We start from the raw sequence: 141,977 nt of genomic DNA, 5'->3' as shown, positions 1-141,977 counted from the left end.
GATTTTTCTTCAAGGGTGTGTGTGTGCATGTGTGGAAAAAAAGGAAGAGGCCTAATAAAGACTGCCCACTTTTTATTCCAGCCCAGGAAGGAGGCTTAAAATAACCCTTTCACTTGCCCTTACCATCATGTCATTCCAGAAATGCTTCTCACTAAAGAAACACTAAAAACACAATCTCGCAGTAAAAGACAGTGTTTCTGTGGAATTAACTCCGCTTCACGAGAGACTGACTGCAGCTGGGAACTGGTCCTCCCACTCCCCCCCTGCGTCCAGCCCACTCGGCCCCTCCCGCACACCCCTCCCGGGGGGGCGCTCAGCAGGTCCTCTGAGCTCCAGTCTGTTTATGGGCAACAGGAAGGTCTTGCTGGGGTTGCACAGAAACCCGCCCCCTGTGCAACCCCAGTTCCTGGGCCTAACTGGGCCCCCAGGGCTCAGGCAGAACAAGCTTCCCGGTCCTTCCCCAGCCCTTCAGAGACCTGAAGACAGGCCCTCATCCTGTTAAAACAACTCCAGCATGGTCGCCAGGGTCGGGGTAACCCCCTCACTCCCAAAGGTGCTCCCTGCCCTCACACCACTGCTCCCCAAAGACACACACACACACACTGGCTCCATTCCGACCCCTTCCCTCCACCCCAGGGGTGGCACTCTCCCCCGTCGGAGGTCTCTGGAGGGCCCCTCACCAGGCGGATGTCATCCTGCGGTCTCAGCAGCTCCACCATGAGATGAAGATGCTGACTCTGCTCCTGTTTCTGGGGACTCGGGGGCTCGTGCCCATTGTCTGTCTGGTCTCCGTGGAGCTGCTCCTCACTCAAGGCTTCCTCCTCCTCCTCCTCCGGCTCGGGGCTGGGCTGGGCCGCATCTCCACCGTCCCCTCCGTCCTGCAGCCCCAGGACGGCCCCGTGGAGCACTGCAAAGCTCTGCCTGGCAGGGCGGCGGGGAAACCCTCAGGGCCCACTGTAGGAAACCCGTAGGGCGGGCAGGGGTGCATCCGAACCCCCTGGAGGGGCCCATTAAAACAGGTGTCGGGCCCCACCTGCATCGGGTCAGCAAGTATAGAGTGTGGAGGCCTGTGAAAGTGCCTTTCCAACCAGGGCCCTGGTGATGGGGCCCCCACACTTCGAGAGACACTGCCCTGGAAGCTCTGGAGCACCCCAGTTCACCTCCTCTCATCTGAGGGGACTGCGTGTCGGTCGCTCCCTCTCCCTTGCCACCTACCTAACTCAGAAGATGCTGTAAACTGCACGGGGACCCAGGAGTCCTCTGGCCCCGTGGCCCCATCCTGACCTTTGGCTTGTGACCACTGGCCTTGTGACCACAGGGTCTAGCTGAAGGAACCCCAACTGACCAGAGCAAAAATGAAAGCGAAGGCAGCCAGGCCAGAGCTGCCGGCCATGCCCAGTGGCAACATCACCCCAAGTATCTGGCAGTTGGCTCTGGCTTCCAGCCAAGCTCTCCAGGAGGGCAGGGGCCAGGCCTGGTGGCCGGATGGAGGTTGCAGGGAGATGCTCACCTTCGCTGGAGCCGGCTCCTGCGCTTGGACGCCTGGTCCTGCTGGGAAAGTGGCCCCCAGGGCAGAGTTGGGGGGTGCGGGGTGGGAGGAATTGCCGCCCCCGCCCACCCCTGTGGGGAGTGAAGCAGAAAAGGTGTCAGATACCCTTCTCACCCCAGTCTGCTCATCCCCAGAGGCGCTGGGGGCGCCAGGACCCAGGTCCAGGTAGGGCAGCAGGGGGATCAATGTGGGTGGGGTGCTAGCGTTTGGCACAGATCTGGACCAGAAAGGGGCAGGGCCTCCACTGGTTGCTCTGGCGCTCAGCACTCAGGGTCTTGCCTTGGCTGAAGTTCGTGGGAGCCTCAAGCCCCCTCCCCACCCCCAATCCCCTACAGCCTAAAACCTGGGGTCCACCTCCCCACACCCGCAGCCTCCAGAGGCGGCTGCCCGTAGGCGGGACGCGCTCCCCCGGGCCCAGCTGGTCGCTGGCTACGTGGGCAGCACCTCGGCAAAGTCAGACTCACCGGCGGCCCCACAGGCGTGGAGCAGCCGCTGGACGGGGGCGAGCGGCTCACTGTGACCAGAGCCATGGGGTCAGGTGGGAGACACCCGGGCCAGCACTGGGCACAGAGCCCTCCCACAGCCACAGGACAGTCCCTGCCCTGCAGGACCAGGAAGGAGAGACGGGAGCTACCAGGGCCTGGCACCTCCTTGGGGGCGGCCCTTAAAGGGCCAGACGCCCGGCCAGCCCGGCCAGCAGAGCCGGCACTAAGCAGACGTCGCCCCGCCCCTCCCGTCTCCTCCGGTTTGGCCCTCCTCGTCCCAGCCCTGCAAACACTTTGGGGGCGGAGCCGGGGGCGGGGTACAGGTGCGGAGCCCGGCAACCTGCAGGGAAAAGGCCGGAAGGTTCGGTCCCTCCTCCCAGGAAACACCTCTGTCCCTGCCACTCCCAGTTAGGTCACCTGGGCTGTGCTTTGGGCCACAGCAGGTCTATTACCCGTCGGAGGTGGGGCCTAGGGAAAGCGGGGCCGGGAACTCAGGTATGAGATCAGAATGGCTCTTAAGTTAGGGGGTCCCCCAACCGTAGTTCTCCACGCTGGTGAGTGCTTCCACTGTCTGCACGAATCACTGGGAGACACGCAGAGCTTCAGGGGGAGTCAGCAGGGCTTTAGGACTAACCCCTGAGGCTCACGGGAATCCTCAGGGCCACCTGGGGAGGTGAGCAGGGCAGGGCTGAGCGGGTCACAGATGAAAGTGACTTGCCCTGAGCACTCCCACAGAACCCGCCAGAGTCAGAGCAGGAACCCAGGCCTGGGGTGCAGGGGCCTCTGGTTGTAAGCAGAGTCTGGAAGCCCAGCCTCTCTCCCTCCTGACGGGAGCACGAGTGGGTTCTGGGGAAGCGAGACTGGGTAGCAGGAGGAATCCGGGTCTGCGGTAGGTGGGGCAGGGCGCAGGCGCACTGGCGTTTATGGAGCACCCGTTCTGTATGGGCACCCAACACCTGTCCGCTCATTTTCTCCTCCAGGCGGCTGAGGGGGTGGGGGGTGGTCTCATTTTACAGCTGAGGAAACTGAGGCTCAGAGAAGCTTAAGGGGGTGGCAGCCAGGATTTGAACACAGGTCCGAGGCCATCGACCTTGTCTCCCCTTGGCTTTCCCCACACTGAGCAAGCAAGCCTGCTGCTGAAGGTCTCTTTATTTCCGTCTTGGTCTCCAGTGCAAGCCCACCCCCAGGGCTCCAGGCCCCAAACTCAGTAGCAGACAGTTTATAAATAAATAAATTACAAAAGCGGGTAGGGGGAAGGCCCCGACAGCCCTCCCAGGGGCTGGGCGATGGGTGCTCAGTGCTCCGTGAGCGAGAGCCGCAGGATCCGCTGCAGGTCCTCCTCCTCCTGCTGCCCTCGCCGCTCCCGCTCCTCCTGCTCCCGTGAGGACAGTTCCAGGGCCAGGCGAAGCTGCTCCTCGAAGCTCGGTGGGGCCGGGGCTGGGGGTGTCCTGTGAGGGGAGCCCGGGCCTCCCGGCTCAGTGGACATCTGCAGGCTTTCCTGGAGGGCCCTTGCAGGCCAGATGGGACAGGGAGGAGAGACTGGTGAGCACCAAGGCTGGGGCGGAGGCCCAGGGCTGGGACATGGCTTTAAAGGACAGGGACAAGGACAGGGCAGCTGGGACCTGGGAGACCAGAGAGAGGAGACAAGGTGGGGCCCTCTCTTCCCATCCCACATGCCACCTTGGGTGGTGGGTGGTGGGTGACGCTGGGGGAACCGGCACCTCCCTGCTACCCGCCCCACCAGCCAAGGACCTCCTGGCTTGCAGGTCCCGGAGGGAGGGCAGGGCTGAGACAGGGACCTAGTAGGTCCCAGAGGACCTCACCGCTCCAGCTGCAGCTGCTCCTCATACACCGCCGTGGCTTGGGGAGGAGGGTGCGTGCCAGGCCGGGTGTTGGTCAGGGCTTCCCAGACAGTCACCTGCAGCAGCCAGAGGCCAGAGCTGTCGCCCCTGCCCCACCTGCGCCCCCCCCCGCCCATACCCAGGGCCCAGCCGTGCCTGCGGCCCACCTGCTCCGCCTCTGTGCCGGCCTCAAGCAGGCTCTGCTGGATGGCGAACTGCAGCAGGTCATCGTCCTCGTCACGGAGGGGCTCGCTGCGCTCTGTGCCCAGCACGCTGTACCCCTCAGGCACCTCGAACACGGCAGGGTCCACCTCACACGGGAACGGGCTCCCTGGGGTGGCAGAGGGGCCGCATTCAGGCCCCGGGACTCACTTGCCAGCACGCTAGGCGCCAGCAAGCCCCTCCCTCCACAGGAGTACCTGAAGCTGCGACAGCGGAGCCGGGGGCTGGCACCCACACCGAGCTCAGGGGCTCATCACAGCCACACAGGTTGCTGAAGGTGATGCGGGCGTTGAGCACATGGAAAAGGGGAATCTCTGTGAGGAGACAGCCACGCCTGAGCCACTGCGGCCACAGACCCACCTGTGCCCGGCCCCTGCGGCCACAGCTACCCCACTCCCCAGAGCTGCCCGAGGACCCCCTGCCTGCCCACCAGCTGCTCACCGATCTTGACCGGGAAGCCGGGTGGGAGGCGAAGGGTGATGAAGTCTCGCAGCTTGGCAAAGTGAGCGTTGCTGATGGCCATCAGGTCAATGATGGGCGTCACCTGGTCACCCAGGGACAGCGGGTGCTCCTCACTCAGCCACAGTGTCGCCTTGAATCTGCCCAGCCAACCACGGGACGTGGGTCAAGGACCCTCGGGCGGCCTCTCTGCTACAGCCCACCCACTCCAGACACCTGCCTTTACTCTTGCCCTTCGCCTGGTCTGGGGTGCCCTCTTCTCTGCTCAGCTGCCCCCGTCTGCCTCTCCCAGGAGATCGTGTCCTTCTGACCCTGTGACCCGAGCTGCTCCCAGGCCCTGGGCTCCGGCTGGAGCCATGACGGTCTGTGCCGGCTCCACTCATTGGGGTGAGGGCAAGGCTGGGCCGCCGGCTTCGGTCCGGCCTCACCTGCAGCCTGCAGCTGGCTGGCGCCTCCCACTCTGCAGCACCTGTGGGCCCAGCACAGCCCACGGGCCAGGACGGCTGGGGTTCGAATGCACTGGGTGGCTGAGAGAGTCACGTGAGGCCCCTGGGAGGGTGCCGGGGCCATTGTAAGCTCTACATCCCGGCTCCTCAGACCCGCACGGCGCCCTTGTGAGCAGGCAGCCGAGTGTGACTTCTCGTTTACTGGAGACCGACCACGCTCTCGAGGGCCGTACAGCCAGGAGGTGGCAGGGCTGCGGGCCTTTCCGCTTTGCTCCAAGCCGGCCCCCAGCAAGTGCTCCTTACACTGAATAGAGAACCACACCTGGGTGGTGTAGCTCACCCGTTCACTCACTCGCTCACTCACTCCCTAGAGGAGAGTGACCGGTGCTCTGGGCCAAGCCCCAAACCACGGCTAACGCAGACCCGGCTCCTGCCCCCAGGGAGCGGAGTCTGGAGGGAAGTGAGCTGGGTCAGCGCACCCCCCAACTCCAGGGGGCCCATCTGTGACAGGCGTCAGTTAGCACCAGGGAGACTAGGCGGGGGTCCCCGTCCTTGAGGGAAGTCCCCAGATAGCCCCCGACCTCACCTCTGCACTTTGCTGGACATCTCGATGGGGCGGCCGATGTTCCGTGACTCCAGGCTGAAGTTGGGGTCGAAGTATTCATCCGGGGAAATGGCTGTGGGATTGGTGGGGCTGGCTGTCTGCTGCACGGGGACCTGGGTGGGCCCCAGGACCTGGCTTAGTGCCCGGGACGGCGCCTGCCCGGCCCTGCCCCGCGGCCCGGCCCGCCCCGCCCCCGGCCTCGGCTCACCCCGTTGTGGGAGGAGTGCTGCTGGGCCATCCCCAGGAAGGACTGGAACGGCGTCTTTCCCCCTGAGGAGAAGGGGGGGCCCATCAGGGGACTCCGAGCCACTGCTCCTCCCGGGCTGTCCGCACCCACCCTTCACCCTGGGAGCCTCCTCCTGTCAGACGGGAGATGGGACGGGCGGGAACGGGATGACCCCCCAGCTCGTCCGGTTACGCTGGCCCTCCCAGCCCCAGGTGACCCACCGCAGGTATGACTGGGCAGCAGGCAGGCGCACCTGAGTTTACCTTTGCTCCTCGACTTGTCCTGATCGGAGAGGTGCTCCGTGCGTGTGCGTGTCACCAGCTCTACGTTGGTGGCACTGTACACCTGGACAGCAGGGGGGGCACAGGGCCGCTGGGGGCTCAGAGGCTGTTTCCCACGCTCAGCCTCGCCAGCACGGGGCCCGAGTCCCGCTGTCCCCAGGAACAGGTGAGATCTCGCTCCCCACAGTGGAGAAGGGGGCAGGTTCTGAACCCCGGGAGGTCACTACTGAGGGGGAAATGGCCCCAGTTTCATCTCGGGACCCTGGGTGGGGACCCGTGCTGTAGGTGATGCCTACATGCTCAACAGGGGCGGGGCGCTTGGCCCCGCAGAGTCTGGGGCCCCATGGGGCTTCCAGGGCTCATGGGCTCCCCCATCTCTCCTCCCACACGGTGGACACAAGAAGGAGCGGAGTCCCTGGGCCTTGCCTCCCCCCCCCAGCCCCCCTCTCCACCAGCCTCTCCTGCCTTGGCCTCGTAGCCGCTGACGGTTTCCATCTTCTCAGACCGCCAGCCCCAGATGCCACATTTGTTCCTGAAACAGAACAGGCAGATGCTCACGAGGATCCACCCCACCAACCCGAGCCACAGCCTTCCCTTCCGAAGGCCCCCTCCAAGCCCTGGCTGGCGTAGCTCAGTGGATTGAGCGCGGGCTGCAAACCAAAGCATCGCAGGTTTGATTCCCAGCCAGGGCACATGCCTGGGTTGTAGGCCACGACCCCCAGCAACCGCACATTGATGTTTCTCTCTCTCTCTCTTTCTCCCTCCCTTCCCTCTCTAAAAATAAATTAAATCTTTAAAAAAAAAAAAGAAAAAAAAGCCCCCTCCAATCAGCCTTCTCACTGTGAGACCGCGGGGATCTTGAGGAGGATGTCTGGACGGCTGGGACAACGGAGCAGGGACCAGGGACTGGGAAGTCCCGAGGAATCACTGTTAATTGGTCAGGTGTGACAGGGGCGTCGGGGCTGGGCAGAAAGACGTCCCTATCGGTCCGAGTCGCGTGCAGAAGCGCTGACTGGTGAGGCGATATGCCCTCCAGGATGTGCTTCAGGACAGGGGTGCCGGGAGCCCTGGCCGGCATGGCTCAGTCGGCCAGGCGTCCTCCCACAGAGCGGAAGGTCACTGGTGTGGTTCCTGGCTGAGGCACGTGCCGGGGTTGCGGGTTTGGTCCCCGGTCCGGCGTGTGCAAGAGGTAACTGATCAACGTTTCCCACACCGGTGTTTCCTCCCCCTTTCCTTCTCCCCCCCTTCCCCTTTCTCTAAAAATAAATAAATATCATCTTTAAAACAGTCCAGAAAAAAAGGGAAAAGGTCAGGAAGGACAGATTCAGCAAGCCTGGCAAAATGCTGATAAGGTGGAAATTGGGTAATGAGTATTTCATAATATTCTCTCTTCTTTCATAGGTGCTTGACATTTTCCATAATAAAAAGTTAAAAATAAAAGGATGTCTGATTCAACGTAACAGGTAGGGACTTCCGTGCGTCCCTCTCATCCGTGGAGAGGATGAGCAGGCAGAGGACCAACCGGGAGCCAGAAGGCCTGAACACCACCGCAGGCAGAGCCTAACAGGCCTCCTCAGGACACCCCACCTAACCACGGCAGAAGGCTCATTCTGTGCCGGTGCACACGGGACACTTCGGGGGGGACTGTCTGCTGGGCCACGAAAGAAGCCGAGGTGAAATTTAAAGGAGAGAAATCGCACCATGCGTGTTCCCCAGTCACGATGGGATGAAATCAGAACTCAGTGACGGAAACAGATACTCAGGAAACTCACAAATACGCGGAAAGGAGACAACACACTCCTCAATAACCAAAGGATCAAAGAACAAACCAAAAGGGAAATCAGAAAATACTTTGAGATGAATGGAAATGAACACACAACATGGTAAAACGTACGGGGCGTTGCTGAAGTCGTGCTTAAAGGGAAATTCAGAGCTGTAAATGACGATATTAAGGAAGAAAAAAATTCCAAATCAATAATCTAACCTTCCCCATGAAGGCGCTGGGAAGAGAGTACACCAAACCCACAGCAAGCAGAAAGAAGGAAATAATATAATAAATATGAGAGTGAAAATTAACGAAATACAGAACAGAAAAACAACAGGGAAAATCGATTAAACCAAAAGCTAGTTGTTTGAAAAGATCAACCAAACTGACACACCTGCAGCTGGCCCGGCCAAGGAAAGACACAGGACTCAAACTACTAAAATCAGCAACGAAGGGGGGCTGTTCCCGCGGCCATTACAGAAATAGAAAAGATTATGAAGGAATACAATGAACAATTGTACCCAAACAAATTCGATAATTTAGATGAAATGGACAAACCTTCTAAAGGGACAAAAACTGGCAAAACAAACTCAAGAAGGAATAACCTACTAGACCTGTAAAAAGTACAGAGCTAGCCCTGGCTGGCGTAGCTCAGTGGATTGAGCGTGGGCTGGGAACCAAAGTGTCCCAGGTTCGATTCCCAGCCAGGGTACATTCCTGGGTTGCAGGCCATAACCCCCAGCAACCGCACATTGATGTCTCTCTCTCTCTCTCTCTCTCTCCCTCTCCTCCCCCCTTCCTTCCCTCCCTAAAAATAAATAAATAAAATCTTAAAAAAAAAAAAAAGTACAGAGCTTAAAGTGGTAATAAAACAACTACTCACAAAGAAAAGCCCGGGCAAGAGGGCCTCACCAATGAGTCCCACCAAACCCCGAAGGAGCATGAATACCGATGATTCACAAACTCTTGCAAAAAACACCCAAGGGCCGCCACACTGCCTGCCCCATCCTGGGAGGCGCTGCCCAGACGCCAAAGCCAGGCACACCACCAGACAGCTACGGACTAAGTCCCGTACTAAATGAGTACAAAACACTAGCCGACCAAGCCTGGCAACACAGGGGTTCTTTCACACCCCGTGACCAAGTGGAATTCATCCCGGGAGTACACGGTTGAGTCAACATCTAAAAATCAAGTGATGTCACACACAGCAATAGAATTTTTTCAAGGTACATGATAGACACAGAAGAAAAGCATCTGACAAAGTTCAAATCCTTTCATGATTAAAAAAAAACACTTAACAAAGTACAAATAGAAGGAAACTTCCAGAACCCAATAAAGGGCACCCCCACTTAACAGTGTATGGCTGGATTCCTTTCCCTTAAGGCCAGAAACAAGACAAGGATGCCTGCTCCTGCCACGTGTATTCAAAACTTGACTGGAGATTCTAGCCAAAACAACTGGGCAGGAGAAAGAAAGAAAAGAAATCCAAGCCCCGGCAGAGTAGCTCGGGCAGTTAGAGCACTGTCCTGATACAGCAGCGTCGTGGGTTCCATCCCCGGTCTCGGCACATGCTGGAAGCAACCCATGCATGCATAAATAAGTGGAAGAACAAATATGTTTCTTTCTTTCTCTCAAATCAATCAATTTATTTATTTATTTAAGAATTTTATTTTGTCTTTTTTTTAAGATTTTATTTATTTATTTTTAGAGAGGAAAGGGAGGGAGATAGAGAAACATCAATGTGTGGTTGCTGGGGGTCATGGCCTGCAACCCAGGCATGTACCCTGACTGGGAATCAAACCTGCGACACTTTGGTTCACAGCCCGCGCTCAATCTACTGAGCTATGCCAGCCAGGGAATAAATTTATTTTTAAGAAAGAAAAGAGCCCTGGCTGGTGTGGCTCAGTGGACAGAGCGCCGGCCTGTGAACGGAAAGGTTGCCGGTTTGATTCCCAGTCAGGGCACAGGCCTGGGTTGTGGGCCGGGTTCCTCTTGGGCGGGGGGGTGGGGCGTGTAAGAGACAACCACACATCCATGTCTCCCTTTCTCCCTCCTTTCCCCTCTCTCTAAAACCAAATAAATAAAATCTTTTTAAAAATTAAAAAAATAAATTGTGCTAGGACAGCTGGAGAGTCATGTGCAAAAGAATGGAGTTGAACCTGTACTTCCCACCACATATAAACATTAACTCAAAATGGTTCAAATGCCCAAAAGTAGGAGCAAAGACTGTAAAACTTCCAGAAGAAAACACAGGAGAAAATCCTCATGACTCTGGTTGGATTTGGCAAAGTATCATTTGACACGAAACTAAAAGTTTACAAGCAACGAAACGTAACGAGCAACAGACGAAAAAAGTAAGTAACCTGGACTTCGTGAACATTGAAAAAACGTTTGTGTTTCAAAGCGCACCACCAGGAAAGTGAAAAGACAGCCCACAGGACGGGCGAAAACATTTGCAAATCACTTGTCTGATAAGGGACTTACGTGTAGAACTTGTAAAGAACTCTTACAACTTCATAATAAAAAGATAACCCGATTTTTCAAATGGGCAAAGGGTCTGAACAGACACTTGTCCCAAGAAGACACGCAAGCGGCCGAAGTGCACGTGAGGAGATGCTCAGCGCCAGCGGCCAGCGGAGAAACGCGAATCAGACCCCAGCGAGACGGGGCTGCACACCCGCAGGGTGGTTAGAATCCCAAGTGAGTCACTGAGTGAACAGTGTGCGACAGGAGGACCTGGAGTGCCTGGAAGCCGCGCACACAGCCGGCAGGAACGGGAAATGCCGCAGCCCCTGCGGCAAGCAGCCTCGCGGTTCTTCAAACAATGAAACATCCAGTCACCACGTGACCCAGCGGTTCCACTCCTAGGCATACGTACCCGAGAAAAGTCAAAACACACTCGCATACGAAGAGCTGGACAACTAACGCTCACAGCAGCATTGTGCACACGGCCCAGTGGCAGCAGCAATCCTAACGTCTGTCAAAGGACGGATGCATAACGAAACCTGCCACGTGCATACGACGTACTCAGCCACCACGCGGAACAGAGCCGGTGCACGCTACAACGTGGGTGCACCCTGAGGACATTATGCTGAGTGAAAGGGGTGAGGTACAAAAGACCACGTGTTACAGGGTTCCATTCACAGGAAAGGCCCAGAGCAGGCAAACCTAGAGAGACACCACGCAGGTCGGTAGTTGCTGAGGGATGGGGGTGAGGGGTCAGGGGAGGGGACTGGTAGGTAAAGGATACGGGGTTTCTTTCTGTGGTGAGGAGATGTCCTGAAATGGAAATGTCCTAAAATTCACGTGTCTGTGAATGTCCTAAAAGCCACTCAATTGTACACTTGAACTAGGTGAACTGGATGGTATATGAATATTTTATCTCAATAAAACCGGCTTCCCTTTTAAGTGTTTCTGCAGCCTGTGGTTGGAACTGGGGCACTCTGGCGTGGGGAGTCGGGTTCCGAGGCTGCGCACTCGGGGCTCTGGCCTGGGCACAGCTGTGCTGCCGAGGAGCGGACCCGGGCGCAAACAGCTGCCCTGAACCACGGCCTGAATCCTGTTTTTATGGGAGAACGTGAGGCCAGGAGTCAAGGAACTGGGGGCGCCCTGACCCAGCCTCCTCCCCAGGAAACCAGCTTCCAGTATGGACAGGCATGCGCAAGCTCCAAGGTTGCCACAGGACGCACAGGTGACCGGTCTCGGGGGGACACTTGTCCCTGTCCCTCATCTGGGCAGCCTCTGCAAGCGGCTTAGCCTCCCAAACCAGGAACCTCAAGGTAACTGCCCACAGTGTGGCCAGGTCCCAACTGACCTCTCGAAGGCCACGTTTCGAGTGTCCAGGTGGGTGGAGACGATAGGAGAGGTGAGGCGGCTGGCCACGTGCTCCTCGCTGGGCCGCATGGCGGCCAGCAGTGCTTCTGGCTCATGCAGGGTGAGCCCCAGCACCTCCGTGTGCACCACCTGCCGGTCGTGGTCCACTTCCATCACCAGGGCTCCGGCCTCTGCCAGCCAGGGTCGGGGGAAGGGGGAAAGTCAGTAGGCCCCAGGGGGTGGGTGGAGGGCCATCAGGGTACCCTCAGCCGCTTGCTGCTGTCGAATGGGTTCGGCCTCAGCCCCTGTGCCCCCTCCACCCCCAACCTCTGTCCCCACATCTGGGGAGGGGACAGAAAGGACAGCACTGTCTTCACAAGAGACAGGAGACTCTCCCAGACCTGCAGTGACCCCCCCAGAGCTCACCCTGGCCCTTGAAGATGAAGCTCCTCCGGCCGCGCTGCCAGGTCATGTGCTCGAAGCCCAGGAGGCTGGTGTCCACCCGCAGGCTCTCGCCCCGCTTCCACACGCGGTACACGTCGCTCGGGCACATCTTGGACACGAGGGGCACTGCAGAGGGCACAGAGGTCACCGGCGTTCTTTCCCAAGGGCCCCACCCCAGGCCCCTGGGGGGCCGAGCGGTCCCCACTCACCCCAGCTGGTGAACTCCCACTTCATCTCCACGTAGAAATCGGGGGCCTGGGGTGGACCAGAGCGCTGTCAGGGCCCGGGGCCCTGCCTAGTGCGGGGCCCGTGGGCCTAGGTGGCTCCTTGCCCGCAGCGCCTGCTTCTGGGAGCCCAGCCCTTCAGCAAGTCCTGAAGCACCGCGTGGCCCCACAGTGCCCCCACACCGTAACCAAGCTCCGCCCAGCGGAGGGTGGGCCAAGTGGGGCCCTAAAGAGGTCTTTAAGTCACTAAACCACAGGTGGCAAACACAAGGCCCGCAGGCCGAATCAGGCCCTCCACCTTGTTTTATCCCACCCGGCACCTTGTTTCTAACTGGCTCTTGCTTATCAGTTAAGGAGTAGTTACATTTATACAGTCCTGAAATGACATTCGGACCTTTGAAGGCAACCTTGAGGCTGAGGTGGCCCCCGGTGACAATGAGTTTGACGCCCCTGCACTTGGCTAAAAGCACCTGGGGCCCAGCTCAACCTGGCCACCGGCCTGCTGGGGGGCTCTGGGGAAGCTCCTGCCTGCGCTGGGTCCCAGAATCGTCTCCTGTAAAGGGGACACAAGGACCTTCTCTGGGCCTGGGGAGCAGGAGGTGACATGTTCTCCCAGCTCCATCCCCCACTCCGGCCCTGAACCCACGTGTTTTGAGAGGATGGACAGGCATTCATTCCAGCAGTCCAGGCCACATCCGTAGAGTCAGATGAAACCCTCCCCCCAGAAAATCTGCCGTCAGTAGGAAGCCCCTGATCTCAAGCTCTGGTGAGATCTCTGGCACTAGGAGACCCTCGATGCTGGGAAGGACTCTCCTCCCCAAGGGCCCCCCCTTGTCCACGTGGGCCTGGACTCCTCTCTCTCCTATCTGACCCTGGGCTGGGGTCCAAGGAGAGGACTCTGTCGACAGGGTTGGGAAAGCATGCTGCCCAAGTTGGGCTCCCCCCGACGCCAAGCGTGGCATGAGTGACCAGGGCGACCCCCATGCAGCCTGTCACAGCCCCTTGCCACCGGCACTTCGCCCCTCCTACAGGCCACACCTCCGGGCCCCGCCGTACCTGGCGGAGCTTGTTGAGCAGTTCCGGAATGCCGGCCAGCCGCTGCGTGGCCCTCTGGTAGTCCCGGTACTGGAGCACCAGCTGCACCATCTCGGGGTCCCCGGTGCTGACTGCCTCCTGCAGGACTGGGGGCACAGAGCTGCTGAGCGGCGCTCTCTCGATGACCCCAGGCCTGGCAACCCCACCAACGCCACGGTCAGCCTCAGGGGAGCCCCTCTGCCCTCTGCAGTACCTGCCCAGCCCTGGCAGCTCTCTTTGCCCACGTTGGCATTGTGTCGAAGGAGGACTCTCACAGACTCCAGGTTCCCCAGGGACACGGCCAGCTCCAGCGGGGTGCGCCCCCGAGGGTCCTCCTGTTCAATGTCATGCTGGGGGAGACGGGACACTCAGCACAGGGCAAGTAGGAAGAGGCGGAGGTAAGAAGACCACCGGGTTGGGCAGGGATGGGAGTCGCTATGAGAAGTAAGTAAGGCAGATCGGCGATGGAGATGGCAGAGGGTAGCCTGGTTGTCCCTGCAGGGATGGGGAAGGGGCAGGTGGGAAGGGCCGGCCCACCTCTCCGATGCTCTGCCAGTGCCAGAGCTGGGGGCCCAGTGGCGGGGCCTGGTCAGGCAGAGGTGGAGCTGCGGATGTCAAGGACCAGGCTGGCCGTTCTCAGCCTGCTCAGGGGTGGTGCGGCGAGAGATCGGAGACTGGGTGCAGGGTGAAGCCGGGCGAGGCCGCGCGCTGGGAGCCGAGGCCAAGGGGCTCAAGTGAGAGGGGCAGATCACCTAGGTTTCGATCAGGCCGGGAAGGGTGAGCGGGCAAGCGGCTGCGGCACGGAGCAGGGACCGGAGGCCTTCAGGATGGAGGCCAAGGCTTTGGCTGGGGGGCCCGGAGGACGGCCGGGGTGCCCGGCGGGCCTCACCTGGCGGCTGTGCAGCGCGGCCTCCAATTCGCGGTGCCGGTTCGCCCAGACGAGCCGGTGAAGCGGGAAGGTGGGGCCCGGGCCGGCCATGCTGGACCTTAGCGCCGCATCCCGGGCGGGCGGGCGGGCGTGGCGGGGGCGGTCCGGCCCAGCCTCGGCGGGTCTGAGCTACGCCCACCGCAGCCCCTGAACCCCGGCACCTCCGCGGCAGTGGCGGCGGCGGCGGCGGCGCAGGCGGCGCGGAGGGCGGGCCTGGAGGGCGGGGCTGAGCCGGGGCGGGGCCTCGGACCGCGCGCCCCTCTCCACCCACGGCCATGGCAACCGCACCCGGGCTAGAGCGCGGGGAGATCGGGCCGGTGGCGCTGCCCAGCAACCGGGGCAATCACGCGCGTCCGGGGGGAGCCGGGTCCCGGTCTCCACCGGCCTCGGTGAAACTAGGGTCTGCAGGGGGCGGTCCGGAAGGCGGAGCCTGATTGCAGCTCCGTCCGCGGCCTGCAGGGGGCGTCCCAGGCCCAGCGCAGACCCCTCCTAGCGAGGAAGGAGGGGATGGAGGAGGCCCGGGGGTGGGGCGGCTGGGCGAGGGGCGGGGAATGGGACCGGGAAGTGCGCGCGCAGCGGGCAACCGTTCGGCTGCCCCTGGGTTACCCTGTTTCTGCGACTGTCCTGCCCGTTTCCCCCTCCACCCGCTGTCTTCCTAACCCAGCCTCCGCCCGCTTCCTACCCGCGTAACACCATGGGTATCGACTATGCCTGTGCGTGCGGGTGAGAGGCGGGAGGTGCTGGCTCGCCTCCTGGGCACCTTCAAGATGCCCCTCAATGATGGCCAGCTTAGCATGAAGCACCCTCCGCAGGGACCGGAGCCCGTCTGGTGGTGGCCGCACCCCAAGACAGCCCCACAGTGCAGGGAGACGCTCCCGCCGCCCCCGGAGCCCTGGAGTGAGGGACAGGAGTACTGAGGAGTGGGGAGAGCGGGCCTGGCTAGCTCTAGACCTCTCCTGGTGGATGACTGCCCACTGTGAAGGGCTCTCACCCACTGCGCGGATCCCTTTTTGCAGAGCCTGCCCTTTGTTGCGAGTGTCAGGAGGAAGGAGGGTTTCGAAATCAGAGCCGGCCCCTCACCCACAGCGGAACCAAGGTGCAGGCCGCGCTGGCCGGGCGCTGGCCCTGTTACCCGGGTTTCACGGTCTGTTACCAGCCAGGCCTCTGGTCCTGCCTGGTCTTGTTGGGTGATGAGGCAGCGCCAGGGCTGACCAAGGCTGACCCGCTGGTCTCAGTGTCCCTGCTGGTAAAACGATCGGCCGGTTTGATCTAGGAAGTTTGAGCTCCTCTCTGGGCTGGGAGGCTGGTGGCCATTTTCACCCTGCCTTCACACGTGGCCAGGTGGCACCTGGGGGATTGGGGTCACTTTGCCACCCCATCCTGTGGGGTTACCAGGTCACCTGGATGACAGTGGGCAATGAGCGTGGGTGTAACAGCAGCGCAGAGGCCTCTGGATGCCCAGACCTGTACAGTCAGGCCCTGCTGGCCGTCGCTGCCGCGGCCCTCCTCGGCCTCCACCTTTCTTACAAGGGGCTGCCCTTCCCCAAGCCTCCTCCGCCCTCCTCGCCTTATCAGGACTTTCTCAGGCCCAGCGCCTCTGGCCTCTGCCATTGAGAGCACACCTCCCTGACCCTTGGTTCCCGATTCCATTGTCTTCCCAACCCTTTCCCAGGGCCTCTCCTCTCCCCCACTCCCAGCCTCATCAAGCGTCCTCCTGGCCAAAGGCTGGTCTGTTCCCACCAGCACCCACCAGATGCCATCTTCACGACCGCACTTCAGTTCCCTCTGGGACATCTCGGTGCCCGGTGCACCACATTATCGCATCAGCGTGCCTGAAACCAGATCCGGCCACATTCGCCCTCCTCTCTCCCTCAGATCAGGGGTGCCCCCTCCTCCCGCTGGCATGACTCTAAATGGCACCATGGACCTCCCCAGGTGGCATCTTGGACTCCCCCGCCCTCACCCCTAAGTCCCGCCCATTCCTCGTAGGCCGTGCTCTTCCCATCAGGCCTCGCTGCCCCTCTCTGGGCCCAGCCGCAACCACTGCCACAGCGCCATCTCTTCGCTGGACAGACACTGTCCCCCTGCCTCCTGTGCTCCGCCTCCCTCCATGCACCCCGCACACGGTGACCGACCACTTGTTCTACAGCCGGCTCCCACCACCCCAGCCCCTGTCCAGGGCCTGCAAAGGCCTCCCCGAGCCCAGTCAAGTTCAGACTTCACATCCATTCCCTTCTCCGTCCGGTGGTCACAAATTGCATGCCGGGCTCTGGGCCAGGCTGAGCCTGGCATTCAAGGCCTCCCAGGCCTGGCTCCTTCCTGCCGTGATCCTGCCAGCCGGAAGCACTCCCAACTGCCTGGCCCTTCCCTGAATCAGAAACGTTCCCCTACCTCCCCACCCCAACGCTGGAAGCCCAGTTCAAAGGCCTTTTCCGCCCTAACCGGTGTGGCTTGGTTGGCTGGGTGTGGTACCTCGAAGCAAAAAGGTCTGTGGTTCCATTCCCAGTCGGGGCACATGCCCGGGTTGTGGGCCAGGTCCCTGGCTGGGGGCGTGTGAGAGGCACCTGATCAATGTCTCCCTCCCACACACTGATGTTTCTATCTCCCTCCCTTCCCCTCTCTCTGAAAGTAAATACAATTTAAACAATCAAAAAGGAAGGCCTTTTCCCAGACTCCTTAGCCTCCACCTGTGGCAGCTGCCTTCCTTCACCACCTGCTATACCGTGCTGGGGGGGTGGTGCCCTGAGCCCTGCCCAGCGGAGCCCTCCACAGGGTGGGCAGCGACGGACATCGCCCACGGGGGCTGCAGGGCAGGACTCAGGGAAAAGGAAGTTGCCCAGCGGCCTTGGCTGGGTAGCTCCATTGGTTAGAGTGTCATCCAGATTCTCCAGGGCTGCGGGGTTAATCCCCAGTCAGGGCACACGCAGGGGCAGGGACCACCCAATGCATGCATCAATAAGAGGAATGGCAATCGGTCTCTCTCTCTCTCAAATCAATACACAGGTTTAAAAAGAAAAAGGAGGTCGACCAGAGTCTCTTGGGAGACAAGAGGCCTGCAGCTAGCGGGGGGCAGTGCGAGGCCAGGGGGAGGCCACAGCCAGAGAAGGCTGAGGGCCTACAGGTTCGCTGCGGCCCGAGGGCAGCGGTGCCCGTGTGTCCACATGCGTCCTCAGCACCGCGCCTGGCAGGCTGCGGTGCTCACTCAGACCAAACTCAGGCACCTCCTCCCGCTCCCCTGGGCAGTGGGCAGAAGACCCGTCTGCTTCCGCAGGGTGGGAGGAAGAGGGGGAGTGGGAGCCTCCGCCCCCACCCCGGAGAGGGCTGGCCCTGGACGCCTGCTGTGGCAGTCAGGGGCAGGGGGGGGGGGTGCCTGGCACCAGCAAGACCCTGCTCCCTCGGGCCCCAGCCCCAGGGTGGCTGGGAATGGCCACTGGGCACAAAAGAGTCTGACACAGCCGAGGAGTCAGGCACCATTTTTTTATAAAAACGCATAGTCTCATTTTTCCACTTTAAAATCACATTCAAAAATCGGCAAAGAAACGCCCCAGGGAGTGAGCAGATGGGGGGTGAGCCGACCCAGCCCCTGGGGGAGAAGGCTCGACACCACGGACGGCAGCGCGACGGGCACGAGGGGGCATGCGGTGGGCGAGGGGGCGCCCTGTGGGCGGTGGCACTGACGGGACACGGGGCGGGGGGCCGGGCAGCCCGGGGGGCACACTGGCCGGCCTGCGGTGGCGAGGGCTGGCCCGCCGGGCCCCTCCCGCTGTGCCGCCGGGCCACCCAGGCCACCCAGGCTGGCCCCTGTGGTCCTGGAGGACAGGGCCTCGCCCGGTCCGGGGACAGAGGGGCCTCGGGGCCAGGCTGGACCAGGGTGGCGCAACCCGCAGTTGCCTTTCTGTGGTCCCTGAGCCCGGGCGCTTGGGGCGGGCGGAAGCGCGGGGCTGTGGCGGCAGCAGCAGGTGCTGCCACCACCGACGCCACCCTCCTGGCGCAGCCCCAGCGTCCGGGGAAGGTGGGAATGAAGGCCGCCAGTGACACGGGGACTCTCCCCAGTGAGGGGACAGGGGTCCGAGTCACCGCGGTGGCCCCAGGGGCAGGGAGACAAGGACTGCTCCTCCAACCGGCCGGAGGCAGGACGGTCGGTGCAGGGCTGTGTCCCTGTCACGGGGGGGGGGGGGGGGGGGTCGGGGTGGGGAGAGTCAGGCAGTCTTCCCGTGCTGCACCTCCCCGGGGGCGGGGACCCCGAGCCACGTCACCGTGCCACGGGTGCGGGCACAGCCCGTGGGGCCTGACGCAGCACTGTCCCCAGGAAGGGGCAGGGGCTGCTGGGGGCTGCTGCTCCCCCCACCCCTGCCCACGGGAAGACGCTGGGGGCGGGCACCCCCTGGGCAGCAGGGCCGAGGGTGGCTGGAGGGTGGCTGGGCTGGCGGCGGCAGGAGCCGAGGCAAGCGGGCCCCTCCCCGGGGGCTGGGGCCACAGGAAATCACAATAATTACAAAATAAAACCTTTTCCGCTTTGCGGGAAGACAAATAATAAAAATTCGACAAAATAAATTAGAGGTTTATAAAAGGCGGGCGGGCGGGGGTCAGAGGCCGTTGGCGCTGCCGCGCTGGACCAGCGGCACCTTGCTCAGCTCCACCACGGGCGAGCGGGCCTTGTTCTTCATCTTGGGCACGCGCTGCACCAGCTGCTGGGCCTCGCGGTAGGCGTCACGCAGCTCCTTCTTCCACTGGACCAGCTCCGGGTCGCTCTGCGCACGACGTGCCCGGGGGTCCGTCAGGCGGGGCGCCCGGGCCGCGCCGGCCCCACGCCGTCCCCACGCCACCCCTGCCCGAGAGCCTCCCACACCCCCACTCACGTCGCACTGCAGGACGAACTGTTTCCCGCTGCGGATCTTGAGAAGCAGGCACTTCCGCTCCTTGATCTGCGTCTCCTCCACCGACTGGATCTCCTCCATGGTCAGCAGGCTCTGCTGCAGGGCGGGGGGGTGTGAGGGCGCAGGACAGGCCCGGCCAGCCCCAGCCCGCCCCAGCCCGCCCTGGCCCCACGGCCCCCCTGGCCCGGCTCCTTACCGGGGCCTCGCCCTCGCCCCGCCACTCCAGCCGGTTGGGGAACAGGTAGAAGTACCGCCGCTGCCACTGGGTCAGGAAGGGGTTGCCCATCTTGGACATGTAGCCGTGCATGATGCAGTCCTTGCCCAGGGCGTAGTCTGCCGCGCGAGAGAGAGCGAGAGAGGCCCCGCCCGGGTTGGAATCCTGGTCAGGCTGGTCCCCGGCCGGGACCTTGCCCGGGTTCCCGAAACCCGAGCCTGTCTCTCCTCTCTAACGTGGGCAGTGGGCACCCACGCCAGCCACACGCCCTCACCTTCCTCGTGGCCCAGCTGCTTGTTTTTGGTTTTCTTGCGGGCCTCCAGCCGGTCCGTCTCCGCGTTGATGGTGTCGAAGACAGTCTCGGCCACCTCCTGCTGCCACCGCTCGGAGATGGTGAGGGGGAAGTTGCGGTAGAGCTCCTGGTCGCTGTCCAGTAACTGCACCGTGGGGACGGGGCAGGGACATTTGTCACCACGGGCCCCCGGCAGGACGATCTGGTCCACCCCCAGGGACATGTGGGGATGAGGAGCCTGAGGCCCAGCAGCTGCCAGGGCTGGCCGAAGGGTTTCACCCGGGCAGAGGAGGGGGACATGGAGGCGCCACGGCCGGGCTCAGGGCTCAGGCCCAAGGATAGGCGTGGCCGGTACCTTGATCCCTTTCGTGTCCTCCTCGTCAAAGGAGCCGATGTCGAAGGCGTCGGCGGCGTTCACCTCCCCGCGCGGGGGGATCAGCGGGGGCGGGTACTGCGAGAGCACAGGGCCGGGCGTCGGCGCGGGCCCGGCCGGGGCTCAGCGCGCCCCACCAGCCCTGGCCCCCACCGTTACCTTCTGCAAGAAGACCATCTGCCAGTCCAGGGAGCGGAAGAAGGGGCTCTCCTTCACCTCCTGGGCCCTGTGGGGGGGGGGGGGGGGGGGGGGAGACCCGGGTCATCTGGGCAGGGGCCGTGTCTGGCTGTGGGGCAGGCGGCCCCAGCGGACTCCCGGCTCGGCCACTTTCCGGCGGTGCAACCCTGGGCAAGTTCCCTAAACCTGAGTCTGTTTCCTCATCTCCGGGCGGGGGAGGATAGGAGTTCCCGCGCCGCGGGGCTGCTGTGAGCGTTAGTGTTGTACGTCTTGCGACATCGCGCCTGGCACTTAGTAAATGTTTAATAAACACGAAAAGCTGCTGTCATCATCATTATCACCGCATCTCTGTTACGAGGGCCTCTCTCCGGAAGCCAGTCTCCAGCTGGCTCCAGCAGCTGCACCCCGAGGACGCCGGACGCAGAGCTGGCTGCGCCCCAACCTGCGAGTTCCTCAAAGGCGCAGCCCCAGCAGCCCCACCCCCGCCCCCCACCCCGCAGGGTCCCGGAGGCTGCAGCACGCTGCCCGCCCAGCGCTCACCCTCGGCCCTGGCAGCCCAGCCTCCGGTGGACATCCCTCTGCAGGAGCCCCTCCAGCAAGGAGCGGAGTTCGGGGGAGAAGGAGTCCGGCAGCTCCACGGCCTGTGGGGAGGGGGAGGGGAGGGGGAGTGAGGCGCTCATTAGCAGGGGCCGAGGAAGAGCAGAGGAGAGGCAGGCCCCGCGTCTGAACTGCTGTCCTCGGCCATGTTTGCTCTGACAGCACAGGGTGGGGCAGGGGGGGCCTACAGGATAGGAGGCTGGAGAGGGGATGGGCAGCCTGAGGTCGCTGCTGGTGGGAACCAAGCGTGCACGACCCATACCCACGGGGGCTCCAGCCCCACTGCGGCCCGCTGGGGACCCCCCACCCCCGTTCGCCGGGCAGCGGCCCCCCACTCACCATGGTCAGCGTCATGCGGTCGATCTCGTGCTTGTCTTTGGTCTTGTGCTGCCGGAACGGACTGTGCCTGGGCGAGAGAGGCCAAGGCTCAGGTCACAGGGCAGGAACAGGGAAACTGAGGCAGGCAGCATCAACGATCCTTGTCCAAAGCCAGGGGTGGTGCCCTTCCTAAAGCCCAGGCAGCCGTGGGCTCCTCCCCCGGCCTCCGACCAGGGCTGGGGCAGAGCTGCTCCGTCCAGTCCTGCCCGCCTGCCCACCCGCTCGGGGTGGCCTGCTCACCCCCGGAGCAGCTTGAAGAGCATGCAGCCCAGGGAGAACCAGTCGGCGCTGCTGTCGTAGGCCACGCCCTTCTGCAGCACCTCCGGCGCCATGTACCCGTGGGTGCCTCTGTGGAAGTAGAGAGGCCGTGAGCAGGTACGGCAGACGGTGTGTGTGTATGGGGGGCCAGCGGGGGGCCGGGCACTCACACGCTGGCGTGGGGCTTCTTCTTGGAGAAGTCGCAGGCCAGGCCCAGGTCCGAGATGCGCACGTGGCCGTGCTCGTCCAGCAGGATGTTGGCGGGCTGCGGGGTGGGGGGGGACGCCCGTGAGTGGGACAGCGCCCAGCCAGGCGAGACGCCTTCGGGGTCTGCTGCCTTCACTCCAGAGGGTGACGGGTGTCCAGGCCCCAGGCCCCCGGCGGGGTCTTGACCTCCTCCCCTCAATCACACACAGTGTGAATCTGGAAGACGGCTCGGTGGGCAGGAGGGCGCAGCGGGGAGGAAGGCCACGCCCCCGGCCGGGTGGAGGGGGCAGCCTGGTGCCCAGAGCGGAGGGGCGGGCCGAGGCTCACCTTCAGGTCCCTGTAGACCACGAAGCGGTTGTGCATGTGCTCCAGGCCCAGGATGATCTCCGCCGCGTAGAAGCGCATGTCGGCCTCGGAGAAGACCCCGTGCTGCGACAGGTGGTAGTGCAGGTCCCCACCTGCAGGGGGCAGCGCTCAGCACTGGCCCCAGTCCCCACCATGGCCCACCCCCGCCACTGCCCCATGTGCACCCAGGGCCGGAATGCCCGCTCACCGTTCATGAGATCCAGGATGAAGCTGAGCTTGTCCGGCGTGTGGAAGGCGTACGACATGCAGACGATGAACGGGCAGTCCTGGTGGGGGGGGGCGGGACGGGGCGGGGGGAGGGGTCAGCTGAGGCGCAGCCCCAGGTCCCAGGGCCCAAGGCGCCCGGGGGCGGAGGGCCGGCCACCCCAGCTCACCCCAGTGCTGACAAGGGACAGCATGATGCGCTCGTTCAGGGCCAGGGTCTCCCCCTGCTTCATCTTGATGCGCTTCTTGTCCAGACACTTCATGGCGTACCTGAGGGGGCGGGGGTCAGGGGTCAAGTCCAGAGGCACCTGCAGTGCAGGGCCCAAGGCTGCTCTGGGGCCCAGGGCTAGGGGGTGGAGCGAGTCCTCGGGGCTCCTACGGGACAGAGTGGACACCCCAACAAGCTTATGACATGCGGAGGCAGAGCGAGGGCAGGAGGAAGGGCTGGGGGCTAGGGGCTGGGGGCTCCGGGGAGAAGCGGCACAAGCACAGACGGGGGAGGGGACGGTGGTGCGGGACCAACAGCGGGCACATGTCCCTTTGCAGAGACCTGCCCACTCAGACCCCTGCCACCTGCACCCTGGGGCCCCCGGAGCTCTCCCATGGGCACTAGTGGCTTTGGGGCACCCCCGGGGCCCTCCCTCCCCTCTGGCATCCCACCCAACGCGGCCAAGTGGGTGCTCACATCTTGCCCGTGTCGGCCTTCCGGCACCCGTAGACCTCGCCGAAGCCCCCTCGGCCGATGATGCGGTGCACGCTGAAGTCGTTCATGGTCAGCTGCGGGGGTGGCAACGGCCGGGGTCACTGCCGGCTGCCCGGGCCCCTCTCCCAGGGCCGCCCTCACCACAGACGTACCTGCCTCGAGCCATGCCCGTAGGGGGCCCAGCCCTGACCCCACAGCCACCCCCCGGGGGTCGAAGGGCAGACGCCCGCCCCAACCTGCCCAGCCCCAGGGCCCGGCTCCCACACCCACCCAGCCCACTCACGTGGATGTTGAGTTCTACGTTCTTCCACTGGCAAAACCGTGTGAACTTATCGCTGGAAGAGAAGAACTTGGCCTCAGGCGAGTTTCAGAAAGGGGAATAGTGCCAGGTGCGACCTGCCCCACTCCACCGCCATTCCCTGGGGGGGGGGGGGGGTCCTGAGCCCCGGTGTCCTCTTCTGGGACTGCCCAGGAGCGCGGCCACCCCAAGCTGGGCCCCGATCCCGAGCGCCAGCCGGGCGGGGCCTGGCCAGCTGTGCCGGGCTCCCTGCCGGGGGCAGGTAAGCCTGGAGAGGAGGTCTTCCGGCCCGACTCAGACTTCCTGCCACCGCGACACCGACGGTGCTCACCGCACCCCTGCTTGCACGCCCCCAGCGACGCGGCGCTCACTCCCCGTGAAGCCCCCACACCCTGGCTGGGGAGCTGGGATCCTAAGAAAACTGTTCCTTACTGCGAGCTGAGATCTGCCCACGATTCCCACCCACTGGGTGGGTTCTGGCCATAAGGGTGGGGGGCAGGGGGACGGCGTGTCCTTTGGTGTCTGCCCCTACCACCACCCGATGCTTCTTGGCCCAGAGATGCCCAGCAGGGTGCCAGGCAGAGGAAAGGGCTCACGGGTGGTCCCTCGGTCCCTGGAGAATCCCCTGGGACAGGCCTGGTGCTGAGACAGGACGGACCAGGCGATGGGGAGCCCCCGCACTGGGGCCTAGAGCAGGGGCTTCTCCCTGCACAGCACCCACACCCCTCCTCAGGGCGGCCTCTTCCTGCCCCCTCTCCCGAGTGCGCCCCGCTCTCACCTCTCGATGAACTTCTGGAACACGTCCCCCCGGAGGTTCTGACAGATCTCTTCGATGTAGGGCTGCGGGGGGGTGGGGGGGGAGGGGAGGGGGGAGGCGGAGGTTGTGACTGTGCCCGAGGCGGAGCCCATCGGCCCTGTGGCCGGGGCCCACGGTGACCCAGGCTGGGCCGGGAGGCGGGGGGAATGCACACAGCACACACCTGGAAGAGATCCGGAGGCACCTGCCTCTTCGCCAGGTGGCCCTGGACGTGCTCGATGGCACTTTTCGAGAAGGGCTGGAGAAGACAGAGGCGGCTGTGAGCCCTCTGCAGGGTCCTCCCGCCCCCTCCCGGCGCCCGGGACGCCCCGGGCGGGCAGGCAGGGCGGGCGCACTCACGTGCGAGCAGGCCAGCAGCTCCTTCATGATGTACATGTCGAAGATCTCCCGGCTGCAGGTCAGGCGCTCCTCCTCCGTCTCCAGCTTCTCGTATCTCTTGATCTGGGGGACGAGATCCCCGAGGGTGACCCTGGGCCCCGCAGAGCCCAGGGGAGCCACCACCAAGCACCCCACAGAGCCAACGGGAGCAGCCCCACCACCTCGTGCCCCCTCTGCAGGCAGAGCACGGCTGGCCTCACCTCCTCATAGAACTCCACCAGGGGCTTGGCCTCCTCCAGGTGTTTCAGGCAGAAGTCCCGGAAGAGCAGGTAGCCTGCAAACAAGCTCAGGGTCACACTGGCCACACCGCCGCAGGGGCGTCCCGTCACCGAGGGTGGGGCGGGCTGGGCAGAGCTGCCCGAGGAGGGGACGGAGGCGGTCTCTGCCCCGGGCAGGGGCTGGGCAAGACGGTGTGGGAGGCTGCCGCCCACGGAAGACCCTTGGGCGCGGGGCCGGGGTGCCTGCACCTGCACCCCTCCCGGACTCTGCTCCCTCAGGTGGTGGCCGGGAAGCGGCAGGGGCCAGGGTGAGGCCTAGGCTGGGGGTAGGCTCTGGCGCCCGGGCCCCCTGCCCTCTCACTGCAGTCCGGGGGGAACAAAGGTGGCCTGTGAGGGGCGCCCCCTCTCCCTGGACCCCTCGGCCCCCGCCGTCATCTGGCTGCTTTACACGGCAGCCCCGAGAAACAGGCAGACAGGGAGTTCCGATCCAGTTGGGGAAACTGAGGCTCAGGGGGGTGTGGTGGGCGGGTGTTACGTGGCAGCCATGAGAACGTGGGGCTCATCGACCCCGTGGCAGGTCCTGGGAAGGGCGGGCTGGGGAGTGGGGCCGGAAAGGGCATGGGCCCCGGGGGAGGAGAGAGGTGACACGGGCGGCGGCGGGGCTCACAGAAGACCCCGAGGGGCCCGGTCTCACCCCTCCCAGGGACTGGGCGCCTGAGGCCTGGCCCTGATCAGAGCAGGGGTGGGCCCCGCACCCTCCAGCCCAACCTGGGAGACCAGCTAGCGCGGGGCGGTTCTCTAGGCCTCTTTGGGGGCACTGACCCCACGGCCCAGGCACCTCTGCAGAGTGTGTGGCCATCGCTTCTGGAGGACTGGCGCCTGAGTGACTGGTGACAGGGCTTCCAGGGGGGACAAGGGGCCTTCCCACAGGCCCGGGGAGCGGGGCTCCTGAGCAGCAGGTCCCAGGTGAGGGCACCGGCAGGCTCAGGGAGGTAAAGCAATGTGCCCGAGCTCACACAGCACAAGCAGGGGACCCGAGGGGCGTGCCTCCTTACACACGGCTCCCCAAGCCTGACCTCCAGGCCAGGCTGCACCAGGCCAGGCTTCTCCCCTCCCAGAGCTGAGACCCGTTCTCTGGAAAGCAGGCTGGAGAACCAGAGCCGTGTGCGGCTGCAGCCGGCTTCCCTGAGAGCTGCCCCGGCTGTGCCCTAGGCCAGGTCCCCACTCTAAGACGACAGGCCCTGGAGGACCGGGCCAGCCCTAGCCAGCTGCTCACGACGGAGAGTGCCCACGGGGGCTGGGTGGCCGACCACAGCGAGGCGGGCGCCACAGGAAGAGCCCCGCCCCTTCCTGTCAGCTCTACCAGCCGTGCCTGCGCCAAGGGGAAGCTGCAACTCTCAAAAACAAAAACCCCAAAGGAGGAACTTCCCCGGTGGCCCTGGAAGACTGCTGGGCTCCCTCCCCTTCACAGGGCTCCCTGGGCCGACAGCCAGGGGCTGGGCGGCACGGCCCTGCTGTCACCCAAGGGCTCGCTGGCCGTCCCGCCCCAGTGGATGGCACGGGAGGGGGCACACCTCCGGGCAGCCAGCCTCAGGGTCCTCCTGCCTCCACACCCCTGTCCTTGGGGCCGGCGAGGCCCTCGCTGGACTCACCCAGCTTCTGGGAGAAGATCTTCTCAAAGGTCACCTCGCCCCGGTCCTCCAGGTACTTCTGCATGACACTGCGGATGCTGGAAGACAGAGGGGCCGTGGTGACCCGCCACCCCCACGATGCCTGTCGGGCCTCCGGGCCCTAGCTCCCTGGAAGGCCACTGCCTTCTCCCCCCGAGTCCAGAGTGGCCACGGGCCCTGCCGGCGGGGGTCACTGTTCCCTCCAGGAAAGTCTCACCAGAGGGACCCGAGGGAGCCTCTGTGTGCCCCCGGAGGCTCTGCGCCCCAAAGCTAGGGTGGCCAGCCAGCAGGTGGCCGCTCAGGAGTGCGGTCCCTCATGCTGGCTTTGGGGACCTGGCCAAACCTCTGAAGCCGGGCCTCCCCCACCAGCAGGTGACGGGCGGCCCGTCCCGGCCGTGGGAGCCGCAGCGAGAGGCGCACGCGTCACAACCCGGGCGAACCCTGAAAGCGCTCTGCTGGGTGAGAAAGAGTCGCCACGGGCCGCTCGGCGTATGGTTTCATTCACATGGCGTGTCCAGAACAGGCGCACCCACAGAGGCAGGGAGCAGATCGGGGGAGCCAGGGGCTGGGGCAGGAGGGGCTGCTCATGGACGCGAGTCTCCCTCCGGGCAGGTGCGGGGACCGCGGGACCTCGCGGTGGCGGGGAGAGCTGCGCAGCACGGCGAGTGTGCCGAAACCTACTTGCCTGCAGCCTTTACGGCGACAAATGTTATGTTACAGGGACTACGCCTCGACTTCTTTCCTTGTTTTTTTTTTTTTAAGATTTTATTTATTTATTTTTTAGAGAGGGAAGGGAGGGAGAAAGAGAGAGGGAGAAACATCAATGTGTGGTTGCTGGTGGTCATGGCCTGCAACCCAGGCATGTGCCCTGACTGGGAATCAAACCTGCGACACTTTGGTTTGCAGCCCGCGCTCAATCCACTGAGCCACACCAGCCAGGTACACCTCAACTTTTAAAAACAATTTAAAAAAACAAAAACAAACCCAAGCCTCAGTTCTGGGGTCCCCCGCACCTGCCCCTGGGCTGTAGCAGTGGTGGGAGGGGGTGGAGCCCAGACCCACGCTCCCGCCCACCTGTCCCACGGCCACCACCACCGGCCACCACCACCGAGCGCTGCCTGGGGAAGTGACACGGGCCCCTCTGGTTCATGACTCACACACACCTTTCTGTCCCCTCCCCCCGCCCCCGGGCCACTTGCCGTCCAGCCCTGCAGGCCTGCCTGTCGTGGTGGCCAGCGGCAGTCACATCCGGCCCTCGCTGGGCCGGGCCCCTGAGGGAGACTCCTGGCCGCCCGCCCTGAGGGCCACACTGGCAGTCACACCTGGCACCGCGCGAGGCTCCCGTGACCCTCGGGGACTGGGGAGAACGAGCGGTCCGGGCTCTGGGCCCACCCCTCTCAGAGCCCAGCAGGGGGCCCTGGCCCCCGGGGCCCGCTGTCCACCACCCACCGGAAGGCACGGTGCCCTGTAACCCTGTCCTCCAGGCAGGCCCTCCCGGGGCACGAGTCCTGCTTCTGTGACATCGGACAGCCTGCGCCAGAGCCCGAGTGGGACCCGGTCGGTCCGAGGAGACTCGGGAAGGGAGGGATGTCCCGGCCGTCGGGGCAGGCTCTGTGGGGAGGGCAGGACAAGCGCCCACAGGACGTCAGCAGGTGGTGCAGCCCAGGGCAGGTGGGCAGACTGAGGACGGTGGGGAGGGGAGGCCCAGGCCAGGGAGGGGCAAGGAGCTGTGTGGGGAGCTGTGTGCGGGGCGGGGGGGGGGGCACACGACCCACTGGGCAGAGAACAGCCGGGCAGGGGGTGTGCTGACCGGCCCCTCTGGGTGGACCCGCTGGGGGAAGCGCAGGGACCTGAAGACGCCAGGCAGGAGGGAGAGAAAGAAGCAGGCGGCCGGAGGGCCCCGGCTGCCGGCGGATGGAAGGAGGTGCCCACGGCCAGCTGGAAGGCGGCCGTGCGCCGGTAGAGCCTGCCCAGCCGCGGGGCCTGGGCTCGGAGGAAGGGTGCTCCTGCCCTTTCCCACTCAGCACTTTCCTTCTGAGATGGGCTGGCCCAGGCCCCGGCCTCCCTAGGCCTCTGCCCGTGTTTGAGCCGTGCTCGGAAAAGCCACGTCAGAGAACGCAGGGGCAGACGGAGCTCGGGAGAGGAGGCCCGATCCCAAGTCCCGGGGCGCCGTGGTCACAGCGGGAGCTGGAAAACTCCGTGGAAGGAGCACAGAGCCCCCCTGCCTGGGGACCGGGGGCCTCGGGCCACAGCCCGAGCGGGGCTCCGGGGCTCCCAGCTCTGCCAGGGCAGCTCAGAGCCTCCTGTTCAGACACTGGGACAGCCCAGGGGTGACGGGGCCAAGCTCGGTGGGAAGGCCAGTCCGAGGCGGCGAAGGCTCACAGGGCGGCGAGACTAGGTGGCTGGGAGTCCGGGGTGTGGACCCAGGCACCCCGAAAAGGCCAAGTGCTTGGACTTCTCCAGGGAGGGGCAACGGGGAGGGGGGCCCTTATCGGCCCTTGGTCCAGCCCTCCCTGGACCAAGGGCTCCCCACGTCAGCCCCCCGATTCCTGTGGGAAGGGGATGAGAAAGAGCAGCCAAGGGAACATGTATCACAGGACGACGGTCCTCCCGGAGGCGCCCAGTGAGACGGGGGGCAGGGGTGCTCGGCGGGGGGGGGGAAGGGGGGGAGCATGCAGACAGGAAACGCAGGTGGCAGGCAGAGCGACTCCAGCCTGTCCCTGTGACCCCTCCACGGCCCCTGCAATGGTCACTTCGAAGCCCTCCTGAGCCCCAAACTCGCTTCCTGGGAACGGGCAAGACGGGGCGCCAGCTCCGCAAAGGAGACGCCACGGGAGTGGGGGAGCCGCCCCGCCCCGCCCCGAGACTCGGTGGCCCTGCGGAGCAGCCGAGAACCACACGCACCGAGGTGCCCACTTGAGCGTCCCTGGCAGCCAGGCCCCCCGTCACCCCCCCGCCCCCGCAGGAGCCTGCACGGGAGGCCGCAGCATTCTCCCCAGCCCGTGGCACTTCACTGTCTTCCTTAAAAAGAAGAAAATGTTTTCTAAATAAAACACACATGCCCCCCCCCCCCCCCCCCGCCAGCCAAACACACGGTCAGACTCGGCAGAGCCCTTGCAGGGAAGGCCCCCAAAGCGACAGCACTGGGCTTTCCTGTCATCTGCCCCCCAACCCCGGGCTGGCGGCCGAGGCAGCGGGCAGGTGCGGAGAACCTGTTGTGGGGGGGCGCTCCTGCCAGGGCGGCAAGCGCAGGCTGGCACGGGAGGCAGTGACGGCCTCCCCGCGCTGGGTCGCCTTCGTCTCCAGCACCTGCTCCCTGATCCCGGCAGAGTCTGGGGCGGTGGGGGCCCAGAGCCGCAATCCTGAGCCCAGTAAGTCAGCAACCCCGCGACAGGAGCAGGTGGCCCCCGGGCCAACCTTGGGGGGGTCAAGAGAGCCAGGTGCTGCACCTTCCCCGCCGGGAGCACCTGAAGGTTCCCGCAGGTGCGGGCTGGGGGCGGGCCTCGGGCTGCCTGTGCTCTCCCGGTGGGTGGTCGAGGGGCGCCCAGGTCTGGTCCCAGATGGCTCCTCCCCCTCCTCCCTCCCCAGAGGCCAGGCAGGTCACCCACATTAAATGTCCAGTTTCCTCATTCGTGAAATGAGGATGTCAACAAAGCGCTGAGTTGTCCCCACCGTGCCGGCCATTTAAAGGGCCCGAGAGGGCACGGTGGCAGCGCCCCCTGGGAGGGAGCCCCCCCGCTGGGGCCCGCAGCCTGCACTTCCTTCCCGACCGTGACCATGACCGTAACGAGCTGCTACTGTGTTGTCGGGGTCTCGGTCCCGCACCGGCCGTGTTCTCGGAGAGGGGGCCCTGACCGGGGCCCGGCCCAGGAGCGCAGCCTGAGCCACGCACGTGGCTGCTGCACGGCTCTGCTCACACCGGCCTCGCACACTCATGCTGCCCGGCCTGGGGGCGCCAGCGGAGGCCAATGCCTGCCCCGCCACAGCACAGAGGGCCCCTCGGCAGGAGGCCCGCCCCACAGTGGCAGGGAGCTGACCGGCCCGGCCACCTGCCCAGCCTGGCCACCTGCAGCCAGGGCTGTTCACACCGGCTCCAGCTGCTCCAAGGAGCAGGCCCAGCCTGACACGGGGGGGGGGGGGGGGGGCATTTCCTCCCTCTCAGCCCAGAGTGCGGGTTGGGGTGATGGGTCGGCAGGCAGGGAGGTGGGGGGTGAGAACTTCCGGCACCTTCTGGCACCACGTGGTTCACAGGAAGAGCAAAAAGCCCTGGCTCTGCAGTGCGGCGGCCTGGAGGGCTGCTCTGGGCCTCGCAGGTGACTCCCGTGCCGGGTCACAGCCGGTGGCCGACGAGGGCTGGGAGGGACTGCAGGGGGGGCCAGAGGCAAGCACACCCAGGCAGACGGTGAGGGAATCAAGGCTCAGAGGAGCCGGCGGCTCGCCCAGAGCCCCACATGGCACGCGTGGCCAGAACACCACCGCCCCCCCGCCCCGAGAAAGGGCCTCGCACCAGGCGGGAGCCTCCCCTTGACCTCTGCGGCGGAGCGGGGTGCAGAGTCTCAGGGGGCCCTGGCTGGTGACCTGCCAGCGGCTGTGGGCTGCAGGTGGCATCTCTCCTGGGAGCCCGGAAGGCCGGGGGCAGCTCTGGCTGGCACCTGGCGGGCCAGGTCCACGGTCCCTGTGCACCTGTGCGACAGGGACGACGGAGCCTTGAAATCCCAGGACCACCGTGCAAGCCGGCGTGGGGGCCGGGGCAGCCAGGCCGGAACTGCCGTGCTCTGGGAGGTGACAGTTCACCAGCCAGCGGAGGGGCGGCGAGGGCACTCCTCTGTGGTGTTTCCAGGAAACCTGGCACCACGGTGGAAGTGCAAGGAGGAAGTCCCCTGGGGCTTCTTATAAATATTTCTCAATGACTCTCCCTAGGGCCACCAGGGCCCTCAGAGCTCGCGGATGGGGCACGCACACCAAATGGCAAAGACTGACTGAGACAGCCAGGTGTGGCGGGGGGTGGGGGGGGCCCAGCCGGGGAGGGAGGACACCCAGCAGCAGGCACCTCGCACGCAGGCCCGGCACGAATGCCTGGTCTGCAGCAGCCGGGTTCCCAGCGGCACCGGGTCACGGAGCAGCTTGTGGCGTGTGCGGGAAGAGGTGCTCTGGTGGCCTTGTCACGTGCCACAGCCTCCCCACGAATGTGACACAAGCACCACACCCTGCAACTCACTCTGGTGGCATTGGGATGCACCAGCAACACAGCTCCAGGGCGCCGTGGCCCCCGGGCTGCCCTCCCTGGACCCAGGACGGCCCCTGACCCAGAGAACTGCCCCTCGGGGGACAGAGCCGCCCACCCCACGTGCTGCCCACACCAGGAAACCCTCCCTGGAGCCGGGCTCCCCTGCCCGCGAGGACCCTGCAGGGAAGGCACGCTGCAGTTTGAGGGCTGCCGCCCAACACCTCTGTGTCCCTACTTGAAACAGCTTCGCGACAGCCTGAATGTAACTCCGTCCTCAGGATGAGCATGGGACGCGGCCCCTTGGGGCTGCAGGAGAGTGGGAAGGGCCACAGGAAGAAAGGGCAGGTGTGACGGAGCTCATGTGCTCCCCAAAGACTCTCTCGGGCCATGGCTGCTATTTGGTCCAAGGCCTGAGCATCCCCTGGCCACGTGACGGCAGCCCGAACCCCTTGCCCAGGTGCTCAGCCCCTCGACAGGGCGGACCTGGGCGCCCGCCCGGGGCAGGAGGGACCGCCGGCTGCAGGGTGCGCCTGCACCGACGTCACCGGCCACTCGCCAGTGGGGACCGATCGGGTGTCCATAGGAGACATTATTCCGGGGCTGACAGCGCCCAGACTCCCCACACCGATTCCAGCCTGCCTGGGATGCTTGCGTCCCGCAGTCCCCGGGCAAGCGGGCAGATGAGCGACTTCACAGCACAAACATCGACACCGCGGTGCTGGGGAGAAGGGAACAGATGGGAGAAGACAGCCCAGAGACCCACGGCTGGCTGGGGAGCGCAGGGGCTTCCAGGGCCCGCAGGGGAGACTGCCGGGAGGGAGGACGGTCTTGTTTTCCAGGGCAGGCGGGTGGGGGAGAGGGCTGCCACCGGAGTGGAAAGCTCTGGATTAGGAGTCAAGGCTGGTGATGGAGACGCGGAGGGAGGAGTTGGGGGGAGCCGTCCCCTGCACCCCTTCCCCCCACACATCGAGGGCAGGAAGTCCTGGAGGCCAAGCGTTCGCAGGAACGAAGCAGCGGCGACGGCAGAGGAAGAGTGCGGTCCGGTCCGGGAGACGGGGAAGCCAGGAGAGGGCAGGAGGAAGGAAATCCACGTGGGGGAGGGACCAGGAAGGAGCCAAGAAAATGGGAGGCTGCAAGAGGCACCCGGCTGTGACAATCTGCTGCTGGGACTGCCGCTGTCACCGGGGAGGGCAGGGGGACCTCCTGGGACCGCCCGAGCCGGGCTCCTCAGCCAGGAGCCCAGAGATTAATTACGCAAGGCCTCCAAGGTCATATTAAGCAAACGACGATAATTACAGGACGGCGGTGGCTGCTGCTGAGAAGGCGGGGAGCGAGCAGCCCCTTTGGGGAAAGGCGCAGCCTGCGGACCCGGAGAGGCCACCAGGGAAGGTGCAGCTCCTCGCTTTTCCGAGACGGAGGCCGAGGCAGGCTCGGCCAGGAAGAGGGATGAGTCTGGGTCCCACCGAGCTGGCACCGCAGCGGGATGAGGAGCCGGGTCTCCTGTCTTCCAGCGGCGGAGAGACGGGTCAGTTTTCTCTGATTCTACAGGGTGACAGAGCGAAGGCCCCCCGTGACCAACAGCTCTCGCTCCCCAGCCGTGAGAAGTCAGAGCGGTGATGACAGAGCTGGGCACAGGCACGCCACCACCCGGGCACCGGCCACAGGGGGGCTGCCAAGAAGGACCACCTTGCAGGTGGGAGCAACTCCACACGGCGTCCCCTCACGGACAAGCCACAGCCTTTCTCCTGGACCCTGCCCTTGTGTGCGAGGGGACGACGCGGCCCCGAGTGCAGAGCCGCCTCCTCTAGACACAGCCGATGGGGCGGGGGCTGGCCCGTGGACCAGGCCGGCTGACAGCGCTGGACGCTGCCCTGCTGCCTCCCCAGCCCCGTGGCTCCCTAGAGAAGGGGTGCTGGCCGGCGCATCCCAGAAAACGTGGGCGAGGGGAGAGCAGAGCTGTGGAGGGGTGTGCGGAGGAAAAGGAACCACAGCCGGGAAGAGCACCTGGGAGTCCAGCAGCCCCAGTTCAGGTTCCAGTCCCCCCTCCCCCACCCCATCACCAAATCTCCTCTCTCTGAGCCTTCGTGGCTTCGACTATTAAATAGAAGAATATCACCTGCTGTGCCTGCTTCCCACAGCCATGAAAAGGATAAATGGAGTGAAAAGCACTTTGCAAACTGGGAAGTGCCAGGCAACCATACAGTCATAATGACTCTCCGGGGCAAGAGGCGTCCGACCTGCTGGGTGTGGGAAGCGGAGAGCGAAGGCCAGCGTGTCCTCGGGTGCAGGGGGCCTGGGCTCCGGGGGCAGCTCAGGGCTGCCGCTCGGAGCAGCTCGGGCTCCTCCCGGCCTCGGCCCACCACAGGTCACTCACTGCCTAGAGCCTCTGGTCCGTCTCACAGAAGTGGGCAGTACACCCAGCACCATGCTACTGGCGGGTGACCCCGTACACGCCCCCATGACCCCGGGACCCCAGTCTCCTGCCTAAAGCCCCCCACGGCCGCCCTGGCGTCGGACACGGCACTGAGCTGGCGGCTCTCCAGCAGCTGCTACAGGCAAGGCGTGGTGGCCTTGCCAACTTCACATGTCGGCTTTTGGATCAACTGAGATGACAGATGTCAAAATAAATAATAAATTATTACAGTTTCCACCGCCACCCCTATCACCGCCATCGCTGCCGCAGATGGTAAAGAGGACAGGGGAAGAGGAACATCTCGTTTCTCGGGGTGCTGACACCTGCAGAGCCAGCCCAAGGTGGGGCCCCTTCGGGAGCAATGCATGCTGGGGAGAGATTGCCCAAAGGCAGCGAGTTCCAGAAAAGGCCCCGCCTCACGCAGCTTTGCAGAACTCCGACCTGCCCTGCCGGGGGGTCTTGAGGTCTCGGCCAGCGAGGAGAACCGTTGCAAGCCCCGGAGGCCAACTCCCCCGTTTCCTCCCTCGTGGCTTTGTCATTTCTGAACTCGTTTTTGTTCCAACTGTCACTGCTCCCTGGACAGCCCCCAGCTGACAGTCAGTCTGGTTCCTGTTTTGAGAAATCTGATTGCAAATGTCTAGAAAAAAAAAAAAAAGGGCCCTAACGGCCTGTTCGGAAAGCAGACCGACTTTCCTCTCCCAGGCCCGGCGTCCAGTCAACCCGAAACCCAGCGAGCAGGCCCCGAGGAAGACACGGCGGGCCACGGCACGGGACCCTGTGCGGCTCTGGGCCCTGCGTCAAGGACTCGGGGCGCTGCACAGTCACAGCCTTATGCCTCACCATCCACATTTCACAGACGAGAAAATCGAGGCCCACAAACAAGAAGGGACCTGCCCAAAGTCACATGATAAGACCACGACAGCTAGGACAGGCCCAGGCTCCTGGGCTGCCCGGGACCAGCATGCCAGCTCTCGGGCAGGTATGGGGGAGTTGCTGAGACTGGCCTCGCCAGGTGACATGAGAAGTCGTAGTGGGCACGCGGCTCCCACAGGTGCAGAGCAGCCAGGCCCCAGCCACAGTGACGGGAGAAACGTGGGACTGGGAGCCGGAAGCCCTGATCTGGTAGCCAGGCACCACCCTGGAGTACCTGTGACCCAGAGCAGGCCACTCACCTCTGGGGCTTCAGGTGCCCCACCTGTTCCGACGGGCCAAAACCACACCCGTCCCACCTGTCCGTGGGTGGCCCCGAGGCTCAAACACAGGGAAAACGCTCTCGGAGCCACAACACGCCGGACAAGCCTCAGTTACCACCCGTATCCCGTACACTCCCGCTCTTACATCCTGCATGCAGCTTAAACTTTGATACCAGGTCTGATGACATCAGTTGTCTCACAGAGAGGTGGCAGCGCGGTCCAGCTGCTGCAGGGGTGCTGCGATGTCCCCAGCAGGCAGCACCACAGGGGACCACATGCAGGGCCCACCAGAGGAGGGGAGAGGGGCAGTGGGGGGCTTCCTCCACGGGGCTGAGGCACGCACCACACCCTGCTCCCCACCACACCGACCCCCAAAGCCAGGGACCCATAGGAGGGTGGGGAAGACTTCTGTCTCCCCCAAATCTCACACAAGTGTCCACCGGAAGGGGCTGAGAGTGGACACAGAGGAACCCGGAGGGGAGACGGGCTGGATGTAGGGGCAGCAGAATGATGGGCAATACTGTCAGGCCGGGGAGATGGTAGGAGGCGGAGGAGGGGGCTGTAGAGGGACCAAGGGCTGCCCGGAGGAGGATGGAGGGCGCGCGGGGCTCCTCCGGGAGAAGGCAGAGACGAGGGCCAGGCGGAGTGCGGGAGGGCACCGGGAGGCCGAGCGGTGGGGCAGGGGGCACTGAGGCTGGTCGGGCGGCAGCCGGGGCCGGAAAGCCCTGGCGTTGGGGCGCTCGAGGGTCAGGTGCACGGGGCCTGGGTCGCAGGGGTCAGGTCAGGGCTGCCGGACCCGGAGCGGTGGCTGGGGCAGAGGGGGTCACGGGACAGCGCCCGGGGGATCTGGGGTTGCGGCGTCCGCGCGCCGGGGCGCCCGGCCGAGGAGCCGGCGGCCGGCTTACCTGGGCTCGGGCAGCAGGATCTTCTTGCTGGCGCGCGCGGCCGGCGTGGCCTTGCTCTTCTCCATGGCCATCAGGTAGCTCACGTCGGCCAGCACCGCCTCCAGGTCCGCCATCTTGGCGGCGGCGGCGGCCTCTCCCGCCGCTCAGCTCCGCTCCGCTCCGCTCGCCTCGGCGCGCTCGGCCCGGCCCGGCCGCTCCGTCGGCCTCGGGCGCCGCCGCCCGCCCGGCCCCGCTCGGCGCCCGCGGCTCCGCTCGCCGCGGCTCACAGGCGGCGCCGCCCCATGGCGCCGGCTCGGGCCCGGCCCCGGCTCGCTCCGCTCCCGCCGGGACTGCAGTCGGGCCGCCGCCGCCGCCGCCGCCGCCGCCGCCCGCGCCCCGGAGCCGCAGCCGCCTCCGGCCCCGCCTGCCGCGCACAGCGCCAGCGAGCCCGCGAGGGGCCGGACGGGCGGGCGGCGGCGCCCCCTGGAGGCCGCGCGGGCTGCACCCGGCCTGACCCCCCGCGGCCACGCAGACCCCATCTCAGACCCGTCCCACCCCGGACCCCAACCCCGGGCGGGCGAGACCCACCGCCCTTTCCCAGACCCGGGGCGCAACGGAAGAAAACGCTGCACTCAGACCTTGACCCCCTCGATCCGATCGCAACTCGGATCCCGGACTCGGCAATAGACCACGGCCCTTACCAGACCCGGCACTTCAGAACATGACCCCAGGGACTTGGGTCGCAGACCCTGACTACAGTCCCTGACTCCCTGATCTTGGACGCAGTGCGCGACCTGACACCAGCCCTGGGTAACATGGTGACCCCAGACTCCAAGCAGGATCCAGGCCCTAGACCTTGAATCCAGCTCCAGACCTCAGGCTCTGGGTCACAACCGTGGGTCCCCCAACTCCACAGCCAGACCCTGACACTGGCAGCAGACCCCAGATCTCCACCAGGATCCCACATCAAGATTTCGGACCATGACCTCAAACACTGATCGTGGTCTCCATCTCATCCTGGTTATTGACCCTCCAACCTTGATTCCAACCCCAGACCCAGACCACTGTCGAGACCGTTAACCCTGGACTTGGAGGAAGAGCTCAGACCCGGTCTCGGACCAGCAACACCAGATCGGGGTCCTAGACCCAACGCCAAGAACCCGGCACCGGGACCTCCAACCAGGACCCAGGCTGAACTTAGAACCCTCCGCAGGTCACCACGAACCTGGCACCTGCCCGCTGCAGTCGGACTCCAGGATCACCCCGTGTGCAGTCCCCAGGCCCGGTCCTGGCCCCGGGACTCCTGCTCAGGACCCAGGACACTGCACCAGCCCCTGCCCTCCCTGGCCCAGTTTGCAGACCCAGGCCTCTGGCCCGCACTCCAAGCCAACCATGGATTCGTGACGGAATCACCCTAGCTCCACAGCGTGGGGTCCAACCTCCCTCATGCTGGGAGCGCCGGGGGGTCCCACGGCTGCCTGGCAAGGGAAACTCACTGCTGGGAGCCCAAGGGGTTGTGAGGGGTGACCCGTGCATTTCAAAGTAGCACCCCCTTATCTCAACATGGCCCTCTCTGGAGCCTCTGCTTTCCAAGGTGACAAGGTCCTCTCCCGGTCCTAGGTACGGACAGTAACCGGGACCCTTTTGCGAAGCAGGGAGGCCGTCCCCTTGCCTGTGTCAGGCTGCCCGCTGAGGTCAGCCCCAGCAGACCTTGGAGCCAGAGCACCTCAGAGCAGGGGCCCTTCTGCGTGGGTAGCACCGCCATCCACTCAGACCCCCGGGGCCAAGACTCCAGGCGGCAGCCTCGGCCCCTCCCTCTTCCCCTGCCCTAATCGAGTTCACCACCACACCCCGCTGTCTGGCCTCCTGAGAATCTTCTGGAAACTCCCTGCTTCTCAGGATCCCTGTGGCTGCTGCCCTGATGTAGCCCCTGACCAGAGATGCCTCTTCCCGATCTAGATTTGATGGCGTCACTGCCCACTTAGTGCCCAGACGCAGCACCCCACCCCAGAGGGCCCTCCAGACCCCCACCAACTCTGCCCGGAACAAACCAGGGGAACAAGTCCCCGAACCAGCAAGTCCGGGCCTCGGGTGACTGCACCCAAGGTCCCTCCCCCGCCCACCCACCAGCCCTCACCTCTGCACCTTTGCTCTTCCTTGTGCCCGGAAGCCCTCTGCGCATCCACATCCCTGGAGAACCGCGGCTCATCCGAGAAGACCCACCTCCTCCGGGCAGCCTTCTCCGGCTTCCCCACCTATCGCGTACCTCTCTGGTTCTGCACTCACCACTTAGCCCCTTGATTCGAAAACGGCATCCATTACAAAGTATATCGTGTCGCGTTTTTGACAGTGGGGGGTGGTGAAGCTTTATTAAATGTTTGCATCAATTGGAAAATGCATCCCGATGTTGGAAATGCTAATGTATGGGGGAAAAAAAGTACTAGCCCTGGCCGGGTAGCTCCGCTGGTTAGAGCATGGTCCCAATAGCCAAGGTTGCGGGTTCAGTCTCCAGACAGGGCTCTTGCAAGAAGTAGCCGATGAATGCATAAAACAAGCGGAACGACTGATTATTTCTCCCTGTCTCTAAAATCAATAAAATAAGAATTTTAAAAAATTTTTTTTAAAGATTTTTATTTATTTATTTTTAGAGAGGGAAGGGAGGGAGAAAGAGAGAAAAAAACATCAATGTGTGGTTGCTGGGGGCCATGGCCTGCAACCCAGGCATGTGTCCTGACTGGGAATCGAACCTGTGATGCTTTGGTTCGCAGCCCCCGCTCAATCCACTGAGCTACGCCAGCCAGGGATATAAAATAAGAATATTTTAAAGAAAAAAGGTCTATACCATCTCCAGCTGTAGCTGATGCTCCCAGTTTACTCTCTTGTCCGCAGGGCCCGCCTGGCATGCAACCTGACAGAGAAGGGCCTAACGGACATTTGAGGGGGGAATGAGTGACTGGGCACACGAGCCCCTGGGCCCGCGGCAGCACATGGGGTTCGCGGCAGAGCAGGCTCAGAGGCGCACAGAGTGCGGCCGCGGGAGGCCCCTGAGCTCCCTCCCTCCGACCCCTCTCCGGTTCGTCCGCACTCCGACTGTGGATGCGCGCTGGCCTGGGTGTCCTGGAGCGGCCCCAATTCCAAATGCTCTTCCTGATGAACTCGTCAGACCAGAGTCTCCGTGGGTTCTCAAATGCCAGCCATGCTGCTGCCGGAGGTGGAGGTGGCCCTCCCCTCCCCCACCGCCCTGGAAAATCAGGCTGCCCCTCCCATCCACAGTCCAATCTGCAGGCCCCACGGGCCTAAAGCCGGGGTCGTACGAGAGGGACGGTCTCCAGTATGCCGCTCGTGGGGTCGTTGGCCCTGGAAAGTGGCTCCTGGAAGCCCTAACTGGTGGAAGGTTGGTGAGCCCTTGGGTTCCGGGAGGTAGTGCCAGTTTCTGGTTTGGGGGAGGCAGTGTTTTGGGGTGGTGCTGCCCTCTGGTGGTTGAAGGAAAGTCGATTGTAAATTCGCCTTTTCCGGTTGGCTTCAGTCATTCCTTCTCTCAACAAACCTTTGTCCAGCGCCCAGACTGTGCCAGCCTGGGGCTCAGAGAGAGAGAGAGACGGTGGAAGAGGAGTTGAACCCCATCTTTGTCCAGCTGGCACACTCGCAGACACGTCATCACTTGGTACCTCCCCCGGATGACTAATAGGTATCACAAACTTAAAGCGTCCCACACTGAGCTCCTGCTCCCACCACGCAGACCCTGTCCAGCCTGCTGCTCTCCTGCCTGCCCACCTCGGCCATGCCTCCTCCATCTTCCAGAAACCTAGGAGTCACCCTCAAGTGCCCTCATCCCTCCCCTGCCCTCCGCACTATGCACACGCTGTCACCCAGCCTGCCCCGTGAGCCGCCTGATGTGCCGGTTTCCGAGGCATACCCTGATCCTTCCCTCTTGCCCTGCTGAACTCTTTCCCAGCCGCGCCTCCTCCCACCCGGTGCTGCCGCCCGCACCAGGCTCATCGCAGGGCTCCCTGCCGCTCCTCCACTCAGAGTTCTCAGGGGCCCAAATCAGACCCCACCTTCGATGACTGCCTCTGCACCGGGGATAAAGCCCACCTCCTCTTCTGTGGTAAGACCTCACCATGTTGGCCCCTGCCCACCTCTCTAATTCAGCTCCAACCCCCTTCCCCTTGTCCTTTAGTCTTGTCTCTCTGGCAAGCCAAGTTTATGTCTACCCCAGGGGTCTTGACTTTGTAATTGCCCTCGCCTGAAATGCCCTTCCCCGTGCTTTCCAGTAGGCTGAGCTCCTGCTCCCCCCGCATCTCGTGGGCTGAAAGGTCTCCGTTCAGGAGACTCTTGCTTGGTACCTGCTTGTCGTGTTCACTGCTGCCTGCCTCATACCCATCGTGGCTCCTGGCACAAAATTAGGGCCACAGAGAGAAACAGGAGGGATTCATTGGTGACCCAGTCTGGTGCAGAAGACCCCTGAATGCATGCCTACAATAAATCTGGCAAGAGCTATATAATTCGAGGAGGTGAGATGATCCCGAGGGTCATGGGAAGGGTTGAGGAGGACAAGGGCACAATGGGGAAGGTCTTGAACTTGACGTTGTGTACAGGAACACGTGAATGGGGGGGGGGTGAGAACTGGCACTTTCCAAGGCCCAAGGGTGCACTGCTCCATCTCCATCTGGGCTCTGAAGATCCAGGAGGATGAGCCTGGGAGCTTCCCCGACTTCGCCAGGGGTGAACAGGTTATTGGGAGACACTCCTGCCCAACACGGACAGCCACCTCTCTGATGCCTGGGAACCAGGCAGTGCCAGGCTCCACCTGGGATGCTAGGAACTCATTTCATTCACTCAGTCACTCATCTGACAATGTTTGTTGAGCTTCTGCTACATGCCAGGACCGGTGCATGGCCTTGAGGATCCAACGCAGGGAGCGAGACAGTGAACTTACGGGCAAACTCTGCATAATAATAACACTGACATTTACTGGGTTCTCATTATGTGCAAGGCACTCTTCCTAGAGCTCTGATGATCTCATTTTATACTCAAAACATCCTTACGAGGCAGGTGACAAGTTACTATAAAAGCTAGGAGCCTCCTCGGATGCAGTCAGGGAAGTCTCTAGGAAGGGGCCTCCCCGCCCCACCCCCCCAGCCAGATGGGTAGGACCGAAGCAGCTTTGTTGGGGGCAGGGAAGAGCGTTCCCGGCCCTTGTTATGTGGGGTGCTCCCACATCTCCAGGACTTCCTCCCACACAGTGCCGGAACCTTTGAGGGGTGAATCTCAGCCCACAAGCACAGCCTGCAACCATGGGCCCGGCTTCCCACCGGCTTCGCCCAACCCGCTTCCAGGGAGCAGCTCCTCTTCCTGGAACCCTCCAGAAGGTCACACAGTCCCCGCACTGTCCCGGGCTCGTCTCCTTTTCCGCTCCGGATCCTTAGCCCGGACGCGGCTCCAACCTGCATCCCGCCCCTCCTGGACTGAGCCCCGGTCCCCAGCCGAGCCTGGCGCGAGGCCTCCCTTGGCTTCGGCCCCCGACCCTCCTTGGCTCCGCCCCACCCCTGCGTCCGCCCCACCCCGGGCTCGGATCCACCCCTGGATCCAGCCTCAGCTGGACTCCGGCCTCGGCAGCGCCCTCCCGGAACGGTCCCCAGCGCGCACGCGCACCCTCCCTGCCGGCCTGGCGTGGCGCTGGAATCGACTGTGTTCACATCGTTTCCTGCCCACACATGGGTGTCCAGTGCGGAAGTTCCCTTCTGGGCCTGGGCACCTGGAAAGGCAGTGGTGGCGGGACGCGTCTTCCCAGCTGAGAAGTGCCCAGGCCTGCTCTGCTGCTGGCCACCCAAAGGGCACTTCGCACAGAGTTGGCCTGGGAGGCCAGGGGAGAGCTGGGACCGTCCCTCTCCCGGGACTGGCTGTATCATTTGCAGCGCCCACCGCAGATGAAATGCGAAGCGCCTTGCTGACACATTAAGAACTTCGAGATTGTGACAGCAGTGTCAAACCAAGTGTAAGGTCCTAAGTGTAGGACCCTGGGTGACTAGTTGGGTCATTCACCCATGAAGTCGGTCCTGCCTCCCCTTCCTATATACCAACCTTTCGTTACACTCGGTAAATTTCCTTATCCTCCCATTCCTGGGACGAATGAAGGGAGCGATGGCTAAGGCCAACCCCACCCTCAAGGATTTCGAAGTGCCGCGGGAGAGTGGGTGGGCACACACCCAGCCTGGACGCTCAGGAGGGCACGAGAGAGCTGGGACAAAGGCTTTCGTTCTGGAACCCCAAGCCCAGTGTTCCCTGTGTCCAAACCCTGACACGGACGCTAGGACTGTCATTTCACCTCTCTGAGGTTTGAACTGTGACACCTCCCCAGGGCGGGCTGTGAGTGTGAAATGCGATCCCGGGTACACAGAGGGGCTAGGAAGCCGGTGGGGCAGGGCTAACACTGGAGTCAGGGTCTTCAGGTTTTACAAGCTGAGACATTTTGGGCAAATGGTCAGTGTCCATAACTCAGTTTCTCACCTTTAAAATGGTAATAAAAGGCACTGGCTGGTGTGGCTCTTGTGGATTGAGTGCTGGCCTGCAAACCAAAGGGTCACTGGTTTGATTCCCAGCCAAGGCACATGCCTGGGTTGCAGGCCAGGTCCCCAGTGGGGGAGCCACATGAGGGGCAACCACACATTGATGTTTCTCTCCCTCTCTTCCTCCCTCCCTTCCCTTCTCTCTAAACATAAATAAAATCTTAAAAAAAAAATGCTGAATCTAGGTTGGAAATAGCACTCCCACCCCCGAAGAGGCTGGGTGGGTAGCACTGGCACAAGGAAGGAAGGGGATGTACGAGGTAGCGGAAAAGTGAATTTGGGGAAGGTGACATCAGATTGGCTGTACTGGCGAGGGATGTGGGTCCCTGGGTATCTGTGGGGAACACTCATCCTGGCTGTCCACTTGGTGCCCAGCTGTGTCCGCTGCCGGGGAGAACATGGTGAGCAACACAGACTGGTCTCTGGCCTTGCAGCTTCTGGCTAGCTGGGAGACTGCTTTATGGGATCCTGGCAGTTTCACGCTATCAGACATCTGAGCTGGTCCTGAGGAGGGTGGGGCATGGCTTCCGGAGAAGTAACATGTGAACTGAGGAAGGCTGAAACCGGCAGAGGGAATGGCATGTGTAAAGGCCCCGAGACGGTGGAATTGAAAAGTTAGCTACGGGGGAAGTAAAAAGGGCAAATGAGGAGGAAGCTTGAGGACTTTATCCTGAGACGTATTTGATGGATTTCAAGCAGAGCAGTCAAATCTGATTTTTTAAGAGAAGTGTTCTGGCCGCCAGCATGGGTGATGGGGTGGGACTGGAAGCTGAGAAGCCTTGGGGCTCTTGCTCTGGTCTAGGTTCTGGACCATGGTGGCTTCAGCTGGGGTGGCAGAGATGAGGCTACTGAGACACAGATGGTTTCTGAGATATTCAGGAGGCAAAACTGACAGGCTTCCTCTCGTGGGCCAACATGGCCACTCCTGTGTCCATCCTCAGGAAACCAACATGGAACCAGCCCACGGTCCAGGCCCCTGTCCCCCTCTGGCACGTACAGAACTGAGCGTGGTCCGCAGCCGTGAGCTCGCTCCCCTGAAGGTGGTGGCGAAAAGCCTACTACTCAAGGGGCTCCGGATGAGATTTCAGCCCTCCTGAGAAGCCACCATCAGGGACGAGGCGGCGGTCTGCGGGTGGCATGTGGCGCACTTGCCTTACGGCCGGAAGCTTGTATCCAACAAGTAATGAGGGCGGTTGGCCTTGGCTAGCAGCTCTCCCGATGTGGCGAGATCAGAAATCCCTGTTTCCATGGTCCTCCTCCCTGACTCTACAGGGCCACTCCAAGCACTGCCTCGTGGGGGGCGGGGGTGTATAGGTGATCAGGTCTTCTCAAACCTAGTTTCACTTCCATTGAAAAGTCTGATGAAGTACAATGTGGTGATTTTAGAGGCTGCTTCTGCTCAGAGGGATGAGACAGGCAACCCCGGGCCCTGGCTTTTCACCCTTGGACCTTCTGCCTCCTTCTCCCGCCCCCCATGTTCTCTCTCTCCCTCTCTCTCTCTCTCTCTCTCTCGTGCACGCACACACACACCAAGGCAGAAAAGGTTTTTGTTTGTTTGCTTGTTTTGTTTTGTTTTTAAAAGTCTTTTATTAAAAACAAAAAACAAAACCCAAATCAAAATATTTCCCATTGGAAGCTATTTCTTTTTTTTGCTTTTTAAAAATTTTATTACACAAATATCTCCCATCCCCAGTGTCAGAGGAACGATGTCTTTGCTCTTTCTAAAACCGATAGTGGAGAATGTCTAGAAAACAAAAGTCCATCCAGCTCCCTCCTTCCCTGGTCCCAAGTAACCCCAATGTGTCAACTGAGATAGCATGACTTGTCCCCTTAATGCTTACATTTAATTTAAAATTTTTAGCACAACATTGGAGATTGACTCTAAATCAGCAACAAAAAATATATATTTACAATATTTCTCCGAAAAAACAAAAACACAACCAAACCCTTTAAACATAGTGACTTTAGGAGTTTTATTTATGGAGCAGTTATTTTTTTAATCACCAAGTGATTTTATATTATATATATATAAATTTTCTTCCTTTCCTTTGTGGTTTTTCGCCCCGGTGCTCGGACAGACGGAGGCAGGCGTGTGGTCCTGTGGTTGGAGGGCAGGCTCTTCTGGCGAGGCCGTATCTAAGAGCAGATTGCAGGAGAGGCGATGGAACTCCCGGCTTCCTCTGTCCCCAGACAGACATTTCTTTCCTCCATACGGACCATCCCTCACCTCTAAAAACCATTTTCCCCCTCTCGGTCCCAGAGAAAAGGAAAACCCAGCAAAGGCATAGGTCCATCTGCCACCACTCCTGGGTTCCCTTTTCTGCTGACCAATTTACGTGCGCGGTAAAAATGCTTTTTCCAAACCAAAAACAAAAATAAAAACCAAAACCCAAAACAAACCATCAGCTTGGAAATTTCTGCGGATGAAATGTCCCAAAGTCAGAGGCACTCTCCCGGCACAATCCCTGCTCTGAAGGGGTCTCTCCACCTCCCCTTTTATAAAAAGACAACACAACAAAACAATCTTTTTAGTATTTTCCACAGGAGCAACCAAAAAAAGGCAGGAAGCTTCCAATTATAGGTCATTAACAACATTAATAAGGTTTCTGCTCAATACCCAGGGTTCTTTACAGAGAAGTCCCCGTAACTGAGGCACTCTGGAATAAGTCACTGGCATTTCCTCCAAGTGTCAGCCCCAGGCTGCTGGGCCTGGAGACCAACAGAAGGGGCGCAGAGGGTCACGGGAGCAGACTGCTGCTTTTAAGGTGCAGCCGAGACAATCAGCAGATTGGAAGAAACAGACACGCCACCCCTTCCTACCAGGACCCAGGTTACTCTCAGGAGGCCAGTCAATGCCAGGGTCAAAGCTGGGCTAGGTGGCAAAGAGGGAGGTCCCCTCTGCCTCTATTGCTTTGGAAGTGGCAAGGGTGCAGTTGGCGTCTCTCCTCAGGGTGCCTGGGCTCCTTGCCCTCCCCTGTAGGGCTTCAGGAGGAGAAGAGCCTGAGACTGGGCTGCAGGAAAGGGGCCAGGGAGGGGCGGGGTTGGAGGACGAGGAGGCGGGCAAGGTTGTGCTATCACTGTCCTTCCAGAGGGAGAGCAGAGTGCAAATCCGCGTCTATCACTTATAAGCTCTTGCCACAGGCTGCTGCTACTGAGCATCTATCTCCTCACACATTTCAATATTGACCCAAAAGCAATTCCGACCTTTCTTTCTTTTCCTACTTTTTTTTTTTTAAAGTGCAAAAAGCTCTCTGCTGCCCTAGAGAGAGGATCTTTGGACAGGCCGTTCAATGCAAAGAAAAAGGGGGCAGCTGATGGGGCTTGACACAGGGGGGTAAAGTGGGTGACACCACACTCCCCTCCCTCCCTCCCCCCCCACACACACGCATAATACACTCAGCCACACACACAGAGGCACATGCACACCCCCTTGCACGGCTGCAGGCAGAGGGCAGGTGACTGGCTTCTAAGCAGGAACTCTCCCTTCCCGCAAAAGGTGCCAGACCAGCGAGCCACTGGGGCTAAACACAGGTCTGGGCTCTGGGGGCTCCGCTACACTGGAGGCCTGGTGCCTGCTGGGAGGCAGGTGGGGATGTGGCCCAGGTCTCTGCTCCCCCAGCTGGGGGAGAGAGGCTGCTCCCTCTGAGGACACTCATCCTGGGAAAGCCCTGTTCAGGCAGGAATCAAGATGTGGGAAAGGGCAGTGGGAGGCTGCAGAGGAAGTGGGAACAAGGAGATGGCGCCTGTCTCAGAATCTGCTTAGGAAGCGATAAAATGGGGGTGTCCCTGGGATACAGTTCCAGCTCCTCTGAAGAGCCTCAACTCCAATAAGTGCAACAAGGACCTCATAGAGACTAGTGGGAAAGTCTGGGGTGGGGCAGCCTCATCACGTGAATCACCACGGAACATGGGACAGGATCAAGCTAACGGGAGGACGGGGGAGAACACAGACACGAATGAGAGGTCTTAAGACACCTCAACAGCACCAGTGTGATCTGTATGGGTCTGGCATTCACGGGGCTGCTGCCCCTCCTGCGTAAGTTGGGAGAGTGTGACGGAGGAGAGACACGCACTGGACACCACAAGGAGAACCTGGCCACGGAGACAGGGCGGCTTTCTTCCCTGGGAGTTTGCTCAGAACCAGGCACTGCTGGGGACCACGGATGGGGAGCAGGCCCCAGGGCCCAGAGCAGATGACAGTTGCACAGACAACCCGAACTCCGAGCCTGGCCTCCTGGCACGCAGGAGGGTGAGCGGGAGGGCGAGCAGGCACCTCGACAGCACACAGCCTATGCTTTCCCCTTGGATCAATTTGCTACTCCCTTTTCCTTAGGAGGGAGAGGAGCAGGCAGATAAGCCTAGTGTCCACCATTCTCTCTGCCCCGCCTGTAGGGGAAGGGCTCAAGGGACAGGAGAGCAGAGAGGGAGTGTGACGCTGGCCTCAGAGCCTGTGCAGGGTTGGGGAGAGAGGCTCTCCTGGCTGGGGAGTCAGGGGAAGATCAGTTTCCTGTTCAATCTGAGCCGGGTGTCTTAGCTGATCTTCTGTATCAGCTTCTCGTCAGACAGGCAGTAGAGACTGTTGATGGACAAGTCTGAGATGAAGTGCTCGCAGGCTTTACGAGTAATCTGCTTGCATCCTCGAAGGTCGATCAAGGTGACATTGGCAATGCGCCGTAGGTAGATCAGGGTCTGGTCTGTCAATTTATTGCAGCCTGTGGGGAAAGTAACCACGAGGAGAATGCTATGTACACACAGCCACAGGAGCTTGCCTCTGCTGCTCAATTCCCCAGCTCTTTCCCTTAAAATGCTAAACAATAGCCCCCTTTGTCTCATAACGACCTGGCTCAGAGTCCAGAAGTGCCATCAGGACTGTGGCCTCTGAAGGCCCCCTGCCACCTCACCCCTTGTGTTGCAAGGCTGAACACACTGAAGCTGGGGGGTGGCCGTTCTCTTAGGCACCTGACAATTACTCCAGGCCTGGCCCCCGCGCATCAGTTAGAACAGGGAGAGAAACCCATCTCCTTGTGCAGATGTGAGGAAACAAGGTAACATAACTCAGTCAAGCTCTGGCGAGGGCTGGGACCTCCAGGAGACACGGGGCACTGCATGCCATGACACATCGCAGCAGCGTACCTGCCATATTGAGCTCTGTGAGGGAGTAACGCGTGGAAGACCCGACAGCAGTGAGTAGATTGGAGGACTGATCTGTCAGGTGGCTGCAGTGACTGAGGTCAAGTCGAGACAGGAGGGGCATGTGGCGAATGATGAGGCGAAGCGTGGCATCTGTGATGTCAAGGCCTGCCAGCCGGAAGTCAGTCATGTTCCGGAGCTTGCTGCGATTGTCCTGACCTGCACCAACAAGAAAAGAGCCTACATCAAAACTCTTCACTCTAGCTGGCCCATGTAGCTCAGCTGGTTAGAGCATCATCCCAATACGCCACGTTTGTGGGTTTGATCCCAGACCAGGAAACATACAAGAATCAACCAGTGATACATAAATAAGTGGAACAGCAAGAACAACAAAAATCGATGTTTTGCCCTGGCTGGTGTGGCTCAGTGGGTTGACTGCTGTCCTGTGATCTAAAAGGTCACAAGTTGGGTGCCTAGTCAGGGCACATGCCTGGGCTGCAGGCCAGGTCCCCACTAGGGGGCACACAAGAGGCAACCACACATTGATGTTTCTCTCCCTCCCCTCCCCTCTCTCTAAAAATAAATACATATTTAAAAAAACTTGATGTTTCTCTCAAAACAAACAACCCTCTTGACTCTATTCTAGCTCTAAAGCTACAGGGAGCTTCGGCTACTCCCTGGCCAGACACCCTTGCAGGGGGTTAAGCATAACTGCCCACGCCCAGCCCTGCCTTCAGAGTGACCAGTGTGTGGGGGCAGTTTCTAGGAAACCAGACACATTTTCTTTCTTCCCAGCTGTTAGATTATGCCTCACACAGCAAAAGGGTATGTGGGGAATGCCCCTGCCCTTCCCACGCTCTTACACTTTTCTATACCATCTTATGAGAATAGCTCTTAATGTTCCACCTCAATCTGGAAGCTTCCCCAGACTTCTTCAGACTGTATACTCACTGGATCCAAAATCCCACTGACCCACAGAATGGACTTACTCCTTTGTAAGTAGTTATGTAAATCGTTAACCTGTACTTGTACAGTTCATCATGCTGTTCTCAATCTGCACAGCGTCGTCTGTGAGACTACCTTAGCTTTTGAGGATGAAGTATGTTGAAAAACAAGCACAGAGAAAGCAGGCACAGAGCATACCCGGTTTATCAGCCGGTGGAGTCAGCAAGTCCCGAATTTGAGGGTCCTTAATTCCTACTGCCCACCGAAGATCAAGGGTCCTGAGAAGGGGGCAGCTGGAGGTGCTGAGGGCAGAGACTGCAGACCAGGAACAGCCAGCTAGGAGGAGGTCTTTCAGTCCTGCAACACAAGGAAACAGACATGCAGTAATACATACTGTATCCTCATTTTATGCTAGTAATTTAGCTCAAAGACTCCTATGAGCACCCTCCTATATTACATCTTTTAGCTCTGGCGGTAAAGCCAACTTAGTTCCTACCAGAGTGATGCAAAGGTGACTTCCTGTCCTTCCAAGACCTTAAAATGTGGCAAGAACAGGACCTTACAAGGGGCTCACCAAAGTAACATCTTACTCAAATTCCCTCTTCAGTGGCAACACTGAGAAGCCTGCAGGGCTGGCAGCAGCACCTGATTCCATTCTTTTTGTCGTCTAGTGCAGAGATGTGTCTGCCAGTCCAGGGCGGCGCCTTGGGGAATGGCAGTCAAACTGCCCCTGGGTAAATCTCTTGCTAAGTAGGAAAGGCAACTACAGCATAGGGGTGCTGCCTGAAACACTTCTCAGACACACTGCCAACAAAACAGCTTTCCCTGCCCGCTCCTGGGGACCTGGAAGGGCAGTGGCAGGGCCGCTCACCTGGCAGCCTATTGACGAGCCATGTCAGTTGTTTTTTGGAGATGTTGGTCCAACTGAGGTCGAGGCTAACTGGCTGCCTCTTGATGATGCCACTGAGAGCCTGGGGTACAATGGCCTTACACCTACTCAAGTCAATTTTTGTCCAAAGTCTCTTGTCGCAGCACCTGTGACAGAAGGCAGGAGAAGTAGCTGTCAATAACCCGATATCCCTTATTAGAGGAACTTCCATTATAGACTGCTGGGGCTACTGGGAAAGCAGAGCATCTGGAGGGCCACTCTCCCTGGGTTCTTCTGCAAGCTTCTGTGGATCATCGTGCCTGTTGTTGTTGTTGTGTGTGTGTGTGTGTGTGTGTGTGTGTGTTTTGCCTGAGAATAGGGCTGGTCCTCTGTAGCAACCTTAGAGGTTACCTGGTGGATAACCCGACCAGTTCACCTTGATTTACTCTGGATAGACTGAGAACACAGCACAATTGTTAGGGACACACAGTAAATGATATACTGTAACTTCTCATTTACATTAGAATAGTACAGCTCCCACCAAAGTGCATATAAGGGAGCACTAAAAAATTTCTTGACTTCTTACTGCCTGAGGCTAGGCTTACCTCCATTTTCTCCACTGTCAGTCATTCCCAGATGCCTGGAGATGCAGGTTGCTATCTGGCCGACCCACAGTCACCCTGCCTTAAACTCTGGAAGTCCAGCATTTAAGCCAAAAAAATAATCTTTATGACCAGACCTGGAGAGTCCTTTGCCACGCTGGGTTCCTACCTCAGTGCTATCTCTACACTTTCTAGCCAGTCCAGATTGGAACTGAGAGGGAGAGGCCTGGTTTTCCAATGCAACCTGCAAGTCCACAGACCACAAGTAAAGCTGCTACGTACAGGCCTGTTTAATATTTGACCGTGCCTGCTCTCGGGCCAGCTCAGGGCCTGGCTGGCAGGAGGCGGGAAGGCACATAATGGGAGTCTTATGTGGTTCAGCCTGGAAACCAAGGGACAGAGCCAGGCAGGCCCACTAGCCCTACAAAGAGAAATAGAATTTGGGATAGATCACGTATTAATTCAGATTTGGGAAATAAACTCGTATTTATGAAGAATGGGGTATTCATTCAAAGACAGTAAAAATTTCACCAATGGCACATGAAATTTCCACGACAGAAACAAGCTGCTTACCATAAATTAGTGTACCTCAGACTTTAACGTGTACCAGGACCTCTGGAGAGTTTGTTAAGGACAGACTGCCTGGCCCTATAGCCCAGAGGTTCTGTCAGGTGGTCTGAGACGGGCCCCGAGAACCTGCATTTCTAAGGAGGTCCCAGGTGATGCCACTGGTTTGGGCATCACCTCTGAGAACTACTGTGAACAGGGTTTGACTGGGATATAAAGGATGTGTCCTGGGGGCCGGGGGCTTGAAGAAGAACAATGCCCCGTGGGAACCTCTGCTCATCATCGCTAGGGATACTCCCCCTAGTCTCTCAGTGTTTAACCTGAGAAGAAACTGTTGGTCTCATCCAGGACAACGAAGTCTCGGAAAGCTTCAAAACTGGACTGTTTGTGGAAGGAAGCAATTCTGGTCCAGGTTTGAGGAATGAGAATTAAAACTGGAAAATCATTAGCAACTTCAATTTTTTTGAAAAGCATGTCCACCTCTCTCGTTCGATGAAGGGGTGACTGAGGCAGGTGTTTGGTGGATAGCATCTGTCTCCAACACCAGGAGGGTGACTGGTACACAGCAGGTGCTCAACGAGTGAGTGATAAGTTCTGCTTACCTGGGGGGGGAACTCTTGACTGGAGTTTATGCACAAACTATACAAATCCATCCCCCAAATCAGGGTCCTATGTCTTGTGAAGAGAGATGGAAAAGTATGGAGCAGGGAGAGGAGGCAAAGGGTCTATTCCCCTTGTGACACTTGCAGACACAAGTGGCCACATCCTGAACAGGACCTCAGTCTGGGGAGCAGACGAGGTTAATCCAACCCTTTAGGACCCGACAAGCCTCCAGATGCCAACACCCCCATTTGTCTCACATGAAAAACCTGCCACCTACTCCCGTACCCCTAGTCCTGACCCCTGTATCCCTGCTCACCATTTATACCACGTCTTGCACACTCGCATACATTCACAAAGTTCTCTGCGGCTGAGGTAGCGGAAGACAGACATCCAGACCTCCCGCTGCATCCAGCTTTCGTCTCCATCCTGAGCCCAACTGCCCCGGCCATTCAGCCTGGCTGCACCCCCCTCCTCTGCACTGTCATCTTCCTCCTCCTCCTCCTCCTCTTCCTCCTCCTCTCCCCCCAGCCCCTCCTCATCCCCGCGCTGGGGGGTTCGGGCTGGGCAGTGCTGCACTAGCACTCGGGGGGAATGGCGAAGGTTGGCAGAGGAGGCCGTGATGGCCTGCAGCTTGGGCACAATGGATGTCCCGTGGAGCTCTTTGGTGGGCCTCTGCAGCGTGACAGTGAGGTACGATCCCCGGATCTTGGCTTTCTCAACTTCAGACAGCTCCTTTTTGCCGCTGGGATTGTTCTCCTTTTCCCGTACCATGGTGCGCTCGGTGGCCTGCAGCCGCAGCAACTGCCGCCGTTTGAAGCGCTCATCGCGGCTGGCACTGTGGTGGTCGCTGGGGCCAGCCCCAGGGGATGACCGAGTCACCATGCCCCGAGGGGAAACCGGGTCATGGATGAGCTGCAGCATGGAAGTGGGCGAGTGAGGCGGGGGTGTGAGGGGCTCGTCGCAGCTCCGCAGGGGCCGCAGGACTTTGGCTTGCACGGCTTCTTCATCGCTCTCTTCCATTTTCCGCTTCTGCAAAACAGGCCCCAAAGCCAGGTCAGTATCTCCCTGCTACCGCCAGGGGCCTAGAAGAAGACAGACCACTGCTTTTCTATGGAGAGAAGCACCAAGAGATGCTTCTGGGGAAAGAAAGATGCTAGTGGCGAAAGAAAAGAGGCCTCCGTGCACTGTCTGGATCAGGATGCAGAACCCGAGAGCAGTACACACGACAGACCTTCAGCTCCACCAGCGTCTGAGCTGGCCTCCTCCACTCACGTGCCGCCCTACCCGCAGAGAGCAGCGGCAAGTACGAGACAGAGCAGAGAAGGGGAACCTCTGTGAGAAACCACACTGTTCCCGGAGGAATCTGCTCAGGATGCGAAGGAGGGATTCAAGTCGGGTGAAGCCGGCTTTCCACAAAGGACCACAACTGCATCTTATGCTGCTTGTGCTCTCCAGTCTCTTGTCCCTTTCTGGATCCCACCCTGGCTATGTTGCAATGAAGCCTAATCAAAGTGTTCCACTAAGTAGCATAGCAGTAGCGGATTTTCCTGAAGGAGATTTTCCTTTCTGTCCCTAAGCAATAACCCTGCTCCTTTTCCCCCTGACATCCTTAGTTCACTATGGTGGGAAGCGAATGACCATCTTTGAGTGCTGGCTTTTATAATGCTGTAAAACTAAAATACAGCACCTGCCAATCCACCTGTTATAGCCCACTACCATCAGTGAAGACAAATTTAAGAATCCGCTAGTATAAGAACTTGCAATAATGAGAATTTTAGCATTAGTCAACTTCAGAAATCTTTGTCTGTGAAGATATTTAGATTGAAAACTCAACTAGCTCACTTCTCAGGGGGGAAGAAACAGGCAGGAGGTAAGGACACTTGTCCCTACTCCTGCACAGTGCACCTGGAGACCACTGGGCCCTGGATGACTGACCCTAGGCCAGCTGCCTCCTCTGTATGTGCCCTTAGTAGGTACTGTCTTGTTGGTCCCAGTAACCAGAGTCTTTTTGGCCCTTTGATATTATTGGCAACCATTGGACTAGCAACCACAGCTGCTCAGGGCCAAGGTCAAGGGACTGGTCTTCCCTGGGGGAGGGGGCTGCTTCTGCAGGACACACTTGGGTCCATGGGCGGGCTTTCTGTGAGGCACAAAAGTGGAAAAAACAAAACCGAACCTGCTTGACTAGAAACTCCAGCACACCAGTGTTTTACCAGCCGCCTCGGATCGCTCGCTCCCCTCGAGTGTAACTCCACAGGAACAAGGCCGCTCACCTCGTTTCCCCCCTCAAGCAGCCCGGTTATGGTTTCTCTTTTTCTAGGGCTTCAGGGTGTATATGGACCCCAGCCATTTGCAGACCCCAAGTGGAGCAATGTTCCATAACACAAAAAACAAAACATTAAAAACTCAAAAGAAAAAAATAATTAATGAAAGGAAAAAAAAATTTCCCTGGGTCAGAAAAACCGCATGAATGAAGCTGCAAAGGCAAACACACAGCCACCTCCTTAGCTTGATGCTTCCTGTTTTCCCAGTGCCATCTGGATAAAGTTCCCTTACCTGGGCTTTCTCTGAGCTGTCCTCCTGGTAGCACTTGGGACACTCCCAGCAATTTGGCAATTCCTCGTTAAGCAATCCCTCTCCATCCATCTATAAGTAAACAGGGGTATTAAAAATCTGTCTCATTTTAATAAAAAAAAGAAAGCCTGTCTCTTAAGCCTCTTTATTAAACAACAGCCACCTCGTGGTTGGGAAAACCCATTCCTAAATACACTGATCTGTATGAGAGAAAGAATGAGAGTAGTCTAGTCCCACTTTAGCACTCCAGCCACCGAGAAACTGGCTACCCTCACTCTCGGTTACTTGGCCAAAGTTAGGCTCCATGAGGAAATTCCCGAGTCTGGGGCCTCTTCTCCCAGCACATACACTCCTGAAGGCCTCATGCTACTTTGCAAAAGGAACTGAGCACACAGGAATGGTGCCAGCCCTGAGCCTGGCAGCGCTAGAGAGCTGAACAGCTTGGGTTCAGAGCCTAGCCTCTGTGGCTCCATGTCCTCAATGCAAAGTGGGGATAAGTAACAATGCCCATCTCCTGCGGTTGTAGGGAAGATGAATGAATGATTATGGAAAGTGTTTAGAAAAATGCCTGGTATATCATAAACGCTTTGCATTAACCATTATCATTATCATGGGGATAATATGCTATTTCAGATTCTAAGATGCACATTTTTCACATTTGAATCTTTCTGAAATTGGGCTACTTCTCATAATTAACAGTCTTACAATCACTGTCACCCTGGTAGCAGTCGTGACATAACTGACACCCCTGGGAAGACCAGGAAGTATAGCACCAATGCCCTTAGATTCAAAGAAATATAGAGAAATGGGGTGACCCAACTTCACAGGGGTGTTTTAAAGACCAAACAAGAGAATGCATGTGAAGCAGCAGCTCTCCACCTCAGCTGCAAATGAGAACGACTTGGGGAGTTTCTGAACACATCTCCGCACGGGGTTCAGGACGGAAGAGTTGACTCAGTCTCTGATGTTGAGGGATGAACTTTCATCATATTTTTTAAAACTCCTCAGATGTGCACTGAGCCTGATACAGACTGAGCACTCATTAAATGTCACCTAATATTACTACTCTATCTTTTAGTTACTAATATCCAGAGATACAATGAGGTATGCAGGAGAGATGCTTAAAGACATGAAACGCTCCAAAAGCAGATCTGGAAGTTTCACGGTGGCCTGGAGGCTCCAAACACATTCTCCAGAGGCTGGAATGTAAGCTCCACAAGGGCACACACTTGGACTTTTCTGTGTATCAGTCCATCCTCAAGGCAAAGCGCAGTGCCTGACACACAGCACAGACACGTGGACCGAGGGCAGACGTTAGATCACTCCATGACCCACAGCTGATGGCCCACAGAGCTGCTCGCAGCCTCTTGTGATGTGTGTCCCCGTCTCCTCTCCTCCACTCAGTACCTTTAGACACTCTGTCAGCTGAGACCTCAGGGGCCCCTCAGGCCTCACCTGGAGGCAGCCAGGATGAACAATCTCATTGCAGATACAGCATTCCATGAGTTTCTTCTCAAAGTCCTGTGTCTCCTCATTTTGATCCACTTCTCCGCAGAGGGAGCATGTGACTGAGTGAGGCAGTCTGGGCTACAAGGGGACAAAGACAGAAACTAAGAAAAGAGTAGACTTAGATGCTTATTGTTTCAGCTTCCCTTTAACTGAGATGGGTGGTTTGGTTCCTGTATTTCTCCAGTAAACGCGTAAGGAGCATGGAGACCAGGCAAGGAAGTGGCTGGGGAAGAAACTGGGGAGAATCAACTAGCTAGAGACCAAGAGAGATCCATTTATTTTCAGTCAGCCTGTCCTTGGTCTCGAGGTCCTTTCCTTCTAACCCACTTAAAGAGGGGACAGACAGCAGAGATTTGTCCTTCAAATGCTGGTCTCTCATTTGAAAATTGGGTAAGGCTGAAAGAGTATTAGCTGATTTTTAGTAGTAGACACATTCCTTCAGAACCCAGGGAGAAAAAGGATAAAATAAGGAAAGCCAAAAAGAGAATAATTTTTTCTTTCCAATTCTGAAGTCTAACTGTGTACTATGTGTATTCCAGTCCCTCTGGCACCATTATCCCTCCCCCAAATTCTTTACCCAGCAGATCACTCACTGCCAAGCACTGCCGGAGGACACAGGACTGCTTCATGCGACCAGGCCCCCCAAACTTCTTCATGTCCCTGCAGTAGTGGCAAACACCACACTCTCCTTGCACACAAGCTTTGCACTTTCGACATCGTACTCGTCTCCGCCTGGCTCCAGACACAATGGGGGAGGCAGCAGCTGGCCTCACAGGTGTTAACCGTGGAGCTGGTTTCATAGTGTGAGGCTTTGTGATGGGGATGGTAGGAACCCGCACCTTTGGCCGGGTAGGGAATTTAAGCTGGAAAGAGAAAGCAGCGAAGCCAAATATATCAGGTAGCTTTAAGGACTGGAGAAGGTAGACGATTACAAGGCTTGGCAAACTACAGCTCGTGGGCAAATCTGCCTGCTGCCTATTTTTTTTAAATAAGATTTACTGGAACACAACCATGCTCATTTGCTTATGTATTGTTTATGGCTGCTTTTATGTGCACTGGCAAAATTGAGAAGTTTAGACAGAGACTGTATGGTCTGCAAAAACCTAAAAATTTTATTACCTTTATTATATTTTTTACTAGCATATTCCCTTTACAGAAAAAGGTTGCCAATTCCTTCAGCCACATCTCTCTCATTCTGCTGCACTTTCTAGGTACCACAGTCATTCCAGGGGTCCTCCAACATTTCCTTATCCTGAATACTACTCCTCAGAACATATTCCTAAAGAAGACAGAACTACTTGAGGGGGAGACAGGTCTTGTTCATTTCTGTATTACTACGAATCCGAGCGTACAATCTGGTACAGGGCAGATACCCCTACAGTCCAGAGATGACTACATTGTTTTGAGGCAATCCCACGTGGCCAAGCAGACATCAAATGGAAACCGTGTCTAGGAAGGAGGCGGTTCTTTAAGGTATCTTTCAGCCACACACACCCCTTTATATTCTGCTTAAACACCCCTGAAATGTGATGACCATACCATTTCAGCTGGGGAACACCAAAGAAAGACCTAATTTATCTGCCAGAGTCATGATCAGGATCAGAATGCTATCACTTACTTTTATTTAATAACTCTGACAAAGGACGATTTGGGAAAAAATTATACAGGGCCTAACTGAAGTCATAAAAACTTCTGACAATTTATTAGCTAAGGGGTAATCCCTTTCTTTTCTTTTTGATACTGGAAAATCCAAATTAAGGGAAAACTTGAGAATGTGGTCTCCATCCGACATAGAAACACACTGGCCTTTTAAATAGATATGAACTTATTTTAAGTGGCTTTAAATAATTCTGTGAATATAAATGAGTCACTGGTCCAGAAGGACAGGAACTGATCCATTCTGGTGTGTGTGTGTGTGGGGTGGGGGGGGGGATGCATACCTTGGCACCCAAACCTAGAGATAGGTCTCCTGGTTTGATAGTTCTCTCAAGAAAGTCATCTCTAAAGACAGCCAATTACTTAGGAGTCAGAACAGAACTGAGGGATGATTTTCTGTCCATTTATACTAGTGCACCAAAAACTATCTGCTACTAGTTGTGCTTTTACTTCCTCAAATGCTAATGGTCAGAGAGCAAAGTGTTTCAGGACCTGGAGGTCGAGAAGAAGAATTTCTTACCTTATCCCTTTTTGGCCACTGTACTATAGGGACTCCAGTGAGAGCTAACTTGGGATCGCTGTTGGCAAGCTCCTCCAGCAAAACCTAAGGGTAACACAGGAGAAAAGAGGGGGATAAAGCAGGGCACAGTGAACAAAGAGCCAACCACTCCCAGTGGCATCCAGACTTCGCCTTAGTCCCCACAAGCACCAAGGGGAAGGGCAGGAAAGCAGTGTCTGTATTTTCATTTCATACAGACTAGCTGAAAAACAAGTAAATCAAAATGAAAGAGAAAACTCAAACTAGTACACAGTGCCAAGACTTTGAATTTACCTTTGCTCCCAACCCGGTACTTGTGAACGCACTGTACTGTTGACACTTTAGCAAAAGCAACTAGCTACCATGGCGACAAGTGTTATTTGTCACACAGTTCTACGTAAGACAGTAAGACTTTACTTTACCCCTTTACTTTTCCATACCAGTTAATGAATACTATCAGGTACTAAGTACAGCCTTTATTTTATAGATGTCAGCAGAATGGCAAGAAAAAAAAAAGATTGGCTAATACTAAACTAATAATATGAACAGCAGAGTCTTAATGTCTGGTTCAACCCAGGGCTCTGTACTTCTAAGGCTGATTACGGAAATCTCGATCTCAAATCTCTCTCTCACACACAAACACACACACAGTCAGTCTTTTGCCTTTATTCCTATAAGAGGGCAGGAACACTCTTAGGGGCAATAGTTCTCTCATGGCTTTAACCAATCTAGTTTGAATGACTTAAGGAACAATAATACAGTATAAACTGCCACTTAAGTAAATCACATTGGCTGTCATTTTGAAACAAATCTTTTAAGTTTTAGATAGAAATTTCAGAATCTCAAACCCAGCAGAATGAAATCCCTTTTCCTCTGGCCTCAAGAGTCTTAAAGTAAATGACATCAGCAAAAGAACACAAATCCAGGTGAGTGTAGGAGATTAACTGTTTCAGAAAAAAACTGGGCTGACCCTGGACAGGCCAGCACTCTTGGGCCGTCTCTGATGCGCATCCTCACAGTCCCGTGGGCTCTGTGCCCAGAGACCAGGACTTTTTGAAGCATGAGGCATTTCCCTACCAAGCAGTTTCTTCCTGAGCCTAAAGATCACCATCCACATCCCAGAGCTGGGACTCAGAAAGACCCTTGAACTCATACTCATAAAGCTTCTCTATGAAGATCCCCCTTTGCCAAGCTGCCAGATGCCTCTCGCCCTCCCCCAAACTGATTTCATTTCCAGCCCTTTTATTTACTTTGAGTTGCTATAGCACCCTATTCTGGAGCCTCCGGTTAGCACCACACTGCATGGTGGTAAGGAGGCAGGGTGTGGTGCCCCGTGGGACAAGGCTCTGGTATGGGCTCTAATCTCCCTAGGGTGAAAAATGCAGGTCCATTCAAAATGTGTGCTAGAGAGCGCACAGCTCCCCTCCCCCACTTCGCACTGCTGAGGAGTAGGACTCTGCCCATTTCCTCTCCCTGAGAGCACAGAGCTGTCCACAAACAGGGACTTTCCACTTTCAGCAAAACACACTGCACAGAAACATTAGTGATTGTTTAAGAGTAGAAAAGGAACCTAACTGTTCACCAAAAGCAGTCTAGTGCTACTGGCAAGCATTTTGTGGGGGAACAGAGAAGGGTAGGTGGAGAAACTGTCTGACTGGGGCGGGCGGGCGGGCGGGCGGCGGCGGCGCGGGGGCGGGGGGGCTGGGGGGCAGCTGTTCACACACACAGACGCAGTTACTAGGGTCTGTGTGGGTGTGGAGGGAAATGCAGATTGCTTCCAAGCCTCATTTTGCTGGGGCCATACCACCAAGCACGGCCCAGCTTTCATCAAAAAAGACTGACTCCAGCTGAGGCCCTTCAAGAAACCATATAAAGAAGCCACCAACCTTCACCAGAGGGGATTTGGGACAGGGAGCGGGGGCGGAGTGCGGAAGAGCTAACGCCTATCTAGAATCCTGGCTTTCGGGAGAACATTCAAACACAAGCCCACACCCCACACTGCACAGGAAGGGGAAGAGAACAGCGGGAGACTGAGCAGAGAAGGGGAAAGCTTCTCAAAAGCCAAGCAACCCAATTCAAAAGCACACCCCAGCAAGCAAGGGAACAAGTGCAGTGACGGCTCCACCGGCACGAAGTAACCGAAGCATTGTCCAGGACTCGCCCGGCAGGCAGTGCTCCTGCCTTTCGGCCAGACAAAGTCCCCACAGTTACACACACCCTGAACCAGGAAGGGTTTGCTATCCGCCCGCCTGACCTTGCGTTTCTTGTCCCTCTGGAGCTGCCGAGGCTTTTGGTTGAAGTTTCCCCAGCGTCTTTGTTTTGCTTTCTGTATTGGAAGTTGTGTTGAAGGAGTTAGGTTTTCTGCCTCTAGGAAAATCCGATCTACTTGAAAATTCTGGAATCTCCCATAGTACATAAGGCAGGGCAGTCCAGGCTACCCACAGGGAGCAGCATGCAGTGCTCGGAGCTCCTTCCCGAGACCTTCAGCTCAGCCGCGGCTTCCTCTGCCTGCGAACAATGCTGCTGCGTCACCCACATGCAGCTCCCAGAAATGCTTTGCAACGGAAGATGGCAGGGGGGGGAGCCGGGTTTGCCAGCAGAGGGCCCAGGCGGCCTGCTGCAGAGTCAGGAGGGGTGTGCTCTTCAAGCCTCTCTTCCTGGTCATTGGAGGAGAGCTGCCCGAGGAGCTGGGCCGAGCCCCGCCCGTCAGCTCCCTCCTACCGCCCCTGCAATAGGAGAACCCGGGGTGGCCCGAGGGCGCTGCTGGCCGACTTCAGCAGGCGCCAGCCAGAGGGAGGGAAGGCTTTAACCCATTCGGCATCTGGTCTTGAATTAGTCCTCCTACCAGCCCACACCCTCTCCCTGAGGGTCACCTCTTGTGGCTAGTTACCAATAACTACCCGACTCTCCCTGACTGCACTCAGAGCACTCTCCCCGCTCTCTCAGGCACACCGCGAGTGGCCCGAAGTTTAGCCTCTGGGAACAGGCAGGGGAAGCCGAGCCCCTCTGGAGACACCTTTTCTTCCCACAGGTGGCCAGACTTCAATTGCCCTCACCACCACCGCCACTTTCCCAGCCCAGAATCCAGAACCAGCACACAGGTTTCCAGAAAAACCTTCAGGAATGACACATTTCAACCAATATTGGGATACTTAAAACAATGTGCCTGTTTAACATCAACAATTTCTACAACAGATGCCTGCCTCCAGTTGGGACTGGGAGCCACCATGTGAGAGACGGGGCAAAGGCAGCTCTTCTACCAGTTCCTTCGTGACCACGCCAAACTAGCTGAGGCGCGACCTCAGATCAGGGCACTCTACTCTCCTGCCCTGGAACCAGGCTCAGGGAGCCAGCAAACGTGTGCCTGCCAGTCTCCCAGGACCTTAACTTGCTGCACTGATTCTACTCCTCCGGGTATATTCCATGCTCCACACGCCAGCTTTCCTGCACATTTCCTAGTCTAGTGGTTTGTCCTGGCTGCCTCATTCCCATCTCCCTCCATGAAGCAGCCCTGCATCCTGGCAGACACCTGGATGCTCCTTCGGACAGCCACTGGGGTGACGCCTGTCCCCCACTTTCCTTGAACTAATCACTAATCTACAGACAGGACAAAGCTCTGAACAAGTGCTCTCTCAGACAATAGGGGACCATATTTTGGGTCCAGGTTTATGTAATTTTTAGATTGTCAGAAACGTAACCTGAGCTTTTTTTTTTTTTTTTTTGGAAATTACAGAAGCTGCTTTGAAAGAAACATTTCAGGCCACTAAGAACCTAGCTGGGAACATGCTAGCTGGGAAATGTTTTATTTCCAGGATAGATGTTTCACTGAGTTTCTGGTGCAGAGTCAGCAGTCCAATAACCTTCCTGGGGTCTAGGGTTTTTGCTGCCAGGGCCTGGATATTTTAATTTTTACAGTAGTTTACCAAGAAAAGGGGGGACTTTTGTGCTTTTAGGTGGAGCTCTTCCTGGAAATATTTATATGGTCATTCTATCCTAATTTCTCCTTTATATTTATTCTTAAGACTCAAAGACTCAATCAACCTATTACACGTGAAAAACTTTCCTTAACAGTGTGAGAAGTCTTGGAAAATGCTTATTTCGGTCTTAGTGCTTTCTAACCTAGAGGGATGATACAGTGTAAATACTTAAGACAAACATGCTACTCTGAAACAAAATGTAAGTTCAAGTTGTAGCAAGTACAAATTCTAGAGGCCACGAGGAAAGACTAAAAACAGATAGGGCCCTAGGAAACATTGCAAGTTAGTTTCCAAATCACAAATTAAACAAGGTCTATTTTTCCCCTCTTATTTATTCAGAATAAAAGATAGGCAACAAAGATCAGAGTTAAGGGTGAAGGAGAGTGAAAGGGGGGAAATGGGACAACTGTAATAGCATAATCAATAAAATAAAAAATATAGAAAAAGATCATAGTAAAAATATGACATTATAATACAGAAATATAATGAAGACATTTTAAAGAATTAAATCTATTTTAACCTAATCTATATGCCTTGTAGCTGAGTTAAATTATTTAAAACTTTCTACTCAGTAAGAGTATTAATTAGTACGAATATATTGTCAGTAAAAATTACAAATGTTTTTCCTTTCCTAATCTGGTTTAATGGATTAAGATCTAATTATACTGGTTCTTTACCAATTATTCTCTTTATTAGTGTCTGATAAAAGGTCTCATCAGTATTTCTGTATTTATTTGTAACCATAACTCTGACTTCACTCCTATCATATTCCTGGGATGGAGTTTAAGGTAAATATTTAGATCACGATTACAAAATAAAATGTTAGAATCTTAGAGCAGCAGTAGCCTGTTGTACCATAAAGTACAGTTTTCAAATTTATAAATTGTGAGCTTTTACAATGTATATAATGTTGTAGTTATCAATCTGTACCATCTAACAGGAAAGTTTACTAACTGGAGAAACAAGAGGACTGACACCTCCTCCCCCCAGGATGGACCCTCAGTGTGTGCTCAGCGCCCTCTGCCACCCACAGCATCTGCAAACCTGGACTGCACTTAACTTTCTTAGTCCACTTAAATGCCTGTCACACCACTGGATATAAGCTCCCTGGGGGCTTGGTCCCTGGCACGTTTGCATGTTCACCCCAACACTATGCCAGGTTCCTACCACAAAGTAGGCAGGCATCATTCACAGTAGCAAAATAAATGAATTTCGTAGATTTGTAAAATCGAATTTTCTTGTAATAATGATACTGTTTGTTAAATACTTTACTGACATCATTAATTTTCGTAACAACCACACTGAGGTAGATGTGAGAAGAGAAGCAAACCTGCCCCAAGGTCACACGGTTTCTAAGCTTATCAAAATGTTTTAGAGCAAACAGGAAAATAGAAAAATATTCAACACTTAATTTTTCATTAAGGGAGTTAGGTACCCAAATATATTGATACATTAAAAACTTCTTTTTACATATGTAATATATTGAGTTCCTTTATTATAGAAACAAACACAATGATAAAGTCTGTTAAAAACTCAGTTTCCCAGCTGACTCCCACCTCCTAGAAGTGCCCTCCTCCAGCACCCGCAACAATGCAAATGCAAAGGGACTCCTTTTCCTACATTAATGGGATTGTACCACACCAACTGCTTCAGGTCCTGCCTCTTTATTCGGCATCTATCCAGGATACAACTTCTCGATTTTAGAAATGTGAAAATACCTCACAGTACAAGAGAACTCCATCCTATTTTTAATCTACTTTTAGGATTCAAGTTTACCCACACTCCTCCTAACCAGGACTTTATACACAGTGTTTACTTTCCCTTGAACTTTACCAATTAGTCAACACTTTTTTTTAATGCCCCATTTTTAATTTAATTTTCTTCCAACTCTGTATTCTGATTTGCTCCTCAACACTGTAGAACTTACAAGTTTGGGAATCTTCAAAGCCCTTTCACCAAATCACTAAAATTAACTTTTCTTCCAGAGAATATGCTTATGAGTGTCTCATCTCACCACTTTTCCTCTTATCTCTTCTGCCAGTTATTTGTGAAAGCCATACAGGCTGCAGGAAGAAATAATTCCTTTCTCTGCAGGAAGGGTAAATAAGTTTGCTTCTGTCCCCCGCTGCAGTGCGCCTTCGCTGCTACAGACACTCAGTTCTCTAGCACTGCAGGCTCCGCATGTGCAGCGACTCGGCACCTGCCCGATCCAGCTCTTTTTTTCTTCTGTGTGATGCTCAGATTTTCAAAGGATCCAAGCTCTAAACTCACTATTACCAGAAGCTCAGATTAAACATAACTAGTTGAATGTAGGAATAAGTAATCCATGTGATCTTAAGTAAAAACTACCTGCAGAGCTGGGATCTAAGTCTGTTGTCTCCTGATGTCAGCTGCATTTTGACTATGGTACTGGGTAAACAAGAGGAGGTGAGGCATAGCATAGCCTCTGTAGGGAGAATTCAAACACTGCCAGCCTAAGCAGTCATCCTACTGGCCACTCACACTTTGGTCTCTGTGCTACTCTATCTTAGCCAACATTGGCAGCCATGTTTTTCACGATTCCTGATAAAAACAAGGACACTCCCTCCAGGCACTTTTATAATGCTAACAGTGGCTTTAGATGTCTCTTCTTAAGTCATTCCTCTTCTAGTGGCCTCCTTTTACCTTGCTTAATATTTGACCCAAATCTTTCTACATTTTCCCCTACCACTTTGCCTCAAATATTTTTAAATTTATTTTCAGAAAGAGGGGAAGGTAAGGAGAAAGAGAGGAAGAGAAACATCATGTGTGGTTGCCTCTCACATGGCCCCCACTAGGGACCTGGCCTGCAACCCAGGCATGTGCCCTGACTGGGAATCGAAATGGCGACCCTTTGGTTTGCAGCCCACACTCAATCCACTGAGCTACACCAGCCAGGGTGCCTCAAATATTTTTTAAATATTTATTTATTTATTTTAAAAGTAAGGTTCTTTAAAAAAAAAAAGACTTTATATGTTTATTTTAGAGAGGGGAGGGAGGGAGAAAGGGGAGAGAAACATCAATGTGCGGCTGCCTCCCATGTGCCCCCTTATTGGGGACCTGGCCTGCAACCCAGGCAATGTGCCCTGACTGGGAATTGAACCAGTGACCCTCTGGTTTGCAGGCCGGTGCTCAATCCACTGAGCCACACCACCCAGGGCTTATTTTTAGAGAGGGGAAGGGAGGGAGAAAGAGGGAAAGACATTGATCAGTTGGTTGCCTCATGCACTTCCCCGTCTGGAGCCCTGGCCCACAACCGAGGCATGTGCCTTGACTGGGAAATCGAACCAGACCTTTCAGTTCACAGACCAGTGCTCAATCCGCTGAGCCACACCAGCCAGAGCTCAAATATTCTTATTTAACTACTTTAGTTAAGAGAGTCTGTGTATTTTGATCACAACAGTTGACCTTGTATATATAATCAGTGGGTTACACTATGACTTCCTACAATTGGATTCAATGGAGTCAAATTCATCTATAGACATCTCTTAGGACTAAAAAGTTATTCTTTTTTTTCATGAATTAGAAACATAGATACCTAGGCCAAAATAATGTCAGTGAGATATAAACTTAGAAATCTTTCTTTTTAGGGTTTTTGTAACTAATTAAAAAATTGATTTTAGAGAGAGGAAGGGAGAAAGAGGAGAGAAACATCAATTTGTTGTTCCATTTACTGGCTGCTTCTTTTATGTGCGTTGACTGAGGATCAGACCCGTAACCTTGGTGTATTAGGACAACACTCTACCAAATGAGCTACCTGGCCAGGGTCCTTAGGGTTCTTAAAGGCAATTATACAAGTTAACTCAATAAGTCCCCAAAGTCATAATTTTATATTTCCCACATGTATCCCTGATGGAATAGCTACATTATAAAAAAAAATCCAAACCCTTCTGTAGAAAGAAAGATATTACACTCAAATTCTCAGGAAAATATAGCATGTGTCCTATCACAGTGGTTAAAAAAACAAATGAACAACAGACCCAAATGTCCTTTGCTTACTCAAGGATGGGAAGTGAATTTGGGCTCTCGTCTGTGAGTCTGGGAAAATATGGCTGAGCTTGCTTCGCCATGCATTAACCATTACAGAAACAGGAGTGCACCTACTGCCTGGAACTTAGTCATTTCCTTCCCTACACACAGTCACAATGATACCACTTGCACCTTCTAGAACAACTCTTCTAAAACCAAACTGTAACACCAACTGTCCAGCTTCTATCACTACTGGACAAGACCAAATTCACTGGGTTAGACCTGTTTCAGCATCTGACTTTCAGCTTTTCACTGATGTTTAAATAATAAGATATAATGAAAATGTCGTAATAAAAAGAAGTCCAGGTCCTATTCTCTCAAGATAGAATTCTTTGGAATTCTTTCTTGAGGTGGCTACAGGAGGTAGGAAGCACCTCGTGTGGTTAGTGGTGACCAAGGAAAAACTTGAATCAGGAAGTAGGGATGAAAAAAATCTACTATGAGATATTTAGCCCATCTTTCTTAAGGTCACACAAAATTACTCCCTATATATTGTTCTGAGGACTAAAATAATCTATATGACAGGTTTTAAAAGAACACTTATTACAAATTGTGAACTAGCTTTCTAATACACACCCATACCCTGCATCGAAGACACAGTTCCAGACACTGGTTTAAAAAGAAAATTATTATTCTCAGCTTCATACTTTTTGGTGTTCCTATTAAAGGTTACATATGAGAAAAGACTTAAAAGAACTTCCTCCAGTTCAGAAGGCTCAAATCTGGATCCCTTAAAATGAGTCCTTTTCTTTGAGACCAATATATAACAGGTGGGAAAGGCTTTGAAGATTACGAATACTGGGAAACCTCTTGAAAAAGATATACATGAAGAAACCTGATATAGCAACAGAATGCATTATGTTTAAATGATACTTTTCTTAGATGTTGCCTTGATATATGTAAGTCTTAATACTAGGTAAATTTAAAGTGAAGTATGCTAAGCCTATTTAATATAACCTAACACAGAACAATTTCTTCTCTTCTGCTTGGGTTAAGACTGCAAGACATTGTTATTGGCCACTTTTGTTCTGAAATAGGCCTCTTTATTGGAGGGTAACAAGTTGAAAGTACTATTTTTTAAAAAAGGTTTTATTTATTTCTTCTTAGAGAGAGAGGGGAAGGGAGGGAGGAAGAGACAGAGAGAAACATCGATGTGCATGAGATATGTTGATGGGTTGCCTCACACTCCCCCAACTGGGGACCTGCCCACATCGGGAATCAAACCAGCAACCTTTTGGTTTGCAGGTCAGCTCCCAATCCACTGAACCATACCAGCCAGGGCTAAAGTACTATTTCTTTAAAACAAACACTTTTTCTCAGGCTGTCCTTTATTTTTAGGACCAGACTGAAATTTGTGTTTGTAATACTAAAATTAAGTCCTAGGTGAAGACACAAATGTTAGTATTTTCATTACAAGGACTTAACCTTTTTCTAGGAACTGAAACACCGCAGCACAAACACATGCACGCACATATTAATTTCCCTTTGGTTACACCAGAAATTATCCCAAATTCTTATACTTTCTCAGAATCCAGAAACTTACTGCCCTAGCCAGATCAGTAGCTGTCACGCAATACAACCAACTCTTACCTTTACATCAGCAATGAGAGCGTCTTCGTCTTCTATCCCTGTGGGGACACATTTCTTGTGCAGTGGGAGGGACTCCAACTTATCTACAAGGCAGCGAAGGCCTTCAAGCTCAAAATGGGTCAGATGCACCTGCCTGTCCTTTCGGGGAGTACACTGGGGATCCCACACTTGGCCATTGTGAGAGCCCCGGCTAGAGTCAGAAGATGAATCTCCAGACAAGCTTTTCTTCAGACTTGGAAGACTTCGGCAGGTTTTGCCCAGTCCGTCATAATCCAGGTTGACCCCATTGGCTACCGGGCTAGTGAGGACTGAACGCCTACTACTCAAGCGCCTGGGTTCTCGATCCGCTGCCTCTTCCTCCCCATTTCCAGATTCCAAACCATTTAACTCCAAATCTGCCAGTATGAAGGAAAAAAATGCAGTAAGAACATGCCACTTGGTCACGTGCTCAATGAGAGAAACAAGCAGAATGGTCTTCAGGTTATAAATGATGAAGCTGTAACATTTTTAAAATGTTCTCTTATTCTAACGCTCATATGTTCATTGTTGAAAGTCATGGCTACTGGCAAAACAGGATCCTGGGCTGTAAGACAACTAAGATAATGATCACCTGGATTTTCAAAGATTAGGAAGGGCCCAATTTTGTATACTAGAAATAAGTTACTTATGAAAATGGCTATAAATTAGTCTCAAGTTCAAACTCAGATTTGGGGTTATGATTTCATTATCTTTGAAAAAGTAGACAGTATGAAGTACATATATTTAAAAAGCAGTTTTAAAATTAAGAATTGAGCTACCATGTGGTCCAGCAATCCATCTTCAGGATATCTACCTGAAAAATTTGAAAACATTTATTCATAGAGTTACATGTACCCCTATGTTTACTACAGCATTAATCATGGTAGCCATGGCATGGAGACAACCTAAGTGGCCTTTAATGAATGACTAGATAAAGATATGGTACAGACAAGAGACTACTACTCAGCCAGAAGGAAGGATAAAATCCTGCCATCTGCGACAACACGGATGGACCATGAGACTACCAAGATAACCGAAGTCAGTCAGACAGAAAAGGACAAGAACGGTATGATTTCACTCATATGTGGGTTGATAAACTGAAAGCAACAAACAAACAAAACAGACAAATGAGCTCAGACACAGACAATAGTACGGTGGTAACCAGAGGGGGAGGGGGGTGAGAGAAGGATTAAGAGGGTAAAGGCAGTCAAATATATGATCGTGGAAGGAGACTAGACTTTGGGTGGTGAGCAATATATAGATGATGTATTATAAAATTATACACTTGACACTGAGATAATGTCATTAGCCAATGCCATTCAATAAATTTAATTTTAAAAGTAAAAAAAAAGGGGGTTTTGGTCATAATAGTAAGCTCTGGAACTGAAATCCTAGCAACACAGCCAACAAACAAAACAAAATTAAAATGAAAGTTTTAATGAAAGAAGAGTTTCATAATGTTCACTGGTCTTTTATTGTAAAAGTAATACAGGTTTATTATCAATAATTAAGAAATACAGGAGGGTACCAAAGAAGTATCAAGAAATAGAGGTCATACTTTACCCCAACTTAAGTGTGATGTATTGAATATTTTCTTTCCATCTTTTCTATGCATATGTATGTGATTGTGGTTAGATGTATTTTTAAACAAAATTGGAATCATGCTGTGCACACAATTCTGTATCCTGCTTTCACGTACTGGGTGAACCTTTTAAATTTTCAAACGAGGATTAGAAACGATGCTAAAGCGAAAAGCATCCTGCTTGGACTGAATGTTCCATGTGACATGTGACCACAGGACATCACAGTGCTCTTCTCCATTGTAAGGCATGGAATGACATGAAATTGCCTAACCAAAACTATCCTGACAGTCAATAAAATATTTCTGTTGATAGAAGTTGGAGAAATAGAAGTTTAAAATATAGGTTTTTAGAGCCTTACCAACCTGGTTCAAAGTGCAGCATTCCAACTTAGTAATGTAAGATCATGGACAAGGTTTCTTTCTTTTCTTTTCTTTTTTTTTTTTTAAAGTTTCTTCAACCTTAATGCCCACATTTGTAAAACAAAAATAATACCTATTTGGCAGGTATGTAACTTAATGTATGTAAACTGCTTATCATAGTGCCTAGAATACGGTAAGAGTTATTATGATGATATATTCCTAGTTTTTATTATGTCAAAGACCATTCTTTATACAATGAAACATACTAGACAACTGATTACTCTTTTGAGGAGTGAAGTACTAACTCACGCAGACAAAGATGAAATCCAGATTATTTTGTTTAGCTTAACAATTCACATCTGGGCAGATCAGCTGTTAACCAGTGTTCAACTCCACTGAATAAATTTGGTACTTCTAGGTACAGATTAAGTAAAAAAATAAAACTACTGAGCAACAGCCTACTGAATGTTCTTGGCCTCACCCTCAGTCCCACAGGGGGTCTTGAAAGTTCGTGCAGGCAGAACACTTACCCATGCTGAGGGACTCCTTCTGAAATTCCTTAGTTAGGTGGGAGCGGTTGGTTATGCAGTACACATAGCGCTCCAACACATACCAGCACATCTCATAGTAGAATGGATAGCGAAACTTATTTGGAACCTACAGGAACAAAATAATGAGAAAAGCAAGCTGATAATTTTCAAAGAAAGAGAGTAAGATAATTGAATCATTGCAATAATTAACCTAGGAAAAACTCTCCATAGTCAACCTATAAACCTAGGTTGGCATTAGGAGCAAAAATTTAAGAGGATCTGGCAACCTAGGAAACGCTGACTGTGAACAGCACTTCTTTAGCTTTCTCCAAGATTCACCAATTGTTAACATTTCCCAACATTTGCTACTCTCTAGTCGTATGTGCTGTTATTTGCTGAAATACTTTAGAGCAAGTTGTGAACATCACACACCCTAAAAACTCTGCACTCTAACTGCTGTTTAATATCAGTACCATTTGCACTGTAACCCTATACAGACATAATTCAGCCCTTACCAGCTACGGTTTGCCAAAGAAGCCCTATTTACCCTTAAGGTATGGGACAGACAGTAAACAGCAGGTGATGGATTTGGTCAGCTGCCTGTTTTTGTAAGGTCTGTGAGCTGAGTGTTTCTTACAATTTTAAATGATTAAAAAAAGAACAACTAAAACATCATTTCTGACACAGGAAAAATTATATGAAACTCAAATTTCAGTGTCCATGAATAAAAGTTTCTTTTATTTGAGCCAGGCTCATTCGTTTAAGTATTTCATTCTACAAGGCAGCGTTAAATACTTGCAACAGATATTGTACAGCTCACAAAGCCTAAAATATTTAGTACCTGGTCCTCTACAGAAAAGTTTGCCAAATCTTGCTTCAAGGTATCCACTGCATGTAATGAACTAACCTTTTTCCTAACACCTAGAAATAAGATGCACGTCATTTTCTACAGTGCTTAATTCTCCCACAGAATTTCTCTCAGTCGAGAAAGGCACTTAACACATTTATGCTAAAATATAATAGTTTGAGCGTTTGTAAAGAAAGATACATGAATTTAAAGTCATAAATTTTGAGTTGATAAATCCTATTATGACAAATTACTCTAAGAGCATAATAATGAAAAACACAGCTCAAGACATTATCAAATGTCCAGCTCTAGCCCTATAAAAATCCAAGATACAAGCCCTGGCTGGCATAGCTCAGTGGATTGAGCACGGGCTGCGAACCAAAGCATCGCAGGTTCGATTCCCAGTCAGGGCACATGCCTGGGTTGCAGGCCATGACCCCAGCAACCACACATTGATGTTTCTCTCCCTCTTTCTTTCTCCCTCCCTTCCCTCTCTAAAAATAAATAAATAAAATCTTTGTTCCAAGATACAAAGAACCTCAAGGAATTGGAGTCCTCAAAACCAACCATGCAGATATTGTATTTTTTAATGAGTGGGGGGGGGGGGGGGGGGAGAGGGGCAAGGAGATGTGAGAAAGAAACACTGACTGGTTGCCCGACTGTGGGTTGAACCTACAACCTGGGTATGTACCCTGACCAAGAACTGAACCCGCAACCAGTTGGTCAACAGGACAACATTCCAACCAACTAAGCCGAATCAGCCAGGGCCAATCGTGTAAATCTTGTTAAACTTTTCTCTCAGTGTTCCTAAAATGTGAACAGTGTATTTTAACCCAAAGAAAAAATGAAGTTTTGAAACACTGAATCCTTCTCTCTTTTTAAAAATTTTTTTATTTATATTTAGAGAGAGGGGAAAGGAGGAAAAAAGAGGGAGAGAGGCATCAATGTGTGAGAGAAACATCTATCGGTTGCCTCTCAAACACCCCCAAATGGGGACTTGGGACTTGGCCTGCGACCCAAGCATGTGCCCTGACTGGGAATCAAGCAGGTGATTTGCAGTCTGTGGAATGACCCACAACCCACTGAACCACACCAGCCACGATAAGACAATGAATCTCTTATAACACCTATCTTAATGGAATAAACCGTGTCTTCACATCAACTGTTATACAGACTTACCCGTGTCCGATCTTCAATGTTGTATATTTTTAACTGCATGGGGATATTGAAGCTATGCAAAAAATTGCCTCCAAACACTAATGTGTCCGTAGGAGTATACACAGCATGAATCCATCCTAGAAAAAGGGGTTGAAGGGCAGTGGCTGTAAGCATACAATATAGCTCTCTTAGAGAACTAGTATAAGACTTCATCACATTTTTATTGATTCTGCCTCTTAATGGTTGGTCAAGGTATTTAATCTCTTGCAGCCTCACAATCCTCTATAAAACCAGGATCAATTATACTTTCTATGGTTGTTGGTTTAAACATCAAATGAGAAAATGTACGTAAAGTTTTAGCATAACAAACTTTTAATAAATGCTGCTTCTATTTACTGGAGCACCTACTATGAACCAGGCTCAGTAAAAGAGTTTACATGTGTTTACTCCTTACAACAAAATAAGACAGGGATGTGGGATTTAAGTACTTGACCAAAGTGGTATCAGCAGTTAAATACAGAGTCAGAATTCTATGTGTCTGTGGCTCTAAGATCTGTGCTTTGAGTGCAGGAACTAGTGCCTGACCAAAAATATTACTGATTCAGCACTCTCTCTGGCCTTCAGAGCCATCCATTAGAGGGGTACGTAGGTATTAACCAGGGGTTGTCTATCACCTGCAGAAGAGGTTTTATCCCTAGAGATTCTGAATTTCTAAGGCTAACGGTGGGCCCAAACACGGAGATCTGAATGAAAAGCATCCATTGGCAATTCTGATATATACTTTCAGTGGAAAATCACTGGCTTAAAAACAAACAAACAAACAAACAAACAAACAACTCAACATCTACTCCATAATAACTGGAAAAGACACCTTCGTTTTCTGACTACCCCAGCATCATAATCATTCGTGGGAGTAATTAATTCATCATTCTCCTTTTATTTACGGAAAAAAATGGCTGCAGCAGATAATCCACATTTTCCCATTTTGTTTACCTGAGGGAATGACGAAGGTATAGCCCTGCTTGAGCTCAATGCGCTGGCAATCTGACACCCGGTCGCCCAGAAAGATGTCTCCCTGTTTCCCTGACAGCAGCCAATTCTCGTACAGCTCCAGGTTGTGGGCTGTAGGGGGGATGAGCCAGAAGACCTGTGAGTTAAAAAACTTCAGTCTGTTAACAGCCATTGACATGACCCAGTCGCCCCCCACCCCTGAACTGATAAACACGTACAAAGAGAACTGGGTATTTTGCTTATTACTGAGGTAGCCCCTTCTTCGCCCCTGGCTGTTTGGCCTCTATAGTACTATTAGTTAGGTACAACATCTTCAAGAGACAGGCGTGGATTGCTTTGTTCCACGACCAAAAGGATAAATCTTGGGATACCACTTAAATTGACCCAAAGTAAATAAAATGACTTTGGATTTAGAGGTACAGTTGTTCTAGATTAGGACCTTGCATTTTAAAAGCTTTAAAGTTTTACCTGTGTTTTCATTTCAGTTTTACTTTTCTCTCACAAGTGCATTTGCTTCTATTTATTTAAACTAATTATTGATTGATTTTAGAGAGAAACATTTATTTGATTTTCCACTTATTTATGCATTCATTGGTTGATTCTCTTTTTTAAAATTTTACTTAATTTTAGAGAGAGGGGGAGGGAGGAAGAGAGAGGAGAGAAACAGCATCATGTGAGAGATATATCGATTGGTTGCCTCTCACACACCCTCAACAAGGTACCTGGCCTGCACCCCAGGTATGTGCCCTAACTTGGAATTGAATCAATGACTTTTTGTCTTGTGGGACAATGACCAACCTACTAAACCACACCAGTCAGAGCCATTGGTTGACTCCTGCATGTGTCCTGACTGGGGATTGAACCCGTAATCTTGGCATATCGGGACAATGGTCTGACCAACTAAGCTACCTGGCCAGGGCCCTGCATTCACTCCTCAGTAAAGGGAAAAAGAGTAACAATAAGAGGATAATACTATAAACCTCTGATAATAATTCTAGATTTCCATTCTCACACAGCATTCAGAAATACTTCAACTAGCTGGAATATAGTTCTTTATGAATGAGGATAATCTTTCAAAATCTATTTATATCTTCAGAAGCAAGGGCTTCCTTTGGTCACATTTCAGACCAAGGCCTTCACACAGGAGAAGGTGGTCTGAATTCCAATTTGTTCATTTCATTGTGAATCTATCCAAAATTTGCGTTCCCTTTTACTATCTTATTACATTTCCACATAGACAAATGATCTTATCCTGCTAAAACCGCTTCCTTGCTTTCATTTCAAGAACTCTGCTTTGGGAATCTACAAACAGGACTGCTGAGGCTTACTGAGTGCTGTGCAAATATCGGCATGATCATAGTGGCCTAGATGCATACTAATTCCTCCTGAATTCTAGCCAAGAAGGTCAATTTAATCTGCAGTTCTCACTAGACACAAGTAGGCACAATCCCCTAACAGACTCATTCCCAGGGCATACTAAGCATACGTGACTGAACGCAAAGCCGTGTAACCACTGTCAGACCCCAAGCCCGTCACATCTACGACTGTACCTTTCCCCCTTGATGGATGTGATACCAAACAGAGGTGCCACCAAAGTCGACATGGAAGTCAGTATAGCAGCCTCGAACGCTCATTAGACAGTACCTGACCCAAAAAAAGCAGCAGCAGTGTTAGTGAGCTGATGAGGAAAGAGGACCTGCCCCACCGCAATGCCACACTCCCCCTTGGGCTCCCTCTATCTTCCACCCAATCCACCCCCAGTCCGTGAGAGGAACGCAACTGCAAGTCATCCCATTACCAGGATAAGTTTTTCCTCTAACTAGGTGGTCATGGACTATGACACTCTTACATACACTCCTCCCTTGGAACTGTCAAGGCTACTCTTTAAAGAAGTCATGTTTTTAATACTTAGGACACAGAGCAAGGTTCTGGAGGGAGGAACCAACCATTCCTTGCTATCACTTTGCTCTCCCATAACATACTGAAGAAAATGCAGGGCAAGCCACTTACTTCTGCACTTTAGGGTACTGCATCTCCAAGATGGCATTTGTCGATTCAGTCTGACTTTCCTTCAAATGCCTTGGCCACATGTTGTCTACCCAGTCAATGAAATCCACCTTTAAAAAGGAAGAGGACATGTTTAGGCTTCAAAGGAAGGGTTAGGACCTTGATAGGGGCTCACTCAACCTTTCTGGCCATGTTCTAAGTGCCTAAAACATACTCATGCATTATCTTTTGTTCTCTAGAAAAGTTTTTATTTCCAAGCCCTTCCATAGATTCTACCCCTCCATTTAACGATTATTTTTCTAATTTTTATAAAATTATTTTTATCAGCATTTTAAATTATTAAAATTGGGGACAAAATGAACAAATTAAGAATGTTAAAAAGAAGGCTTCCTGTGTGAATTACACATTTCTAAGTTTTAAGAACGAAAAAGTATGATCTGGATCAAGTTTTTAACTTTATTAAGTACAATCATATTGTTTTTAAACTGAAATTCTAAAAATATGAAGGAACACATTTATTAAAAATGTTAATTATTACATCTCTCTTATTGAATCCTGTATTTATTAAGTATATCATGTTTGGCCAGTCACAAGGCTAAATACTTAACCACCTATACTTCCTACAAAAAGGACTTTTGTTATTCTGCGGGGGGTGGGGGGGTATTCTTAACGAGAAATTCTGTAGTGTTTCATTATAGCATCTCCAATAACAAGAAGCAATGACAAAAAAAATTGCACTATCTCTTCAGATAACAGTGAAATACTGTGAACATTTTCCCATCGGTCTATACATATCGATGTATTAGTATGAGAACAATGTAACTTACTAGTAACCTTAAGGTGTGTACATACAAACATATATACACATGTTCATAACAAAATTATAATAATTACCATATTTCAACTATGAAAGTCAAAAAGTATAACTAAGATAATTTAATTGGAGATTGATAAAACACTGAGACCATGACTTTAATAAAATGACTAGGTCTATTTCAAAGTGAAACCAATCCCCCTCAGGGAAACAAGTTTTCTCAGTGTCCTGCAGACAGCCACTACTTTGCCAAGAGATGGGTAAAATCAACCTCTACCTTCAGGAGACCTAAGGATCAAAATCTAACTTTCCATTCAGAATGGGGCGTCAATTTATTTCTAATAGTCATCCAGTAGAATCAACTCAAGAAATCATTTCAGAAAACAATCACCTGGCTCTAAACCAGTTTTCGCCCAAGCTTCTCAGCAAACCTATAGAATGGAAATTTATTAGGCAAACTTCCTATTGACAGTACTTTTAAGAGTGAATTTGGGTTTACAGGAACAAGTATAAAGGACACGTGGACAAAAACTAGGGGCAGGTGGAAATGGGAGGGAAGTGGGAAGGGCTGGGTGGGTGGGCCAGGACGGGAGTAAAGGATAGAAAATTGTACTTGAACAATAATTACAATAAAATTTTAAAAAGAGAGAGAAAACAGTGGATTTTAAGACTCTTCTTCATTATGTATGTGCAAAGGCCCATGTTCCTAAATTAAGTTATTGGTGAGGTAAATAAGAATGGTCTCTTCTTACATAAAATTAAGTGATTTTAGAAAATGATGAACCATCTAAAAATACAAGTCATTCTTATCAAATTGTCTTGGTCATCTTTATCTTCATTTTAGAATGTACAAAAAAGTAATAAATTCTCCTGGTAAATAAACGACCCTGTTGGAGTCAATGACGATGTGGGGAAAATGGTTAGACTAACCGTGGAGGGCCTCTGCACCATGTTCTCCAGCCTGGTATGGCTAAACTCTAGGCTGATGACATTATATAGTTTTTCTCGCTCCTCCTCAGGGGTTTCATAGTAGCGTGTCCACTGAGCCATAGTCATTTCGATGCCTTTCTGTGTGTTCACATCCATGACATCCACCATCCGACGACTCCCTGCCAGGAAAAATGCATCCATTGACTGGCCAGCTCTGCAATGCCACTGATATCCATAAATGTATCACGAATATAAAATACAAATGGAAGGCAACAAACTATCCTTTCTTATTTAGGGTATTCAATAATAGACGAGGAGATAGTTGTGACCTGAGATGAATAATCAACAGAAAATGGAAAAGACGATGCATAATATTAAATACAATAATTACTCTCTATGGCATTCTAAATGCTAAGCAGTGATCTCCACTTCACAGAGGAGAAGACAGGTGACAGGTAACTTATGGGACAGAGCAGGACAAGAATGTGGGCAGCCCAATTCTAGAGTCAATGTGCTTATCCACTAAGCTACAATGCTTTGATGCAGGTTTGAAACAACCTGATCTATCCCACAAATTGAATGAAGACCCACTATTTAGCAAGAACTAGATTAAATTTGAATCTGTCTACTTTTTTGTTTAAAAGGGTTATTCCCAAACCTATCAAGCATTTCTTTCTTTTTTGGGGGGGGGGGGTAGATTTTATTTATTTACTTTTTAGAGAGAAGGGAAGGGAGGGAGAACAAAAGAGAGAGAAACATCAATGTGTGGTTGCCTCTCATGTGTCCCCTACTGGGGACCTGGCCTGCAACCCAGGCATGTGCCCTTACTGGGAATGGAACTGGCAACCCTTTGCTTCACAGGCCTATGCTCAGTCTACTGAGCCATACCAGCCAGGGCAGCATTTCTAATATAAAACTCTTTTCATGCATTCCACAAATATTTACTAAATGAAAAGGATACTATAATGGACACAATGATCTATCTATATCAAATTCTCAACCAACAATAACAACTACAACAAAAGGCAGAATGCTACAAGAGGTGGCATAATATAGTAAGGGGAGAAAACAATAGTTTTGCAGCCAAAGAGATCTAATTGTAAATCTCAGCTCCAATAACATCACTTTACAAGCTGTTGTGAGAATTTAGTTAATGAAGTAAAATCTTTAACATGACACAGGCGCTTAATTAATCAGTAGTTAAAAATAAAGAAAAATATTTTAAAGCCCCTGGCTGGTGTGGCTCAGTGGACTGAGTGCCAGCCTGTGAACCGAAAGATCACTGGTTTGATTCCCAGTCAGGGCACATGCTTGGATTGTGGGCCAGGTCCCCAGCTGGGGGCATGTAAGAGGCAACCAACTGATGTATCTCTAGCACATCAATGTTTCTCTCCCTCTCTTTCTCACTCCCTCCCTGCTCCCTAAAAATAAATAAATAAAATGTTAAAAAAGAAAGCTTTAAACAAAACCAAACTGAACCAAACCTAGACTGACTACAGAAGAAAGAGAGGGAAGGACAGTCATTGAGTTTAGCCCTGAAGAATAAATAGAATTCCAGCAAGAAAGACTCAACGAATTCCAAATGGAGACAACAGTATAAGAGAAAGAGAAGATGTGAAAAGGCAGCACAGCTAAAAAGTTAAGAAAATGGCCCTGGGTAGTGTGAGTCAGTTGGTTGGAGTGCTGTCCCGTAGACCAAATGGTTGCGGGTTCAATTCCCAAGACAGGGCACATATCTAGGCTGTGGGTTCAATCCCTGGTTGCCAACGAGAAGGCAACCAATCAAAGTTTTTTCTCTTACGTTGATGTTTCTTTTTCTCTTTCCCTCCCTTCCTCTTTATCTCTGAAAGTAATGAAAAAAAAAAAAGTCCTGGGGTAAGAATAATTAATAATACAATAAAATAAAAAGTTAAGAAAATGGTGGTCAAGGGAAGAGAAAATAAAGTGCCGCTGTTGGAATATTAAGAGTATTGTTGGCCCTGGCTGGTATAGCTCAGTGGATTCAGTGCCAGCCTGTGAACCAAAAGGTCACTGGTTCTATTCCTAGCCAGGGCACATGCCTGCATGGTGGGTCAGGTCCCCATAGGAAGCATGTGAGAGGCAACCACACACTGATGTTTCTCTCCGTGTATTTCTCCCTCCTTTATTTATTAAAAATAAATAAATAAAACCTTTAAAAATATATTGTTCAACTTGCAAGAAACTAATAAATACCTACTATGTACCTGGCCTTGGCAGATAAAAAGAAGTATTAGGACCTCATCCCCTGCCTTTAAGGAATTTACAGTCTGATTAGAGATAAAATATAACAGGCAAGCAGACAAGAGATACTACTTCATACCCACTAAGATGGAGATGATGATGATGATGATGATATGAGGAGGAGGAGGAGGAAGAAGAGGAAGAAGAGCTGGCCAGGATGCAGAGAAACTGGAGCCCTCAGACTTTGCTAGCAGGAACGTAAAATGGTGCAGCTGCTACAAAAAACTGTTTGTGGTTCCTCAGTAAATTAAACACAGAATGACCATATAATCCAACAATTCTACTGCTAGGTATGTATTCAAAAGAATCAAACTCAAGTGTTCAAACAAAAACTTCTACATGAATATTCATAGCAGCTCTAGTCACAATAGCCAAAAAGTGGAAATAACATCAATCAATAGATGAATGGATTAACAAAATGTAGTATACATAACACAATGGAATATTACTCCACCATAAAAAGGAATTAAGTACTTCTGCATGCTACAACATATATAAACCTCAAAAACATGCTAAGTGAAAGAAGCCAGACAAAAAGGCTATATATTTTATGAAATATCCAGAATAAGCAGATCCAGAAACAGGAAGCAGATGTGGTTGCCAGGGTAGAGGGAAGGAGCGAATGAGGAGGACTACTTAATGGGTAAGGAATTCCCTTTTGGGGTGATAAAAAAAGTTCTGGAACTATATATTAATAATAGTTGCACATTATGAATATACTTAGCGCCACTGAGTCTTATACTTCAAAATTATTACAATGGTGAATTTAATGTTATCTATATTTTACAATAAAAATTTAAAAATTAAAGTAAATGTTGTCCTTCAAGAAGGTAGATTGCCACCAGAGCTCTGGCTGGTTGGCTCAGTAGATTGAGTGCCCACCTGTAAACTGAAAAGTCACTGCTTCAATTCCTAATCAGGGCACACGCCTGGGTTACGGGCCAGGTCCCCACTCAGGGGCGTGCCAGAGGCAACCGATCAATGTATCTCTCACACATCAGTGTTTCTCTCCTTCTCCTTCTCCCTCCCTTACCCTGTCTCTAAAAATAAATAAAATCTTAAAAAAAAAAAAAAGAATGCCACCAGAGCTCTTAGATAAAATAATGACATAGTTATAGCTAACATTTACTGAGCATGTACTGTGTGCCAGATGTTGTTCGAAGCACTTCACACTTAAGTAACATGTCCAAGGTTACACAGCTAGTAATTAGTAGAGCTGAAATTTAAACCTAGACAGTTTTGTTCAAGTTCATACTCTTAACCAATATATACCATTACAAAGTTTACATGATAGAACAGCTTTCTTCTTCTTTTTGAAAGAAATTTTATTTATTTATTTTTAGAGAGAGGGGAAAGGAGAGAAAGAGAAAGAAAGAAAGGGAGAGAAACATCAACATATGGTTGCCTCTGGTGTGCCCCCAACTGGAGACCTGGCCTGTAACCCAGGCCCACAACCCAGGCATGTGCCCTGGCTGGGAATCAACCAGCAACCCTTTGATTGGCGGGCCGGTACTCAATCCACTGAGCCACACCAGCCGGGGCAGAACAGCTTTCTTCTTTCTGGGACTTGAACTGACAATGGAGGTGTAACATTCCACTTCAAGTATTGTAGAAAAGAAGACTGAATTAACCACAGTACATACAATGACAGAGGATTATTGTAATCACCAAGTGTTTGCTCACTGCATTTTGACAATCATTAGTTATCCAAAAGGAAGAAAAACCCAACTATCTTCCTAAGAACTTGACTGCAAGTGGAAAACAAACAAGGGACGGAAGTCAGGTATTGGCAGTTTTTCCACTTCACTTTTGTGTGAATTTTTTAAAATATTGCAGGGATATAAGGCATTCGTGCAGGTCAAAAAGTTTTAGTAAACAAGTCTTGTTTACTAAATTAGATAGAATAGAATTATAATAGAAATACAATAGAATTATAAATAAATCTGTTCTTTCTTTCTGGACAATGCCAGCACTTGGATTTTTTAAGAACAAGTAAATTTCTTTCTGATGGCAACTCAATGGTGTTGGTAGCATTTTTATCCCACAGTAGATTCCATCCATTCCCTATACTTTTCTGACTTGTCCTACATGCAAATGCATGTTTTTAATGTTGTCTGTGTTCTATGCTATTCTGTAAGTTTGCTATTAAAATATATTAGACTACTTTTTTAAAAAAACTTCCATCATCTAGACCTCAAACAACCTGGACATAAAGTTAGTCATCAGTTGAAATGTCTGATGTCTGTTAGTTTCACTATAATCACTGCTTCATTTTAAATCACAGCAAAGATATCTGTGACCATTTACAGGTCTATTTGGAAAATATACAGTTACCAAAGGCTTCCAAAGGTCATTAGCAGTAAATATATTATTAAAGAAATGAAAAAATGGTAAGAGGTGAGAAGAAATTCATAAGGAGACTTGTGATTGAGTAAGTCCTTATATTTGTGTAGCTTACAAATTTGGATAAGTCAATGGTGAGATCCAGAAGTTTATTATTTTAAACAAATATTACAGATGACTCCAACACAGGACATTTGTGGACCACAAACCCTTAAAGAATGCTTGGCCAACAGAAAAAAGTTGTGGTGGTCTATTAACTTAGAGATCCAGGGAATTATTGTTCTTGGGGTCTACTAGGAAAAAAAGTCAAGTGATGGACTGATAAGTACTCGAATGGGTTTTTCTGAGGACCCCTGGGAGAGCCCTATCTTGGGAAGAGTAGAAAAAGCATTTTAATTACTCAACAGATTTACTGAGCACCTACTACACTCCAGAGAATGTGCTAGGTACTGGGAAATACATAGTGACAGGCAGATGACTGGACTCTGATAGAGAAACAGTGAGGAAGTAAATAACAGGGAAAGAATTTTTCTCTACCTGGGTTATCTATGACTTGCACCTCTTGGATACACAATCTAAAAAGGGCCCTCAAGTGGCCAAGAGATAGTACTGCAATATTTAACTTCCAAAGCGAGAGACTGCAGTGGAGCTTCAGCAGAGGAAATTGTAGTGGCAGGAGGAAAGCATCAGAAAACTCCTTTTGTTTCACGTTGGAAACATTTCTAAAAGATTCTAATCTACTTTACTGCCTTGTGTATAAGACAATGATCATCTATGAATTCCTAAGGACCTTGGCACGTCTATCTTTAACTAAACCCGAGTAGTAGTTTTATTCTTTAACTAGACTGTTCTAATTTGTTTTCTTTTCCTAATTTTGAATATAATAAAATAGAAATCTAAAGACTAAAGACTCAAGTTAACCAGTCACCGCTGAAGAGAAATTTTAATGTATTTACTTCTCAGTCTACAAAGTTTCAGATCTCATCTAAGTTACCCAATGGAGCAGTGGAAAAAACTTCCTGGAACTTTTTCTATTGCTTTCAGGGAAAAAAAGAAAAGCAGAGATATGAATGAAGCTTCATTCTTGGCTCAGAGATATAAAATTTCACTTTCCTGGGAAGGGTGAAGAGCCACGGAAGGCAGGCTCTTTAGGGTGGGGGGGGGGAGTGGTACACAGAGATGGCAGGTAGGTAGGAAAGAAGCAGAGATTCGAATGTTCTATGTCTAATGAGTGCTAAACAAAGCAACTTTGTAATCCCCTTTGAGAAAATTCTCAGCTGCTGAATAGTAGTTTCTAATCTAGAAACTACTTCAAGTACTATCTATTCCAACCAAATATATAGTCCAATTGAAGTCTAAGCCTTCAAATCTCAAGAGAGTTGAGACTCAGTCCTAAATCTAAAATCTGTCTCAAAGACACAAAGGCCACAAGCTTAATACTTACCCACACACATTTTAACATCATTCACAGTGAAGTCTGGATCTGGCATCCTATGAAACAAACACCAATAAACACAACTTAAATGGGAAGCACAACTTCTCTAGTCAGTGTAAGTTTTTTCTTAAAGTACTAAGAATCAGTTGAGACATCAATATTCTTATTTGGGCTGAAAATGTATTTTAAATAGAAACAATTTTATTTTCTTCTTAGCTCACCTGTATTTTTCATTTACCTATAACAACCATGAACTATTTTTATAACAAAAGAATATACACCCTTTTAAAACTAAATAGGAAAATTATTTTCAATTATCAATGATCAATATTGCATTGTCTGCAGTTCTAGATATAACATGGCCATTTCACAACCATATGTAATTAGGCCAAGAACACTTACTTTATTCCAAGTCCATCGGAGTTCTTGAAAATCAGAGGGTCTCTTAAGCCACCTCGCTGAATATATTCTACATTAAAATCTGTCACCACAGGAAAACATTGTTAGAAAGGTGAGAGGTATGGCTGGAAAAAAAGTAACTGAGAAGCAGGGTTCAGGGCTTTGCCAAGTCTGTATTTCCACAGTTAATTCGTATTTCAACCAATAGGGGGTATTGCTGTTAATGAGTCATCTCATAAGTCCTAGGCAGAAATTATCAATCACCCTGTCTCTCACCAGCCAAAAAATTTAACTCTACCCACAACAATACATACCATGACATCCTTGTCAGTTTGTCAAGGAGCAAAGCTGCATGGTACACACAGAATCACACACTTCAGTTTGGGTACATGTGTAAAAGGGGTTTTATTATATACTATTCATAATTAAAGCCAAACCAAGGGGAGAGAGAAAGATGGAACGGGCCTAAAGGGAAAAATTCCAACAGTATTCCTGCCCTAATGCTTGCTCCTTCTAATATAGCAGAGAATTACTCATGGGGCGGGGGGGAAGTTGAGGGTAGTGGTGTGTGCGTGGTACTGTGTAGTAAGAGAAAAATAAATAGCATCAACAGGCAATATCCTGGCTGCATAGATGCTGAGACACAGTTCCCAGAGTGTAAACGTCCTACACTAAGAGACTATACAACTGAATCAAAATTATACTGACCTTTTCCCTCCATAAAAGTAACAAAATTTGCATTATATTTGTTGGTGTGAAGTTTCTCTTCCAAGTCAAAAGTTCTTTTCCCCTCAATTTCATCATCTGAAATGCCATCATCTTCATAGCGTCGTCGCATGGTACCACGCTGGAGAGAGAGGGACATCAAACATGAAATCGTGTCTTTTTTCATACCTATCCAAATGTGGGCATAGTTTCCCCTCCCTATATGTTTAAAGTACTCTTTCAACTTCAGTTGCTATATCATGCCTCAATATTCCTTAAGATCTTTCTCCTAACTAAAGGTCAGTGAGTGTTCTCAGAAAATGTATATAATAAAACAAAGTTTTATTTACTTATTTTAACAAAACAAAGTTTTAATGAAGCTGCTCGTGATTTGTTCCCTGTTAACTCTTTCAGCCTAAAGACATAAATTTACAATAAAATTTTGACCTAAAAGAGTCTACTAAACATTTTATTTGGCTCTGACCAGCATGGCTCGCTCAGTGGGTTGGGTGTCACCCCACAAAGTGAAAGGTCGCTTGTTCGATTCCCAGTCAGGGCACATGCCTGAGTTGTGAGCCCGGTTCCCCCACTGGGGCACAGATGGGGTGTGTGTGAGAAGCAACTGATTGATGATTCTCTCCCTCTTTTAGCTCCTTCACTTTCCTTCTCTCCAAAATAAATAAGCCTTGGCTGCTGTGGCTCAGTGGACTGAGTTCCAGCTTGCGAACGAAGGGGTTGCCGGTTCAATTCCCAGTCAGGGCACATGCCTGGGCTGCCAGCCAGATCCCCAGCTGGAGGCATGCTAGAGGCAACCACCCATCATTGTTTCTCTCTCTCTCTTTTCCCGCCCTTCCCCTCTCTCTAAATAAATAAATAAAAATCTTTAAAAAATAAGTAAAATCTTTTTAAAAATAAAATCTTTAAAATTTTTTTTATTTGTATATCATTGGTTATCAGAGTGGGGACAAATTGTCTTTACAGGCATTTCAGGCCAGAATACAAAATAACTTTTTTTTTTCCATAGGGGAAAGCTGTATCTAGATTATCTTTCAAAAAAAACCCCTCAAGAATAGACTAAAACATCTGAATTAATGAAGCAAAAACACTTTAACATCAGATAAAGGAATAGAGTTAATCTGAACAAAAGCATTCCCAACAGTAAGTACCAATATTTAGCTTTAAGGATAATGTCTTCCCAAAGAAAATATACAAATGGCAAATGAGCACAGGAAAATGCTCAGTATCAGTAGTCATTAGGGAAAATGCAAATTAAAGACACGATGAGATACCACTTCATACCCACTAGGATGGTTATTATCAAAAAGATGGACAATAAAAAGTGTTGGCAAGAATGCAGAGAAATGAAACCCTTATTTATTGATGACGAAAATGTAAAATGGTTCAGCCGCTTCAGAAAACAATCTGGCAGTTCCAGCAATTCCACTTTGATGTATATATCCAAAAAAGTAAACAAAATCCATACAAAAACTTGTACACAGATGTTCATGGCAGCAATCACAATAGCCAAAGGTAGACACGAGCCAAATGTCAATCAATGATGAATGAGATAACAAAATGTGATATATTTACATATACCACACATATATATAATGGAATGTTATTTAGCCATAAAAAGAAATGAAGTATTGATAAGTGCTACAACACAGAAGAATCTTGAAAACACTATGCTATGCTAACTGAAAGATGCCAAATACCAAAGACCACACATAATGTATAGTTTTATTTACAAAATATCCAGAAGAAGCAAATCCATAGAGATAGAGGGGAAATTAGTTACAGTTACTAGGGGCTGGGGGGAGGACTAAGAAGTGACCATTAAGATTTTCTTAATAACATATCATAAAATTGTACCCTTGAAAACTATGATTTTATTAACCAATGTTACCCCAATAAATTTAATTAAAAACTTAAAAAGTTAAAGAAAAAGAAAAAAAAGGTTTTCTTTTTGACAGTTTATTTAAGTCAGAGGGAATAATGATGGGCTCCTTTTCAATGCTCTGCAATTTTAGTTTACATTTCTCTGTCATTTTGTCATCAAGAAATACATCTTCCTTTGGCAGTAGTCTCTATATAATTGTTGGTTACATGTCAATACTGAATATTCTGTGTGGTTTTCACAGATCAAACCCATCTGTAATTACATAAGTAATTCAGAACGGCTAAATTAGTTTTTAAATGAACCATTCTAAGAACTTCTAAAACCTTTTGGTTAACTTTCACTGTAAAAATATTATCTATTGTCTTAAGGACAGTCTTCTTATGTTCTTTGTAAGTGTTATAGTTACGTATCATATGGTAATCAATCATATTTCACTTGAAAGGAAGTTTCTAAGTAAAATGTAGATTCATTATGTTTTCCCGTATTTTCTGTTTCTTTTTACAACTCTTTTTATTGCTTTTCCTTCCTGAAACTACCTGAAATTTTGTGGTAAACCACATTTTGGATCAGAATTTGTTAAAAGACTTTATTATTCATAGGGTAATATCACTAGAAAATGATGATGCAAGACTAGATGCAAACAGTTATCAGTTATTACAAAGAAACTTCTGGCATTCTCTGGCATCCTCAAAAAGAGCAGATAAAGTCAGGAAATCCGGAATTTTCAGCAGGGAATATTCACTGATGCCAGCAACCAACTGCCTCTCTTAGATATTTGGGGGAGTGAAATAGGGTGAGAAAGAGAGAAATCATCTTTTAAAGGCCAGTTCAGATAAAACCAGACTTACCCTGTAGAAAAATGGCTAAGCTATCCAAGGCTATCATATACTCTCTGATGGATATAATGTGACCATTAACATGTTTATTACAACAAATAACAACGAAAAGTGCTTATGAAGTATTAAGTTTAAAATCAGCACATGTAATTATGCCTGTAATACTGTACCATCATTTTTAAAACAGCATGCATAGGTCATGCATTAGCCATAAGTAATGGGTCTTCAGGTTCCCCATACTATCTTTTTTTCAATATCTAACTTTGCTTTAATCTTATTTGAAAAGTAATGTGATATGGACTTCCGGTCAAGATGAAGGTGCAGGTAAACACAGTGCGCCTCCTCAGATAGCCACAGCAAAAATTACAACTACAAACCAGAATTGTCAGAAAGTTGACCTGTATGGAAGTCCGACAACCAGGGAATTAAGGAAGTCACATTCATTCAGACAGGTAGGAGGGAACGTGCAGTCTCACACCCATGAGCGGTGGTTAAAAATTGGAGGGATACCTCTGGAGCAAGGGATCCCAGCCCCACACCAGACCACCTGGCCCTGGGTTCCAGTGCCAGGAAAGTAAGTCCCTTTTCTTTCTGCAAAACCAGTGGTGATTGGGACAATGGAAGAAACTGTGGGACTCTCAGGCATCTCCTCTTAAAGGGCCCACAATGGACTTAGGTCTTACGCAAACTCACTTCCTCTGGGCTCCAGCACCAGGGCAGCAGCTGAAATGGCACCAGTGGCATACAGGGAGAAATAAGTGTCTGGCATCAGGGTGAGTGCCAGGAGACAGCCTCCTCCTGGAAAAAAGTCTGAAGGCCAGGTAGTGTCCATTATCCCTTTCTAGAGCCATCTCCCACTCAGAACCACATATCTGAGACTCCATCAACCTGGTTCACACGGGTTGCCCCACCCTGGTGATTACTTAAGGCCCCGCCCCATCCAAGTTACAGGTGTGCTCTTCTACAATAGACCACATTACTAAGACAGGGAGTTTCGTCCTAGGTTGAGGGTTTGGTCCCTGGTCCAGGCATGGAAGTGATCGATATTTCTCTCACATTAATGTGTCTCTCCCTCCCTTTCCTTCTCTGTGGAATCAATAAGCATGTCCTCAGGTGGGGATGGAAAAAAAATGAAATTGCCATATATGCAATAATTCTACTTCTGGGTATATACCCAAAAGAACTGAAAGTAAAACTCATTATAACAGCATTATCTATAAAGTCAAAAGGCAAAGTCCCAAATGTCTACTGACTGATAAATGGATCAACATAACACACACTCGAGCGCGCGCGCACACACACACACATACAGAAATAATATTCACCCATAAAAAGGAACAGAGTCTGATATATAATGCAGAATGGATGAAACTTGAAGACATTATGCTAAGTGAAACAGGCCAGAAACAGACTATATGATTCTACTTACATGAGTTACCTACAAAAGGCAAATTCACAGAGACACTAAGTAGATTAGAGGTTACCAGGGGTTGGGGGAAGGAAGAACAGGAAGTTACTGCTTTATGGTTATAGAATTTCCACTTGAGATAATGAAAAAGTTTTGCAAACAGTGGTGATATATGTATATTATAAGTATAATTAATGCCACTGAATTGTGCACTTAAAAATAGAAAATTTGCCCTGGCTGGTGTGGCTCAGTGGACTGAGTACCAACCTGCAAACCAAAGGGCCGCCAGTTCGATTCCCAATCAGGACACATGCCTGGATTATGGGCTGCGTCCCCGGTGGGGGGCACACAAGAGGCAACCATACACTGATGCTTCTCCCTCTTTCTCCTTCCCTTCCCCTCTCTCTAAAAATAAATACATAAAATCTTTTTTTAAAAACGGAAAATTTATGTTATATATATATTTACCACAATTTAGAAACAATAAATTACATCAAAAATCATAGTTTGAGAACTACTGTATATTCCTATCATTTTATATTATATAAAATAGTTTTTCTTGCCTAAGATAATCACCCTGTAAGAATCAGAAAATACTATTTTACAAATGAAGAAAAAGACAGGTAAAAGTGACCTAAGTTAACCCTTTATGAAAACAGGGAAAAAAAAAAGCAAACAAACATGGAAGCAAAAGTGTCTATAGTGAACTTATCTAGCATCAATTCTACTATTACTACTTTGCTGTGTGACCTTAGGCAGTTAAGTAAATCATCTAACCTCTCTAGACCCTAATTTTCCCTTGGAGATAAATAATTTAAGGTCTGCTTGTGTTCTAAAATAAGCCTTCTACAATCTGATTCCAAGTAAGATCTCCATCTTGCTCCCATTTACATTACACCATGTTGAAATTTTGCTATATACTAGTCCCCCAGGTCAGTTTGTCCTTATTCAAAGAATATCTAATTCCAGACCCAGTCCTCCCTGCCCTCGGCAGTGACTCTGAGAAAGATTAGGTGGTGGTTTGGCAGGGTGGTCCAATTAGAAACCTGCACATCTTCTTCCTATACTTCCTGTTGCCCCCATATTAAACAAACCTCCATGTATCTAGGACCACCAGATATTAGAGGCAGTTCCCTCTGCAGAGTTCAGGCAATTCCTATTTTCCAAGGGACACAAAGGAGTCAGAGAACGAAGTATTTGTATAAAGTATGAAAAGGGTGTTGTTATTTTTATTATTGACACCTAGAAGGGCTACTACTCCGAAGTTGAACTATGTATGCCAGGGCAAAATAACAGTACTAATAGCAGCTAACATTTGATCCCTTACCATGTGCTAGGTACTGTAATAACCAGTCTCCATGTATCAAATCTGACATCCCTATATGATGATTATTCTCTTCACTTTAGAAATGAGGAAAAGAAAGGACACAACTAACTTGCCCAACCAGAAAGCTAGTAATTCATATAGCAGGGGCTTGAACCCAGGTACTGTGGTTCTAAAGCCTATGGTTTTAACCACTGCTCTATTCAACAGAAATCCTTCTAGGACGAAACTTCAGCTGCCCAGTAGATTGAAACAGATGGAAGCAATTATCAAAGGAAAAAGACTCCAGACAGCTGAAACGGCTCTGGCAGAGAGGAGGTGAAGTGGCGGCACCTGCTGGCAACAAAGGAGACTGTCTATTAATCAGAAAACCATGCTAGGTAGGTAAGGATTAGCAAAGGCTCTTTCTCAGGTGGGAAGTTTCTGATGTTTGCTAAAGGACATTACATTTCTAGCTGTGCCACTGTTTATTTAACACTCCACCATCCTGATTTCTAATTCTAGCTTTTATTCGACAAATTATTTTACTGGTCATTCAGCTATTCTGGCTGAAATAAAAATATTGCTATTCCTAACCAAAGACTATTTTGAACTTAATACATTTATTGTGTATACTGTTAAAATTTGTTCTCATTCTCTACATTTGTAATAAAACGGACACTATTACAAACCTTCTGTAAAGATGAAATTGCCAGTATTTTTTACCAAGATTAATCTCTTCATCTCTGATTTTCTCTAGGATTCTGCACTATCTTGTCCTACACTACATAAGAGAAAAGTTTTAAATTACAAAGCCTCTTTGCTGTAACTGGTATAAGAAGCAAAGTAGCAACTATATTTTCATGTCCCACATCATGAGAAAAAATGTTTGGGGGCACGTTTTTATAAATGTATAAAGCTATACAGATTAAATCTGAATCTTTGAAACATTCACCAAATCTCAATTGTATAGCCTTAATATGCACTTACACACACTTTAAAAAACCAACAGCCCTGGCTGGCATGGCTCAGTGGCTGAGTGCTGGCCTGTAAACCAAAGGGTCGCCAGTTTGATTCCAAGTCAGGGCACATGCCTGGGTTGTGGGCCAGGTCCCCAGTAGGGGGAGAATGAGAGTGTACAACACACTGATGTTTCTCTCCCTCTCTTTTCCCCCTTCCCTTCTCCTCTCTCTAAAAATAAATAAGTAAAATCTTAAAAAAACAAAATAAAACAAGCTCAGGCTTTTATTCTGCCCCTTTCACAACCACATCAACACACATACATATCCCCCAAATCAATTGAACTTTAAAGTGTCGTTCTCATTTTCTTTCTTTCCATGTTTTTGAAAACCTGACATTACCACAAGGTCGACACATTGGGGCAGATACGTATGTACAGATTGCTGTCTACAACCCCCACCCACCATGTGCGTACTATAAAAAGTATTATTTGAACACTTATTCATGAAACAGGGACAGCTTCCAGTCAAGATAGCAACATAGATAAACATGGCTCACCTCCTTGCACAACCACATCAAAATTACAACTATGTTATAGAACCACCATTACTCAGAACTGTCAGAAGTGAAGTTGAATAGAAGTCTGACAACTATGGAATTAAAGAAACCACATCCATCCAGACTGGTAAGAGGGGCGGAGACATGGAATGGGCTGGTCACACAGCCACACGTGGTGAACAGAAATTCAGGAGGAATATTTCCGGAGCAAGGAGTCCCAGGCCCACACCAGGCCCCCCATCCAAGGGTTCCAGTGCCACAAAGATAAATCCTCACAACTTCTGGCTGCAAAAACCAGCAAGGATTGAGTCGGTGAATAACTTCTCGAGTCCCAAGCAATTCCTCTTAAAAGAACCTACACATGGACATACTCAGACTCACTCCCTCTGAGCCCCAACACCACAGTAGCAGCTTGAAAGGCACCAGTGGCATACGGGAAGGAACTGAAGTGTCTGGCATCAAGGCAAGAGCTGTGGAACAGCTTTCTCCCAGACAGAAAGGCCAGCAGAGGCCATTGTCCCTTTTCTTAACCCTTTCCCCTACAGAGCCACAGAGCCGGCAGGCAAGTGCCACATCTGAAACTCCATCAGACTGGCTAACACTGTCTGTCTCACCCTGGAGACCACCCCCCCCCGCCCCCCCCGGCTCTGACCCAGACAACTTACAGCTATTAAAAGTGGCTTTTCCATATGAACCGCTTGTTTCGGCTCATGCTTCACAACTTCCTAAATCCTATCAAACGAACAACAGCCAGCCTCAGTGCCAGTCTAGATTCACAGCTTGACTTAGCCTGGGAATCTCCAAGCCCAGCACAAGTAGCAGCCATCTCAGATCCCGTTATAGCTCAGGCAGGGTGACCCCAGGCAAAACACAGGTTGGGGCTTACCTTGGTCTGTACCAACCAGGAAACTGCCCACCCAGTGGACAACTACAGACCACATCAGAGCATCACCACCCTGCCCCTACACAGCTGATCCTCCACAGAGGGCAGAGGTTGACAGTCAGTGGTCACAGACAGTCCTTGCAGCCAACTGGCTTGGGTAAATCCCTGCCATTGACCTGCCAAAAGCAACCAAGGCTCAACTATAAGAGGAGGGTGTACTCAGCCCACACAAAGGGCTTGAGTACCTAGCCTGTAGGGTGCCACCAGACCCTACAGGACACATTACTACATTAGGCCATCCTACCAAGATAGGGAGTCACAGCAGCTCTACCTAATACATAGAAACAAACACAGGGAGACTGCCAGAATGAGGAGACAAAGAAACATGGCTCAAATGGAAGAACAGATCAAAACTCCAGAAAAAAAGCTAAACAAAATGGAGATGAGCAATCTATCAGATGCAGAGTTCAGAACACTGGTTAGAATAATGCTCAAGGAACTTAGTGAGACCTCAACAGCCTAAACAAGATCCAGTCAGAAATGAAGGATGCACTAAGTGAAATAAAGAACAGTTTACAGGGAATCAACAGTGGAATAGAATGAACCTGAGAATCAGTCAATGATTTGGAACATAAGGAACCAAAAACAACCAATCAGAATGCATAGAAGAAGGAAGAATTTTAAGAAATGGGATAGTGTAAAGGGCCTCTGGGACAAGTTAAAACGTACCAATGTTTGAATCACGGGGGGGGGGGGGGGGGGGGGGGCCAGAAGTAGAAGAGAAAGAGCAAGAAATTGAAAACTTATTTGAAAAAATAATGAAACAAAACTTCACTAATTTGGAGAAGGAAACAGACATGCAAGTCCAGGAAAGAGACTGAGACCCAAAAAAGATGGATGAAAAGAGGCCCACTCCAAGACACATCATAATTAAAATGCCAAGGGTTACAAGATAAAGAGAAAATCTTTAAAGCAGCAAGAAAAAAGAAGTTAGTTACCTGCAGGGGAGTTCCCATAAGACTGTCAGCTGATTTCTCAAAAGAAACTTTGCAGGGACTAGCAAGAAATATTTGAAATTATGAAAAGCAGAGACCTACAGCCAGGATTGCTTCACCCAGCAAAATATCATTCAGAATCAAAGGGCAGATAAAGAGTTTCCTAGACAAGAAAAAACTAAAGGAGTTCATAATCACCAAGCCATTATTATATGGAAAGTTAAAGGGACTTATTTTAGAAAAAGATCAAAACTATGAACAATAAAAAGGCAAAAATACATATCTATCAACAACTAAATCTAAAAAACAAGCTAAGCAAACAAGAAGAGAGACAGAATCATGGATATGGAGAGCATTTTGATAGAAAAGGGGTGTAGGGAAATGGGTGAAGAGGTGAGGGGATTCAGAAATACAAATGGGTAGTTAGGGAATAGCCATGGGGATGTGAAGGTTATGGAGTAGCCAAAGAACTTGTATATACAACCCATGTACATGAACAATGAATGGTGTGGGGACTGCCTGAGGGAGTTAGGAGGGCTGAGTGGAGGGTGCAAAGGCAGAAAATCTGGGACTATAATAGCATAATCAATAAAATGTAATAAAAAAAACATGGACATGCAGAATATGGAATAATAGCCAGATGCTCTGCAAATCAAGATAAAAGGGCAGTCCTCATTCAGGAGAAAATCTCTGGCCACTAGAGGGAGACAGACATGTACATAAATTATAGTATTACTACTTCAATGTAACATGAATTAAGACAGGTTGATACAAATGTCACAGAAGTTCATGAGGAAGAACAACTCACAGAGGAACTGGCAAAGCTACACAGAAGAAGTGACATAAGAGGAAATGTTTATTCATTCAGTATAACTTTACTGAACACCTAAGAAAGTTCCAAGGACTGTGGATAAAGACTATGTTGTTCCTCTACAAGTGACCTCTTCAAATATTTTTGAGCATCCCCTTCACCTTACTGGATTTCTCAGGATCTCCTTATAAATGAGAGAGACAGACAGACATCTATGTGAGAGAGAAAGATCAATCAGTTGCCTCCCATATGCGCCCCAAACTAGGGATCAAATCTACAACCTTTTGGTACGCAGGACAATGCTCCAACCAACTGAGCTTTGTATCTTTTGATCTATGTAACACTTATTGCCCCTAAAATAAGAGTCCTGAACACAAAGATAAATGGAAGAACACATGCTTAGTTTTAACATAACTGCTTTAACACACTACAAAGAATGTGTATTTATCAACTGACATGACTGAAAAAGCTCACATCTTTAGCAGATCACAGTAATCCCAACAAGACTAAGAAATCCATAAAAAGAAGGCATCACACAGGGGTGTCCAACACGTGGCCTGTGGGCCGCATGCCACCCAACATAAAGTTGTAAATTTACTTAAAACTGGTTTTTTGCTCATCAGTTTTTGTTAGTGTTTGTTGTATTTAATGTGTGGCCCAAAGACACCAAAAGGCTGGACACCTTGAGAGAATTTGGCAAGGTTATTCACACCTAAGTCTGTTTTGATTTAAAAAAAAAAAAAAAGACATCTAAGAATGCAGCAAGTTCAAAAAAGGACATATAATATAAAGTAAACTTTCACCTAAAAGTTCCCTCAGTACTATAAAATACCTACTAGATACAGAATGATCCTAAAACTTCTGAGTAGGGATACATGTACTCCGGCCTCAAATATGCCCCCCACAAAACCAACTAACTGAGAAATGAGTTAAAACACAGGGTCTCTTCTTCAACACTGCCTTCTTTTCAACATACCACTTGGTATAATCAACTGTTCAGTGTGCTTGCTGCACATTTAACCATAAGAGTACCAAAATTCTACGAAGAAAAAAAATGTGGCCACAAGTAGCAAAAGCACTATCTGAAATTCATGATGAAGATAAGCATCTCAATACCACCTAAAACTCTGAAGTTAGATGTTATACCCAAAGCACATTTTTGTTCTCCCCAAGGTTTTTACTAGAAATATACAAATACTCGTCTACTTGGATACTGGCAAAAACAGTACTCAGCAACATTACACTTTCTATCAACATGCAAATGTTCAATCAGTTTATCCTCCAAAAGCAGCCCATCTGAACCATCAGAAAAACTGGAAAAAACAAGTGATAACATTTGTCAATGTCCAAGTCACCTTGGGGTTGTATTTTTTGAGTAACCATGAAAAAAAGATGTGTAGTTTCTCAGTCTCCTTTCTGTCCCACTCTTTCAAATTATCACCACCTTTTTGTAGCTCCAGAATTTTTAAACCTAATGTTTCTATGACATTTTTAAAAAGTAGTGAAATCATAATCCAAAAGGAATATAAAATGTTTGCTTTTTCTAATTATTTACTTCCTACAGCATAAAAGAAGGGAATTTTCAAGATCTAATCACTAGGAAATAATCTTTGGATTCAGAAATACTCAGTTTCTCCCTCAACTCAACCAATTTCTTTACTTTCATTACCCAATGACTATCCACTGAGGTTCAAATACTCCCTGAATACTTATGTTTTCTGCCTGATTTGTTTCTACAGCAACAGACACACAGAATACAGACACAAAGATAATGCCTAGTTTTTTCACCATCTTCTGTAACTGATGCAACGGTGCAAGCCATTCTATTTCAGTTACTGGAAGGTAGAGTAGTATGTTTGTTAAGCAAGAACAATTTAGAAAAAGAAAAAACTCTAGATATTTATGTTAAATCTAAAGGGGAAGAGAGTAACCTTTCTGCCAGTCACTGAGAAAGGTGCTGTGAACCCTAAAGACAGTTTGTTCTGGAAAACACTCAGCAAATGATATAAACCACAAAATAAATATGTCCCATGTGCTGCTTTACTTAAGTCTTAGGTGAGTTTAGGGAGACAGCAAGCAGTCACTCTAAGCCAGAAGATATTGTATAAATACACCTATTTCCAGCCTTGCTACATTCTTTCCTCCATAATGACATCTGTGATTAAATGTATTGATTCAGAGACAAATGTCAATCTCTTCACCAACTATGATCTCTTTTTCAAACCTGAGATATAGAGCAGTCATGAAAGTTCTCTAGGAACAGAAAGAAGCTCTGAAAGAATTGGCAAAAGATCAAGAGCTGGTATTTTATTTTTAAACAATTTGTAAAAAGATTTTGTTTTATTTTAATTTTTAGAGGGAGGAGAAGGGAGGTAGAAGAGAAACATCGATTAGTTGCCTCCTGCACACCTCCAACCAGGGATCTGGACTGTAAACTAGGCACATGCCCTGACCAGGAATTGAACCAGCAACCTTTCACTTTGTGGGATAATGCTCAACCCACTGAGCCATGCTAGTCAGGGGCAAGAGCTGGTATTTTATATTGTCCCCCACAAACACATATATTTCTCCCTTCTTCACTACCATGACTACAGCTTTCGGTCACCCATCTGTGCCAAGTTAAAGCAAGCGAAACTATAGCTTCACTTCTGAATTTACTAGGAACGTTAATTTAAGAGTGGTAAACTGACCCACAATATTAAAAAGTACAATAGCAAAAGGAATACTTAATAAAGCACTTATACTCAAGTTACCAGAGAAACCAATAATGCAAGTTAGTGATTACACCTTTCCTAAATTTCTCCAGACTTAAGTTTCACATTTAAACTATTATCAATTACCTACAACCAAGTTACAATTTTTAGAAGATTCGCCTTCAGGTATGACTCTCAGCATTTATTATTTGTTCTCTTCAGCAAAACTATATAAAGAGAACAAAGACGTTGGAATCAGAAGTGGATGTGGTCCTGGGTCTAGGTACTGCCATTCTGACCTTCACATTCCTTAAGCTTCCATTTCCTCATGTGAAAATGTCAAGAATTTCACGTAATGCAAAGGATTGTTGTAAGATTTAAATAAGAACATAGCCCTGGCCAGTGTGGCTCAGTGGACTGAGCACCAACCTACGAACACAAAGGTCGCTGGTTCGATTCCCAACCAGGGCGCATGCCTGGGTTGTGGGCCAGGTCTCTGGTTGGGAGTGTGTGAGGGGCAACCAATCTCTCTTTCCCACATTGATGTTTTTTTCTCTCTCTCCCCCCTTCCCTTTTCTCCAAAAGTAAATAAATAAAATCTTTTAAAAAATGTACAAATACTCTGCAAACTGTGAAGTGCCCTATGCATTAAAAGGGAGACTATATAGAATAATGGCAGTGTCTGGACCAGGTTTTCAGGGTTCAAATCCTGGTTCATCCTTTCACAATGTGTGGGCTACTGAATGAATTACTGATCACAATAGAAGCCACTGCACAGAACTATATGAGGATTAAATGAGATAAAGATGTAAAGTAGCCAGTACAAGTTCAAACTGTTAGCAATTAGTTTTTGAGCATGAACCAGTATCAGACTGGGAAACCATCTATATTTCCCAAAAAGAATGGCCTACGTGGCCAGAGAGAAGTCATACTTTACATGCCTCATCTCAAACAGCATTAAACATCAGGTAAGATTTTCTCCTTCTTTATCATCCCATGAGGCAGGCTTCTAAAAAGTTTTCCAAGTCCATCCCTTTCAGAACTTCTTTTATGAATCCACCGTATCTAAATCTCCTCACACCAAATGTCTAGTTCTAGGGACAAAATCCATTAACTGTATCTTCGCTACCATCACAATGCCAGCAAATTAATATGAAGGGGTCATTTCTAGAAGGTGTTATTTGGGCAAAGCCCCTGCTCTAAGTGGTAGAGTCAGTTTTACTGTTGTTCATTTCTGGGTAGAGGGAGCTTAAGGGAGCCGTAACATGTGAATAGAGGAAGTGTACAGCCCAGGAGAGTAGCAATGTGCTTACACAAAAACAGGTTTCTGGGCATCAAGACAGACTAACCCTGGCCAAGTGGTTCAGTTGGTTGGAGTGTTGTCCTATACACCGAAAAGTTGTCAGTTCGGTCCCCAGTCAGGGCATATATGAAAGGCAACTTATTGATGTTTCTCTCTCACACCAATGTCTTCTCCCCCCTCCTCTCCCTCCCTCCCCCCCTCCCTCCTCTCTCTCCTCTCCCCTCTCTCTCCAGAAAAAAATCAATGAACTTGTCCTCAAAAGACAAAAACAAAACCCAGACTACAGTAGAAGGCTGAAGACAGACCTGAAGAATGACCGACAGTCGGAGGTTTAAACACAGTTCAATTCCTGACTTAAAAAAATATTCACACCAGCTTGCCTGTGTTGCTCTCTCAGAAAGTACTATAGGACAAATAATCAGTACATACATTTATAGACAATAAGAATTAAAAGTCCTGATAATGAATTATCTGGCATCTATTGCTACAATTCTCTTGTATTGCCAAGATGTAATGAGAGAAACCCTGGTGAAAAGTATGCCAATTATGTCATAATTTCACACTGTCAAGAGAAACAGGATTAACCAAAGAAATCGAAGTGATTTAATAAATTATAATTCATCCTTCACTATACTTCTCAGAAAGCCTATTCAGCAGGAAAGCAAGTTCTTGAGAGAGACAGAGTGAAGAATCGGAACAGGGGCCTACAAAAGCTCTTTCCCACCATCCCCCTCGTGGGGGTTACGCGCTTGTGTGCCCCATGCCTTACACCAGGATTTATGTCCTTGAGTGCTTCTTACAGGCTGAGTACTGTCCAGACACAACAGAAAGAAATAGAAGCAAGTTGTTATTTTCAAGAAGCTCACAATTTGTTTGGAAAACAAAACACACTTAAGAAAAGTCTAGAGGCACAGACGAGCAGAATGAGAACGAGAACTCAGAGCAGGTTTAGACAATCTGGTTTCACACAGGTCAATATTGGTAAGAAATGCTACAGCTAAACATCAATGTGACTAAATGTTTCTACATCTTTTATTATAATTAATAGCTAACATATGAATGCTTCTTATGTGCTAAGCATTCCCGAGCCTATTTTTCTAGCTCCTTTAATCCTCCAACAACCCTATGAAGAGAGTAAATGTCCATGTGAGTTACAAAGAAAGCAAGAATGAAAAAGGTTGCGTAACTTGAGCCAGGATTACTGAAGTGGCCAAGCTGGGTCTCAATTCCAGGTCCAACTGTTATAAAATAAAACCTGCATTCTAGTCAAACTCAGAGAAGGAGAAAATGAACATGGTGGTTGCTCGGGACTGAGGGAGGGAAGAGGGGAGTTGCTGTGTGATATGCACAAAGTTTCAGTTATACAAGATGAGAAAGTTCTAGAGATCTGCTGATAGTTAACAATACTATATCTTTAAAAATTTGTTATGGTTATAGATCTCATTATAAATGTATATACAAGCACAAAATAAAGTGTGTGACACCCTCCCTACAAAAACAAACAAAAGTAAGTCTACATTCTCATCCCCTACACCAAAAGTTCTCAAATTTTTTGGTCTCAGGAATCCCTCAACACTCAAAAAAAAATTACTGAGGACCCCAAACAGCTTTTATTTATGTGGTATATGTACTGCAAATTAAAACTGAGGAACTTTCTAACACACAATTGCAAAACAAGACAACAAACTGTACAGCAGGTCTTTTGAATAACACTGCTTCATTATAATGTTGACAGGGAATAAAAAATCGATCTCAGCCAAGATGTGTGAAGCCTGCACATTCTCCTCATGTTTGGGTGGGTTTTCTCCAGGTACTCCAGCTTCCTCCTACATCCTAAAGACGTGTGCACTGGAGTGTCCACCTTGTCTCAGCGTGCGTGAGTGCGGGAGCACGTCCTATGATGGAAGGGCCTTGTCCAGGGTTGATTCCTGCCTCGTACCCTGAACTGCTGGATAGGCTCTGAACACCTGCAACTCTGAGCTGGAATAAGTAGGTTGGAAAATAATTATCTTACTTGTTTTTATTAATCTTTCTTAATTGTGTATAGTTCACATTTATTTATTGTTTTATATTAGAAGTGTTTTCCGTCTTTAGACATTTGGTAGTTTTTTTTGTGACTAGAAATGTTGTAGGAACTTAACTTTTGTTTTTTTCAACTAGCCTATGGAGTAACTAGTTTCATTATTCGCAGTTTCCTAAAACATATTGATGTCATTTAACGAGGACCTACTACTGTACTAGTATTTCCACACAGGCTCAAGGAAAACTTCAGGATTTCTAAGTAATGATTCACTGGACCACAACGAGGTTACAGAGGTTACAGCAGGTATAATCAAAGGCAGCTAGTAGTATGAGTACTGAAAACTGAGATGATCTCTGAAAAGAAAACATTTATATTCTACTGCTTTAGGAAATTCTAGCAAACACAAGAATATACAAATATGTATTTCATTGGCCCTGACAGCAATGTCATCACACATCATATAGTTTTGGAAAATCTCTACTTATTAGAGAATGAGAGAGAAAAAGGTGAATAATATCTCAATATCACTATGAAAAGAGTTTTGACTGCATAGACTCCTACTGAAGAATCCTGGGCATACACCATATTTTGAGAACCACTGTTATATACCAATATTTAAACCATGGGGCATAAAAATCAATTTAGGTCATATATACATTTTTAAGAAATAAAATAATAGAATACAATGAAATAGAAAATATCAGAAAACACAGTATGGATAAGTACCACTTCCTGAGAGTTTTATTACAGTTATGTATATCTGTGTGTATGATAGCACTAGGTCAGGACACAAAATGTACTGCTACTGGCAGGTCAGCCAAAAACTGTGAAAAACACTGTCTACAACCTATTAATTTCCTTTCTACTGCCAAGGCAAAGGCACGTATGTAGAATGAGAATTGAGAACCTGTGATGAACTGGATATTCTCTAACACGAAGGCAAGTAAAAATTCAAATGGATAAAATTTCTATAAACTGAAGAAAGTCATAGTTCGTCTTGCCACGATGTTACTCTGTGGCTACAGCCATCATCATAACACTTTTTCTACCACCTTCTCTACTACAGTCAGTTCAGGCAAAAAAGGTAGGCAAAAGAGGTTATCCAAGCTCCATCAGCCACAAATAAAGGCGTTCTTTCCTTCCTTCTAAACAGAGCTCCTGCTTTTTAATCACAAGGTTTACTTCCTAAATGAAGGGCCTGCCCTTCACAGCAAACTGGTCAACAATCACTTTGCTGCTGACATGGTTATTGCTCTCATCCTGAATTTCAGAATTCTTGGGTCGAAAGGATAGCATTCAAACAAGGGTTCTAATTGCAGAACTCTCTCTGTATCCTGGCAAAGCCAGGCCTGTACCTGGCGAACTGCAACAAATGGAAACAGCACATTAAAAGGCAGAGCCAGTCTGCACCAACGCTGAAGCTCCACCCACAGCCTGGGCACAATCCAGAACACCCAGCGATCTCAACAACAGGCTGTGCCCGAGAGGCCACAACCGCAAGCTGTGATGGAGGCGTGGGAGAAACACATCGCTGCCTCTCCCTCCCTACCAGAACACTGACCTGTCGAATTTATTTCAGGAAGAGTCTCTCTCAGTCCGAACAGACCAAGAAGCAGCCTGATGAAAGTCATCAGAGAAAAGGGCCTAAGTTCAGTGATGGGTCATAACGGCATATACTTTTTAAAAGTGTTGTAACATACATATAACATGATTTTTTCTATAGTTTTAACCATTTTAAGTGTGCAGTTCAGTGGCATTAAGTACATTCAAGGCAACCATCACCAATACCCATTTTCTCCAGAACTTTTATATCATTCCAGAATGAAACACTGTAATTATTGGCATATACTTTTTCAATAATCCTATTTTTCTGATATCAACATATCTTAAGCTTCAAATGCACCTTCCTACAAGGATAGAACCAATCCCATTACAGTCTTCAAACCGATAGGGGAAAAGGCAAATTCAGTGACAGCAGAAAGCTTCCTACTGTTGTCTCCCTAGTACCTTAAATGCCTATTGCAAAGTGAAGGAAGCTAGCCTGCAGAAGCTACATACTGTGTTTGGATTAAAACGGTATGACATTCTGGGCAAGGCAAAACTACAGAGACAGCAAAAACATCGGCAGCTGCTGGTGTGTGGAGAGGGTAAAGAAGAATAAATGGAGTACAAGTTTTCAGAGGAGTGAAATGAGTAAGAGGTCTCATCTTATTCTGCATGGTACTGTAATGGTAGATACATGACATTTCGCATTTGTCAAAACCTACAGAACTATAAACACAAAGTGAACCCTAATGTAAACTATGGACTTTGGGTGATAATGTTGTGTCATGTTGGTTCATCAACTGTAACAGATTTACCACACTAATGAAAGATGTTAATAATAGGGGAAACTTGAGGGGTGGGCAAAGAAAGAGTATGAGGGAACTCGGTACTTTCTGATTTTCTGCAAATATAAAATGCTTTAAAAATGAAGTCTAGTAGTTAAAAAAAACTGTCACAAAAACGAAAAGACACAGGGGATTTTCAAAGCCAGCAAACTTTTACTGTAAAGGGCCAGAGAGTATTTTAAGCTTTGTGGGATATATGGTGTCTATTACAACTATTTAACTCTGCCACTGTAGCATGAAAGCAGCCACAGACAACATAAATGAGTAATTTATTTGTGAACACTGGTGTCTGAATTTCATAGTTTTCACATGTCACAAAATACTATTCTTCTTTTGATTTTTTTCAACCATTTAATAATGTAAAAACCAAAGAACTGGAAACAAGTATGTACACAAACCACGGCACTATTTCAAATAGCCAAAGGTGGAAACCCAAATGTCCGTCAGTGCATGAACAGATAACAAAATGCAGTATATCCATATCAATGGAATATTATTCGGTCACAGGAAGGAATGAGCTCTTGAAACATGCTACAATGTGAAAAAGTCTCAAAAACATACTATGCAGAAAAAGCCAGACACAAAAGGTTACATATTATGATTCTATCTACATGAAACATCCAGAACAGGATAATACATAGAGACAGAAAGTCAGCTATTGTTTAGTAGGAGCTGGGGTAGGGCAGAGTGGGGAGACTGCTTAATGGTACAGGGTTCCTTTTTGGGGGGCTTAAAATGTCTTGGAACTAGATAAGTGATGGTTACACAACACATTGAATGTACTAAATGCTAATGAACTGTATACTTTAAAATGGTTCATTTTATGTTATAGGAATTTTACCTCAATTTTTAAAAATCATACAGAAAAAAAGTATAAAAACTATTCTTATCTGGTGGGCTGTATAAAAACAGATAGCTAGCCAGCTTGTCACATGGGCTGTAGTATGCCAACCTCTATTCCAGATTAAACCCGTGGGGTCCAACAGAAAGATAACGTGAGCTGCATATGTAATTTTTTCTAGCCATACATAATTTTTAAAGGTGAAATTAATTGTAATAATATTTTATGTAATCCAATAAGTCATTTCTTACATAATCATTAATACATTTCAATGTCATCATTATAAAAAATTATCAGGGTACCTTACATTCCTTTTTCATATTAAGTTTTCAGGATTCAGTGTGTGTTTTACACTCACAGCTCAATTTAAACTAGTCACATTTCATGTGTCCAATAGCCACATGTGGCTTGTGGCTTACTATACTTGACAGGACCATCTAAGTCTTGGAAGAAGCCACAGAAGCAAAGCTTAGAAAATGAGCTATCGAGAAAGCTATTTGCCCTGACCATTCTATAATGTGTCTATACCCGTTTCCTTGAAAAAAATTATGATTTCTCTGGCTTTCTTACCCTTACCAGTTCAAAGCCAACCATTTCCAGAGAAGCCACTATTTAATCTTGATTTCTATCATCACAATCCACCCAGGTTAATTTACTTATAACCATGAAAAAAACAAGTCTTCTCTTTGCCACTTCATCTAGACCAACCAAGCAGATCTCAAATTCTGTGTTCTCTGGAAAGTTTCTGCAACTGAGTGCTATATTCTGCTTACTGGTGCCAATTTAAAAAGAAAAACTCGGAAAACTTTAACAGACCAAATGTATGTATATGTCTGTGTGTTGTGCTATGCAATAATTAGAATACAAAACAATGCCTTTGACATACCTCATAGAGTACATAGCTCTAAAATAATTTATAAATTACAAAATTATTTTTTAAAGATTTTATTTATTTTTAGAGAGGAAGGGAGAAAGAGAAACATCAATGTGTGATTGCCTCTTGTGTGCCCCACACTGGGGACCTGGGCCACAACCCAGGCATGTGTCCTGACTGGGAATTGAATCAGCAACCCTTTGCTTCATAGGCTGCCACTGAGCCACACCAGCCAGGGCAACAAAGTTTTTTTTTTGTTTGTTTTTGTTTTTTTAAATAAAAGCTCAATGGTGCCTTTATACTTTTTCTTTTAAGATCACCTATTCTTTTTTTTTAAGATTTTATTTATTTATTTTTAGAGAGGGAAGGGAGGGAGACAGAGAGAGAGAGAGAAACGTCAATGTGCGGTTGCTGGGGGTTATGGCCTGCAACCCAGGCATGTACCCTGGCTGGGAATCGAACCTGGGACACTTTGGTTCCCAGCCCACGCTCAATCCACTGAGCTACGCCAGCCAGGGCAAGATCACCTATTCTCAAATGCCGTATGATCTCACCTACAAATAAAATCTAATGAACAAAATAAACTGACAAACACAACAGAACCAGAGGAATAGATACATGGAACAGACTGATAGATTCGGAGGGAAGGAGGGTGGAGGGGACTGGATAAAAGTAGATGAAGATATTAGCCACGGACGACAGGGTAGATAGAGGTGGGCAAAGGTGGGGAAAATGGCAGACATCTGTAATAGTGTCAACGATTTTTTAAAAAACAAAAAGAAAGGAAAAAAGGAAGAGGTAGTGGCTGGTCATGTGGGTGCTACCCATCATTCAAAGACGTTAGATTATGTCTCCACCACAAGAGGAATATATAGAAATGAACTGCAGCGGTTAGACTGTTTATGAAGATTGTATGTTCCATATATTATATATGGACTAAAGCCGGGGTGTCAAACTCATTTTCATCAGGGGCCATGTCAGCCTCACAGTTGCCTTCAAAGGGCTGAATATAATTTCAACTCCTTAACAATTAAGGAGTAATTAGATTTATACAGTCCTAAAATTATTTTGGCCCTTTGAAGGCAACTGCAAGGCTGATATAGTCCCTGATGAAAACGAGTTTGACACCCCTGGGCTAGAGAAATGCATTATTTGCAAATAAAAATAAAATATAAACAGTAATTGAACCCCCTAAATTACCCTTTTTTCTACAGTAAAAAAAAAATACATTATTTAATTTTTTTAACTTGGTAATGAATTTTTAAAGATAAATTTATAATCCGAGCAAGGACGATAGATTATTATTAGTGAAAAGCTGTTGGGGAAATCTCAAAGTACCATTCCACAAATTATTTCTGATTACAAAAAAAAAAAAAAAGAAAGAAAGAGCATTTTTACAGGAAAGTCTGACAGTCACGCATGATCAAGTCTAACATCACCAAGAGTAAGACAACCTGATATTGTCTCCTAGTATGATTCAATAAATATGCATAGATGTTAAATATGAATCTAATCATCCAAAGCATCATAAACTTAAATATATCAAAAATGCTCTTTTCTCATGTTTTAATTTCAATGTAGCCACTATCAAAGGGCCTCTGGGAGGACCCCCAACAACCAGCACAAAACACGGAGCAGTAGAGTAAGGATGGGTTTGGCTACTGACAGACCTAAGTGTGCATCCCGGACCAGCTACTTAGCAGGCTTATATAAACCACAAGCCTCAGTTTCCTTACCTATAAAATGAGGCTGTATAAAATACCACCAACCTCAGAGTTGTTATAAGGATGAAATGACATATCTACTATATGTAAAATAGCTAAAACACTGCCTGGCATATTAGAACTCTTCATGTTGGCTGGGCTATCATACCACATATTTGTTCTCTACAGTGTGTCATGGCTAACAAAGGGCTTTTATATACATCAAGTATCTCATCCTCTGACCCTCCCTGTAAACCACAGCTACACATCAGTAAAAATACAATGACATTAATCTCCTGCAAGGCATTAATCTTCCAACACTATAAAACCAAAGCATTTGTGCTCATTCGTATACTCTCTCTATACTGGTACTTATTTTGCATAGTCCCAAAATGTACACATTTGAGTTACCACAGTTTAGTTAAATAACATCAATCTCCTAACAACAGAGTTCAAATTTCAGTTACCACTGTATATGAACTATGAGTAGTCACACAAACTACAAACTTCACTGCTAACTTTTCAGCACACAAATCACCCTGTAAATAACAGGTGTGCTTCACCATCAGCGACCAGTCATATTACTTCTTCAAAGTCTGTCTGTGATGAGTCACTGGGCATGTTACTCAGTTCACACACAAAGAGCAAGGCACAGTTGTGTTGCCTGCTAGTCTCCCAGTGACAAACTACATGACATTTTACAAAAGTGTATAATCAAAAGAGGACACTGGCCTACAAAGATGAAAATGAAGCAAAGAAATTAAAAGTGATAATGCTGGAAATGAAATTTGAATAGAAAATAAAAGGAGCTGTATGCATCAGAGGAACTCAGTGCAGACAAGCCTATGAATGTAAATAAGGAAAGTGATTATGATGGAAAGGATAACTATATCCCAGAGGAAGTGAAACCAGAAAAAAAAAATTAAAGGAACTCTCAGGTATTTCATGACATTGAAAGTGCAAAGGATAAATAAAATGCTAGAAGCTAAGGTATTCAAAAGACATTTGCGCTATATTTTAAGTTATACAACAAGAAGCAGGCAGTGTCCTGACTGATGTGGCTCAGTGGGTTGGGTGTTGTCCTGCAAACTGAATGGTTGCTGGTTTGATTCCCAGTCAGAGCACATGCCTGGGTGATGGATGTTTCTTTCCTTCTCTTTCTCCCTTTGTCCCCTCTCTCTAAAAATAAATAAATAAAATCTTTTTTTTATTTTATTTTAATCATTGTTCAAGTACAGTTTTCTCCCTTTTACTCCCATTCCAGCCCACCCACCCAACCCTCCCTACTTCCCTCCCATTACCACCCTAAATAAATAAAATCTTCAAAAAACAAAACAAGAAGCAGGCAAGAACTTCTGACACTATCCTTGATAAGTTTTTAACAAAGGAAATAAAACCAACATTCAAAGTTTCTAATACTTTAAACTTTAGAACACCAAATATTAGTTTTACTATTTTTTTCATTTCCTCATACATTTATAACCAACAATAAAATAGGTTTTAATATTTTGACAAATACTTTAAAGATGACATAATTTTTTCCTTTGATCATCATGGACCCCTACGTGTACATGTGGATATACACCTGTGTTTGTGTGTACTTTTCCCCACTTACTCCAAACCATCTGAGAGCAAACTGAATATATGATGGCCCTTTACTTCTAAATACTTAACTGTGTATTTCTTAAAGATAAGGATTTTATCTTAACTATAGAAGAGTTGTCAACTTCAGTCAATTCTGTAAGTTACTTACTAAGAACCTATCTATTCTTTATGAAACATGGAATCAAAGCCTGTTGTTTAAAGTCAAAGGCAGGGCCTATGAAATTTATAAATTAGATTTTCAGGTATCTTTCAGGCAATTATATAGTTTGACTCTGAAGTTTAAGACACCATCAACAGTAAAAGTAAATGAATAAAGAAAACTACTGAACGGTAGTCAAATATTCAATTCAATAATATATAATACTTCCTAAATATGCAGGGAATATAAAATAAATTGTTATGATCCCCACTTTAAAATATGTTACAATCCTTTCAGGAATTCAACAATCACAAATGGAACTTCATGATACTACACAAAAATGACAGGCACATCACACTCAAAACTAATATAAAGCCCTGGCTGGTGTAGCTCAGGGGACTGAGTGCGGGCTGGGAACCCAAGAGTCGCCAGTTTGATCCCCAACCGGAGCACATGCCTGGATTGCATGCCAGGTCCCCAGTATGGGGTGTACAGGAGGCAACCACACACTGATGTGTCTCTCCCTCTCTTTCTCCTTCCCTTCCCCATCTCTAAAAATAAATACAACCTTAAAAAAAAAAAACTAATATAATGTCATGTCATTGAAAAATATTAAAAGTTTGCAATACAGTAAATAAATAAATAAGTACACCAAATGATATAAGAACACAGCACAAAATCAATCTGTCGCAAATAGATAGGGAGAGAATTATATTCCACTGAACTCATTATATTTTTTAGCACCTACCATGTGCCAGACACTTAATATTCTAGTAAATAAGACTGTCATAGTTCTTGCCCTCAGAATCTAGAGCGAGTTAGGTGGAAAGACAATCAGGGTGCTATGTGCTATGAGAGCAAAAAAGAAAAAAAAATCTAATGTTAAAGGAATAGGGAAAAGAGGCCCCTTATCTAGCAGAAAGGGAAGATGTCAGAAATTCCCCAAAGGATATAACATCTAAGCTAAAACATAAAGAATAAATATAATTAAACAGAGGAGGGAAAGTGTTCAATTCAGAAACACCTGCTGCATATACAAAGGCCCCAAAGTGAAAAAGAGCATAGAGCTTTAAGAGAAAACTGAGTGCAGTATCATTTTCAAGTAATGGGAAAAGAGAAAGGGAGAACACGATGTAATGGAAAGAAATTCAACCTGAAGTTAAAAGACCTGGTTTTCAGGTTTTGCTGTACCACTTATTAGCTGTTATAAGTTTAGGGCAAGTCATTTTATGTCTCTGGGTCTCTACTGCCTAATGAACAAAATGGGAACACTACCACATTCCCCATCAAAAGGTTGTCCCACGAATCCAATTTCAAAAAGCATGTAACAAACCATAAAGAATTTTTTTAATTCTGCTTACGAAAATATACCATTAAGAAAATAAAGTGACAAGTCACAGACTGGGGAAAAGTATTTGCACCACATATATCTAATAAAGAACTTGTGTCCAAATTTATAAAGAACTACAAACCAACAATTAAAAGATGAACAAACCAATAAAAAAGAGGCAAAAGCCTTCAACAGACACTTCATCAAAGAAGGTATATAAATGGCCAATAAGACATGAAAAGGTGTTCAACATCATTAGTCATCAGAGAAATACAAATGAAAATCATGAGATACTACTTCACACACACTAAAATGGCTAATCTCAAAAATCAAAAGTGGGCAGAGGCATGTAATAAGAATGGCACTCACACATCGCTGGTAAGAATATATAAACAGAACACTTTAAGTAGTTTGGCAATTTCTTACATCATATATATATATTTATCACGTGACCCAGCAATTATACCTTTGTATTTTCTCAAGGGAAATAAAAACATGTCCATATCAAGACTTATACATGAATATTTACTAGTCTTATAACAACCTAAATGTCTATCAAGAAGAGAACCAATTGTGATGAACATAAGCAAAAGAATATATTCAGTAATAAAAAAGAACAAACTATGAAACACATGGACAAATCTCAAAAAACACTGTTAAGTAAGTTAAAGAAGTCTCTCACGGAAGAACACTGAGTGCATGCTATTACACACAGCACCCCCAAACAGGTAAGCTTATCTACGGTGAAGGAGGCCAGGTACAAAGATGGAGGGGAGATACTAACTGCAAGGGAAATTTCCATGGAGATGAAAATGTTCTCTGTATCTTGGTTTGAATAGTGACTATACTGTCAAAACTCCTCAAATACAAGACCTGTGCATTTTATGGCATGTTACATATATTTTGATTTTTAAAAAACTGACATCATGGGTATGCAATCAGCAAAATCTATCAAGTAGGAAATTCTATGGGATAAGTGACCAGATTTTCCACAAGAAAACAAAAAAAAAGGGAGAAGTGATCTAAAGATTAAGGGAGACATCAAATAAATATTAACCAGGCACAATGTGTGCATCAACCTTATCTTACTCATGATTCAAACCAATCAACCATTTAAAAAAAAATCATCAGACAATTAGAAAAACTTAAACAATGAAGATATTAAGTGTTGTTTTACTGTGACACTAGTAATGTGGTTATGCTTTTAAAAAATATAATTACACAGCAACATGGATAAATCTCACAATTTTAGATAAAACAACACACTGTATTACTCCATTTTTTAAAAGTTCAAAATTGAGTAAAACTAAATTGTATTGCTAGACGTCTCCAATGGGGAAGAAAAATGAACTGGTGATTGGGAGGAATGTGAGAAAGTGTCTAAGGTGGTAGCAATTCCAAACCTTGACTGAGTGATAGTTACAAGGGTATTCACTTTGTGATGTTTTACATTATTTTCAGTATCATACTTCACAAATATTAAGTTTTACTAAAAACTTATCTATACATAACTAAAGTATATACAGAGAAAATATATAAAAACCAACTGAAATTTAATTCAAAATAACTGAGAGAAAGTGGAGGACACATACAATAGAAGAGTTCCGTGTACTGATGGTTGTTGCAGCTGGTTATGGGTATATGGGAGTTCACTGTACTATTACTTACTTTGTATATGTTTAAATTTTTCCATAGGTAGTTTTTAAATGTTTGTAACCTTAATTACTGCACTTCGAGGAATGATAAGAACATACTCAAAAATATAGAAGAACACGTAACTAAGCTCATTGTATTTTGTTTGTTTTTTTAAAACATATTTTATTTATTTATTTTAGAGAGAGGGGAAGGAGAAAGAGAGGGAGGGAAACATCAATGTGTGGTTGCCTCTCATGCACACCCTCCTGGAGACCTGCCTCGCAACCCAGGCATGTGCCCTTGGCGATCCTTTGGCTCACAGGCCCACACTCAGTCCACTGAGCTACACCAGCCACGGCTATTTGTTTGTTTTATTATTATTTTTTAATCCTCACCTGAGGACATTTTTGCATTGCTCTTAGAGTGAGGAAGGGAGGAGAGAAACATCAGTGTGAGAGAAAAACATCTATTGATTGCCTCCACATTTTTATGTTTAATGCCCCCCTACTTGGATACAACCTAACAACGTTCAGTAACAAAGAAATATGCAAACTATAGGAAATCACAGCAAAATTTTACAAGGCTTTTTACAAGAGTTTTTAGTGATGTGAAAAATGATTATGATAAACTAAACAAGATATTAACTTATATCAAACATAATTTGGAAGATGTGCTAAAATATTAATGATTAAATTTGGGATTATAAGTGACTTTCTTATATTTTTCACAACCAATATATGTACCTTTTATCATGGAGGGGGGAATCCACTTAGCTTCCTCCTCATTCACTCATCCAAAGTTATCAGTTCTATCCAAGTTGAGGGAAGGAAGCAAAAATACTAATAAATTGTAGATGAGTCATCAGTAATACATTCTAAAAGACTGATCAGTATAGGAAAAGGTAAATAAAATTTTAGCCACAGGAAAATTCTATTTGATTTTTCTTCATGTCCTTTGTATTACTTCTAAAACCTTGTTAATATTAAATTAATTCCATAGTTCAACTTGCCAATAAACTATTTTTAGAATTTAATAGCACATAAAAAAGCATTACATCCAAAGGAACATCTCCTTTTCAGAAACCGAACAGACACTATTACACACCTAAGCCAGTGCACATAGTTTCAAGTCCTGTGGCAATGAACCTATCAAATGTTTGTGAAATGAACACATTTTGATCCAAATGGACATGTGTCAGCTTGCCACTCTACTCCCACTAGCTCTTTAGCAGAACTCAATGAATTTGATTAATATGGGTAGGCATACATAAATCATTCAAATGATTATTACAAGAGAATAAAATTTGAGCCAAAAATTTTGTTTATATGTGGGTCTTAAAACTAAGTCATTCATCAAATTAAGAAGATGTGTGTAGTTAGGTGATCAGAAAACTCTCAATTTATGAAAATGAGAAAGAAAGCTGCTCTGACACAGGAAAGGCTGAAAGACCTAGAGATGCTAGAAATTCCTATTCTACTTTTACCCACTGGAGTTTCCTGCCTCATGGCTGGTAACTGCGAGTCCCTCAAAGTTACAAGTTGACTTAAGATGGCACAAGTATCAGCAGGGAGCTTTCCCAAATGTGTTGTCACAATGGCCACATGGATTCCAGAAAGGGAGAAATTCAAGAAATATATTTAGAATTATAAAAAAGCTTAACAAGGCTTCTCTACAGAATTTTTAAATTACAGAATCTGGAAGAATTCTGCATCACATGTGAAAAATAAAAACCAAGAAATAAGGGACAGGTGGAAGTACATGGGTATCTGCAGATGTATGTCCCCCACAACATGACGTTTGGAACAGCCCCTAATGTTTTCATAAATGATAAAGACAACGTGGAGTAACATTTCAAACAGAGGGATATAAACTGAGAAAGAGCTTAAAAAGCTAAGTGGATAATTACTAGCCTTTGACTTGGGCAAGTATACAGTAAAAGGCCTAGAGAAAAATTAAGTAATCCATGTAGTAATTAGAATATATGGTTTCTGAACTAGTTTTACCTAATTAAAAAGTCACCCAAATCTATGTTGGTGCCTCACGACATTAGCCCAGAATCTCTGCAGAGTTCTTCATAAAGTAGGCTCAATAAATAATTGGTGAGTTAAATATGTACTATATATACCCACATAGTTTTTTTCATTTTCCCAATAACTTTGTTGATTTGAATATTTTGAGTATGTCAGTTAGCTCCCATGTGCTATAATGTTGATTATTCTCAATTAATGCCTCAATTTGATTGCTATCAACCTCAACTGGTCTACCCAACCACACAGCATCATCCAGAGAAATCCTCAGCACGAAACTTCGACATAAAGATTAATATAAGTAAATAAAAATTATATCCTTACCTTTGCATAAAACCATGATACACTCTCTCAATTAGTGGCACCACCCATCAACCAGGAACACTGACCCAAAAGTCTCCTCTCCGGGAACATCTAACAGGATTGCCAAGTCCCCTCAACTCTGTTCCAAAATACTTTTGACTCGTATCTATTCCACCTCAACTCTTGGTTCAAATGCTTTAGTTATCATTTCCTAGTAAACTACTGTTAATAAATTCTTGTCTCATTTCCTCGCCTCAACAACTCTTCCCTCACTGGTCTATCCTCCATCACAATCTTCAAGGGCAATCTTTCTAAAATGCAAAAATGATCACGTCTCGCCGAAATTTATAGTTCTTCTATTGTCTCCCCATTTCCAACTGCACATGGTACCAACAACTGAACATGTCTCAGACACTTTGGATCTCAGACCCCCTCCCGTTCTTACGTTCCAGTTTTGAGCTTGCAGTGCTGTTTCACACCTCTCTGCCTCTGGACATGCTGGTTCCTCTGCTTGGAATTCCCTTCCTCACTCTCTGGCCTGCGTGGGTAACACTTATTACTCTAATATCCAACTTGGTAGTTACCTTCACTTTAAGGACTTTCTTTCCTCCTCCTTTTTTTTTCTTTCTTTCCTCTTTATTCATTCCCTCCTTCCTTTTGCCTCTGTACTTTGTAAATTTCATTTGTCACAGTGTAACTTAATTATTTGTTTACATGGCTCTTATCAGACTGCAAGGACAGGGTACAAGATATTCATTACCATATACCCAGTATATTCATTAAATGCCAATGGTACACCCAACAATGTTTGCTGAATAAATAAATTAGCAAAAGATCAGAAAGAATAAAATTTCTGAACCCAGGGCAATTCTTGTAGCTTTGGTAACCACACTAAATAGTTATAGGTATTAAAGATCTGGAAAATGGCGATTAAAATAATTTTTAAAGCAACTTCCATATATGGAAAGACTAAAGAAAACAGGCTTCTACAATTTAGAGAGTCTGAGATGGGCTGTAACTAAAGGTGCAAGAGGTGAATGGAGCAAACATACTATTTGTATTTACTAAATCCTGGAAGCATCCAATCAGGCGTCATCACTATATCTTGAAAGGAGTTCTTTTCAGAAACTCTACTTCTAAAAAGTTCTCTTTATGTAACAGAGAGTAAATTTAAACTCAAAGTATTAAGCCAAAACAACAATGGAAGTGAGCCACATATAAAGCACTTAGCATAAAATATGCATCTGAGATATTCTAACTATAATGACGGTTTCTGTCAATAAAATGTGTAACTCCCTCTACAGGACATAAATGAATACCAACAATCAGCAGTTCCCAGTCCACAACAACCTGCTGCAGGCAACACAGAGGCAAACACATATTGCTAAGAAAGCTCCTTGGTATTGGAGGTAAATAAGTATGTGTATCTACTGCAAAAAAGCAACTTTTACTTTCTGATACTTATTCTACCAGCCCATTCATTCAATTGGCTTGTACTTTTATGCTTCCCTTAACCATTCATCATGGAGAAGTTTCCACTGATAGAAAAACATGCATGTGTGCTAGATGCGCACGTGCACACACACACTTTGTTTTGTGCAAGCAGCATTAAGAAGCAATCTTTAAATACTTTGAATTTACTGTCTGACTTAAAGACATTTTGCCTATATAGCTATCTTTAGTAATTCAGAAAAAAACGTTTACAAATCCTACTGGTAAGAAACATGTATGAAGAAAAGCTGGGTTTTTTTATCTGTTTTTTTTTATCCTCACCCGAGGACTTTTTTTTTTATTATTATTACTTTAGGGGTTGGGAAGAGAGAAACATCAGTTGTCTATCATACACACCCTGACTGGAGATGGAACCTGCAACCTGGGTATGTGCCCTGACCAGGAAATGAACCTGCAATCTTTTGGTCCATGGGAGGACACTCCAACCAACTGAGCTACACTGGCTAGGGAAAGAAAAGTTTTAAAAATAATTTTAAGCTATGAAGTATACAGTAGTTAACTCCATTTTTTTTAATAAACAGAAAAACTACTAAAATAATTCCAACGGTTTGCAAACTTTACCTATTAGAATCACCTGGTAGGGTTTTGAAACACAGGTTGCTGGGTCCCATTCCCAGAGTTTCTGATTCAGTAAGTTTTGGGTAAAACCCGAGAATCTTCATTTCTCAACCCACTGAGCTACACCAGCCAGGGCAAGAATCCTCATTTCTAACAAGTTCCCAGATATGGTCAGGATCACACTGTGAAAACTACTGGTTTAAACTATTACACTCAGAAGAAACTTACAGGTGAATAAAGCTTAGATAACTAACAGGCTTCCTGATTACCAATCTAAGGTTCTTTCCATTGTTAGGGTTCAGTTATTATGTTACATATTATGTATTTTTTAAGGGTGCACAATATGTATTTGTTAAATTCCATAGACATTTCTGGGCACTTGAATAAGACATCATCCTTGCCCTAAAGAAGTCTACTCTAGCTTGGTGAAAAGAGAGTCATGGTCAAATAATTACAATACAAAGTGACTGGATCCACAAAAGAAATGCATTTAAAATGCTTTGGAGATATACCTGAGGAGAACTCAAGAGTACAACATCTGGGGGCCTTGGAGGATAATTATTAAGAGCTTACCAAGAAGACAGAATGCAGTGGGATGGAGAGCACTTTAGATATGCACATTCACAAAAAAAAAAAAAAATTCATCAAGCACCTACCGTGGACCAGGCATTATACCAAGCATGGAATAAAATGGTGAGAAAAGGCATTGTAGCACCTTTAATGATATTTACATTCTAAAAGAGAATCAGGCAATCAAATAATAATCCAAGTAAATACAGAGCTGCCACTTTGATAAGTGCTATGTAAAAAAAATATTCTACTCTATGAGAATTTAGTTCAAAAAATGCTTCTGAGAAAAGGGTCTGAACTAGGGTATGAAAATGACACTTTAGCATTCTTCTACACACCATGTTCAAACCTTTGCACATAAAAGGAATCTTTATAGATACCATTAATGTTAAGTAGATATTTTTGTCTCCTTTAAAGTTCAAAGAAGAAATCTTGGTAGGCCAGTACTCAACTCTACAAGACCAAAGAACTGTGGGTTAACTTCTCACAATGCCCCCCACTGACTATGAATACATATGCCCACTAGCCAAGGAACCCATTTTCCAGTACCAAGGAACAGGAAAACCAAACTAATTCTGAAAGTAGTCCAGGTGGGCAGTTACACAGCAAGGGTAACTGGATGGTCTCAAGGAACAAGAGGAGCCTGTTTCTCCTTTGTCTTGTGACCAGAACAAGTGGGGCAATCAGATGCAGCCAATTCTTGTTCCTTGGCTCCCTGGCTCCCCTTCTCTGACCATTACCATCCTGATAACTGCCAGCACTTCACCACAAAATGTTTATTACATTTGCTTTGTCTTCATGACAAAGTTAACCAACCAGTAACATTAGTCTCAATGATATACATGGTACTGTGCTACGTGTGCGCCCGAGAAGTCATAATTTTTCCCCGAGGAGCATATAATCTGACATAATTAAATTTTCTATCTTGTGTCCATTTAGATATCATAAGAGGTAGGGTGAAAAAATTATGAGGATTCAGGAAAGAGGTTTCCTTCAGTATGCGAGATTCAGAAAACAATATTGCAAATGGGCTTTAGAGGATGAAAAACAGGGCAGGGAGGGAGAAACAGGATATCACAAGTGTGTGGGGAAAAAACAAGCACATAGCTTAGTTTGGCTGGAATACACATTAGTTAATAATAGACAATAAGCCCTGAACAGTATGGCTCAGTTTGTTGGGCATCATCCTGCAAAAGCCAATTCCTGGTCAGGGGTCATGCCTTGGTCCCCACACAGGGTGCATATAAGAGGCAACAGATTGAAATTTCTCTCCCTCCCTCTCTCTAAAAAATAATAAATAAAATTTTTGAAAAACAAAAGAGTAGATAATAAAACTGTAACAGTCAATTGAAGCCTGAATATCAGGCTAAGGAGTTTGTGCCTACAATGGCAAAACCTTCAAGTTAACCAAGCACTTATAAATGATTACCACAAGGTAAGTTTGATTTTCACTACTCCACACATGAAAAATGAAAGTTCATCAAGGTTAAGTAACTTGCCCAAGATCACACAGAATATAAGCTAAAATTTAAAGCCATATCTCATGAACTAAAATCCAGTGTCCATCCCACAGTACCAGTGACTTAAAAGAGTAAGAATGTCACAAAGATAGGAACAACCTAATTGGAACCTTGGTATGACAAAGTAAGAAATAATGCAAAAGATACCCAGGAAAAAAAATCTAAGAAAGCTACTACAATATTCCAGACTGAGTCAGAAACAGGAGTGGTAATGGGAACTATAAGGAATTGAGTATGGAAATCCAGCAGGTCTTAGCAACTAACTATATGGAGGATAACAAGGGAAGAATACAAACGCCACACTACAACTCCCATTTAAGGTCACCAATAACCTCTATGTTGCCAAATCCATGGCAATCTTGGTCTTCAACGTACTCCACCTCTGTGCAATGTCAACCTCAGCTGACCACCCCCTCCTCTCACTGTCAGTATCAAGTGATGTTTAAGAATATAAACTGAAGCCAGAAAAACCTGGGTTCAAAAACCAACTTCCGCATTTACTATCTGTTAGTCTTGAATACATTATATTTAGAGTCCCTTCTTCTGTCATTTTTCCTGACCTATAAAATAGAACTGACAGCCCTAATAGATGTGGCTCACTTGGTTGAGTGTCATCCTACAAACCAGAAAGGTTGCTGGTTTAATTCCAGATCAGGGCATGTACATGCCTGGGTTGCAGGCCCAGTCCCTGGTTAGGGCACATGCAAGAGGCAACTGATTGATGTTTCTCTTTTCTCCCTCCCCTTCCCCTCAATCTAAAAGAGTAAAAATACACTAATGCTTAGAACAGTGCCTGATAAATGGTAAGTACAACAGACCCTTGGCTTCCAAGACACAACTACCTTGATTTTCCTCATCCCTCTCTAGCCCCTCCTTCCTTCTCTCTCTCAGTAAGCCACTCCAAGTCTACCCAACTTCCATTACCATACACACATGCCAAGGAGACCCAGCTGTATACCAGTAAGTCTTTCCTTAGGCCTGGAATCAGTTACCTACTCAACAGTTCTACGGGCACCTCACCTTCAACCTGTCCAAACTTACTCAAAACTGACCTTATGCTACTTCCCTCAATCTCCAAACCTGCTCTTCCTTCATTCAGTGTGCACTATCTCAACAAAAGAGGCCTGTACCACAAGCCACCCACCCACATGAGAAAAATTTGGAAGTCATGCTTATATGTAACCCTTTAACCTCACCCTCCACACATCCAATGAACCATAATTCTATGATTCTACTTCCTAAATATTTCTCAAAACCTCTAATTCTGTCAGCACTCTCAACCATACCACTACCATATCTTACCTGAACCTCTGCAACAGCCTCCTAAGTGGTCTCACCAAATCCAGCCTTGCTTTCTCCTTGACCTTTCTCTACGCCACAGCCAGCAGATATCAGTCCAAGTACTTTACTCCTCTGCTGAACTTCTGCCCTCCTGCTGCCTTCAGGATAAAGCCCTATTTGAACTGACCCCTAACAACCTTGTCAAGACTTCAACTCTCTCCTCCACTCTCTTCTCTCCAGTTACTCTGGACTTTTTGGTTTTGTTTGGTTGGTAGGTTCTTCAAACATGTCAGATTCCTTCCAGCCTCGGAGTTTTTGCACATGCTAGTCACTTTTCTTTTATAGCTGGTTACCTCTTACCCTTCAGGTCTCAGCTTTAAAGGCTTTCTCAGTAGTGTTCTCTACTGCCATCTCCCACTCCTGTTAGATTAGGTCACTCTATTATACACTCTCTTATTGCATCCTGTATTTACCTTTGTAGACTTTTGTGTAACTATTGGGTTGGCCAAAAAGTCTGTTACATTTTTCCATAAAATAAAACACATTTTTCATTTTCACCAATAACTTTCTCCCACTATTGGCTGCTAGTGGAGAGAGGCCAGGGGTGCCGCTAAATGTCTTCCAATGCATAAGACAGCCCCACAGCAAAGAATTATTTGGCCAAAGTTTCAATAGTACCAAGAAACTTCGTAAATGACTTTTGACATGTTCAATCAGTCACAGTACCTTCTGCTTACACGACACAGATATTTTTTGCATTTCAGTTGAATTTTAACCTTTCTGGAATTAATAAAGCATAACAAGCCAAAATTGTTGCTTAATCTTCTTCCATCTTTAATATTAAAATGGCTGCACAAAAATTCACCAATTTTTATTAAGATTTTTTAAATGCAGCCCTGGCTGGTGTGGCTCAGTAGACTGAGTGCCAGCATGCAAACCAAAGGATCACTGGTTCAATTCCCAGTCAGGGCACATGCCTGGGTTACAGGCCAGGTCCCCAGCAGGGGGTGCGTGAGAAGCAACACACACTGACATTTCTCTCCCTCTCTTTCTCCCTCCCTTCCCCTCACTCTAAAAATAAAATCTTTAAAAAACTTTAAAAAAGATTTTTAAAATGCACACTAATATAATAGCTGTCACTATACAATCTAACAAAACTGTTCCAAATGAAGTTAAAGACAACTAAGCACTACTAGAGCCATCATATGGAAAAAATGTAATGGACTTTTTGGTCAAACCAATATATAACTTAACATCACTTACTACTGTAAGTATTTATTTAATGTCTGACTTCCATACTAGACTATAAGCTTCATGATAGAGTGACCATGCCTTTCTTACTTATCACTGTATCCCAAGAGCCTTGCATGGTATCTAACACATGGTTAAAAGCTTGCAATATTTTCTCATCCCTACCATAGAACTTTGTATTAGTTGATCCCTCTACCTAGAACTCTGCTGACCCACATCTATCTGGTTCTCTAAGTTCTTGAACTTCACAAAATTAGTGAAGTTCCTCATCTCTCAAGTCTCAGTTACAAAATGCCACCTACAAAGGAAGCCTTTACAGATCATCCAATCTCAAGAAATTATTCCCACTGTACAATTTTATCACCCTCTTAATTTCTTCAAAGCATTCAGCACATCTGAAACCACAGTTACACAGTACCCAGGCAAAGTGCCTGGCACAGAATAAGCACTCAACAGATATTTAAGTGAATGAATCTTCTGAGTAAGAAAAGATGACATGAGGAACACCCCAAATTCATCAGTAAAACATTTACAAAATGTGCCCCAACAAAGTCGAGTAAGTGGCAGTATAGCTTAGGCCTGAAAGCCACACAGCCTACTTTGAATCCCAGCTCTTTCCCTTCTTAACTGGATAACCTTGGACAAGTTGCTTAACCGCACTATGCCTCTGTTTCCAAACCAGTAAAATGGGAATTAGACTCAACTTCAAAGGGTTGTTGAGAATTAAATTAGTCAATATATGTCAAGTGCCAATACCAAGCATACAGTGTATACTCAATGTGTACCATTATCCATCAGACTGAAATTTTCCTCTCAATATTTCAAATACACAGGCTGACTTTTCCTTTATCTTATCCACCCCAGAAGGGTCACCATTATTTTTGTACACTACACAATTCTAAGGGCACCTTCCACATAGATTAGGATGTGTGAAGGGCACCTTCTGGAATTGTGCTATATGGTAGCACCATCCTCGAGTTCCAGTAACCCCTTGTGATGATCAAAAGATTAAAATGGCCAAAAGACACATGAAACAGGAAAGTACTCTGGAAACTTAAGTATAAAATGGCCCTGGCCAGCATGGCTCAATTGGTTGGGCGTAGTCCCACAAAACACAAGATCTCTGGTTCAATTCCTGGTCAGGGCACATGCCTCAGTTGAGGGTTCAGTCCCTGGTTGGGATGCATGAGAGGCAACTGATGGATGTTTCTTTCTCACATCAATGTTTCCCTCCCTTCCCCTCTAAATAAACAAACCATAAAATTTTAAAAAATTTTAAATGCTGACAAAGTACTACAAAATGATCACTGTATTTACAAATCTACATTCTCTTGAGGTCGCTGTCAGATATAAGAATGGGTTGGCCAAGTTACTGCTCTGTGACCCAGGATCATAAAGAGATGGAGTAATAGTCTACCTTAAATTCACACTGAGGGCTACAACCAGCTCACAAGGTTGTTTCTCAGGAATGGCCATGGAGTACTGAACTGCAGGGCAATTCATAATATTTCAATATTTGCTCGCATAAACACTGCAATTTTATATCATTTTTTATTCTTCAGAGAATATCAAAAGGAAATGTCTAGTTGTAACTTAATTATTGCTCCCAAGACAGTGAATGCTTACTTTGGTTATCCAAATAAGTTGATGTCAAGATAAGTTAAAGTTAAAAGGAGTAATAAATCTGCAACTGGGTTGAGGATTTGCCATGACCATGAAGTTAGTTTTGTGAAAATTCGACAAATAAAAATGCTTCACACTTACTTTGGGCAAAGCCCTGAGAAACACAATCTGAGAATACTTCGAGATGTTTTGTGACAGACGTAAAATTCTAAGATGGCCCTGGCTGGTATGGCTCAGTGGTTGGGCACTGGACTGCAAACTGAAAAGTCACTGGTTCCATTCCCAGTCAGGGTACACGCCTGAGTTGCAGGCCAGGTCCCCACATGCAGGAGGCAGCCTATCAATGTTTCTCTCCCTCTATCCTCTTCCCTTCCCCTCTGTCTAAAAATAAATAAATAAAATCTTTTTAAATAAATTCTAAGATGAATAGCAGCTAATCAGGATGGAAACACAGAGAGAACCATCTACTGGTTTTCAATCTTACAGTACTGACATGTTGAGCTGGATATTTCATTGTTGTGGGGAGCTCAGTAGCATCCCTAAACTCTACTCACTAAAATACCAGTAGTACTCCCCAAATCTGACTATCACAAATGTCTCCAGCCCTGGCTGGTATGGGTCAGTGGACTGAGCTTTGGCTTGCGAACTGGAAGGTCACTGGTTCAATTCCCCATCCGGACGGGCACCTGCCAGGGTTGTGCGCCAGGTCCCCAGTTGGGTGTGTGCAGAAGGAAACCAGTCAATGTTCCTCTCACACATCGATCTCTCTCCCTCTCTCCACCCCCCCTCTAAAAAATAAATAAATAAATGAACAAACAAATAAATTCTTTTTAAAAAACGTCTCCAGATATTGCCAAACTCTCCTGACTAGAGAAAAATCACACCCAGTTGAGGATCCCTGTTTTAAACAAATCTGTTCCAACTGTCTAAAATACCCATGTTCTCTCCCCTCCCTTTCAAAAAAAAAGAAAATCCCTTCCTCTGATCTTCCTGGTAACTGAGATTTAATCTCATAGTCCTCCTCAATTCTTCAATTGTATCTGCCTCCAAAATCCTCCGAAATCAGTTATTATAATACCCTCAATGACATGTCAGTTCTCTTGCTCCAAATCACAGTTGGTGATAGAGCTGATACTAGTACTCAGGACTCATGACCCTTGATCAAACACTCTTTTCCCTCCTAACACACTGCTATCCATCGGTCACCAAGCTTCGGCAGTCCTTCACTGCCAACACGTCTTCTTTCACCCCTTACCTTCCATTTCTACTTATACCCCAGACCGTGGTTCTCAAACTTTTGCATACGTCAGAATCACCTGGCTAACATTTCACTAACCCCTAACCCCAGAGTTTCTAATTTAGGAAGTATGGGGGAGCGCCCCAAAATGTGCATTACTAGCATGTTCCCAGATACCCAGATAATGTGTATGCTGCTGATGAGAGGATCACACTTCAAGAACCACTGCCCTAAAGTTCATGTACCTTTCACCTTAAGAGGTAACTTATTTCTGTATTCTTCTGGACACCTCCCTGACCTAAAACTGCAAAAATATTACTGCTAAAACTTTGATCAAATTACTGTTCTATTAAAAATAAACCATAACCTATGGTTCTCTATTTTCCATACTTGACCTTTCTAATTGTTTAAAATGTGTGCCCAACAATTATCAATAGTGCCTCCCTCCCAAAACAGATCTTCTACTTTAATCCTACTCATCTAATGGATTCTTCAGAACAGACCTTGTAGGCTTCCCATTCCATTGTACAGCTTATGCTGTCTTTACCTCCTATAAGGCCCCCCTCTTCCCTCCTCCTCTCTACCTACCTGAAGGAGGCCTTCACCACTGTATTTGCCAAAACCACGTTTGGTCACTATCTGCTGCCTTTTATCTTTATGGTTTAAGTTTTTACCAAGTACTCACAGATAGAGAAAACCCCCAAGAACCTAAAATTTAAAACAGAAAACAATGATATGAGTGACATGCATAAATAAAAGGCTTGACATATACACAAACTACACAAATACTGTGTGTTTTAATAGATTAAATGCAATAAATTCAAAGTTCACAAAAAGAAAGGATGTGCTAAATTTTTTAAAAAATACGATTAAACACTGGCTGTCAGGTATTTATAGCTATCTCATTTAGGATATTTAGCAGGCATCTGTTAGGGAAGAAGGTTTTAAAGTAGTCTCAAAAAAAGAGAAAGTACTTAGTCTACAACTTCCTACAACAGAAGTGGAAATCACTTGTCTTCTGTATGAAATGCAGCTAAGAGAGATGGTATGGTGTGAGAGAAGCATGGGGTTCAAGGTCTGGTTCAACCCCTGACCAACTGTGATCCTGGGCAAGTCAAGCAAGCTGCACCCCCCCACCCCGCACCACCCCTGCCCATAAGCCTTTTCCATAATAAAGAAAATCAAGGCCTAAAATTATACAATCTACCTACAGGGTTGCTTTGAGAGTTAAATAAGGTAATGTATACGAAAGAACCTAACCTAGTACTTGGCATGTGATAAATGTTTATTGAATTTTAATTTTTGTTAATGTGAAAGCACAATGCAAAAATATAGTATTATTTAAAAAATAAAATGAAGTAAATTAATTAAACCTATTTAAGGATGTCCATTTCCCAAGGGGAAAAAATTAAGAGGATATAAAATAAATTTAGCCCTGGCTGGCATAGCTCAGTGGATTGAACGCGGGCTGGGAACCAAAGCATTGCAGGTTCAATTCCCAGTCTGGGCACATGCCTGGGTTGCGGGCCAGGTCCCCAGTGGGGGCCACATGAGAGGTAACGACACACTGATGTTTCTCTCTCTCTTTCTCCCTCCATTCCCCCCTCTAAAAATAAATAAATAAAATCTTAAAAAAAAAAGTTGATAGTTAAAAAAAAAAAAAAAGAATTTAAGTCCCTCAGCATGGTGTACAGTAAATGTATCAATTCCCCAACTTTATGGCCAAAACTAACACTTGAGAGTAACACAAACACCCTCACTTACAACTTCACAACTTTAAGGTTGCCTAAGTCAGCAAAAACCTTTGACGTAGAGGGTTTAGGACAGGATTAGAGGTAGGAGAACTTATGGTAAATTCAGACTTAACTTTTAAAGTTTACATGGCCATTTTCTTATGTGTTCTAATGGCCCAGACATTGTAAAGGTGTTCGTCTGGCATATGTATTAAGCATAAGCTTTTATCTGTTACAGCTTAGACCTTCTGGTTCTTATGTACACTGCAAGACTGAATAGCCAGATATTGTGCTCATCCTTGCACATCAAACTCTCCTCAATTCTAGTGGCCTATTCCTAAGCACTGCAGAAAACTGGTAGTACATCAAAGTATTTATCAAGGCTTCCAACAACATAAACAAATTACTTCTTCAGCACTTTCTATGTTATAAAGTGAGTACCTTCTTTTTTAAGACTACTTATTGAACACTTTCTATGTGTCAGGCACTGTTCAAAGCATCCAATATACACCATAAACAAACACAAAGTCCCAACTCTCAAGGAGCTTACCCTAATGGAGAGATATGCAAAAACAAACAAACTTAAGTATAGCAGGCAGTGATTAGTGTTCAGCAAACTACAAGTGAAAATTATAGAGTTTAAATATAGTCCTTACTCTGGGTCCCCAAAACACAGCTTACTGTGGAAGACCAATACATAAGAATAAAGAACTAGTTTCCTTATTACCTGCATTTGGAATCACCCAAAAGTGGGCAAGAAGTTTTTCCTACATCATCAGGAAGGAGGCTGACACACTCAGAACAATGTACCTTCACAAAATGAAGTTTAAGACTAAGGAAATAATTATAAATAAGCACATTCAACACTTTAGACCACCTGTAGTTGTTTTTCTAGTTAACAATATGACACTTTCATGCTAGGGAAAAACGGCTTAAAATGAGGATCTTATTTTGCCTAGTCCATTCCTGGTCAAAACATGTTAAAGTGGGAGACTTGGCCAGACAGCAACATTGGTTAGAGCATATTCCCCTGTACAAGGTTGCAGGTTCGATCCCCAAGTCAGGGCACCTACAAGAATCAACAAATGAATGCATAAATAAGTAGAACAACAAATCCATGTTTCTCTTTCTCCCCCTTTTCTCTAAAGTCAATAACTTTTTTAAAAAAGAAAGACCTTAGAGTGGGGTCATTCTACGTGTGACTGTTTGTAAATAAAAGATATAATCTGGTAATCGCTGAATATGGGGAGACAATTTCAGGGATAATCCAAAAAAAGTAAGGACATCATCATGGCTTCAGTACCTCCAGTTTCTTATTTTAAATCCTTACCCAAGGATATGCTTATTGATTTTAGACAGAGGGGTTGGGGGGAGAGGAAGATAAATATCTATATGAGAGAGAAATACTAATCAGTTGCCTCCCAACGTGCAAGAAACCACCTACATACATGCCCAACCAAGAATTGAACCTGCAACCTTTAGGTGCATGGGAGGATGATCCAACTGAGCCAACCAAGCCAACTGAGCCGCCTGGCCAGAGCAATGCCTTCAATTTCTTGCAAAGACAATGATTTAACTCTTTCAGAGAAAATCATGTAAGGCACACTAACAGGAGTAAACATCTGATGGTATAACAACATCCTTAGAAAATCTCTTAATCTCATCAACAAAATTGACAAGCAAAATGTATTCTCAAGTAAATCAACATCTCCCCCTTCAAATAACACCAAAGTTTAAGTGAATTCAAGAGAAAAAAATATTCAGGTTACATAACTTCTTTTACCCCGAAGTATATTGCCTTCACTTTCTTTGACATTGATTTAGGTGTTCATTTGTTTCTACAATTGCCTTTGGCAGGGGCTAGAGAATTTTGCTATACAGGCTGAGGGCAGATATTACTGTATAACTCAGTATAACAGATCATCTTTTCCAATAAAAATGAAGACAAACAAACAAACAAACCCAAATTAAAAATGAAGGTCATCCAACTACACAGCACAAAGATCTTAAGCATTTACTTTAAAAACACATTATCTTTCCCTTGATTTTCTATGCTATACAGAGTACTCAGAACTGGTGTGGTTTCAAAAACTTAAAAGATCATCAATTGTAATTGCTAAGGATTGAACTAACATTTTATTTAGTTTTTAAAAAGATTTTATTTATTTATCTTTAGAGTGAGAAGGAGGAAAGGAGAAAGAGGGAGAGAAACACTGATGTGAGACAACACCGATCAGTTGCCTCTCTTAAGCACCCCAACCGGGAACCAAACCCAAACCCTCAATGAATCCACAACCCAGGCAAGTGCTCTGAGCAGGAGTCAACCTGGTGACATTTCGCTTTGTGGGATGGTGCCCAACCAACTGAACCACACTGCTCAGGTCCAACTAAGATTTTGGATGAAAAAAACTGTAAGATACTAGGCTGAACATTCCCCATAAATAAATACTTAAATGGAGAGTAACAAACATCCAAAACTACTCCAACACTTTGGCTCCTGAAACCAAATGAAGAAAACACAAGTTCCATCTTTAGTACCTCTCAGTGTTTCAATAAGGTCCTACATCCAAATTTATTAAAATGCAGAAATAATCCTGGCTGATGTGGCTCAGTGGGTTGAATGCCAGCCTGCAAACTAAAAAGGTTGTGGGTGCAATTCCTGGTCAGGGCACATGCCTGGGTTGTGGGCCAAGTCCCCAGTTGTTGGCATGCAAGAGGCAACTAATCAACGTTTCTCTTGTACATCGATGTTTCTTTCCCTTTCTCCCTCCCTTCCCTTCTCTCTAAAAAATAAATAAAATCTTTTAAACAAATACAAAAATAAATCATCTTTACTTCAAAACAACCAAATGTGCACCCACCACCAAACTTGAAGCTTCTGTTCTCCTCAGGTATATCAATCTGACTTGGAGATCTATCTGGCTTTGTTCTAGGAATCCCTACACTAATGCTACTGATCTTTTCATTAAAAAGAAATATGTATCTATGTCTTGCTTTAAAAGAGCCCAACTGTCTTTACCCTCCTATATCAATTCCTCCACTGCAAACTAAGTTTTTTCTGGCTCCAGAAAATAGAATTTATGCCCCAAATCTATACATATACATCATCTTCAAAGGGACAATTCTCTTCCAAATAGATAAATAATAGTTTGGTTTTTAAAAAAAGCAATTTTTAAAACCAGCTATTTGATTTTTTAAATGACTTGTCATAAAGATGATATAAACATCAAAATTTATTTTATTAAATTCAGCCTGTTTACTTAAAATAGCTGTGTCAGTTAAAGGCATTAAAAGGATCTATTCAATCATGAATAGTGTTCTTATTAATAAGAATACAACTTTTTTTTTAAAGATAGGTAAAGGGTTCTGACTACAAAGAAGTCATTCTTGTTCTGAAATGAGGTTGGACTTAAGACTTTTAATAGTACTATGTCTCTCTCTCAAGTGGCTATTTTGAAGGTATGTTATAGAAGGATGAGCATTTAGATTCTATTCCCCAAAATAACACGAAGTAACAGTCAATACCACTATGGTCAATGTAACACACGATTTAATTCAATTTGACAAATATATACTGTATGAGACACACATAAACTTTAATCAATAAGCCAAATTATTAAACCTGTTGTTTTTGTCTTTCAAACTTTATGTTCCATGGTCAATTACTGCAAAACAATCTTAAGATCTATACTTTGACCTACTTTAAAGATAGACACAGTGCTAGAAAAAATATATAAACTACTATAAAGATTAGTCTTTATGCTTTTATGTTAACTTGAGATTCTTCAAATAAGATTGCACTTAATCAGAAGAGAATTCTGTAATAGGAGCACTCACCAAAGAGATATCAAAAGTTTGGTAGACAAACTGCCACATAAATAAGCCATCGATATGCTCTAATATCAAACATTATGCTAATGGAAGGAATTTATACTTCAGATAGAATTTTGTCATGTAATCTTAGGAAAAGGTGTCAATCTCCCTGAACTTCAAAAATTATTACCCAAAATTCTAAGAAAGATCCCCCCAAATATTTGGTGTTCCTTCTTTCATAACACGGCAAAACTGCATATGAACCGAGAGAAAAAAATACGTTAGATAAGGAAAGGGTTACTAATGGGTACAACAGGTAGCAGTCACCGTAATTAACAACAACAACAACAACAACAACAACAACAAAATCTTACCAGGACAAAAAATCACAGAGTCTTTTTATCTCCCTACCACCACCATGTTGAAAGTCTTGCTTGATGGAAGGCTCTTCCTTTGAAAGACTGGATCCCAAGATCCTTCAGATATTTATGTAAAAGGTCAACAATCCTATAAGCTTGTCATGATAAGCACCCCCTTTCTTTTTTCCCAAATAAAGTTTAATTCAAGAAGAATCGAAACAAAAGTAAACACTAAATATACAAATTCCACTATTGCTATAGTTTATTCCTAAAAGTTAGAGATAAAAGAATTATAATCCCAACACATGGACTTGGAGGCAAGAAGCAAGTCTCTGAAATAAGGCTTGCCAGAACACATGCCCGCTGAACACACTTGCCAGTACACTCCACACCTTTTTAACAGTCACATCGAGAAGAAGAAAAGTAGCCTTTTCTCAAGAAGAGTGGAGATCATCAGCAGACAGATTAAAGAATTACTTTTTCCCCTCCAAACTACCTAAGTCTAAAACACGGAACCAAATAAAACCACCATAAATTCCTTTAGTGATCTTCTAATCTCTTAGTTCATCAAATTTCACATAATAAAACGTACAACTCTGTGGCTTTCCTCATACCCCACTATACAAACACAAACTGAAATTTCTGAGATAAATATATGGTAAGAATATTAATAAAGCTCTTTGACTAGGGAAACAAAATCAAATTCTTAAAACTCCAACACGGAAACCTTGAGAGGGAAGCAGGGCCTAAATTAGGAGCAAGTATTCATATGCACAAAACAAGCTAATTCCCTCCAAATCATTACTAAGTAAAAATTTCTTTCAACGACATGCATACATCCCTCCCAAAATAAAAAATACAGAACTTCATCAGCATTGATTATTCTACCTTTTCTCAATCAGCACCCCCTCCCAAACCCTCCAAACCTATCAGTGTTATTTTGTTTAAAAAAAAAAAAAAAGACTCCATAGTTCTATTCCCCAGCTCTGGGCCACAAATCCTGGCCCACCATAATCTTACAAAAATTATATCAAATTATCCTTCCTCAGTTTGGCCTCTGAAATTTACATTCTCATCTAACTTAATTCAAATTATTACAATGTCAATATTGCAAAATTAGGAATCCTTGTCACCTTGTAATCCACAAAAACCTCTGATTTACAGTGGTTTCTGTAGAAGTCAGAGGCTACACCTAACTCCATTTCCAAACAGGATGAATATTAAGCCTGTAATTACTTGGATAGGATATACCTTCTCTCCTCTGTTGCACCGAAAAACCATCTGAAAAGTTGTAATCACAGTATATTCACAAATGGAAACATTATAGTTATTCTGCTTCAAAATTAAAAACGACAAAATACTAACCAATCTCTGGCTGTAACGAATCCTTTCTTCTTCGGGTTCCATCTCTCACTCTTCTGTTGAAATTGCTGTAAAGAAACCACTCCAGGGCTGCCTTCCTCTTCCTCCTTAGGAACCAGATTGATTGCAACACTAGAGAATGATGATATGAGCAGAGATGAGAACTCAAACTCGAGCTTCCTTCTCATCGAAAAGAAGTGTCTAAAATGTGTGAACGTTAAAGGTGCTCTGAGAAATCTGGTTCCTCTTCATCAGTTTGGGACCTCTTTGCGCTCGGGCAAGTGGTTCCATGTCACGACCAACGTTAATCTCATTAAACAGTCTGAGGCCTAGGCCAAAGGAGATGCTGGTTTCAGTTCCCTGTGGTCGGGCCACACCACTTGTTTCTTCCCACAGGATACAATTAGCAAGGCTCCCTTCACGGCAGCACTAGCCAAATAAATAAATAAATAAATGAAGTTGGGGGTGGGGGCCGGACTTTTATCTCCGGAGAGCTGACCAGGTGAAGCACACCCTGAACTAATCCATAATCCAGATCCTAACCAAATTAGTTCCCTCACTGGTAATTAGACCCTAAAGGAAAAATGGCAGACTAACCATATAAAAAAAAAGAGGAAAATAAATTAGGATTTGAAGAAAGACTTCTAAACAATTTCCCTTACCTCTCCGAACGGCGACGAATGTCGCCTTCCCTCCTAGATTCCCCCGGACCTTTGCATTCCCAAACCAACCTTCCTCCCCAGCCCAAGATGTGTACAACTCTGAAACAAATTCAAGAGTTCAAATCACGGGCAAAAATTCCATCAGATCCTTCTGAATAAAGTACAAAATAAACAGTCCTGCCTATTGGTATAAGTAAAATGCATCTTTTCAAAGAATTAAAGGCAGGTACGCGCTCCCGTCCTACACAACACCCAGAAAGGTGTTTCCCCCCCCCTAAATATTCCTATAGATAATGGCTTCCATAGGGAATGCAGATCTGTTTCCCCTTTTCTAACACTACGGCCACGCTAACAGCATCCTTTCAAAACTGCCACGAGACCAGAGGACCCGATGACACAGTCTGCGAGAGCACTTCGCGGCAGAACCCTCCTGGAGGAAGCCCGTGCCCCAGGTCGGGAGAGAAACCGCGTCTGCACCCCCTGGGCGAGCACCGCCCGGGCTCGAGAGCAGCCAGGCCGGAGAGGAAAAACGGCACATCGCGCCGGGCTCCCCCTGGGAAAGGCGTTTCGGTGGTTCGCCCATCGGAAAAAGAAATAGAAACTTTACATTAAGTCTTTGGATAACACAGCGAACCAAACTTCCAAGGGGGGTGGGGGTAGGAGGGTAGAGGGGGGAATCTCACCGGGGATTTTGCTCGTGAGTTCTGGTCCAAGTGAGAAGTAAGAGATTCCAGAAACTGAGAGGAAAAATTAAATCCCAAACGTCGTCTTCGGCTTTTTTTTTTTCCCCCGTGGATCAATCCAGTATCCAGAGAGGGTCGGGGCGACCCGGAAAACAGAGGAAACAGTTGCCGAAGCGAGCCTCCTCTTCTGGCTTCGGAGACCGGGCGTCGGAGGCGTCAGGAGAGGAGAGCGCGACCCCTCGGCGCCGAGCCCAGGGCGCCCCCGCCTCCCCCGGGCCGGCGGCCGGCGGTCAGCAGCCCGAGCCCGAGCCCGAGCCCCAGGCCGGCCCCGGCCGCGGAGAGCGCCCGCCTCGCTGCGCCCTCGGCCAGCAGCCGCCCCGCCGCCTCCGGAGCCCGGGAGCCGCGGCCGATCAGCTGAGACCGGCCGGCCCGAGGCTCCCCGCGCCGCCCCGGCCCCCCGGAACGCGGGCCCCGGCCCGGGGGGGCGGAGAGGGCGGGAGCGGCGCGCCGGGCTGGGGGCCCGGGCTCCCCTCGAGTCTCCCCCTCAGACCGGGCTCCGCGCTGTGGGACGAGACCCCGGCTACTCCCCAGTCGCAGAGGAGGGATTGGGGAGGATGGGCCCCCTGGCGTTGTCCCTCCTCCCGGAGCGCCCCCTGCCCAGAATAGACAGAGCGGCGACAGGCCCGGCCGCGGGGAAGGTGCTCTGCGAGCCGCAGCCGCCGCTGCCGCCGCCGCTGCCGGGGAGGGGTGTTGTTTCCCTCACACAGGAGGAGCCGCTGAAGCAGCCGCCGCCATTTTGAACCCGTCAGACTCTCACATACACACAGCTCCTCCGCGGCACACTGCGCAGGCGCCGCCTCCCCACCCCTCCCCCGGCTCGCCTCTCCACCCCCCACTCCCCTTCAAGCCTCCCTACGCTTCTTACCGCTCTCCCGGGCGCACGTGAACGCGCACGCGTCACTCTCCTCGACGCGGACACTCCGCTGGCGCGCGCACGCGCGGATGCGTCGGCCTCGAAACGCCCGCGCCCGGCGACGCCGACGCGGCTCCCCGCCCCCCTCCCGGCTCCTCGGCTTCAGGCCGCCGGCCCTCCCGCAGGCCCACCGCCCCCACTCTCCGCCGGCCTCTTTCCAGAGCTCAGGCCCGGCCCGCTGCTCGCGCCTGCGCGCAGGCCACGGTTCCTCCTCCGCTCGCGCTCTGCGCCCCCCCACGCCCTCGTTCGAACACACACATACACACACATTTCGCCTCTGTGACCCCGCCCCTCGCCGGCCAGCTGTGCTGGCGGCCCTCCCCCACCTCTCCCGGGAGGGTGGTGACCCCCGACCCCCCCCCGACCAAGCACAGCTAGCCCCCAGCAGTGGGGGGAAGCGCCTAGTACCCCTGCAACCGTCCTCTGCCCCAGTCGGCCCTTCGCAGTCACACGACCTGAGGGCCCGGCGGCCTGGGCCAGGGCAGCCGTTGCCCGCCTCAAAGCGGGATCTCCCGGGGTCAGGCCTCCGGGCCCGGCCGACCCGACCTGGGCGCCCCGCTCGGGCCTGCCCAGGGCGAGAGGGCGCGGGCCAGGGGTGCCTTCCCGCCTGCTGCCCTCACCCTGCGCCCGCCAGTGGGCCGAGGCCGGCCTGCCCGCCATCCCCGGGCAGGCCCGGCGCCCCCGCCGCGGGGCCCGTCCGCCCTAGGCTCAGGGGGCTTCTCGTGCAGCGGCCTGGCCCCGCCTCACCCACTCCTCGCCGCGCCGAAGGGGCAGGAAACGGGAGTAGCCTGTCTCTCCTGGTTTCGGCTCCCCGGGGGGAGGGCTCCAGGCGCTGGACTTGGGCGTCCACAGGTACCGGGCGCAGGAGTGGTCTCCGCGACGGCCTGGGGGCGGCGGCAGCCGGCGCGCCCACCGCGGGCCCGAGGCGCCCGGGTACGTGGCCCTGGAAGCCCCCGCTCCTCGGCCACGCTCAGGTTTCCGCAGCGCCGGTGCCCCCGGCGGCCTGGGTGGGACGTGACCCCGCCCCCGGCGAGTCGGGGCGCCCCCCACGGAGGGGTGCGCGGGCCGCCTCAGTCCCGGGTCAGCCTCGCTGCCCCGGGCCGGGCCGAGGCGGGCGCGGGAGGCCGGGCCGGGAAGATGTCTCCTCTCGGTGCGCGCAGCTTCGCGCGAGGGTCAGCGACGGGGCAGCGGCCGCCCGAGGCGCGCCGGCCCTGCCCACGAACGGGCTCCCGCGGCTCGACAGCTGCCCGACGGGCTCCCAGGCAGGGGACGTCGACGGAGCCCGGCCAGAGGTATCTGAGCAACGCCATGCGAGCAGCCCGACAGCGATCAGGGCATTCCCCCAGCCAATCTCGTGCTTTGGGGCCCGTTTCAATTATAAATCCCATCAAGGACCGTGGCTTGGGCGTTACGCATCCGGGGCCGCACTGCTGGCGTGACTGCACTCTTGCCGAGAGGTGTCACGCAGATGCTGTCCTCCCTGCCTTGGTTTCCCACTCTTTCACCTTTGATTCCTGGGATGCAGGGATGGAGGGGAGAGGAAGGGCATGGAGTGAATCAGACAACTCTCCGCAAACAACCTTCACCTCTTTCAGGAAGACTTTTGGGAGAAAGTCAATAGAAATAATGATACCTCCTATTTCTATCAAGTTTTGAACTCTGGTACTATGCGAACCCAAGGTATTTATTACCACACTAGGTTTTTCTCCATGCAAACTCAGGGAGTTTCACAGATATTCTGTGTTTTCTTTCACAACGTCCTTAGGAGACAAGCTCAAGTGCCAGGAGGATTATATACATCTTAAAGACAGACACTTGAAGTACAGAAAGGATCAACAGCTTGCACAGTTACTCCGACAGAGAGAAGTCCAGCACTGCGCAAGAGCCGACCGCAGCATCTCACAAACAACAAGTATTTGTTCGTATGGCATCACCCTCTTGCATTTCAGTCAGACTAGGAAATATTCTTTATTCTGATACCAGTTTTGTTTAGACTTCTTCGACTTTCAGAACACTGATACCAAGAAGATCTTTACCAAAACTTTTATCAAGTCTAAAGCCTTTTAAGCCTTTCAGATTATAGTAATATATATTGCAAAGCGTTTCACACCGGCACCCCCAGATGTGACCCCACAGGCTCTCTGTAGGTATAGAAAGAGGCAACAGCTCATTTGTTTTATTTTTAAATAGGAAAGACTTTTGCCATCATCAGATGAGGTAAGAGTTGGGCCTCATTGGTATTTGCAAAATAAACGACTTTATTTCCTTCCCACTCATCCCTATAGCCCACGGGATACTTGGGGGCAAAGAGAGAGAGGAGGAGGTCTCTAGCAGGAGCTCACTTTGGCCTTGCCCTTTATCTTAAGGTCCAGAGCCCCTTAACTAATCAATCCTCAGGGAACTGAGTTGCTCACTTGCAGCAAACAAGTGCCTTCTACAGATTTAACTCAGGTGGATGTGGTGGGAGGAACCCTAAGAAGGCACCAAGAATAGTAAGTAATAGTAACACTTATTTTGGGCAAGACTGCAAGTAAAGGTTTGTCAGGTTGCAACCAGCTCTTTTCTAGTTGAAAACCATTTGGCGACTAGTCTGCATGGGGGGAATGATGTTAAACAGACAAACACAATGGCTTCTCCACAGGCAGGCTTTGTTAATATTCCAAGGCAGATGTGCAGGGCGAGGTAAGAGATAAGCAGAGATAAGCAGATGGCTAGTGATTCTCCCACAATCACAATGGTTGTGGTTGGCAAGGACACACCCCAGGGTTTTGCCCTAAGAAGGCATTTTTGAGGACCCTAGAGCTTGGGAGAGTCCCCAGGAAGGCCACTAGAATTATGAATTATATGGCTTCAACGGCGACGGCAGGGAGACGGGGAGAGTGGTAGATGGGAAGATGTAAAGAAAAATTCCTTCTAGAATCATTGGGGAGAGGATCCCTGGCTAGAGTAAGCTGGTACTTTCATAAGGTATTAACAAGTATTAACAAATCTCTGCCTTCTTGAGCAGAATGAAGACCCCACAAATGCTGAGAGTCAAGACCAGATGGCCCACTTCTTCTGGGAGACTGGTGGGCGAAGAGAGAACTCTGTGGTCTGGTCAGCTAAGTTAAAGTGTTTCCGATCTCTCTGCACTCCTGGAATGTTAAGAAGGACGCAGGTATGTCCTGAACGGTGGAGGTCTGAACCCAAATAGAGAAGTTGGTCTTGAAGATTCCCTGGTAGGTGCAAATCAATAAGTAGTTAAAAAGCTCTGGAATCAGAGGCTGAAAGTCTACTGGCTACTAGCTAATCAGTCCTAATGAACTTCTCAAAGCCTTGTTTTTTTTTCATCTATAAAGTTGGAAAAATCCCTACCTCTCAAGATGAAATAAATAATGGGTTGAAGTTCAGTTCTGGCATATTTACTGTTTTTGGAGAGTTTTGAATAAAGATGCTGCCATATTTACGCAAATGTACAGAGTGTAAGTCATGACTTACTTTATAGCTTCTCCTCTTTCCTAGTTCCTGGTCTCTCTTTCCTCCCACACCCATTGTGTCTCTAACCTGCATTTTTCTCTCTTCCCTGACTCTGTCTGTCTGTCTCTCATCATCACCCACCTCCTGAGGTCTATTTCCACCCTTCTCTCAGTCACTGTGCTGCCCCCCACCCCCCCGCCTGCTGCGTCCAGTCCTCTCTCCTAGCTCCCTGTTGTCATGTGCTCTTGCTGTCAGTGGAACAGACCTCACTTGTCCACTCCGCTCTGCCCATCTGTTTGGTGCACTTAACTTGAGCCCCCAGTTTTGTCACTGAATCATTTCCTGGACATCTCCTTTCCCTGCCCTCCACTAGACTCTAAGTTCCTTGAAAGTCCACATTTGGATCCCTCAAAAGACCTTCCAAAATCTATACCACATATTTACTGTGTCAACCATAGGGGGTATAAAAACTAGATATTGGATGATTCTAAGTTTTAAGGGTTAGACATTTTTGAGTCTGGAAGGAAAATCTGAATTTATCAGGAGAAAAAAAAAGGAAGCCAGAAATGCCCTACACATTCTCGTATCATTGAGCGTGGATGGCACACGAAATACTTGTAAGTCTCATGGAACTCTGTTGACCCTTTCCTTGGGACCATGGTACCACCGCCCTCCCCGACCCAGTGCCTCCTTGCTGCCATTTTTCCCCCAGGCATATGGCCTGGCTTTGTGCAGACCCACCTATCCCGAGTCATAGGGTTGACTCAGCTGTTGGGGCAGCGGCGGCAGCATCTGGGATCCAGCTGTTCTTTTAGCAACCTTAGCTTCACCTTGAGGCAGGGCCACCCTCATTTTTACTTCTAAAAGGGAGGGCCCTCTTGCCCTTCCTAAGAGTGGGTCTTACTACACCTGTGCTTGGTAGGGGGAAGTTTCTTGGCACCCTAGAGTTTCAAAATCTGTTTGCCCTGCGTTTGTTCGCTGGCTCAGCTGGTGATAGTCATCTGGTGCCCAGCCACATCCACTCAGGGCCAGTTGCCTAAATGTTTAAACTTGTTCCTGGATCCTCCCAGAGGGTCTTGTCTTTTTATTTTTTTAATCCTCACCAAAGGATATGCTTTTATTGATTTGAGAGAAAAAGAGAGAAAAAGAGAGAGGGGGGGGAAGAGAAACATCAATCAGTTGCTCCCCTCCAGCCTATGAAACCCGTAGGAAACCCAACAGAGGATAGAATGCAACCCAAATATGTGCCCTGACCAGGGATCGAACCCATAACCTTTTGGTGTACAAAACAATGTTCCAACCAACTGAGCCACCAGGCCAGGGCCCAGAGGGTCTTATCTTCACTGCCTTATGAGCACTCACTGCCTTTTGTCAGCTTCAGCTAAGCTAAGGCTGGCACTCCTCTGGCTGCTTTGTCAGGGGTTCTTACCAGCTGTGTGTTACCAGCCCAGTCCTTCAACGCATCAGGAACTCCATTCCTTCTTTAACAAAACACAGATAGTGACCCCTACCAGATTTCTTCCTAAGGTCATTGTGCAGTCAATTGGACTGAAGGACATACATGCCCTATGGAAGATAACATATTTAGAAAGCACTTGTGGTTCTCTTATATCTCTCTGTTTTTTGCTTTCCCGGACGAAGGATTTGTTTCCGTTACTGAGTGAGTACCTTGTGCCCAATAGCAAACTAAGTACCTGGCTGGAGAAAGTAGATTTGAAAAATTAGGGAGCCTGGCTCTTACCCTCGAAGACTTCATGTCACGGAGGAGATACCACGGAGGTGTGACTGGCTTAGAGGACGCCGTAATTAGAGCAAAGCGCTGGAACACAATGTAGACAATCAGGACTGGGTATGGAATGCCACTTGGATTTGGGCCCCACGGGGCAGGCGGGAAGTTTTGTCCATTTGTTCATGTTCATGTTCATTGCTGCACCCCCTGTGCCTGAAACAGTGCCAGGCACAGTTGGCACCCGGTCTTCATAGTTACCGAGTCAATGAATAAAGTAATGCAGTGATGCTTCTGAGTGACAGAGCGGTGTAAAGGCTTGGCGGGGGAGGGGGTTGAATCCCTGCAGACAGGTTTGATTTTGATGGAGGAAGAGCGGCACATGCGTCCTGGAGCAGAAGGTGATGTAGCAGCTATATTATTCCAGGTGAAGTGTTCCTGCAGCTGTCACTTCAGCTGGGATAGAGGCGTGAGAAAGCAGAGCCGCTACTGCAGTAGAGGAGCCAGGAGGTGAGCGTGCAAACCTCAGGCCAGGTCCTTCACTCTCTCTCTCTCTGTTCCAGCCTCTCTTGTGGTCCAGTCTCTCTGCTCTACTTGTCTCTGCTGTCTCCCAGTTTCGGGGTGTCGTCTTTAGAGCCCATGGCAGAGCACAGCTTTTGATATGACATTGTCAACTTAATATCTCCAGTCAATTGGTTTTCACAATGCCTCTTTAATTATACTGTTCATTATATTTGGAGTGTGTAATTTTAAAATGACAATCTTTTTTTTTTTTCAAAGATGCTTGCTAAATATTTAAACTCGGAAATGTATTCAGTCTTCTTTTTTTTTCTGGCTAAATCTATTTTGCACTCTCTGGGGAACCACAAGAAAATATTGACTGTGTTTAAGGTGAGATTTCCATGTTCTATTTTTTGCTGTTGTACTTGATTTGCCACAGATTGGAGTTCATGGTTTTGATTGTTTTTTTTAAGGGGTCATTTTTTTAAAAAGACTTTTTTTATTTGTCTTTAGAGAGAGGGGAAGGGAAGAAGAAAAGAGAGAGAGAGAAATATCAATGTGTGAGAGAAGCATCAATTGGTTGCCTCTCGCAGGCAACCAACCAGGGACCAGGCCCACAAACCAAGCATGTGCCCTGACCAGGAATCGAACCGGTGACCTTTCAGTTTGCGGGGTGATGCCCAACCCACTGAACCACATGGGTCAGGGCCCATCTGTCTTCAATGCATATGTATATATTGGTGAAAGCTTATGGTTTTCATAAATGTTACTATTTTGTATAATAATTTAAACATTTTCTATTGCATTTTAGTACTTAGTACCTATTTACTATTTCCTATATTTCATGTGTTTTGTAGTAAAAAGATTCATAAAAGTGGGCAATTAAATTCTCAATTCTGGCTTGCTGACAGATAAGTATAGAATCTGCAGGGTCTTTCTCTTTCTGAATCCACACTATTCCTCTTGAAGGGACCATATTCGTACATAAATTTAAGTTGCTCCTTAATACACAGGAATGTCATTTGGATGCTGTGAATTATAGAACAATGCCCTTAATTTCTAGTGCTTTCTCTTCATTCTTTAAAAAAAAATTATTTATTTATTTTTAAAGACGTGGGAAGGGAGGGAGAAAAAGAGGGGGAGAAACATCAATGTGTGGTTGCCTCTCACGTGCCCCCACTAGGGACCTTGCCCGCAACCCAGGCATGTGCCCTGAGTAGGAATCGAACCCATGACCCTTTGATTTGCAGCCCACGCTCATCTCTTCATTCTTTAATGTACTTCTGATGAAAACTTCCTCCCACCGTCTCATGTCTGATTGGATCTCTATATGACTGTTATCCTTATCAACTACAAAACGCATGCCAATTTCCATCTGCAGGGTCCTCAGAATTTAAGAAGTATAGGACTTGGACCCTGCCCTCAAGTAGCTTACAATTTAAAAATAAAAAATTACTTCAAAAATGCCAGCTTGTGCCCTGGCTGGGTTGCTCAGTGGGTTAGGGCACTGGTCCCGATACACCAAGGTCGCAGCTTCAATCCCCAGTCAGGGCACATGCAAGAATCAACCAGTGAATGCATAAATAAGTGGAACAACAAATCCATGCTTCTCTTTCTCTTTCTCTCACCCCCCCTTCCCCCTCTCTCTAAAATCAATCAATAATTTTTTTTATGTGACTTGCTTAGACAGACACCACGGCAGAGCTGGAGCGGAAGCGTGAGGATGGCTCCTGCCAGGATTCAAAGGCCGCAGCCACACCTCTCCCCCGCCCGAGACTTCCCAGGGTCTGGGTGCTGCACTGACTTCTCCCTCACAGTCTGTGAGGTCCTCACCGACGGAGGGGACCTTAGCCCGGCATCACAGGATCTCAGGGCTGGCGTGGAGCTTGCAGGTCATTGGATCCCACCAGATCATCTTAAAATCTGGCACTCTGAGGCCTGAAGATGGTAAGCAGCTTGGCCAAGGTCACGCAGCTAGTTTAGTCATGAAATTGGAGCCATAAACCACAAATGAATGGCATTTTTTAAACGTGTTTGTGTGTGTGTTCCTTCCCCAGAAGCAGCACCTGCCTGTTCAGGGCACCGTGCTTGCCACTGGGGTTGCGACATGAGTGCGCATGAGACTACATCTTGGGGGTGTCAGATGACCGTGTGAATTAGCCTCTCAATGAGACCCCTTGAAACAGTGAAAGAGTCTAATAATTACATGCGCATCAGGTGTAAAACCAGGATGAGTATATATACCCGGTCTGTCCAGGATACTTACTGTGAGGGCACAAAGGTGGGAGGGGCCAATTCTGCTGTGGGGGAGGGCCTTTTCCCCCTCACCCAAGGATATTTTGTTTAGAGAGAGGGGGAGACAGACAGACAGACAGACATTGATGTAACAGAAAAACGTCGATCAGTTGCCTCTCATAGGCTCCCGGATCAGGGACGGAACATGCAACCCAGGCATATGCCCTGCCCGGTCATCGAACCCACAGCTCTCTGATATACGGGACCAAAGTGAGCCGAGCAGCCGAGCCACCGCCCAGCCAGGGCGTTGCTGGGGTTCTGGTATTCATCAAGAAGACGACGGGGAAGGGCACTTCCCGCTCTCGGCCCGCTCTGGACCCAGCAGGACAGCCAACGGGGAGAGACGAGGCTGCGGAGGAGGGGAATCCCATCCTCAGGGACCTCTCCCACCCTCTTCAGCACGTGGACAGGGCTCTGTCCTTTGTAGGTGGCGGGCATTTCCTCGTCCAGGCTGCAAGCATTGCCTACTGGGTGCCAGCACTGGCATAGGCCCGGGGATGCAGGCAGATCCCTGCGCAGACGTGGTGTGGTGGGCCGGTGGGGACCCTGGACTTGCACACACTGTGTGTCCCCAGCCCGGGTGCACCACACAATGAACATGTCACCTTGCTCAAGCCACACAGCTCCCGGGATTCTGGTTTTCTTCAGTTGTCACATGGGGATCTGAGTCCCTCCCTGTAGGTCATTGTCACCTGTGAGTTGGCTCCCACAGGGCTAGAACACTGCCAGGCACATAGCAAGTCTTATAAGCAAATTTGTGAAATAAAACCGAGCTCATCGTTGGTTGGGACAACCACAGCAAGTTGTTAGGTGAATCCTGTGAAGAAAATTGGAAGGCTTCTCCGAGGAAGGACCACTGCATTTGAGACCGTATGACAAAAAAAGAACCTTCCAGGGAGAGGGGACAGCTTAAACAAAGGCTCCCAGTGGGAAAGGGCACCTGTATGTTTGAAAAACAGCAGGTCAGAGTGGCCAAGACGGGGAGTGGCGTGAGGCGAAGCCACAGAGCAGCCAGGCTGGGTCACGCGAAACTCACTAGGACCTGCGAGTGAACCCCCGCAGCGGCCGGGGCAGCAGAGCTGAGATACAGAAGGTCAATGCTGGGGAGGACATGGAGGCGTTCTGTTGGTCCTCGTGAGAGGAGCCGAGGGCATGGCCTCGGGTGGTCAATTGCGCGTGGAAGGGAGAGGCGAGAGGTAAAGGATGACTTCGCAGGGCCTGGTCGCACACGAGATGTGTGGGGGAGTGAGGAAGCGGGAGGAGTCAGGGGTAGCTGCTGCTTCTCTGCCTTGGCCTAATTTGCTGCTCCCACCTCTGAAGTGGGGGGGATCTAGGAGGAGCAGGGGGCGGGACCAAGAGAATGGGGTCACGGAGGCCCTCACGGAGGCTCTATAAGAAGAGCTGTGCGCACCCAATCTGGAGATCCAAGGACCAACAGCACCAGGGTAAGACCGTGGGAGAAACGCAATGCCCCTGGAAAGTATAGGAAGGAGGCCAGGATCCAGGCACAAGCCTGCAGCGAGGAGGACGGTGCCCAGCCCGTTGCTGGTGCTCGGTTGCTGCTCGCAGGGCGAGTGGATGCACAGGAGAGTTCAGCAGAGGAAGAGAGGAGCCTGTGGAAACGGCTGAGAAGGGAAAAGCAGAGAGGTGAGAGAGAGAAGAGAAAACACGAAACCCGCCTGGAGAGTGTCAAGCAGGAGGGAGGGGCCAAGGGGTCAGGGGAAGCTGGATGGGAAACCATTATGACATCACTGTCCACCTTTGTTGGGGCTGGGGGTGTTGCAATGCAATGGGCCCAGAAGGAAGAGGAAGTAAGCGAAGAAGATGGGGAGGACCCTGTGAAGAGAAGAGCGGAGGAAAGACAGGAAGGGGGGCGGTCATCAGAAAGAATGAGCTCGCATGTCCTGCGAGAGGGTGTCAGTAGAGAAAGGGGGCTTGCAAACGGAGCCTGGGAAGAGGGACCCAGAGAGCAGGAGGTTTGCAGGGTGGGAGAGCCCACGAGCTCAGCTCCAGCTGAGCCAAGATGCCCCTTCCTCTGCACTGGGGGGAGGGGGTGGGGGGATTGCACAGGGCCGGGGCGGGGGGTGTGGGGGCAGGAGGTTGAGGGAGTTTATGGTTGAAAACCTCTGGGGGAGGAAATACATGAGATAAATAAAATATATAATTTTTATATCTACATTTCTATTTATATAAATATCTATATATATTATATATAATATGCATAAATGATGTCAAATTTATGTATAGAAAACCCCTGGAATAGTCATGGAGCTGGAGAAGGCAGTGTCGTTAGTCGAAGGAGCCTTCGAGTTCAACCCCTTTGTGGCAGAAGTCATGTCTTACTGCTTTTAGCTTCCTTGGGAGGAGCAGTGGGTGGATTTGGGAAGCAGGGCAAGCAGTGGCCCCCTTCCTGTGACCAGTAGTCGTGCCAGAGGTCCGTGAGGCCCCGGGCAGGTGCCCTGCCCAGGAGGGAGAGCTCGGAGTCCTGGGCGGGCAGCGAGGGCCCCAGCTGGCAGGTAAACAGGAATTTCCACCTCCCTCCCACTCAGCCCCTGCTGGCCTCTCCCACTCCCCCTCCCACTCGCCGCTGCCCTTGGGCTTTCTGCACAGCCCAGCCCTCCACCCTCAGCTCTCCTCTCCCTTGAAGTCCTCACTTATTCT

General features: G+C 48.8%; 4 protein-coding genes across 9 annotated transcripts in view; all 4 read right to left on the bottom strand.

The window, feature by feature from the left end:
• Nucleotides 1–2,262, bottom strand: part of SSH3 (slingshot protein phosphatase 3) — a 7,259-nt gene extending 4,997 nt beyond the window's left edge. The window contains exons 1-3 of one of the 2 annotated variants that reach the window (XM_036029758.1): nt 2,014–2,262; nt 1,511–1,551; nt 681–921 (exon numbers count right to left, since the gene is read on the bottom strand). In XM_036029758.1, the coding sequence (XP_035885651.1) occupies nt 681–921; nt 1,511–1,551; nt 2,014–2,079 (348 nt within the window). In that variant the 5' untranslated portion in view covers nt 2,080–2,262. The remainder of the gene's footprint in view (nt 1–680; nt 922–1,510; nt 1,552–2,013) is intronic. The other variant, XM_028516126.2, reaches the window with a different exon arrangement.
• Nucleotides 2,263–3,163: 901 nt separating this feature from the next.
• ANKRD13D (ankyrin repeat domain 13D) lies at nt 3,164–14,567 on the bottom strand. 3 transcript variants are annotated; one of them, XM_036029760.1, is made up of 15 exons: nt 14,323–14,567; nt 13,648–13,783; nt 13,416–13,540; nt 12,345–12,390; nt 12,118–12,261; nt 11,693–11,882; nt 6,579–6,645; nt 6,086–6,177; nt 5,815–5,876; nt 5,589–5,679; nt 4,539–4,696; nt 4,295–4,411; nt 4,043–4,206; nt 3,858–3,952; nt 3,164–3,542 (listed from the first exon to the last, which is right to left on the bottom strand). In XM_036029760.1, exons 1-15 carry the CDS (start codon nt 14,410–14,412, stop codon nt 3,329–3,331), a joined length of 1,791 nt encoding a protein of 596 aa, XP_035885653.1. In that variant the 5' UTR covers nt 14,413–14,567; the 3' UTR covers nt 3,164–3,328. The 3 variants fall into 3 exon arrangements, with proteins under 3 accessions (XP_035885653.1, XP_035885652.1, XP_028371491.1); XM_036029759.1 differs by having other exon boundaries at nt 5,589–5,707; nt 6,096–6,177; XM_028515690.2 differs by having other exon boundaries at nt 5,589–5,719; nt 6,096–6,177; nt 14,323–14,566.
• Nucleotides 14,568–17,824: 3,257 nt separating this feature from the next.
• On the bottom strand, nt 17,825–36,475 carry GRK2 (G protein-coupled receptor kinase 2). The gene is made up of 21 exons (XM_028516313.2): nt 36,127–36,475; nt 26,371–26,447; nt 24,701–24,774; nt 24,462–24,563; nt 24,286–24,360; nt 24,084–24,145; nt 23,291–23,342; nt 22,990–23,081; nt 22,475–22,574; nt 22,288–22,366; nt 22,062–22,192; nt 21,698–21,792; nt 21,510–21,617; nt 21,231–21,297; nt 20,835–20,935; nt 20,277–20,343; nt 20,100–20,195; nt 19,727–19,889; nt 19,435–19,571; nt 19,221–19,334; nt 17,825–19,112 (listed from the first exon to the last, which is right to left on the bottom strand). The coding sequence occupies exons 1-21, from the start codon at nt 36,237–36,239 to the stop codon at nt 18,948–18,950; spliced, it is 2,070 nt and encodes a 689-aa protein (XP_028372114.1). The 5' UTR covers nt 36,240–36,475; the 3' UTR covers nt 17,825–18,947.
• An 8,147-nt stretch (nt 36,476–44,622) lies between these two features.
• On the bottom strand, nt 44,623–131,231 carry KDM2A (lysine demethylase 2A). Of its 3 annotated transcripts, XR_004904046.1 has the most exons (22): nt 130,366–131,231; nt 129,024–129,152; nt 83,685–83,823; nt 82,980–83,058; nt 82,587–82,633; nt 76,538–76,716; nt 74,797–74,903; nt 74,337–74,430; nt 72,769–72,922; nt 71,797–71,912; nt 69,771–69,897; nt 67,281–67,675; nt 57,649–57,732; nt 56,066–56,335; nt 55,419–55,550; nt 53,946–54,035; nt 51,706–52,418; nt 49,621–49,784; nt 48,948–49,106; nt 47,808–48,023; nt 45,075–47,386; nt 44,623–44,810 (listed from the first exon to the last, which is right to left on the bottom strand). XR_004904046.1 is itself a non-coding variant. In XM_028515255.2 (21 exons), the coding sequence occupies exons 2-21, from the start codon at nt 129,063–129,065 to the stop codon at nt 47,205–47,207; spliced, it is 3,489 nt and encodes a 1,162-aa protein (XP_028371056.1). In that variant the 5' UTR covers nt 129,066–129,152; nt 130,366–131,231; the 3' UTR covers nt 44,623–47,204. The 3 variants fall into 3 exon arrangements, 2 of the variants coding, with proteins under 2 accessions (XP_028371056.1, XP_028371055.1); XM_028515255.2 differs by having other exon boundaries at nt 44,623–47,386; XM_028515254.2 differs by having other exon boundaries at nt 44,623–47,386; nt 129,024–129,127.
• Between the last annotated feature and the right edge of the window lie 10,746 nt (nt 131,232–141,977).

The sequence above is a fragment of the Phyllostomus discolor genome, chromosome 6 (assembly GCF_004126475.2).
Source record: "Phyllostomus discolor isolate MPI-MPIP mPhyDis1 chromosome 6, mPhyDis1.pri.v3, whole genome shotgun sequence".
Taxonomy (NCBI): Eukaryota; Metazoa; Chordata; class Mammalia; order Chiroptera; family Phyllostomidae; genus Phyllostomus; species Phyllostomus discolor.
The sequence above is the reverse complement of the archived record's forward strand: the minus strand, read 5'-3'. Positions and strand labels throughout refer to the sequence as shown.

Coding starts and splice junctions, on each gene's coding strand:
- KDM2A (XM_028515255.2), bottom strand. CDS start 129,065: ATGGAACCCGAAGAAGAAAGGATTCGTTACAGCCAGAGATTG. Junction 74,904..76,537: donor TGGTGCAGAGGCCCTCCACG/GTTAGTCTAACC, acceptor TCCTTTTTAAAG/GTGGATTTCATTGACTGGGT. Junction 48,024..48,947: donor TCCACCGGCTGATAAACCGG/GTATGCTCTGTG, acceptor TTGTTGGTGCAG/GTCAGGACAATCGCAGCAAG.
- ANKRD13D (XM_028515690.2), bottom strand. CDS start 14,412: ATGGCCGGCCCGGGCCCCACCTTCCCGCTTCACCGGCTCGTCTGGGCG. Junction 5,720..5,814: donor AGCACTCCTCCCACAACGGG/GTGAGCCGAGGC, acceptor GGGCCCACCCAG/GTCCCCGTGCAGCAGACAGC. Junction 4,697..5,588: donor ATGTCCAGCAAAGTGCAGAG/GTGAGGTCGGGG, acceptor TTGGCTGGGCAG/ATTCAAGGCGACACTGTGGC.
- GRK2 (XM_028516313.2), bottom strand. CDS start 36,239: ATGGCGGACCTGGAGGCGGTGCTGGCCGACGTGAGCTACCTGATGGCC. Junction 22,193..22,287: donor CATCCTGGATCTCATGAACG/GTGAGCGGGCAT, acceptor TGCCCCCTGCAG/GTGGGGACCTGCACTACCAC. Junction 19,335..19,434: donor GGGGCGAGGGCGAGGCCCCG/GTAAGGAGCCGG, acceptor CCCGCCCTGCAG/CAGAGCCTGCTGACCATGGA.